A 128,200-nucleotide genomic window follows, 5' to 3' on the forward strand; every position below is an offset into this window, starting at 1 on the left:
ACTACCACTGGAGGTGAGAGCAGACTTCCAACGGCAGGTGGAGCTGAATTGAATAGTCCTGAGACTGCGGATTCCATTGAGACAGCAGGGAGTGCTAAAGAGGATGCGTATGCACCCTCGTCCATGGCACTACCACTTCCACGGTTGCCACCATAAAACAGAGTATCTGTAGATAGGACCACACTGTCAGGCATATAGTGGTCACCAAGAGACAGACCTGAGTCATCAAATTCTGAATATGAGCTTCTGTCGGGAAAATTTTGCCCTGCCTCATGTCAAACCGAACACCCAGATACTCCAACAACTGAGATGGCTGAAGACTTCTCTTGGCTATGTTCACCACCCAACTGAGCTCCTGCAATAGGGAGATCACCTTGTGGGTCCCATCAAAGGTTAAAAGTGTTCAACAGGCTTGGACATGGTTTAAAAATGCAATCCTAGAGGCGCAGTCCATATGTATTCCACATATTAAGAAAGATGGAAAGAAGGCAAAACGATTACCGTCATGGTTAAAAGGTGAGGTGAAAGAGGCTATTTTAGCCAAAAAAAATCCTTCAAAAATTGGAAGAAGGATCCATCTGAAGAAAATAGGATAAAACATAAGCATTGTCAAGTTAAGTGTAAAACATTGATAAGATAGGCGAAGAGACAATTTGAAATGAAGTTGGCCATAGAGGCAAAAACTCATAATAAAAACATTTTTAAATATATCCGAAGCAAGAAACTTGTGAGGGAGTCGGTTAGACCATTAGATGACTGAGGAGTTAAAGGGGCTCTTAGGGAAGATAAGGCCATCGCAGAAAGACTAAATTAATTCGTTGCTTCCATGTTTACTAATGAGGATGTTGGGGAGATACCAGTTCCGGAGATGGTTTTCAGGGGTGATGAGTCAGACGAACTGAACGAAATCACTGTGAACCTGGAAGATGTAGTAGGCCAGATTGACAAACTAAAAAGTAGCAAATCACCTGGACCGGATGGTATGCATCCTAGGGTATTGAAGGAACTCAAAAATGAAATTTCTGATCTATTAGTTAAAATTTATAACCTATCATTAAAATCATCCACTGTATCTGAAGACTGGAGGGTGGCCAATGTAACCCCAATATTTAAAAAAGGCTCCAGGGGCGATCCGGGTAACTATAGACCAGTGAGCCTGACTTCAGTGCCGGGAAAAATAGTGGAAACTATTCTCAAGATCAAAATCGTAGAGCATATAGAAAGACATGGTTTAATGGAACACACTCAACATGGATTTACCCAAGGGAAGTCTTGCGTAACAAATCTGCTTCATTTTTTTTGAAGGGGTTAATAAACATGTGGATAAAGGTAAACCAGTAGATGTAGTGTATTTGGATTTTCAGAAGGCATTTAACAAAGTCCCTCATGAGAGGCTTCTATGAAAACTAAAAAGTCATGGGATAGGAGGCGATGTCCTTTCGTGGATTACAAACTGGTTAAAAGACAGGAAACAGAGAGTAGGATTAAATAGTCAATTTTCTCAGTGGAAAAGGGTAAACAGTGGAGTGCCTCAGGGATCTGTACTTTGACCGGTGCTTTTCAATATATATATATATAAATGATCTGGAAAGGAATACGACAAGTGAGGTTATCAAATTTGCGGATGATACAAAATCATTCAGAGTAGTTAAATCACAAGCAGACTGTGATACATTACAGGAGGACCTTGCAAGACTGGAAGATTGGGCATCCAAATGGCAGATGAAATTTAATGTGGACAAGTACAAGGTGTTGCATATAGGGAAAAATAACCTTGCTGTAGTTACATGATGATAGGTTCCATATTAGGAGCTACCAACCAGGAAAAAGATCTAGGCATCATAGTGGATAATACTTTAAAACCGTCGGCTCAGTGTGCTGCGGCAGTCAAAAAAGCAAACAGAATGTTAGGAATTATTAGGAAGGGAATGGTTAATAAAACGGAAAATGTCATAATGCCTCTATATCGCTCCATGGTGAGACCGCACTTTGAATACTGTGTACAATTCTGGTCGCCGCATCTCAAAAAAGATATAGTTGCGATGGAGAAGGTACAGAGAAGGGCAACCAAAATGATAAAGGGGATGGAACAGCTCCCCTATGAGGAAAGACTAAAGAGGTTAGGGCTGTTCAAGCTTGGAGAAGAGATGGCTGAAGGGGGATATGATAGAGGCCTTTAAAATCATGAGAGGTCTTGAACGAGTAGATGTGACTCGGTTATTTACACTTTCGAATAATAGAAGGACTAGGGGGCATTCCATGAAGTTAGCAAGTAGCACATTTAAGACTAATCGGAGAAAATTCTTTTTCACTCAACGCACAATAAAGCTCTGGAATTTATTGCCAGAGGATGTGGTTAGTGCAGTTAGTGTAGCTGGGTTCAAAAAAGGTTTGGATAAGTTCTTGGAGAAGTCCATTAACGGCTATTAATCAAGTTTACTTAGGTAATAGCCCCTGCTATTAATTGCATCAGTAGCATGGGATCTTCTTAGTGTTTGGGTAATTGCATAGGTTTCTTAGCCACTGGTGCCATTAGTCTGTCAGTATGCTTAACAGATGTGCATCCAGCTGAGTTCACACTGAAAAAATTTAGGAGCACAAAATTTATGCACATAAAATTTAGGCGTCCCAAGTCTAATGCGCCACAAAACTAAGCGCCCTGTCACCGCACCACTTGCAAACCGAGTACAGAGATGGTTTCTGGCTGCAGAGGGAGCGGGCATATACCATCACTGCTGAGCTCTGCTTCCTGCACTTGCTGCCTTTCGGCTGCTTAATTCAGCTAAGACCATGCCGGAAGAACCAGCTACCGGACCAAGGCACTCTTCTGAGGGACCATGGAAATCAACTCAGGAAATCTCAACTGGGGGAGCAACCATTAGGTATCATCACAGGGGAGTGGGGCAACTTAAACCTCCAATTAATTTTCCTCTAAATTTTGAAGCAATTCCTAGTAGGGAAATGCATGTCTCCCATCTGCTGGAGACAGAGAGTACTGGCAGGCTGTCACTGCAGAGCACATATACTGTGATGTCTGTTTGCTCCATCTCCATCTGCAGGTAGAGGTGCATAACCCACTGGTCCTGAATCCATCTGTCTAGAAGATGCTAGGAAAAACTATTTTATACCAACCTGTCTGCACCAACAGTAACCCTCCCTTCCCCATCTCACCTGTGTCAGACTATATAATATTGTTCCAGTGTCTCAGGGTAATATAAATGTTTCTATGCCAGTGCCTGAAGTCTAAGAAATTGGGCGAGTTAGAGTATGTAGCAGTGAATGATAAGATAGACATAATTGGCATCTCAGAGACCTGATGGAAGGTGGATAACCAATGGGACACTCTATACCGGGGGTACAAATTATATCATAATGATAGGGAGGATCAACTTGGTGGGGGCGCTTTTATGTACAGGAAGGCATAGAGTCCAACAGGATAAATCTCATACAAGAGATTAAATGCACAGTAGAATCTTTATGAGTAGAAATTACGTGTGTGTTGGGTAAGAGTATAGTGAAGAGAGCCATTTCTTAATAGTGGAGAAACAGATTCACAGATTCTCTGACCACGATGGACATACGCATTTAATTTATATCCTTCACAGAGGCCTGCCAAGACCTTACTCAATGGATATATGTTTGATTATTAGATTGTTACGTGGTAGTGAAAAGGGTAACATTGTTTAAAAATACAATCTTAAAAGCACAGTCCAGATGTATTCCATGCATTAAGAAAGCTGGAAGGCAGGCCAAACAATTACTGGCATGGTTAAAACGTGAGGTGAATGGCTACTTTAGCCAAAAAAAAAAAAACTTCCTTCAAAAACTGAAGGATTCATCTGAAGAAAATAGGAAAACGTAGAAGCATTGTCAAGTTAAATGTAAAACATTGATAAGACAGGCTAAGAAAGAATTTGAAATGAAGTTCACTGTAGAGGCAAAAATTCATAATACCTGAAGCAAAATTCATAAATCTCGAAGCAAGGAAATCTGTGAAGGAGTTGGTTAGATGGTCAAGAGGTTAAAGGGGCTCTTAGAGAAGATAAGGCCATCGCAGAAAGACTAAATGAATTCTTTGCTTCTGTGTTTACTAATGAGAATGTTGGGGAGATACCAGTTCCGGAGATGGTTTTCAAGGGTGATGATTTGAATGAACTGAATCAAATTACAGTGAACCTGGAAAGTACAGTAAGCCCGATTGACAAACTAAAGAGTAGCAAATCACATGAACCAGATGGTGTACATCCCAAGGCTCTGAAAGAACAAAAGAGAAATTTCAGATCTATTAGTAAAAATTTTTAATCTATCATTAAAATCAACCATTGTACTTGAAGACTGGAGAATGGCCAATGTAACCCCAATATTTAAAAAGGGCTCCAGGGGTAATCCAGGAACTATAGACCGGAGAGCCTGAGTTCAGTGCAGGAAAAAATAGTGGAAACTATTCTAAAGATCAAAATCACAGAGCATATAGAAAGACATGGTTTAATGGGACACAGCCAGCATGGATTTATCCAAGGGAAGTCTTGCCTCACAAATCTGCTTTTTTTTTTTTGAAGAGGTTATTAAAAATGTGGATAAAGGTAAACCAGTAGATGTAGTGGATTTAGATTTTCAGAAGGCATTTGACAAAGTCCTGAGAGGCTTCTAAGAAAACTAAAAAGTCATGAGATAGGAGACAATGTGCTGCAGCCTATTACCTGCCTGAATCAGTGGAAACTTTGCCTGTTCAACTTGCCTTGCGGGACCTGGATGCCGGGGGAGGAGCCGGGTGAGACGCCATAAAATCGCTGTCCCCACTGCTCTCTACTCGCTGCAGCCTATTACCTGCCTGAATCAGTGGAAACTTTGCCTGTTCAACTTGCCTTGTGGGACCTGGACGCCGGGGGAGGAGCCGGGTGAGACGCCATAAAATCGCTGTCTCCCCGGCGCACCGCAGCCGCCGGCGCGCAGCTTTGCCTGGCTTAGCCTGGCGAGATTGGCATTGGCGAGCAATCTTACTTAATTCATTGCAGCCTTTTGAAATTGCGGGAGAAAATAATTTAGACATCTATCAGCCACAAGACCCTCGGGTAAGACTGCTTTAGTAAATATAATTTCTGTTTATAGTTGGTTGACTTTGTTTTCTCTTTGTAAATGCCGCATACAAAGAGAAAAGCAAAATTGAGAGAATTATCATCTACTCCTGTGATGACGAACCAACCTAAAATTGAGGATTGTTTTGTGAGAACCCCTATTGATATCCCCGGAGGAGGAGTCGCTAGAGGAACGGACCAGGAGCAGGGTCCCTCCCCTCAGACATATGAAACATCTTTAACCCCCGGGGCACCAAGTACACCAGAACCACCGGCTGGGGGTAGAGTTGGGATATCCTTAGGATTTGATCCCAAACTCAAAATGGATCCCTTAACACCTTGTGACCAGAGAGAAGCAGTTGTTTTAACTGGCTCCTCGGTGAGCTCCCAGTTGGGCTCCAGGGATCAAGGTGATAATACATCTGGGCAATCCATCCCCAACCAGGTTCCATTGGAGGGAGGAGTTGGAAGTATCCAGGAAGGACTCTTAGCTGGGATTTCAGTAATAACACCAACAAACTTTACTCTTACTGAAATAGGAAACATGCTGGTTTCAATGCAGAAGTCAATAAATAATATAGTAACTACATTGCAGGAAGTTCTAAATAAGAATGTGGTTTTTCAATCTAAGATTGATAATGTAGAATTATTAGTGAATTCTGTACAAGTTAAGGTGAATGAAATGGATAAAATTCAATTAAATTTAATTAAATCTGAAAAGTCCCATTTTGAGAGATTAGAGGTATTAGAAAACCAGGTTAAAAAAAATAACTTAAGAATATTGAATTTTCCAAAAAGTCACTTAATAACTCCTACAGACTTATTTAAAAGTTATTTGGTAAATATTCTAAAATATACAAAGGAAGCAATACCTGTTATTGCAAGAATATATTATGTCTCTCAAAATGAGGAAAGAAAAAATCAAGATCAGAATAAGGATAATCAATCTGATATAAATTTGTCAGAATTATTGGAGAATTCCTTTGAAACTAATATAAGTACTCGAGCCACTCTCATTATACAGTTTTCCTTTTTGTCCGAAAGGGATTCTTTAATGAGAATGTATTTTAGACATCAAAATGAAAAGTTTTATGGACAGACTATCAGGATATTTCCTGATATATCTCGTACAACAAGAATTAGGAGGAAGGAATTTTTAGTTATGAGAGAAGAGGCTCAGAAAAATGGAATAAAATTCTTATTAAAGTACCCCTGTCAATGTACCATTATAAATCAAGGAAAAAAGTATATTTTCACTCAGGCAACCCAACTGAGACAATACCTGGATGCCCAACCCTAAAGCCTTCCAATGTCTTGGTAAAAGTATAATATAGGGGAAATGATAGAGATTCATTATTATTAGAGTCTTTATTTATCCGCTCCTAGATAGTTAAACTCTCCTGCATTTCTTTACTTGATTTGGTTTTCTATGGATGGATAGGCACAGTTTGTTACATATCCTGTTTTTGTTATTGTATTTTGTCTGAATATTTTTCTTTTAAAGAACTGTGTAAATGTATCTAAATATGGTATGAAAATTCAATAAACAATAAATTAAAAAAAAAAAAAAAAAAAAAGATAGGAGACAATGTCCTTTCATAGATTGCAAAGTGGTTAAAAGACAGGAAACAGAGAGTAGGATTAAATGGTCTGTTTTCTCAGTGGAAAAAGGTAAACAGTGGAGTGCATCAGGGATTTGTACTTGGACCGGTGCTTTTCAATATATTTATAAATGATCTGGAAAGGAATATGACGAGTGAAGTGATCAAATTTGTGGATGACAAAATCATTCAAAGTAGTTAAATCATATGCAGATTATGCTAAATTGCAGGAGGACCTTGTGAGTGGAAGATTGGACATCCAAATGGATGATGAAATTTTTATGTGGCCAAGTGCAAGGTGATGCATTTAAAGAAAAATAATCTATGCTGTAGTTACATGTTAGGTTCCATATTAGGAGTTACTACCCAGATAAAAGATCTAGGCATCATAGTGGATAATACATTAAAATCATTTGCTCATTTCATTGTGGCGGTCAAAAAAAGCAAACAATGTTAGGAACTCTTAGGAAGGGAATGGTGAAAAAAAATGGAGATCATCATAATGCCTCTGTATCGCTCTATATAGTGAGACCATAATTTTACTGTGTACAATTCTGGTTGCCACATCTAAAAAAAGATATAGTTGCACTGGAGAGGGTACAGAGAAGGGCAACCAAAATGATAAAGGGAATGGAATGGTTCCCCTATGAGGAAAGACTAAAGAGGTTAGGATTTTTCAGCTTGGAGAAGAGACGGCTGAGGGGGGATATGATAGAGGTCTTTAAAATCATGAGAGGTTTAGAATGGGTAAATGTGAATCAGTTATTTAGTTATTTACTCTTCCATATAATAGAAGGACTAGGAGGCACGCCATTAAGTTGCAAGTAGCACATTTTATTTATTTAAAACTTTTATATACCGACATTCATTTGCATATCACATCGGTTTACAAAGAACAGTAAATTTAACTTTGGAAAGGAAAGTAAAAATTACATGTAACAAGGAGATAAAGGAATACGATGGGCATTTAAAACAAATCTGAGAAAATTCTCTCTCACTCAGAACACAATTTGTTGCAGGATGATGTGGTTAGGGCAGAGAGTGTAGCTGGATTTAAAAAGGTTTGGATAAGCTCCTGGAGGAGAAATCCATAAAGTACTATTAAGTTAACTTAGGGAACAACCACTGCTTATTGCTGGCATTAGTTGCATGGGATCTATTTAATGTTTGGGTACTTGCCAGGTTCTTGTGACCTGGATTGGCCTCTGTTGGAAACAGGATGCTGGGCTTGATGGGCCCTTGGTCTGACCCAGTATGGCAATTTCTTACTTTATGTTCTTATAATGCTTTTATACCATATTAAGACAAAATACCCCCCCCCCCCCCCAAATAAAATAAAAGCGATCCTGAATAGCAAAATAATCCTGTTTTGAAACTTTGATTTTAGTTGAACCCGCCAGTGCCTACACCATATTGCAGCTGCACCCATACAAAATCCCTTGGGGGATCCAGCACTTAGCCTGCTTTAGGATGTCCAGTGGAGATCAAGGATAAATGTCAAGGGGCACAACCCACGTCACATGAGCCAATGAAGTCTTAAAAAATAAATAAATAAAAGCAAACCCTTTTAGCCTCCTTTCTCAGCTGCAAGTTTCGGCATCTCTCTCCTGGTTAGAAGAGGAGCCAGTGCAGAAGTGCAAGTGATGGGTTAGCTATGAAGTTTCGTGCTCTCAAAAGTACAGTAACAAGGGTCAACCTATAACAGCAAGCGCAAAAAAAGGTCCCCACCCTCAGGAAGAGGCACCCAGCAGAAACCGAGAGCAGAATTCATCCTGAAAACACTTCACACTATACAGAAGCAAAGGCGGAACGCGCACGCGGTAAGCAGCAGGCATTTGTTAAACCAAGCTCTGCTTAACGCTTTACATGTTTCAAGGAGGCACTTTATGGTGCGCAGCTTTGAGGACTCTGTGGTTCTTGATCATCTTTGCCTTATGGTACGAGCTGACCGGCATAGAAGCAATCAGCTTAGCCCCACTCCCTGAATTGACTTGGTGTCACAAGGGCTCTGCAAAGGAGGAAAACCTTGTGAAAGCAGAGCACACAAAGCTCTCGGGGGTGCCGATGCCGGAATCTGGGAGCCACCCTTCCACGTCAGATCACCGCACTGTATATTCCGCTCCCCCCCCCACCAGAATAAGAGTCAACGTCCTGTGTAAACAGCTCGAAATATTTAGTGCCAGCTGGCTTTGTAAGGCATTGCTGATCACTGATCAGATATCCCGAGCAAAAAAATAAGGCAGTAGTGTCAAAATAAAGGCCACAGAAGGATGAGCTTTCCATGCTATGCAAGAATATAAGCAGATTCCAGTGCAATTGAGTTTTACCCCAGGTCCCTGAAGGGGGCCAACAGTAACGTAAGTCGAATTAAGTTAAGAAAGCAGAAAAAAAGCCAATAATTTATGCATTTGTAACAGCTCTGAGATCAGCACTCAATACGTGTTACAGTAAATAACTTGAAATATCATATTTAGCACATTACAAAGCAACTGAAAACTATCATTAGTTTGAAAAGTTACATTTGGGTCTAGACATGTATTTTATACATCAGATTACATCTGACATATCCAGTCTGCAAAAAGTTAAAAAAAAAGAAAAGTGTTTAGTTAAATTAATCCCATCTTAAAAAAAAATAAATCTGCCTTCAGCAGATCTAGAGAGCTGGAACAAGCAAATCTACAGCGCACAACCTGCATACCTCAGTGCTTTAAAAATAGATCGAGTTCAGGGGAGAGGAATTTGACAACTTCTATCATCTTAGATAATGCAAAGCTGCTGCAGCAGAAAAGGAGTGGGAGAGACAGACATGGTCTCCCCATCAGCAAACACTCAGTCAGGTATCAGGAATATTTCTCAGCTCTTGAGATTAATGGCAGTCTGCATGTAAACAGCACATTGTAAAGGAACGGAGTGAATGCCAGGCCCACAATCTGTGAGGCTCCTCCTCCCTCTTTCCTTAAGGGCTTGCACCATGGAAGTTGCTTAAAATCTAGAAGCCTTAGAACCACCAAGATGGGAAACACTATCAGATCGATAATTGCATTCATCCCGTCTAACAAATGCCAACACTACCTGTTGGGGAACCTGGATGAAATGCCTATTGATAAAATGGTGGACTTGAGTGGCAACCAGCTAAGGAGGTTTCCGCTCAGAGTATGCGCCTTTACAGAACTCATCAAACTCTACCTCAGTGACAATAACCTGTCCAGCCTGCCACCTGAGCTGCAGCTTTTGCAGAATCTGCAAATCTTGGCTCTGGATTTCAACAATTTTAAGTCACTACCATTGGCAGTCTGCAGCTTAAAGCAATTGTCTATCCTATACCTGGGCAACAACAGACTTCATGACCTCCCTTCGGAGCTGAGCCTTCTCCAGAACCTGAAAACCTTGTGGATTGAATCCAATTACTTAACACACTTGCCTGAAGTCGTCTGTGAGCTGAGCCTTCTCAAAACCCTTCATGCTGGTTCCAATGCCATCCGCCTGCTCCCTGCAAAGCTCCAGTGTCTCAAGGAGCTCCGTAGTATCTGGCTTTCTGGAAACCTGCTCACCGACTTTCCCCAGGTCCTCCTGGAGATGCCGTTCCTGGAGATAATTGATGTGGATAGAAATAACATCAGGAGCTTCCCTACCCTGGTTCATCTCTTGGGCTTGAAGCTGGTTATCTATGACCATAACCCCTGCAGAAATGCTCCCAAGGTATCAAAGGGGGTACGAAGAGTGGGCAGGTGGTCCGAAGAAACGCCAGAGCCAAAGAAGAGATCGGAGGTGGAAGAAGAGATGGAAAAATTAGCAGACAGCAAGGATTTACAGCCTCCTGCTGCAAGCGAAACCGGCAAGCAAGAAAACCAATGAGGGCAACGGAAAGGCTAGCCCGTCCTCCATGTTTCTGTATGCTTGCCCTGTTCTAAGGAGAAGTTTGTACAACTGCTTAGCCCATCCTTTAGACCGTAGGTATCAAGAATGTTTTCAGTTGACTTTGGCATTCAAAATGTTAATGTGATAATATTTGAGGAGATTCCAAATTAAATGTACACTTAACCATGAAATCATGGCATAGATACCGAAGAAATCATTTTACATTTGATGTAAACCTGACTAATTTGATTCATAACACCAAATACAGGCTTAAAAATGCTACAGTACTTCTATAAGAAGTGTTGCAATTTTATTTCATGGGATTATGCCTGAGCATTTTGTAATGGGCAGGCTGGGTGGACCAAGCGGTCTTTATCTGCAAACACCTTCTGTGTGTTTCTACTGCAAAGGCTTTTGAGAAAGCGAGCACTGTCTTTAGAACACGGGCTTTACTTTAAATCTCATCGTGTCTGCTTACTGTCGCACCGTTTCCACTAGGACTTTGAGCTGGGAAGTAGGCATAAAGAATGTTTAACACAGGAGAAATGCACATTAACATTGCCAGGAATACAGCTCTTTCCAGATGCGCCCAGGCATGATATAAAAGTCCGTGTTTACATGGGTACCAGCTGTGCACCAGAGCTGGACTTCACTTAACGAGACAGCAAGCACCAACACCCTCTCTGCTTTCCAGATAATTCCTTTAAGAACATAAATGAGACTAACCAGCCCCTGAATCAAACCTTCTATGGAAGGTCAGTCCTGTCATCGTCCTTAATTGCACCATTAAGATAAATGTACAGTTTGTTGATTTATGCATAGACAAATACAGGTACATTGCACGCCATTAATTTCAATAGGAACTAAGTAGATAAATTAACAAGAAAGACGCACATTACAACTAAAAGCCCCTAATATTTTATATATGCACACACTTATGCAAACCACACACACACACACACAGTTAAAAAATTCATCTGTCAATTTCAATGTTGTAATGCCACATCTAGCTGAGCTTAGTGATGCCGATTACATTTATCATTAACAAATCCATAACTATCACCATGCAGGCAGAGTTCAGCAGATACTTCTGCTTGGCCCGATTCACACACGAGATGTTTGCAACAGAAGTTTGAAAGTGGAATTACCTTTTCATTCAAAGTTATACAGAAGGAAGGATAGCAATAGCCATCGCAGTGCCTCCTACCTTCTACCGCACTCCATTACGCCAGATCGCCCACGGGCTGGTACGTGCAGATCAGCCGTGGACATGGCCTCAGCCTCCCTTTTGCAACAAATTATGTGGTGACCACATAATTTGTGGGTCTTGTTTGTCCCAAGACATCTGTTTGAAAATGAGCAGTGTGCACCTTTTATGTCCAGCACCTCCTCTCCGTTCCCTGTTTATGCTAGAGTTCTACTTTTCATGCATGAATGACATCTGAGTTAGGTAATAAGGCTTTGTATGGCATCGCTAATTTAGAAGAGTAAATAAAAAGTATAAGGGGGAAAAAAAAAAGGTGCAACTGTGGTTTTCTGAAAAAGCATCAGAAAAAGGCAAAGGAAAAAAAAAAAAAAAGATTCATTCTCATAAACTACAAGAGATGGCAGAAAAAGGAAGCCAGCCGACAATATCTGGAAAAGCCAAGAGAAGCTGAGAGAGATGTCAGGAGATCGAAGGCACTAAAAAGGAAGAAGAAAACCAATACAGTAAAATGGGGGAGAAGATTATTTTTTTTTTAAGATATATTCATGACAGGATAATATAAGGGGGGGGAGGGAATATACAGGAGAATATTTCTCATTCAGAGCTCATCGAGGAAGGGCCTGGCATAGGACCACAGAAAACTACCACAAATAGGAAGCGAGTTAGAGCTGAGATACTTTCCAGAGTACTGTGCTCTGCAGGTGCCAGCAAAGCCAAGGTGATAAAACAATGGGGCTGGACGGGATACATCCGAGGGTATCAAGGGAAGTTGTGCCAGCTCCGCTGCCTGACTTTGAGATGTCTTAATAGTCAGGAGTGCTTCCAAAGGACAGGAGACAGGCAGATATGGTTCCTCTTCACAAAGTGGGTCTGAAAACTACAGACCAGTTGGTCTGAATGTAGTGCTGAGTACATGAATGGAATCGCAGCTAAAACAGGATAGTGCAGTTTCTGGAATCCAGTGGATTACAGGATCCGAGGCAGCAGGGTAGATCCAGTCAGACCCTTCTAGTCTATTGCTTTGAATGGGCACAAGAGAGCTAGGCCAGGGTAGAGCACTTGGTGTACTTGGACATCAGTAAAGGCCTTTGACACAGTTATGCATAGGTGACTTATAAACAAATTGAGTGCCCTAGGTATGGGCCGTAAAGCGACTGAGTGGGAGGCCGATAAAGATAGTGGTAAAGAGTTTACTGCGAGGAAAAAGGGGAGTGGGGGGTGTGGTTATGAGAGTGCCAGTACTATAAACCAGGCAATAAGAGTCAGTGGCCCTGCAGTTAAGCCAGTGCTCGGTCCCACGACACCACACATGGTTGGCCTTCGCGGTATGGCACGGCCACTATTAACAGGAAGGCCTTAAAAAGAGTGGGAGCAGTCCAAGGAACTCTACTGTGGTACTTACCCCACCTCCCGAGACTGGCTTCAGCGGTGAGGACCACCTAAAGTCTCTGCCTTTCAATTCTTCTTTCAGTTTTTGTTTTGTTTTTTTTAAATTTTCCAGACCAGCTCACAAAAGGTGAAGGAGAAATGAAGGGGGAGGGAGAAGGAGAGAGGAGAGTTTGTCCACTTCCCACTCCTGAAGCTGAGACTCCACTAACCAGTTTCACTTAACTGAAGACCACCAGCTTGGCCCTGCTGCTCACTAGAAGACTGAGTTAATAATAAAATGATTCCACCAATCAGAACAAGCCAAAACCTTCAGTGTCACAAATCCTGCTGCACCAACCAGAACGCCCTATCCATCTTCTGGAGACAGAATACTGGGTTTTGTCTGGGCTGCACCAAAGTAAGGACCAATGAGGACATTACAAAAAAAAGCTGTATCCTCTGTCTCCATCTGCTGGTAGGGGGGAATAAACCCACACGTCTGAACTGGTATAGCAGGATGATAAGGGAAGGGGGGGGTGTTTACCAGAGGTGTGCTGCAGGGATCCGTCTTTTTGTTCTGATTTTTTACATTTTGTAAGCAATATTGCAGAAGGGCTACCAGGAAAGGTTTGTCTTTGTGCAAATATCACCAAAATCTGCAATAGGGCAGCCACCCTGGAAGGAGTGTAAAAGATGGGAGGGATTTCATGAAGATTGAGGAATGGCTAGAATCTGGCATCTAAGATTTAATGCTAAAACATGCATTTGTGTGTTTGGGTTGCATAAACCCAAAGGAGTGGTATAGTATGGGGGGATGAATTTCTTCTGTGCACAAAGAGTGGAATGTGGACGTGATCACATCTGATAGGATGGCCAAACAGGTAAATAAAGTAACAGCAAAAGCCAGTAGGATGCTTGGCTGCATAGGGATAGGAATGGTTAGCAGATCTATTTCTAGTAGGGTGTACAGTTCTGGAAACTGCACATTGAAAAGGATCTAAACCAAATAGAGTCAGTCTGCTAAAATGGTACATAGTCTTCATCATAAAGCATAGAGGGACAGACAAAGATCTAATCATGTCTACCCTGAAGGAAAGGAGGGAAAAGGGGAGATATGATAAAGACTTTTAAATACACCCAAGAAATAAAAGCACAGCAAGCAGACACTGGACCAAGGGGTTCATAGGACAGTCTCAGGAATAAATCTAAGGAAAGAGTTTACAGAGAGGATGGTGGGCACAGCACAGCCTCCCTGCAGATGTGGTGGAGACAGACAGCTCTGGAATTCAAGAGCATGGAAGAAGCAGAGAGGATCTCTGAGGGAGAAGGAGGACGACTACAAAGCTGAGCAGGAATGGTCAGACTGGATGGGTCATATAATCTTTTTCTATCATAGTCTATCTTTACTTACAGGCCGATACAGTAAAAATCGCAGGAGAGCAGGCGATTCAGTAAAAAAAAATAATTATTCTAATCAGGTCCTTCGCGCCTCTTTTGACAGGAGCGGCGGCTGTCAGCGGGTTTGACAGCCAACGCTCAATTTTGCTGGCATTGGTTCTCAAACCCGCTGACAGCCACGGGTTCAGAAACCGGACGCCGGCAAAATTGAGCGTCTGGTTTTCAACCCGCGAGCCGATTTTAAATTTTTTGTTTTTTTTTTAAATTATTTTTAACTTTTGGGACCTCCAACTTAATATCGCCATGATATTAAGTCGGAGGGTGCACAAAAAAGCAGTTTTTACTGCTTTTCTGTGCACTTCCCCGGTGCCGGCAGAAATTAGTGCCTACCTTTGGGTAGGTGCTAATTTCTGAAAGTAAAATGTGCGGTTTGGCCGCACATTTTACTTACTGTATCGGTCTGGAATGACTAATAGTGCCCGCAACATGCATTTGCCTGTTGCGGGCACTATTAGTTTGGGGGGGGGGGGGGGGGGGGGGGGGGGGGGGGGGGGGGGTTGGACGCGCATTTTCAACCCTTAAGTAATTAATAAGTTTTAGTGTTATGTTTTAGTTATTTTATATGATTCGATGATGCATTGTATTTTCTTACTTTAATTTATTGTACACCGTTATGATGGTTTTACTGAAATAGTGGTATAAAAATAAATAAACCTATATTACCCCTTACTGAATAAGGGGTAAAGCTAGCGTGTCGAAAACGCGCGTCCAAACGCAGGTTAACAGTGCGCTCCACCGGAGCGCACTGTACTGTATCGGTATGTTAATTTGTAATGGTGGGAGTGACCAAGTAAGAAGAGGTTTTCAAACCTAAAGAAAGGTGTTGACTTGAAGTATTTGAGAATAACATTGTTTGGTTATCTTGAAAACCAGGTCTGGCTGTGGCCCTTAAAACATGGTGAATACTCCTGCTTGTAATAATGTCTTCTTGGGAATGAAACAAAATGCAGGGAAATCAATGACTTTTCTTTGACAGCCAACTAACTTGCCATTTAAATGTAACCAGTCTTGCTTTAAGAGGAAAAACTATCCTATATATGAAAAGCAGGAGGCATTATGAGAATGTAACTTTGCTGGGATGCCCTCAGATCCGCATATTATACAGTGACCAACCGCTAGTGATGGACCGTTCAGCACAGAGCAGCGATTACTACGGAGAGGGTCATGCTCCCTGCAATACTAGGTATTTGCTATTAACACAGGATATCTGAATGAGATAACACCCAGACAAAACAACCTGTCCTACCCTTGGTCAAAAAAGGACCTTGGGATCTAACAGTCAAATAAGGAAAATGTGGATAAAATAACTAATTTAAGTTATTTTTGACACACTGAAAACTCAATTACTGATTTTCTCCTCAAACTTGAATTGTCCAAAGCGACTTCCTTGAGTTATGAACCAGTGAATCATTAGCATAAGACTCCAGCAGCCTCCAGCAGAATTTTGGATAAGACAAGAGGCATTACAACTGGTTCACATTAACAAGGCCATACATAAAATACTGCGTGGTTGCCCATTATCCAAGCCCTAATAATAGACCAGAAAAAAAAAACTACTTCTGCCATGTCTGAATTTCCTTTGTAGTATAAATATTAAGGCAGGGTAGAGAAGCTTTGCTATGTATATCGCCACAGCCTTCAAACAAGGGTGGCCAACTCCAGTCCTCAAGAGCCAGAAGCAGGCTTGGATTTCAGGATTTCATAAGGAATATGCATGAAATAGATTTACATGTACTCTCTCTTGCATATTCATTCAGGCCAATGCAATATCGGCACACGTTAAACAAGCACTCATGATTGAGCACCCGCTCTTAATGCTTGCCGATCCACCTCTCCTGGCACCTGATTTAATATTTAAATGGGCTACCACATAAAAAGGAAGCACTAGGGAAACGTTTGCATTTATTTATTTATTTTTAATTTTTATATACCGGAATTCCTGTATACAATACAAATCAGTCCGGTTTACATGGAACGAAAAGATTGCCCTGGTCTGGGATGTCAGACCGGGGTTTTTTTACAAAGAACATTGAACAATAACAATAAATCCTTAAATATTTTCGTAATTTAATTAAAATTAGGCCAATGGCATGTTGAACTTAAATTAAACGTAAGGTAAATTGAAATTTAATTTTGCATAAAATTGCATATTATTAACTGTAACACAGAATATTCCCAAGTTCAATCAGGATGCGGCGCTTAGTTACATTCTGGAGATTGGAACGCTTGCCTGAAGAGCCAGGTTTTTAACTTTTTTTTGAACTCTGGTAGACTGGGTTTGAGGCGTAGGTCAGGGGGAAGAGCGTTCCAATGGTGTGGTCCTGCAGTTGAGAGTGCTCTTTTTCTTAGTAATGATGTTGCTGGAGGGGCGAATAATGTGCCTCTGTAAGCGCTTCTGATGGGTCTGGAGGATAGGTGTGGACAAAGTTGAGTTTGGAGTGATATAGGTGCGATGTTGTGTATTGATTTATGAATAATGGTGAGGGTTTTAAAAAGGATTCTCTGTTTGATGGGTAGCCAGTGGAGGTTGCTCAGAATGGGGGAAATATGTTCTCTTTTATTGGTGTTTGTTAGGATTCTGGCAGCGGCGTTTTGTACCATCTGTAGAGGCTTGATACTGTTAGCGGGGAGACAAAGTAGAATTGCATTGCAGTAGTCGAGTTTTGAAAAAATAATGGATTGTAGGACGAGGCAAAAGTCATTGAAGTGAAGGAGTGGTTTTAACTTTTTGAGGACTTGTAGTTTATAGAAACAGTCCTTGGTGGTGGTGTTTATAAAAATTTTTAAGTTAAGTTGATTGTCAAGCCATGCTCCTAGATCCCTGACTTTTGAGGAGAGATAAATGTTTAATGAGGAGGGTTGCGAAAGGCTGGGTGAGTAGATACGTGGGTCTTGTGAGATAAGTATCATCTCTGTTTTGCTGGAGTTTAAAATCAAGTTTAGGTTGGAGAGGAGTTGTTTAATTGGTTGTAAACAATCCTCCCAGAAGGAGAAGGTTTTTTGAATAGATTCTGTGATGGGTATGAGGATCTGGATATCGTCTGCATAGAGGTAGTGTGTAAGCTTGAGTTTTGATAGCAGAGGGGGAGGAGGTAAATGTTGAACAGGGTGGGTGAGAGAGATGAACCTTGTGGTACGCCTTGGTCTGATAGGATGGGTTCAGATTCCTTATTGTTTACTCTGACCTTGTAGAACCTGTTTGATAGAAACGATTTAAACCAACTGTGGGCAGTGCCTTTAATTCCTATGTTTGATAGTTGGTCTAAGAGTTGTGAGTGGTTTACCGTGTCGAAAGCTGAGGATAAATCTAGAAGAACCAGTAGGTATGATTGTTTTTTCTCCAGATTCAGAAGTAAGGTATCCGTGAAAGAAAGCAGTAGGGAGTCTGTGCTTAATGATTTCCGAAAACCATATTGTGCAGGAGAGAGAATGTTGTGCTTCTCGAGATATTCGGAAAGTTGTTTATTGACTGCTTTTTCCATCAGTTTGGAAATCAATGGTAAGTTGCATCCCTCTAGCACCTCCTCAGAATAGGATGCCCAGGAGAGGTGGCTGTCAGCGGGTTAAGAAAACAGATAACCAATTTTACGAGAGTCTGTTTTCCTAAGCTGTACATTTTCCTAGCCACGGGTTAGGAAAATGTACAGTTGTTAATTGAGCATCCTTTTTCCTAACCTGACCGCAGCACACTTTTTTTTTTTTTTTTTTACAATTCTCCTTTTTCAGTTTCTCCGACTTAATACCACCACGATATCGGAGAAACGTAAATTCTTGAAGAGCCCCAAAAGTTAACTCCTGCTCTGGAGGTGTGTCCAATTGCGTGTTGAGCCATGTGCTGGCCACAGCACATGATATTGCATCGGCCGATTGTGGACATCCCGAAAACCAGGCCGATTGTAGTTGAGGACCAGAGCTGGCTACCCCTAGACTGTGTGGAAGAAAACCGGAGTGGAGCAACTAACCACATTTGTAACAAAAAACTATCCTTCCAACACCAGATTTATGACCTGACCTCTGAAATCTTGCTCCCTGTACATACCCGGATCAGTCCAAACTGTTGGGCTATGCCTCCCGTCCAGCAGATGAAGACATGAGGAATAAAGCTTCAGACAGAACATTATTCCTTTGCAGTTTGCCTGATACTCCCAGACGGGAGCACGGCCAAGACCAGAATGTTCCAAGCGCAGTGCGGATATTCAGAACAGAACTGCACCCCCGCCCCCAACAGCGCTGGCAGCTCTGGCACTCTCCTGTGGGGCACGGGCACAGCTCTCCCTCTGGTTGCAGTGGCTCTAGCAGAGCATCCCACCCCACCCCCTTTTTCAGTATTCTCATCTCTTGCCCCCTCCACTCCTTGCCCTGCATCCCCCTTCTTTCTCCTCCTCCACTCCTTCTCTCTGGCTTTCCACTTCCCTCTGCCCAGTGGAAGCCCCTTCTCCCCCTCCCTTTTTGCCCCCTTAGATGTTTTCGGAGAATGTTGCTCATGTCATAAGAATTTAATTGGCAAAAAAGTGATGGGACAGTTTGTAGTGCTACTCCGGAATCCGAGATATGGAGAAAGGGCTCCCTGCAGGACATTGCCTTAAGCTCAGAGACCCTCCTGGCTGAACAAATGGCCACCAAACACACCACCTTCAGCGTGAGATCCTTTAAGGCAGCCTTACACAACCCTTGGAGAACCAGGCTCAGACTCCAGGAGGTGTATAGTCTGCGAGTCGCACATGCTTCACGCCCCGGAGAAAACACACCACATCCGGGTGAGTCACCAGAGGAGCACCCTGAGTCTGGCTCCTCAAACATCCTAGGGCAAAGAGATCTGAGCCTTCAGTGAATTATAATATAATCCTTTGTCCAGGCCATTCTGCAGAAAATAGATAACTAGAGATGCCGAAGCCCTAAGAGGATCTACCCCTTGAGGCTGGCACCAGGCCTCGAAGACCTTCCAGACACAAACATATGCCAGGGACGTGGAGGTTTTCCAGGCCCGCAGCAGGATGGAAATATCTGCCTCCGGATAACCTTTATTCCTCAATTGCCGCCTCTCAAAAGCCAGGCCGCAAGTCAAAAGCGATCAGCCTGATTGAAAAATATAGGTCCCTGTCAAAGGAGATTTGGAATATGACTGAGCCGAAGAGGGCCGTCCAAGGCCAGAATTACGAGGTCCACGAACCAAGGCCTCCGCGACCACTCTGGAGCCATGAGAATCACTCATCCTGGGTGAAGTTCTATCCTCCAGAGTATTTTCCCCCACCAGCAGCCAAAAGGGGGGGACGGGACACACACACACACGACACAAAGGAGGACGTCGTGAGGCCAAAGGACCACTAGGGCATCGACTCACTCCATGCCGTAATCTCTTCTGTGACTCAAAAAACTCACTGCCTTTACATTTGTGAGTCACCATCAGATCCACGTGAGGTTCGCCCCACTTGCGACAGATCAGGCGCATTGCAGCATTGGACAGCTCTCACTCTCCTGGGTCCAGCTGTTGGTGACTGAGGAAGTCCACCTGCATGTTGGTCGATACTGCGATGTGAAACGCCAACATCACTAGATGCTGCTCCACCCAGGACATCAGTTTCTCTGCTTCAAAAGCTACAGGACGACTCCTGGTTCCTCCCTGCCGGTTGATGTAGGCTATGGTCGTTGCATTGTCAGACAAGACTCAGACTGCCCAATTGCGCAGGATTGGGAGGAAGCTCTGCAGAGTCAGCTGGACGGCCCGTGTCTCGAGATGATTGATCGACCAAGATGCTTCCATCAGAGACCACTGGCCCTGAACTGACCGAGTCTGGTATACCTCTCCCCAGCTGGAGAGACTGACATCTATTGTCACCACCATCCACTGTGGTATTTCCAGATTCACCCCACGCTCCAAGTTGTCCTGGGTGAGCCACCATGAAAGAATGGACCTGGCAACACTGGTAAGTGGCAGCAGTAGGTAGAATTTTCCGACAGCGGGTTCCAGCGTGACAGCAAAGCAGCTTGAAGTGGCCTCATATGCGCAAAGGCCCACAGGACCAGCTCCAAGGTCGATGCCATGGAACCACGAACCTGCAGGTAAATCCAGACCCTGGGCAGCGAGGCTTATAAGAGACAGACTTGGCTGCGCAATTTGAGGATTCTGTCCTCTGTGAGGAACACCTTGTCCACTCAGGTAATGAAACGCGCTCCCAAAAAATCCAGGACCTTGGATAGGACCTCAGAGTAGAACCACATCTACTGCTTTTGAGCATTGGTCTGCCGACTGCTCTCAGATGATCCAATCATCCAGATAGGCATGCACCAGAACCCCTTCATTCTGTAGGGCCGCCACCACAACTTTGGTGAAGGCCCGTGGAGTCGTGACAAGGCCAAGCAATAGAGCGCAAAATTGAAAGTTGTTGTCAGAGAACCATAAATCTGAAGAACCTCTGATGGTCCCTGTGAATCTTGATGTGGAGATAGGTTTCAGTCAGATTTAGTGACTCCAGGAATTCACCCTTCTGTACAGCTGTGATGACAGAGTGGAGCGTCTCCATCCAGAAACGCGGTACCTTGAGAGCAACGTTCACTTTCTTTAAGTCTAGGATGGTCTGAAATGTTCTTAAGGAAGGGAACCTAAGAACATGCCCATACTGGGTCAGACCAAGGGTCCATCAAGCCCAGCATCCTGTTTCCAACAGTGGCCAATCCAGGCCATAAGAACCTGGCAAGTACCCAAAAACTAAGTCTATTTCATGTTACCGTTGGCTAGTAATAGCAGTGGCTATTTTCTAAGTCAACTTAATTAATAGCAGGTAATGGACTTCTCCAAGAACTTATTCAATCCTTTTTTAAACAGCTATACTAACTGAACTAACCACGTCCTCTGGCAACAAATTCCAGAGTTTAATTGTGCGTTGAGTGAAGAAGAACTTTCTCCGATTAGTTTTAAATGTGCCACATGCTAACTTCATGGAGTGCCCCCTAGTCTTATCTGAAAGACTAAATAACCAATTCACATCTACCCGTTCTAGACCTCTCATGATTTTAAACACCTCTATCATATCCCCCCCTCAACCGTCTCTTCCTTCAAGACTACGAAATAAATGGAGTAATGTCCCGCTCCGCGTTCTGATGGGGGAACCAGAACAATGGCCCCCAGACTTTGGAGGCACTCCAGGGTCTGACGAACAATGAACTCTTTCCGGAGACCCACAAGAGGACGCCAGAAACAGGTTGTATAGCGGGCGGACAAATTCTAATACATAGCCTTGTTCTATCACATTGAGAACCCACTGGTCCGACATTATCTTGATCCACTCCTCGTAAAGGAGAGTCAGCAGACTCCTTATAACAGGATCAGAGGAGTGGACGGCCAGAACTCATTGGGCAGCTTTGGCCCCACTGGGCCCCTGCCTGGAACCGTCTCGAGCTGATAGACGCCTGCAGTAGGCCTGCAACCAAGACTGGAACCTCCCTGAGACTTGTCTTTGGCCCACGCCCTGAGCTCTGCTGAAAACACCTTTGGCCCCAAAAATGAGAGCGAGCCAGGGGAAAAGCCTTCTATCCTTTCGGTCCATCTTCCGGAAGTTTATGCACCTTATTACCCCAGCTGCTTAATTAGCTGCTCCAAGTCCTCTCCAAAGAGCAGCTTGCCTTTAAAAGGAAGGGCACCGAGCTAGGCCTTTGAGATACATCTGTAGCCCAGTTATGGAGCCACAAGAGCCTCCTAGCAGAAACTGCTGACACCATCATCCTCGACGCTGAGCAACTGCTGCACCCAAGCTGAGGCCCGTCCTGAGCATGTAGCTACTGCAGAACGAATACCCAGGGCAGAGAAAATCCTCAAGGGGACCTACAGCTTGCGATCCTGGAGATCTTTCAACGCTGCTGTTCTGGCCACCAGGATAGTAGTCTGCTTCGTGACCGCCGAAAAGGATGTGTTCACTTTCGGAACCTAAAATGTCTTCCGGAACAGGGTAGAGCTTGTCCATGGCTCTGCCAACCTTGAGCCCAGTCTCTGGAGTATCCCACTCCCAAACCATCATTTGCTGCAACATGGTGTGGAGAGGAATGGTTTGAGCGGGGCCTCACATCCCTACCAAGACTGGATCCATCTTGTCCGGACTTGGGTCCAAGGTGCTGCCGCAATACCCAACTCCTGCAGGACATGTGGGATTAAGGAGGCCAGCTCATGACGAAATAGGCAGACTTTAGAGTCATCACCTTCAACTGAGGGGAGAATGCCAGGCTCAAGTCCGGGCTATTGGAGGCGGATCCCCGAACCTTCTGATTGGACTCAGTCTCTAGATCCCGGGAAACTCCTCGCTCCACAGGGGTAAGAGTAGTCCGGATTCATGTTGCCACCGGCGGATCCTCCTTCCTGGCCACCTTCCCAGGTGGGACCTCAGGAACCCCTCTTCTGAGCACCACTTGCCAAGAAGGCCTAGTGCATTAAAAGAATGAACTCTGGGGAAAAAAACAGACTGGCCCCCTAGAGACCCTCCCAGGTTACTGAGGCCCCCATCAGAGCGCCTCCCCCGCAGCTCCCCTGGGCAAAAATCAGCAGGAGAGAGTGCTGGAGAAAAATCCCCTTCCCTTAATGCTAGTCTCTGCCGTGCAGTGTCCAAAATGGCTGCCATTCCCGCGCTGAGAGGGAACAGATCAGCCTGCACATCAGAGGCAGCAACAGCTCTGACAGAGCTATACTGCAACGACATAACCAGTGTGGATGTGCTCGGGGAAGTCTCCCCTCTGGGGAGACAAGGATCCCAGCAATCGGCCAAATCTTGGCCCAAAAAACACTCCCTGCAGCATGAGCAACGGCTCGAGCGGGGCATGCTGCTGCATGCGGGCCATGTGGCCAAACATGGACTGGCCCGGGAAGAACAGGGAAAGGTGCCCAGCAACACTCACCGCTGACAGGACAATCACCCCAGGCTGAGGCTCCAGAGAAGCAGCCTTCCCACTGCTAGTAACAGCTGCCACCCGTTCTGACTCTCTTTGCTCTGTCTTTTTTTTTTTTTTTTTACACAAACTTTAGGCAGGCAGTCCAGTTAAAGAGAGGTTTGTTTTTTTAAAAGAAAAGCTTGGGTCAGAACCACAGTTTTGCACCACCTCCATCCGCTGGAGACAGAGAAATAGAGGAGCAGCATGTGGCACACCAGGTTAAGAGAGGGAGCTCTAAGTTTTTCTGTCTCCACCCGCTGGAGGGGAGGCAAAACCCAGCAGTTTGGACTGATCCAGGTACATACAGGGAACTGTTTCTGCAGGCTGTCCTCATCGGTCAGCTAGTAGAGTGTGCAGGACAGAAGAGCTCCAACACGCCTGTAAGGCTGCCTGTTGAAATATTAGTAGAGAACTGGAGTTGGGCAAGTTGTGCCACGCCCTAGGGAAAATATGTAGCCATCACGAAACATCCTTGACTACCGGAAGAGGGATGTAAAAATCCTAAGATGTTTATTTTTGGTGCAAAGCAGTGGTAAAATCACTGATGGTCCCTAGAAAACCAAGAGCACAGACTAGGCCCTGTTCCATGTGCACTACAGTGCTGCCTTCCACCCTAAGGGCCAGGGCTTGATTTGGGGAACCCAACCAGTTTTGCTTTAGGCAGAATGCTGATGCCTTCAGTGGACTGCACCCACCCATAAACCAGGCAGAATGCACCCACTAACATGCTGAGCCACTGTGACTTACCTGTAATGCTGTGCAATTTTTTTTTTTTATAGCTTTACAGGAAGCAAGCAGAGGGAGGGAGAGGAGAATGATCATCTCAGATTTCCTGACATAGTACAAATCTGGCACAGCATCATAGGAGACAGGGAAAAAAGGCTGTGCTGCGAGCCACTTTTTCTTCTTTTTAAACAAATATTACTGCCTTCCCATTGCTTTCCCAGAATAGGGGGGGGAAGGGTGCTGTCAGATCTACCAAGAGAAAGTCACTGGGGACAACTAGGTGCTTGATCCATTGTTGTGGGAATTCACACCCCAACAGGGAAGGAAGGATCAGTCCCACAAGAACCATCACCCTCAAGATTTTATCTATGCTCTACTGGGAACCTGGATCTAAAACATTTCCAGGAGTGGCCTACTAGTAGCTGCAGCACTAATCCACAAATATGCACCATCTGCTACAGAGAGAGAAATACAAAAGACATGGAGACAGTAGCAGTTCCCTAGAGAGGGAGCACAACCAGCTTTCAGCTTTTATTTCTTTCTCCATCTGCTGATAGAGGAAAATAACCCACTCGTCTGGACTGGTCTGGCATGGACAATAAATATTTGTTTTTCATTGTAGACAGCAAATTGGTGGTGCTGTAGAGAAGAAACAGACTCATACATACATATCCATAGGTGAAGATTTATTTCAGTGCACTGTAAGGAAATACAGATGTATGAAACGTCTTGAAATGGAACAATTTTTTTCCTACAGCATCAAATAAGTTAAATCTAAGAAAGAAATTGGCAAGTCCCCAATTAAAAGACTGCTTTCATGTTGGGCTTCCGCTTCCCCCTTAATATCTTTGAAGTACTAAATGTCAGATCTGGTCCTTGTGTCCTCTTGGGTCAAGCTTGGTTTAACAGGGGTGCTGATCTGGGACACGTTTCCTGAAACAAAAATCAAATACATGCGTCAAATCTTTATTATACAAGCAAACAGTAAGTGGTGTATCCTTTGGAGAGAAAAGTATACTGATTTATGTTATCTTTTGTTGTATCCAAATGAAAGCATTAATTTATGCTTTGTACACCAGCCCCTCATGACTGGAGCTTGAATTAAGAGAATTCTGAGGATGTATTTTTAACCTTAAACCATGTAAAAATAAGCCTGCAAAATTTTTTCTTTTGCTTTTATCCTACTATCTGGAAGATGCAGCACTCCCCTCGGGAGTGAAACCAGGACTGCACTTACCAGCAAGACTGTCTAGCTCGGACCTGATAAGGAAGTGGAAATTAAATCTGTATTCTGAAGATATCACCGACACTTTTTGGATTTTAGATTTAACTTCTTGCCTTCTTCAAAACTGTGCTCAAGGTGAGTTACAATTCAGGTACAGAGTATTTGTATGTCCTGTTAGGCAGGGAAATAATCTAAGTTGTATCTGAGAAGTGACTTGCCCAATGTCACAAGAAGCCTCTGTGGGAGAAGCAAGAGTTGAACCCTGGTTTCCCTGGTTCTCAGAGGCTACTTCTACACTCCCCACACAGGACGATAGACTGGACATTTAAGGTGGTATCCATCACTAAACTACATTGTATTTTGAATGCATAGAATATCTAACAAATGAGCGACAATAAGTTTATATTAAACAAAAAAATCCCCTGATAAAAACCTGATATCAAACGTAATTGACATTCTGGTTTTGAGTCAGGTTTGGGGATTATAAAAACCTGGTCGTGTAAGCACCTGACCGTACACAACACCCAGACTTGGAGGAACCTACCCTTTCCCTAAAGCAGAGCTTTCCAAACTTTTCATGTTGGTGACACACTTTTTAGACAAACATAATTTCACGACACGGTAATTCAGTCTACTAGTAAACCAGAGGTTAAAGGTTAAACGAACGAAACATATTTCGACAATTTATGTATGTTTCCTTAAATACATACATAAATAAAATGTTTCACGACACAACCTATCTCATGAAAACCTTAAATTTATATTAAAAATATATATTCCAAGATTCATGTTATTGTTATAATTTATGAGAAACAATAATAAAACAAATTGTCTGTCCCCCACACACTCATCTCTCTCCTCCCCCCAGCACATGTCTGGCCCCCACACACTCATATCTCTCCCCCTCAAGCACATGTCTGTCCCCCCAGCACGTTTGCCCCCCTCATCTCACTCATCTCTCTCTCCCCAGCACATGTCTGGCCCCCACACTCATGTACCTCGTCTTTTTGATTGTTGCCAGTTAAGTGCTTCACTCCCTTCCATGATCACCAGACACTGCTGCTTGCAGTCAGTACTCCTCATGGCCAGGCCTCATCAGCAGCAGCAGCCAATGCAAGGATGGCTGGGCTCGTTCCACCCACCAAGCCCCCCCAAAAAACGCGATTGACAGCAAAAATCACCCAATAATAAGCAACCCATAAACTGAAAAAAAAAAGTGAATCTCTAGAAAAAAAAAAGCCCAAACTCGCATCAGAGTTGACCGGGCTTGCGCAACACACCTGCACACTGCAGGCGACACACTAACATGTCCCGACACACAGTTTGGAAAGCTCTGCCCTAAAGGATGCAGACTGCGCATCTCCCTTTCCTCACAGGTCATCCATCAGCCTCCTGCAAAGGGGCTGTACTGCATTAAAGTCAAACTAACTAGCGCATACCTTGGTGCTGCTTTAATGATGTCATCCACACGCAGGATCACTTCTGCTGCTTCAGCGGCACTCAAGAGAACTTGCCTCTTTACTTGGAAGCTCTCGGTTATTCCCAAGCCGGCCATGTCGCCAATTGTGCCATTCTTCATATCTAAAGAGAGGATTCAGACTCACATACATTAAAACAAAAAAAACCTGAAGTGTATAAACTAACTTAATATGCAGTTGGACAAAGCAAACTATTTCTACGGCTATAAAGACATTTAGAAAGGATTAGCTGACAGCTGCTTTATTATATGAGAGCTGAACAGCCTTCAAAGGCCACATATCTGAGGCATTCTTGGAAAGTGATGCAGACATTACTTAAGAATGTAAGATGTGTCATACTGGGTCAGACCAAAAGGTCCATTAAGCCCAGCATCCTGTCTGACAAGGCCAATCCAGATTACTAGGAAGCACCCAGTAGATCTCAAAGAGTAGATCTGTTTCTTGTTGCCCACTCCCAGGGATAAGCAGTGGCTTCCCCAAGTCTACATGGCTAACTGTTCTTTATGGACTTTCCAAACACCTTTTAAACCCAGCTATGCTAGTTCAACATGTCTGGCAATAAAATCCTCAATTTAATTGTGCAAGGAGTAAAAAACATTCCAATTTGTTTTAAATCTGTTACCTGTTAATTTCATGTAGAACCTCCCCTGTCCTAATACTATTTGAAAGGTTAAATTACTCTTTCCTGTTCTTCCCCACTCATAATTTTATAAACCTGTCATATCCCCTTTTCAATTCAATTCACCACCAAAAAACCAAGTGGATAAAAATCAGGAAGGTCCAAGGAAGCAAACCGGTAACCGATCCAATGTGACGAACAACAGAAGAATGAAAGGATGGATCGGTAAAAATGGACTTTTATTGGAACTTGCCCGACTCTGGCCGAGTTTCGCTCTGCCGAGCTGCCTCAGGGGCTGTGGCACATAAATATAAACAATTAAAAATGCACACAAACATAAATATTTGTATAAACATATGACTTATGATATAAAACATATTCAAAAAAATATATTAAAAGAATATATTAAATAGTAAAAACACTTAAACATGGAGACAGTGCTTGTTTTGTGTGCATAAGATGATGATGTTACATAAAAAGTTACGTATTTGAGAGTACAGATACTGTGGCTGAAACATCAATTAAAAAGCGGAGTGGAAACAAGTCTTACAAAGGACATGGTCTATAATGATTGTTGCACAATGCACTTCATCAAACAGCATATGGCTGATACATGCAAAATTTGTAACAAACAATAAAATATATTATTGAGGAGGTCAATGTGTATAATTAATAAGAAAAATAAAAAAAAAAAATATAAAAAATATGTAAAGATGGCAAACTAAATCTTGTACCTTGTTGAGCCAGAAACTTGGCTCTATATACTTGTGCTGATTTCCTAGGATGAAGGAATATGAGTGAACACACCGAATCCGGGCTTGTCACTTGTAATTCATCAATCACTTGTGTGAACAGTATTGAAGCAATTCTTATGGAACAAAAATTCTTAATTACCTTAGTTATCAAGAATAGGTATAAATAAAAAATGAAAAATGAACACATGCATTCGTCAGACTACAAATCTGAATGACTTCATTCTGAAATTGATACTGACATCTTGTATCATTATTATTAAGCTGTTATATGTCTTTCAACTGATCACAAATCGATAAGGAGTTAACGGTAAAAAAATGAATGAATAGTGAACCTTACTGCATGTAAATGCAAGCAATAATTTTTAAATTTTTAATTTTTACAGTGTGTTAAATCTTGATCCGGTAGATACCAGGAACAAATCAAAGATGAAGTTAAAAGCAATACAATAATAAATTTCGCTACAAAATGAACAAATGAATAAAAACAGCTTCGATACAATAGTGCTCCCTAGAACATAAATAGCTAAAATCCACTTCGATACAATGCTAACAATACTTCTTATCAACAGTATGTAGAAAATTCAAAACGAATGATATGCGGGGAGACGTGTGCCAAAGCAATGTAATAATGAAAATGATGCGCTGGACAATAGTTAAATTCCTAATATATAAAAGTGCATAAGTCAAACAGCATATTGTGGCTGTCCGCGAATATGCATCCATCGGAAGCTGTGTCACAATGAATACCGAACAAAAATGATGGAATCACTAACTGTTAAATCTAATGTATAAAAGTGCTAAAATGGGGCAGCATGCAGATAATATCCAAGCGCAAGAAACTATGTCATATTAAGTATGCGCTTAAGCAGACAAAAATATATATAAGAATGAAATCGCTAGCTATTGAAACTAAAAAGAACACAATCACTAATATTTTACCTTTGTTGAACTTGCACCGGTCACATACTGTTCTGACAAACACTGCAAGAACCATGTGTCTATTCTCGCGTGATTTCGAGTGAGAAGCGGGAAAAATAAAGGTCCAATACAGGTACTAACTGGTTCTTGCAGTGTTTGTCAGAGCAGTATGTGACCGGTGCAAGTTCAACAAAGGTAAAATATTAGTGATTGTGTTCTTTTTAGTTTCAATAGCTAGCGATTTCATTCTTATATATATTTTTGTCTGCTTAAGCGCATACTTAATATGACATAGTTTCTTGCGCTTGGATATTATCTGCATGCTGCCCCATTTTAGCACTTTTATACATTAGCTCAACAAGGTACAAGATTTAGTTTGCCATCTTTACATATTTTTTATATTTTTTTTTTTATTTTTCTTATTAATTATACACATTGACCTCCTCAATAATATATTTTATTGTTTGTTACAAATTTTGCATGTATCAGCCATATGCTGTTTGATGAAGTGCATTGTGCAACAATCATTATAGACCATGTCCTTTGTAAGACTTGTTTCCACTCCGCTTTTTAATTGATGTTTCAGCCACAGTATCTGTACTCTCAAATACGTAACTTTTTATGTAACATCATCATCTTATGCACACAAAACAAGCACTGTCTCCATGTTTAAGTGTTTTTACTATTTAATATATTCTTTTAATATATTTTTTTGAATATGTTTTATATCATAAGTCATATGTTTATACAAATATTTATGTTTGTGTGCATTTTTAATTGTTTATATTTATGTGCCACAGCCCCTGAGGCAGCTCGGCAGAGCGAAACTCGGCCAGAGTCGGGCAAGTTCCAATAAAAGTCCATTTTTACCGATCCATCCTTTCATTCTTCTAAAAATCAGGAAGGACATATCTAGAGACCTTCATATAATTAATTAAATTGTTAATTGTAAACAGACTTGATGGCATTTGCTGAATCTCAGTTTGGTGAACATCATGATTGTCTGCTTTAGGCCCCGCAAAGTCAGTCCCAGCGATTATACTCACTGTTCCTCAAAGTGTTTTGTATTGAAATTGTATTCTCCTTGTTCATTGTAAGATATTATATTTTCCAAGTTTCAATTCACCTTGTTCACTTAAGACATTATTCTATATACTGTCATTGTAACTGTTGTAAACCGAAGTGATTAATAACTGTTACCAGAACTTCGGTTATAAAACTGTTAAATAAAATAAATATATAAAAGCAAATACAATAAATAAATAAATAAATAATAGTGATAAAGGAATCTCTAACCTATGTACCATGTTTACAAGAAATGGGACCACCAAGGCATTTGTTTTTCGGTTACCTTATTTATTCATAGGTCTCAAAAAATACCACATTCAAAGCCGTGAAGAATTTGTCCTAAATAGCGTCTTGGGTCCTACTTTAAAAGTTATGAAAAATATAAAGTAATGAAGTGTATCTATCCCTGAAGAACGTGAAACTGTTTCCCTGTAGGAACCAGGATCAGTCCAGACTGCTGGGTTATGCCTCCTGTCCAGGAGATGGAGTCAGAGAGAAACTGAAAAGGCACCACCTATATACCCTGGTTACTACCCAACCGAGATCCTGTAACAAGAATATCACCTTGCTGGTCACCAGGAAGCTCTCTTCCACGGGGACTTGTCCCAGATCAGCCAATCGTCCAAGTATGGCGCTGCCACCACGACCACCATAATCTTGGAAAAAATTCTGGGGGCGGTGGCTAGGCTAAAGGGCAGCGCCCGAAACAGATGTCGTCGACCCAGTATCGCAAAACATAGGAAACAGAGTTCTTGTCAGATTGGGATATGTAGGTAGGCCTTGGATAGGTTCAGGAAGGTTAGGAACTCTCCTGATTGTACAGCCATTATCACGAAGCCTAAGGTCTCCAAGCGAAAATGAGTCACTCGCAGGTGACAGTTACTCTTGAGGTCCAGGATGGGACAAAAGGAACCTTCCTTCTTGGGTATGACAAAATAAATGGAATAATGTCCCGAATTTTCCTGGGGTTTAGATACTGGGATCACAGCCCTCATTCTGAGGAGCCTTAGCAATGTAATCTCCACTGCCTACTTCTTGAGCTGGGAGTGGCAAGGAGATATCATGAATACGTCCCAAGGAATGCTGTGGAATTCCAGCACATATCCGTCTTTGACTTCCAGTACCCATTTGTCTGAAGTGATCTTGACCCACCATTGGTAAAAAGAGACAGATGACCCCCTATCTCCTTGTCCCGAAGGTGGGTTGGTAAATTTTCATTGGGGGTTCGGGACAAGCTAACCTGAACCTGTCCCTCTCTTGGGCTATTGGATACATAAAGACTGAGACCTCCCCAAGGGGTCGAGACCTCTGAAATGTCGAATTTCTGTAGGGGCAAAAATGCTGGAACCCCTGGAATGACCCCTCATAGGGTCTTACTTTCTGGTTATCGGGGAACTGGAGATTCATCCCATTTACTGGACAGCTTTTCCAGCTCGATCCTGAATACAGTGATCCTTTAAAGGGCATCTCTGTAACATTAAACAGGAATCACTAAGGGTGTATGTTTTTAATAGAATTCATCACTAAAGGATAAGTTACATTTATAGAATGAGTCCTAGACTCAAAACTGCTATAGAATTGACCTGGACATGATAGTGTTCACACTCATTTAACAACTAACATTGATTAAAAACTATGTTACCGAACCTTATGGCACCTGTGTATACTGATAGATTTTAAGAGCATTACTTTTTGTGCCTTACTGTAAACAGTTGTGACGGTACCCACCTTGACGGTATAGAAAAAGATTTAAATAAATAATTAAAATAAAATTAACTTTATTTGGGGTTTCTTATATACCGATAACAGTTCGCACATCGTATCGGTTTACATACAACTAATAACTTGTGGGCATAGCCCTTACAAAGAACAATAACAGAATGTGAGTTGAGTTTTTCACTCAACTCACAATTATGCTCTGGAATTTGTTGCCAGAGGATGTGGTTAGTGCAGTTAGTGTAGCTGGGTTCAAAAAAGGTTTGGATAAGTTCTTGGAGGAGAAGTCCATTAACTGCTATTAATCAAGTTTACTTAGGGAATAGCCACTGCTATTAATTGCATCAGTAGCATGGGATCTTCTTGTGTTTGGGTAATTGCCAGGTTCTTGTGGCCAAGTTTGGCCTCTTTGGAAACAGTATGCTAGGCTTGATGAACCCTTGGTCTGACCCAGCATGGCAATTTCTTATGTTCTTATGGACTAGATCAGAGCCCATCTTCCAAACTAGTCTGCATCCCCGTCGTCGTCCATGGTGTATGGATCCCTGCCAGGGATACCCTTGGTGAGACAAGGCATGTCCAAAGGCATACTGATAGGGCTGGGGGACAAGGCCTTCTTGGCTGGGGCTTGGTCCGGAAAGGGCAGCAGCTGACTGTGCCTGAACAAAGGCCTGAAGGCCTTGAAAGAATTCCACCCAAGAAAAGGCCGCCAGGTCCATACCTAGCCCAGGAAGAACTGGGGTAGGTGTCGCTGAACTGCCCTCTCCAGAGGCAGACGCAGCCCCGGGATTACTCAGATCCGGGGTGCTACCGGATAAGGTTGTGGCTGACCCATCTTCTGAATGGGAGGGACCAGGCTTGGAGAAGTTCTTGGAGTCTAACCTTCCCTGGGCCTCCTCACAGGAAGGATTCTAGGTCAGACTGTGTAGCCCTAATATGGCAGGCAGCACCAAGTGTCACTTGTGCTTCTTTGCTGCCGGAGCCATAATTAACAATTTGTTTGCTCAGCTGGCTAGCACTTGGACTCAAGCGCGCATAAAGCTGGCCTGATGCGCGCAAGAATAATCTCCCTTAAGCGTAAACGCATGCGTCTGGTTGTGGCGAGCGTATGCGCGCAGTTATGTGCACAGCAGGGCTGGGATGCACTAACGGTCTATAGGAGAAAATGGCGCTGCATAAAACCGCGCGCAAGATGGCACCACTGTGGCCTGCCACATGGAGTGCCCACCGAACCTGAAGCTGGGCCTAGCCCATCGGGGGGGGGGGGCACTCAATCCATTCGGAAACCCCCTTCCCTTGACCCAACAGGATCTGGAACGTCGTCAGTATGGCGCACCAAGCAAGAGACCGGAGGAAAGACTTACCGAAGCCCTTTCACGTCTCTGAATCAGTGGAGTCCTTCTACTTACCTGGGCTCAGTGCTTACCGGCTGAGTACAGAGACTGTCTCCAGCTGCGCGGGGAGAGGGCTTAGGCCGTCACCACCGCGCTCGGCTTTCTGCACCCACCGTCTTTCAGCTGCTTCAGTAACAAGTCCACGTTGGAAAGCCGGCTACTGGACCAAGGCAAACCTCTGAGGCATCTTGGAAATCACCTCAGGAATTCTCAACTGGAGGAGGGACCTTTAGGTATCGCCGCAGGAGAGCGGGGCTCAATCTTTCTCCAATTTAAAGGTAAATTTTCCTTCTTTCAACGAGTACTGCAATCCTGCTAAACCACCAATGCTGGTGTAGGGAAAACACATCCACATCTGCTAGGAGACAGAGATACTGAATGGCTGAGGTCACTGCAGGGATATATCTAAGGTGACGTCAGCTTTGAAACATGACTCCATTTCCATCTGCTAGCAGGGGAGCACATAACCCATTGTTCCTGTCTGTTCCCTAGGTGAAGTAGAATATATTATATACTACGGGAAAGAAGTCTATTTCTGTCATGTATGGAATGCAGTACTAGTTGAAATTTGCAGAGACTATTTACATTTCTATAAATTGATAAAAGCAATTCTTTTTAATTTATGTATGTTTTATGTTAAGAATTATTGTGCATGTTTGCTGTTCTACACAATGAATACTGTGACCCCAATATTCAAAGTGCATTCAGCCAGATAAGCGGGACTTATGCAGCTAAGTAGTAGCCGCCGAATAAGCACCCACATTCAGTAGCTGCTACTTAGCCTTATAAGTTCCTTATATGGCTAAAATGTTAGCCACATATATTATGGGCAGAGAAGAGTGGAGCAAGTTAGCCGTACAATTTATGCAGTTAACTGCATAACTGCAGATATTCAGATTTAGCCGTATAAGTTGTACAGCTAAGCTAGATGTGCCACAGAGCAGGTCTAAACATAGCTGGTTAGACTTATACAACTAATTGTTCACTTATGTGGGTATATTTAGTGGCATAGTCATGCCGCTGGATATACATTGTAACTTAGCAGGATAAGTTCTAACCGGTTAAATTACTTAAACAGCCGTTATGAATACTGACCCCTGTTAGAACTGCAGATTATAAGAAACGCTAAAAAAATAAATAAAAGATAATCAGTCCCTTGCATGGAGAGGTGGCACTCTATGCAAAAGACTGAATAGCCGCCATCCTGCTGTTGAGCTGCTGTCTGCATATTTCTCTCGTTTGTTTTTTTTTTAAGCTAGGGATTGAAACTTTTTAAGCAATTAACCCAAAAAAGAAGAGATCTAATAACAGTCTACAATTTCAGAAGTTCCGTAATACAAATATGCTCACCAAGCCCATATGTTGATTTTCCTTCACTGTGGGCAGCTCGTAGCTGAGAAACCAGATCTGCACTGTCATAGCCAGCATTGTCTGCTATGATAATTGGCAGCTGTGAAAGGCAAGAGGGGAAAGGACAGCATCAGTTCAGATGAGCGCACATAGGAACAGCTCAAAGATCAGGAGTTTTCCATAAAACTTTCAAAGAGAGGAGGATGGGAAAGAAAGTTCTGCTACTATGCATCCAATTCCAAACCAAAAACGTCACCAAGTTTTTAGCATAGCTAAGAGAGCAGGTGTTACCAGCCTTAGAAAAGTCCAGTCTAAACACCTCACAACCCATTTATTTATATTTTCTTAAAGTCCACAACATCACCACCCTCTGAAGTGTATATAGGACAACTGGTTCTTACCTGCTAATTTTCATTCCTATACCACCATGGATCAGTCCAGACTGCTGGGTTTTGCCTCCCTTCCAGCAGATGGAGACAGAGAAAGTTTCTTAGGCACTGTCCCTTAACTTGGTGTGCCACCTGCTGCTCCTGAGTATTTACTCATACCCAAGCAGAACAAACTCATAGACCAACCTATTTGTGAATTAACCTAACTTTTATCCTCCAAATGAACAGAGGATGAAAAAACAGAACTTTGAGAACTGAACAAGGAACTTCCTTAAACGATTATGAAAAGCATATGCCATTCTTCAGAAAAGGCTAGAGTAAATAGAACAGTTCGAGCGGACTCTTCCTACACACCCTTTAACCCCTCAGTGGGCGGGCGTCCGGACTGATCCTTAGTTCTACGCAAGTGTCGAAGCGAGCTCCCAGAAATTCCAGAACTTGAGAGGACAAGAGGTTGCTGTTGGAGTAGTTGACTATCCACCTGAGGGAGGTGAGCACAGACACCACCCAACTGACCGCCATTACACAGAGCTGCTCCGACTTTGCCCGGATGAGCCAATTGTCCAGGTAGGGATGGACCAAGACCCCCTCCCTCCGGAGAAAGGCCACCACCACCTTGGTGAACGTGCGAAGGGCAGAAGCGAGCCCAAACGGGAGTGCTTGAAACTGAAAATGCCGGCCCAGTATGTCGAAGCGAAGATACTTCTGGTGTTCCTTGCAAATTGGGACGTGAAAGTAAGCTTCTGTGAGGCTGAGTGAAGCCAGGAACTCGCCGGAGTGAACCGCTGCAATGACCACCCTCAGGGTTTCCATCCGAAAATGGGGAACCTTGAGCACCCAATTGACTCTCTTGAGGTCCAAAATCAGTCAAAAGGAACCGTCCTTTATGGGGACGATGAAGTAGATGGAATAGTGGCTGGATCCCTGTTCCTCTGGAGGAACAGGGGCTATGGCCCCGAGTTCCAGGAGCCTATTGAGAGTCTGGCACACCGCTGGCCGTTTTCGACTGCCGCATGGAGAGATCAGGTGGCTGTCGGGAAGATCCCGAGCAAATTGTAACGCGTAACCTTTGTCGATCACGTAGAGAACCCACTGATCCGTGGTGATTTTGGTCCATTCCCCAAGAAAAAGGGACAGACATCCACCTAAGGCGGGAGCGAAGGAATGGGCCTGCCTCATCTCATTGCGAGGACTTGGCAGCGGATCCATGGGGATTGCCATCCCAGAATGGTTGACATCCTCGAAAGGAATGAGACCACGCCTGCGATCTGGAAGAGGCAGGATGCTGAGAGGATCCCCTCGTTTTGTTGTACCTGTGCTGACCCCGGAATCGAGAGCGCGAAGGAAAAAAGGATTTTGACTGTTTAGGGTGGTCCTCAGGCAGCTTATGAACCTTGTTATCACCTAAGGATTTAATAAGCTGTTCCAGGTCCTCCCCAAAAAGCAACTTATCCTTGAAGGGGAGAGTGCCTGAGACTTGGAAGAGGAGTCCGCTGCCCAGTTATGCAGCCAGAGGAGCCGTCTGGCGGAGACCGCTGAGACCATAGCCCTGGCCTGCACCCAGAGATCATAAAGGGCATCAGCCCCATATGCAATCGCACCTTCGAGCTGCTCCGCTTGTTCGGCCTCTGCAGACGGGAGTTCCTGGGTGCTGAGTAGTTGTTGAACCCACATGAGGCTTGCCCGCTGCATGAGACTGCTACAAACCGTCGCCCGGACATCTAAAGCCAGCACCTCAAAGATCCTATTTAGATGTACTTCCAACTTGCGATCTTGAAGATCCTTTAAGGCTGTGGCCCCTACAACTGGGATGGTGGTGCATTTGGTGACAGCCGACACCGAAGCATCAACCTTGGGGACTTTGAGCATCTCAAGGGCTGTATCCGGGAGGGGATATAACTTATCCATTGCCCTGCTCACGTGGAAACCAGACTCGGGAGCCTCCCATTCCCTGAGCAGAAGCTGCAAAGCATAGGATGGAAGGGAAAAGCATGGGACGGATGGAAGGATGGAAGGGAAAAGCCCTCAGACTTGCCAGGACCAGGTCAACGGTCCGAGAGGAGGCGGCAGAGGTGGGCTCTTCTGTGGGCACATTGATTCCAAGTTCATCCAGAACAAAAGGAATAAGCGGGTCCAGCTCCTCCCGCTTAAACAACCTCAAAACCCGTGGGTCATCTCCCTCCATGGGGGAATTATCAAGAGAAAGATCCTGGTCGGCATCTGGATCGGGCAGCGGAGTGGGAGGAGGGTCAGGTGGGTCTGACCCACCAGGTACAGTCCTGACCCTAGTAGTACCCTGCGAGTCTGAGAAGCCAGAACCCTGGCTAACAACCAAACAAGGGATTTTTTGCCGGTGGAGGGCCCGGAGTGGGATCCTCCTGCACCTCCAAACTTGCTAAAAAAAAAAAACCAACAAAAAAAAAAAAACGACATGTAAAAGGAGCACAAATTCTGGTGAAAAAGGAGTATGTGCTCTGCCGGACCCCTGGGGGGGGGGGGGGGGGGGGCCCGCGGGGAGGGTCAGAATCAGCATTAGGAGATCTCATAGGGCTTAAGTCAGACGGTAAACGACAAAAATCCGGCTCCCCTCCCCACTGAGGATCCGAGTCTACTGCGAGGTCCAGGCACAAAAAGGAAAATTAGTTCTTACCTGTTAATTTTCGTTCCTGTAGTACCATGGATCAGTCCAGACCGTGGGTTGAGCCTCCTTTCCAGCAGGTGGAGACAGACCAAAACTGAAAGGGTATCCTATATGAGGACAGAGCCTACCCTGCAGCCCTTCAGTATAACCATTGTCAAAGCAGAAAACAACAAAACCAGAATAGGATCAAGCAAGTAACCATAAAGCTCAATTGAGCAACTGTTGAACAATGTAAGAAACATGGTATGACTAACCGCTCATGCATATACTTGGTACTTGAACAACCAAGGCTTCCGGTGTAATTGCTCAGTATTCTTGCAAAGAATGAAGTATCAAAATCTACGAATCTGCAAGAACAAGCTTCGATAGGACAGAAAAGAAAGACAAACAGGGAAGGGTGTCTGGACTGATCCGTGGTACTACAGGAACGAAAATTAACAGGTAAGAACTAATTTTCCTTTCCCTGTACGTACCCGGATCAGTCCAGACCGTGGGATGTACCAAAGCTTCCCTATCCCGGGTGGGACCGAGACAGTCTTGCTCGAAGCACTTGCTGCCCAAAAGAACCAAAAACCAGTGCTTGCACATCCAGATGGTAGTGTCGAGCAAAAGTATGACGGGACGTCCATGTGGCGGCCCTGAAAATCTCTTGCGGAGAGACCGATTGGCTCTCCGCCCAGGAAGTAGCTTGAGAACATAGCGAATGAGCCTTTAGGCCCTCTGGAACCACCCAACCTTGGCAAAGATAGGCCGAGGAAATGGTCTCCTTCAACCATCGCGCAATAGTGGTCTTAGAAGCCGGTTTGCCCCGATTGGGACCACTCCAGAGGACAAAAAGATGGTCCGAGACCCGAAAGTCATTGGTGACCTGGAGATACCTGAGTAGAACTCGTTTGACATCCAGTTTACGAAGATCGCCTCCAGTGGTACCTGCAATCTCCTCTGGGGAGAACGCTGGAAGCTCTACTGACTGGTTGACATGGAAGGTGGAGTCAACCTTCGGCAAGAAAGAAGGCACAGTCTTGAGGGAAACACCTGAATCGGAGAAGCGCAAAAAAGGTTCCCGACAGGACAACGCTTGAATTTCGGAAACCCGCCGAGCGGAGGAGACAGAAACAAGGAAAACTGCCTTGAGCGTGAAGTCCTTTACCGTAGCTAGACGGAGAGGTTCGAACGGGGCAGCACAGAGGACCAGATTAAGACTCCACGACGGGCAAGTATTGCGAGCAGGCGGACACAGGTGTTTGACTCCCTTCAGGAACTGAACCATGTCCGGGTGGCCCGCTAGGGGATGACCCTCGACCCGACCAAGGAGAGAGCCGAGAACGGAGATTTGCACGTACAGGGAACTGAAGGAAAGGCCCTTGGAGAGACCCTTCTGTAGAAAAGAAAGAACAGAGACCGGGGCAGAGCGTGCTGAGACACCTGACTCCTCACAAACAGTCTCAAAGACCTTCCAAACACACACGTAAGCTAGAGAAGTCGACTGCTTCCAGGCTCGCAGCAAGGAGGAGATAACCTCCTCCTTATAGCCCTTACGCCTCAGGTGTCGCCGTTCAAAAGCCAGGCCGCTAGACAAAAGCGATCGGCCTGGTCGAAAAATACGGGCCCCTGCCGAAGTAGACTAGGAAGATGGCCTAGCCGAAGAGGTCTGTCCGTCTCCAGGTTTATGAGATCCGCGAACCATAGCCTGCGAGGCCATTCGGGTGCTACCAGAACCATGGGCCCTCGGTGGGGGGGGGGGGGGGGGGGGGGGGAGGAACATGTACAGAAAGACGTCTGTGGGCCAAGGGAGAGCCAGATCATCCACGCCCTCCGAGCCGTGCTCCCTCCAGCGGCTGAAGAACCGATTGGCCTTGGCATTGCGCAAGGTTCAGGTGGGGGGGGACCCCACCTGGCGACAATCAGATCCATGGCTTCTTCCGAGAGTTCCCACTCTCCCGGATCAAGCGATTGGTGACTGAGAAAAATCGGCCTGAACATTCTCCTTGCCCGCGATGTGGGAGGCCGCCAGGCAATCCAGGTGTCGTTCTGCCTAGGCGAAGAGACTGCTGGCTTCTAGGGCCACCAGGCGACTGCGGGTGCCCCCCCGACGATTGATGTAAGCCAAGGTGGCGGAGTTGTCTGACAGCACCCTCACCGATTTGCTGCGTATCAGGGGCAGAAACTCCTGCAGAGCCAGATGCACCGCTCGAGCCTCCAACCGATTGATGTGCCAGCGAGTCTGAATCGGCGACCAGATCCCCTGGGTGGACTGGGACAGGCAGACCACACCCCAGCCCGAGAGGCTGGCATCTGTGGTTATTATCGTCCACTGTGGAGCTTGAAGGGGCATTCCCCGGAGAAGATGAGGAAGCGAAAGCCACCACTGCAAGGCGGCGACGGTAGAGTCCAAAAGCGGGAGGACTATATGAAACTGTTCAGACACCAGCTGCCAACGGGATAGCAAAGCTTTCTGTAACAGTTGCATATGAGCAAAAGCCCAGGGAACTAGGTCGATGGTGGAAGCCTGCAGGTAGTCCCAGGCCGTTGGAAGAGGCAACAAGAGCAGATTCTGAATCTGGCCGATCAATTTGAGGGCTCACGCATGAGGAAAGACGACTTTGCCCACTCGAGTGTCGAAGTGGGCTCCCAGGAACTCTAACTGGCACTAATCTTCTCCAGCACGGACTACTGCAATGCCCTTATGCTAGGACTACCTAATACGACATTAAGACCTCTGCAAATTCTTCAGAACACAGCAGCTAGAATACTAACCGGAAAAAGAAGGAGGGACCATATAACAAACCCCAGCAGAGTTACATTGGCTACCAACTGAACACAGAATTAAATACAAAACCCTATGTATCATTCACAAACTAATTTATGATGAGAAAGCAGATTGGCTAAACACAGCATTACGGGTACACACTCTACACAGGAACCTCCGATCAGCAAATAAAGCACTCCTAACCATCCCAACAGTTAAAACAAGCATTTTACAAAGAGACGAGAGAATAGAGAGAAATTATTCAGGAAAAGACAGAAAGGCACCGACCCAGGGTACTTAGAACTTTACAGTAGATTAGTCTATGAACTCTACACCACAATAAGCTTAACTATAAAACTGTGTGAGAAAACTACCCATGTAAGTACCTTGGTACAATTGGTCATGAACTACTTTACTAAATAACTATGTCTAATGATATATTGTAACCGAACCTTTGACGACCCCTGTTAGAATGTACTATAGTACACTTACCTACATTAAATATGTGCCTACATGTAAACCGTTGCAATGGTATTTAAACTTAGCAACGGTATAGAAAAGTTTTTAAATAAATAACTCCTGGGAGGGCTGAAGGTTGCTCTTGGAAAAATTCACTATCCACCCGAGAGACGCGAGGAGAGCTAATACCCAACCCACTGCCTGTCTGCAAAGAGCCTCCGACTTGGCCCTTACAAGCCAGTCGTCCAGATAGGGATGGACTAGGATTCCTTCCCAGTGAAGGGCCGCCGCCACCACCACGACCTTGGTGAAGGTGCGAAGTGCGGTCACGAGGCCGAAAGGCAGTGCCCGAAACTGGAAATCCCGGTTGAGGATGTGGAAGCGAAGATACTTCTGGTAATCGCGGTGAATCGGAATATGGAAGTACGCCTCTGTCAAATTGAGCGAGGAACTCTCCGGGGTGAACCGCCACGATGACCGCTCGCAAGGTTTCCATGCGAAAATGTGGGATCTTGAGGGCCCAGTTGACCCTCTTGAGGTCTAAGATCGGCCGAAAAGCCCCGTCCTTCTTGGGAACCACAAAGTAAATAGAATACTGGCCTGCACCGAGCTCCGCTTTGGAACCGGGACAACTGCGCCCAGACTCAATAGTCTGACGAGGGTTTGCTCTACTGCTTCCCGCTTGAGCTGACCGCAGGGGGAGAATACAAAGAGATCCAGTAGGTCGCGAACAAGCTCGAAGGCGTAACCGTCTCTGACAATGTCAAGGACCCACTGGTCAGACATGATTTTGACCCATTCCTCGAAGAATGGGGAGAGGCGACCGCCCAGAAAAGGGACAGAGGAATGGGTCAACTGAACTTCATTGTGTAGCAGGCTTAGGGGTGGGGCGCGGGGACTGGCCCTCGCGAAAGGAGAGACGCCCACGAAAGGGCTGCGACTAAGATGAATAACCCCTGGAGGAGCCACCTCGTCCGCGGAGCGTATACCTCCTCTGACCCCGGAAACAAGGACGGGAGGGTGTAAAGGAACCATTGTTTCGGATGTTCCTCCGGAAGCTTATGAACCTTATTTTCACACAAGGAATCAATAAGCTTCTCAAGGTCCTCTCCAAAGAGCAACGTGCCTAGCCGTGCCTTGGAGGACGGGTCGGCCGACCAATTGCGCAACCAGGAGTCGTCTAGCGGATATCGCTGAGGCCATCGCCTGGACGCAGAGGAGGTCGTAGAGCGCATCAGCCCCATATGCGATGACGGCTTCCAGACGTTCAGCCTGCTCCACCTCTGCAGACGGGAGGTCCTGGGGGGGGGGGGGGGGGGGGGGGGGGGGGGGGGGAACAGCTAAACAGTTTGGACTACTTTTAAAGGTTCTTAAATGACCATCCCCTAGATTATGCAGAAGAGGTCTTTCAAATCTGCAAACGGATGCTTCTGGTTGATACTTCATGGAAAGACTGGGTAATTGGCTAGATTGCAGATACTTGCCTTTATTCAAAGAAAGGTGTGTCGGAAAAAAAATACTTAGCTTATAGAAGACAATTTTTTTTTTAAATGGTGGATAGTTCTAGTTTTTATTTTATAGTTTGATAACGTACACAACAAATCTATGGCTCTCAGATTTTGTCATGCTGTTTATACTGACTGGTAGAGGGTTTTTTTTTTTTTTAAACATATGTTTATTGCAGGTGGGGAACAACGCACATGTAAAACAACAAGAACATATTGAAAATTGAAATAACAACAGGTACATATAGCCAACATAGAGCCCGTATTTTCAACAATTACTTGATGAGACATCTTTCCCAGTATTTTCTTTTATATACCCCCTCCCAGGAACCCCCCCCCCCCCACCTCCCGGTTACTGGTAGAGGGTTTTAGATTTTGAAATACTTTGATGTCCAATGTGTTAAATAATTACTGTCATAGTTGTGTACAATCACTTTCAGTTTCATGGAAAGGCAATTCACAGATGTGAATAAAATAAAATTAAAAAAGCTTGGTCTGCTGGCACCATTGAAAAAATATGCAATTGAAATGTATTTAAAATTAAGAATGAAGTGCATAATTCTATTTAGGGCCACCCCACTCTTACCAGGCAACTGAACTCACCATTCGCAGAGCTTTAGCAAAAGAATCCATTGCAACAGACTCCTTTCCTGGGGTTCTGTTAGCAAGCTCTGTGACTGCATGAGCCATCAGCATCTCAGAGCAACCTGCAAACCACAAACACACAACTTACTTTAATATGACAACCGTTACCAAAAAAAAGCCAGAGCCAGTGTGGGCTAGGTTAACTGAAGCACCTCATGTAGGACCTCCCACTCTTCACACCACTAAGTTCACTGCCATAGCACTTTTGGTCCCAACACTTCACGCTTTCAGTGCAACAGGAAGATTTAGGTCAGATTTTAGGACGAATGTTCAAGACGGTCATAACAGTATGGGTAGTTAAGTACAAGGTGGCATTAGCTGGCGAGGTGGTGTAATCGCCACTGCTGAAAGACTTAAGAGCAAAACAGTGGATCCAACAAGGAGGAGCAGGGGACACAGGGAGGAACCTTGAGGTCCCTTCTGTCACTATTCTAACTGTATCCTGAAATCCTGCAGCAAAATAATGTCACAATAGTTACCGCCACCGTAGACAGTTCTGGTATCTTTTACAGTCTGAGCAAGAACGCACAGAGCATCATGCAGGGATCTTTCTGCTTCATCGAGAATCTGCTGTGTTGCTCCACGTAGAATAATAGTACATGCTTCACCTAACAGAATAAGAAAATAGAGTATTACTCCAAGTAAAGTCAGTTTATAATGAATCCTAACATTTCCATTGTTGCTGCCAGGCTAGAAACAAAAAAAACAAAAACAAAAAAAAAGCCAGATAAAGGCCATATGGCCCATCCAGACTGCCCATTCATATCTACTGTTCAGCTTAAAATAAGCTAGAAATTTATTTAAAACTTTTTTATACTGACATTCGTTTGCACATCACATTGGTTTACATAGAACAGGTATAAAATAACTTAAGAGAGAAAGTTACATGGAACAGGAAGTTAATATAAAACATTGATAATATAAGGATGATAGAGAAGCAACATCTTGAAACCAAAAAAGGGTGTTAAAAGGTTAAAATTAAGTGGAAGATGGTGCCATTGGTGGTGTTTGTGTCGAATCTGACTGAATTTTTTGACACAACTGGCCCAGAAATAATTGAGCAGACAATACTTTTGGGTTTTTTTGTATTTGATGCCAACATTAGTAATGTGATGTCCTCATATTTTCAGAAATTTAGATGCTTCTTTCTATGGCCAAAAGATAAGGATTTTTCCTGACATTTCAAGGGTTAACCAGGAGAAAAAGGGGTTTTTTAGCTCTCCAAGATACTTCGCTGGAAGGGGAGGGAGCCAGTGCCCTGGCTATCAGCCCAGGTGCACCAGCCAGAGCAATTTTGGGGTCCCCAACCCCTGCTCATTGAAGCCTGCAACCAGGAAGGATGGTCCCCCCAGGAGACACTGTTATCTAGTCTGAAGAAAAAAAAAATCCTCTAGCTTTTTTTTTTTTTGGCTAGGTAGAGAACTGCAGGTTTTGAACCACCTCCATCTGCTGAAGACAGAAAAATATTGACGAGATGGGTTAAGAGGTGATGCCTGCAAAGCGTTCTCTATCTCCATCTGCTGGAAGGGAAGGAAAACCCAGAAATCTGGACTGATCTGGATATGTACAAGAAATACTAATTTAACTGCTCAGTTGAATCATGTGGTTAAGAAAGACAACAACATTGGCATTCAAGTTAAAAATTTACAAGAGGAGAATATAAATGTCGGACAAACATGAGACCTTAAAACAAGATAAGGGAAATGCAGTTGCTCATCAACAAGTGCTGATGAAAGAAAATAAGTTCTTGACAAATAGGGTAGAAAATTTAGAGAATCAAATTCATGGAAGGAATAGGAAAACTGGTTCTTACCTTCTAATTTTCATTCCTGTAGTACCACGGATCAGTCCAGACCGTGGGTTGAGCCTCCTGTCCAACAGGTGGAGACAGACCAAAACTGTGAGGGTATCCTATATCAGGACAGAGCCTACCCTACACCCCTTCAGCATAAAGTACTTTCAAAAGCAGATATAACTTCCCAAAGATCAAGCAAGCAATAAGAACAAACTAACAAATTGAACAAGTGAACAACTGAAAGGATTCTGTATGAATAAAAGCGCTCTTGAATACAATTTTATTTTCATTTGTTAGATGCTTCCAGAGCATTTAGTAATAGTAGACAACAAATCAGATAACTGAAAAAAAACCTGTACAAAAAAACAGAACATTTGAGCGGATGTATCAAATCTAGAATGGGCAGGTGTCTGGACTGATCCGCGGTACTACAGGAACGAAAATTAGCAGGTAAGAACCAAATTTTTCTTTCCCTGTACGTACGCGGATCAGTCCAAACCATGGGATGTTCCAAAGCTTCCCTAAACAGGGTGGGACAGAGATAGGTCCCGCTCGAAGAACCTGTCGCCTGAAGGAGCCAAAAACTGGAGCATGCACATCCAAACGGTAATGACAAGCAAAAGTATGCAGGGATTTCTAAGTAGCTGCCCTACATATTTCCTGTGGAGAGACCGAATGACTCTCCACCCAAGACCCTTACAGATGTAAGCCGACGCAATGGCCTCCTTTAGCCCAACGCGCAATAGTGACCTTGGAAGCCTTATTACCTTTATTTGGCCCACTCCACAGAACAAAAGTGGTCAGAGACCCGGAACTCATTTGTAACCTGAAACTAACGCATCAAGACCCGTTTCACATCGAGGCGCTGCAGATCACCCCCAGCTGTATTTGCTACTTCTGACGAAGAAAAAGCTGGACGTTCCACGGACTGATTGACATGAAAAGAAGAAACGACCTTTGGCAAGAAAAAGGGTACAGTCTTAAGGGATACCCCATAATCCGAGAAACGTAGAAAAGGCTCTCTGCACGACAACGTTTGGAGCTCTGAGATTCTTCTGGCTGAACAAATGGACACCAAAATGACGGTTTTGAGAGTCAAATCCTTAAGCGTAGCCCTCCTTAAAGGTTCAAAAGGAGCTTCGCAGAGAACCCGGAGAACCAAGTTAAGACTCCACGAGGGACAAGTAACCCGGACCGAAGGATTCAAAGTGCTTGGCTCCCTTGAGAAAACAGATGACATCTAGATGATCCGCCACTGAGTAACGTCAATGGTACCTAAGAGAGAACAGAGAGTGGAGACTTGCACTCGCAAGAAAATGAACAACCACCCCTTGGCGAGACTGTTCTGGAGAAAAGAAAGGACCTGGGAAACCGGAGCCTTACGAGCTGAGATACCGGAGGCGACACGCATTTTCAAAAGCCTTCCATACTTGGACATAAGCAAGCGAGGTAGTCTGCTTTCTGGCCTGCAATAGAGTGGCTATAACTTCTTCCTTATATCCCTTCTTTCTCAATTTCCGCCGTTCAAAAGCCAGGCCGCTAGACAGAAGCGATCCGCCTGATCGAAAAATACAGGACCCTGCCGAAGAAGATGGGAAAGATGACAGAGGCGTAGGGGTCCATCCGTGGCTAGATTCACGAGGTCCGCAAACTACAGTCTGCGAGGCTATTCCGGAGCTACTAGAATGACAGGCCTGCAATGAAGCTCAATTCTTCAGAGTACTTTGCCCAGTAATGGCCAGGGAGGGAACATGTACAGTAGAATGTCACAGGGCCAGGGAAGGACCAGGGTGTCCACCCCTTCCGTGCAATGTTCCTGTCTGTGGCTGAAGAACCAAGGAGCTTTCGCATTGCCATGGTGGCCATCAGATCCAAGTGAGGGGGGACCCAACCTGACGATGATCAGGTTCATCGCTGCATCTGACAATGCTCGCCTGGGTCTAACCTCTGGCGACTGAGGAAATCCACTTGAATGTTCTCCTTCCCCGCAATATGGGATGCCGCTAAACGCTTTGGGTGACGTTCCGCCCATGCAAAGAGCTTGCTGGCTTCCAGAGCGACTAGGCAACTCCTGGTGCCCCCTTGTCGATTGATGTAGGCTACAGTGGTGGAATTGTCAGACTGGACCCGCACCGCCTTGTGAAGGAGTAGGGGGAAGGAAGGCCTTGAGAGCCAGTCGGACCGCTTGAGCTTCCAGTCGATTGATGTTCCAGCGAGATTGGGTCGGAGACCAATACCCCTGAGCAGACTGGGTCTGGCATACAGCTCCCCAGCCGGAGAGGCTGACGTCCTTTGTTACCACGATCCACTGCGGTGTCAGAAGGGACATCCCCTTCTGAAGATGGGCAGGCGATAAGCCACCACTGCAGTTCTGTGACTGTAGACTCTGAGTGCGGCAGGGGCATCTGAAACTGTTCAGATACCGGTTTCCAGCGGGATAGCAAGGCTTTCTGTAACGGACACATATGCGCAAAAGATTCAAGCAGTCCTCAGGAAGGGGGTAGAGCTTGTCCATAGAACCCCCCACTCGGATTCCCACCTCAGGGGACTCCCATTCCCTAAGGAGCATCAGCTTATGCATAGGGTTAAAAGGAAAAGTACATGGAAGAGCCCTAAGTCCCGCGTCCATGTTGGCAAGCATTGCAGCCATAACCATATCCGCCGAGGGCAACTCAATTCCCAGTCCCTGCAAAATGAAGGGAATGAGCGGTTCTAGTTCCTCGTTTTGAAATAAGCATAACACCCGAGGATCATCCCCCGGGGGGGGGGGGGCGCTCAAATCCAGAGGAGAAACCAAAATAATCAGAAGATAGCCGAGTGCAGAGACCTGTACATGCAGAGAACTGAAAGAGAGGCCCTTAGAGAGACCCTTCTGGAGGAAGGAAAGAACCATCGAGACCGAGGCGGAATGGACAGGGATACCCGATTCCGCACAAAGCGACTCGAAGACCTTCCAGACTCGCACGTAGGCCAAGGAAGTGGACTGCTTTCGGGTCCACAGTAAGGTGGAGATAACCTCCTCCTTATACCCTCTCCTTAAGGGGGACGTCCTTACAGTTTGGGTCTGTCTCCACCTGCTGGAAGGGAGGCTTAACCCACTGTCTGGACTGATCCGGGTACATACAAGGAACAAGAATTTAATACTTGCTTGATCCAGACCAAAAGTAAAGAAAATCCCCTCAGGGAAACTAAAGGAAGGAGAAGGGGGAAAAGAAAATTATTACTTACCTGCTAATTTTCGTTCCTGTAGTACCATGGATCAGTCCAGACCGTGGGTTATGTCCCCAATCCAGCAGATGGAGTCAGTCCAAAGCTTTGAGGGGGCGTCACCATAAGTACTACTACCCCCTCTGCAGGAGTTCAGTATCGAGTATATCAGAGCCCGAGAAAACAGAAAACCTCCTGAGTGGATCAAGTTGAAACAAGACGGCAACAATAAGCCGCTAAACTGAAATAGAGAAAACTGGAACCTCCCCACGAACGGGTGGGGGCCATGAACATAGCGTGTCAACCTCCATAAACAGTGAAAAACTGGTACACGTAAAAAGGAAACAGCAGGAAGACACTACTGTAACATGAGGAACAGCTGAGAGAATCAGCCCCAAGACAGCGGAGCAGGAGAAGAACCCAAATGCGGTGGGCGTCTGGACTGATCCATGGTACTACAGGAACGAAAATTAGCAGGTAAGTAATAATTTTCTTTTCCCTGTACGTACCTGGATCAGTCCAGACCGTGGGATGTACCCAAGCTTCCCTAACCCGGGTGGGATCCTGCGAGGCCTGCTCGTAGAACCTGTTCGCCAAAGTGTCCATGAACGGACGAGGCGAGATGTAGTCTATAGTGTCTTGAGAACGTGTGCAACGACTTCCAGGTGGCCGCTCTACAGATTTCTTGCGAAGACACCGAGCGACTCTCCGCCCAGGAGGCCGCCTGAGAACGTGTAGAATGCGCTACGATTCCGGGCGGGGGCGTCCGCCCCACCCCAATGTAGGAAGCGGCAATGCCGGCCTTCAGCCATCTTGCAATGGTCGTCTTCGAGGCCTGAGATCCCTTCCGGGGCCCGGACCAAAGGACGAAGAGATGGTCAGAAGTCCGGAAATCATTCGTAGCCTCCAGGTAAAGGCGCAGGGTGCGCTGGACGTCAAGGAGACGTAGCGAACGCGGCTCCGACGAAGGGAAAGATGGAAGTTCCACCGTCTGATTCATATGAAACGCGGACACCACCTTCGGAAGGAAGGAGGGCACAGTACGAAGCGAGACTCCCGAATCGGAAAACCGGAGATAAGGTTCTCTGCACGACAGAGCCTGTAGCTCGGAAATACGCCGAGCGGAGCAGATGGCCACCAGGAACACAGCCTTGAGAGTGAGATCCTTGATTGTCGCATTTCGGAGAGGTTCAAACGGAGGTCCCGACATGGAACGTAGTACCAGATTGAGACTCCAAGAGGGACAAGGGTCCCGCAATGGAGGCCGCAAGTGCTTGACTCCCTTGAGAAAACGGACGATGTCCGGGTGTTGTAACAGAGAGCCTCCGTCACGCAGGAGGGAGCCGAGAGCGGCCACTTGAACCCGAAGAGAGTTGTAAGCGAGTCCCTTGTCCACCCCTGCTTGGAGAAACTGGAGGATCTGGGAGACAGACGCCTCCTTGGGTCTGGTGTTCAGGCCGGTACACCACAGCTCGAACACCTTCCAGACTCGAACATAGGCCACCGACGTCGAAGTCTTTCGAGAGCGTAGCAGCGTAGACACTACCGCCTCCGGGTAACCCCGTCGGCGGAGGCGGCGCCTCTCAAAAGCCAGGCCGCAAGACAGAAGAGTTCTGCCTGGTCGAAAAATACCGGTCCCTGGTGAAGGAGGCGGGACAGATGTCCCAGACGGATGGGTCCGTCGATTACCAGTTGAAGGAGGTCCGCAAACCAAGGCCGTCTTGGCCACTCTGGCGCGACGAGTATTACCGTCCCCTGATGAACCTCTATCCGGCGGAGTAGTCTTCCCACCAGTGGCCACGGAGGGAACGCGTATAGGAGTAGATCGGCCGGCCACGGGAGCGCGAGAGCATCGACGCCCTCCGCCCCCCGCTCTCTCCGGCGACTGAAGAACCGAGGAGCCTTGGTGTTCTGGGCGGACGCCATGAGATCCAGGTGGGGAGGTCCCCACCTCCGGACAAGCAACTGCATGGCCTCGTCGGAGAGGGACCACTCTCCGGGATCCAGAAACTGGCGACTGAGGAAATCCGCCTGGACGTTGTCTACTCCCGCGATGTGTGAGGCCGCCAGACGGCCCAGATGCCGTTCCGCCCACTGCATCAGCATCGCTGCCTCGAGTGCGACTTGCGGGCTGCGAGTGCCGCCCTGTCGGTTGATGTAGGCCACCGTTGTCGCGTTGTCGGATAAGATTCTGACGTCCCGATTCCGAAGGAGAGGCAGGAAGTGGATAAGCGCCAACCTGACCGCTCTGGTTTCCAGACGATTGATGGACCACTTCGACTCCTCCGCGGACCACGTCCCCTGTGTGGCGCTGCGATCGCAGACTGCTCCCCAGCCTATGAGACTGGCGTCGGTGGTTACCACTACCCAATCTGGTAGATCGAGGGACATGCCGCGAGCCAGATTCTCCGGGACCATCCACCAGGAGAAGCTGCTCCTGGCAAGCTGGGGCAGCGGGAGAATCACCTGGTAGTCCTGCGAGAGTGGTTTCCAACGGGAGAGAAGTGCTCTTTGCAGAGGTCGGAGGTGCGCGAATGCCCAGGGGACCATGTCGATGGTAGACCCCATCACCCCCAGGAGCTGTAAATAGTCCCAGGAGGTGGGAGCTGGTAATGCAGAGAACCGCTGTATGTGCTCTCGTAGGGCCTGTGCCTTGTCCTGTCGTAGGAAAACCGCGCCCAGACGGGTGTCGAAGGTCGCTCCCAGGAAATCCAAGCGCTGCGAGGGCACGAGGGAGCTCTTGGAGAAGTTCACCACCCATCCCAGAGACTGCAAAAACTCTATCACCCTGGCCACTGCCGTCTGTCCATGCCGAAAAGACTTCGCTCGGATGAGCCAATCGTCCAGATAAGGATGAACTAGGATACCCTCCTTCCGAAGGGCAGCCGCCACGACCACCATAATCTTGGTGAAGGTGCGCGGAGCCGTTGCCAATCCGAACGGGAGCGCCACAAACTGGAAATGCTGATCCAGAATCTTGAACCGTAAGAGACGATGATGCTCCCGGCAAATGGGAATGTGAAGGTAGGCCTCCGTCAGGTCCAAGCAGGCCAGGAACTCCCCTCGATGTACCGCCGCGATCACCGATCGTAGCGTTTCCATGCGAAACCGGACCACCCGAAGGGATTTGTTGACTTCCTTCAAGTCCAGAATGGGGCGGAAGGAACCGTCCTTCTTCGGTACCACGAAGTAGATGGAATAATGGCCCGAGCCCACCTCTGCGGAGGGTACGGGCACAATGGCGCCTATTTCCCACAATCTGTCCAGCGTCAATTGCACCGCCCTTCGCTTGACAGCCGAGCCGCAGGGAGAGAAGATGAACCGTCCCTTTGGAGCGCGGGCAAACTCCAACGCGTAGCCGCGTCCTATGGTGTCCAAGACCCACTGATCCGAGGTGATCCGCGCCCACTCCTCGTAGAAGAACGCCAGCCGCCCTCCAATCCTGGGGACGGCGGAGTGGGCGAGCTGAACATCATTGAGAGGACTTGAGAGAGAGTTGTCCCGCCGCGGGAGCGGGACGCGCGGGGCGGCGCCCGCGAAAGGAGCGTGTCCAGGTCTGAGACCTGGTGGCAGGGGGCCGAGCCGCCGCCGGCCTGTAAGTCCTGTAGCGTCTTTGCGCCCTGGCTCTGGTCCGGGAGGACGAGAATGCCCTGGTGGAACGATATCTGTCTTCCGGCAGGCGATGGACCGCGTTTTCCCCCAGGGATTTGATGATCTGGTCCAGGTCCTCCCCGAACAGGAACTTACCCCTGAATGGCAGGGAACCCAGACTCGATTTGGAGGACGTGTCCGCCGCCCAGTTGCGTAGCCAGAGAAGTCGACGAGCCGCCACCACCGAGGCCATGGAGCGGGCGAGGATCCTAAAGAGATCGTAGGAGGCGTCAGCCCCGTATGCCACCGCAGCTTCCAGTCTATCCGCCTGGGCGGCCTCCTCGGGTGGTAACACCTGCGAGGTGAGCAGTAGCTGCACCCAGAGAAGACTGGCCCGCTGGGCAAGCGAGCTGCACATCGCCGCCCGCAGCCCCACGGCGGAAACCTCGAAGACTCGCTTGAGGAAGACTTCCAACTTTCGATCCTGTGTATCTTTTAGCGCCGCTCCACCCGTAACCGGTATGGTCGTCCTCTTCGTGACCGCCGACACCGCGGAGTCCACCCTGGGTACCTTGATGAGATCCAGGAAATCTTCCGGCAGCGGATACAGCCTCTCCATGGCGCGGCTGCCCTTTAGAGCGGCTTCCGGGGCATCCCATTCCCTGGTGAGAAGCTGCAGGAACGACTCGTGAATGGGAAAAGCCTGAGCTCTCGGACGCAGAGCTGCCAGTACGGGATCCCCCTTCTTAGAGGAAGTGACGACAGCGGGCGCAACGGGAGCTGGCGGGTCCGGAGGAGGATCGAGGTCCAATCCCTGGATGATTTGAGGGATTAGGTCGTCCAGCTCATCCCGCTGGAAGAGGCGCAGCGTGCGTGGATCCTCTCCCTCCGAAGTAGAGTCCCCTTGCCCCGAAGCTGCAGGATCCGCCCCAGGGGAAACTGGGGCCGACCCAGTCCCCCCCGAGGCCACCGGGAGTCGGGCGTGTACGGGGAGCTGTGGGGCCCCCACGCCCGCCGGAGCGGGGGGGGCCGGGGAGAGGGACGAAGGCCGCGGTAGCTTGGGTGGTGGAGGTCCCATGGGAGCCGCCAGCTCCTGAAGATACGCAGTGTGCATCAGCCGAATAAATTCCGGGGAAAACCCCGGCCTACTCGGGGGGGGGGTACCGCGGGTGGGGGCCCCGGGGGACCCTGCCCCTGCGGGTCTTCCTCCGGATCTGTCTCCGGATGTAGGTACGGGGGAGAGCCCTCTGAGGCTTCCCCATCCCCCAGCGCTGCCTGTGCTCCCTCAGGGTGCAGCGCATGTAAAATGGCCGCCGTTCCCGCCAGGAATGGGGGAGGGGCCGGCCCGCGCCGCCCGGGTAAGGCTGCCATAGGGAGAGAATGAGTGAGGGTCCGAGACGTGCCTTCCCCCCCGGGGAGGCACCTCGCGCAGATCCCCTCCCTTGACACGCGCGATCCAGGCTCGCCGCAGGCCGAGCAACGCGCCGGCCGCGGCATCGAGATCGCGATGGGAAAACAGGTCCCGGCAGCTAGAACACCCCGACCTCGGGGGGGGGGCCGCGAGACGAAGCGCCGCTGCGGGGGGGCCCAAATGGCCTGCACTACCCGCCGACGAGAAAAACGCCGCTGCGGGGGGGCCCGGATGGCCTGCGCTACCCGCCGATGAGAAAAACGGCACCGCGGGGGGGCCTTCCTGGCCGCACGACCCGCCGACAACTCTCCCCCTGCTCCCTGCTGCAGCCCACGTGGAGCCGCAAGATGGCCGCGGGAGAGGGAGAAGACGCTGGTAGGCCGGTCCCACCGGCAACCGCGTCCAACCTAACTGTAAAAATAAAATAACAGCAGCAATAGAAAAGGCAACTTACCCCGAAGAAGCCACTAACGCCGGAAGGAGAGAGAGAGAGAGAGACAGAGAAGCACGACAGGGAAGCCACGCCTCTCCAATTAGGTAATTAACTTTGTCCTAATTAATTAATCTTTTTTTTTTTTTTTTTTTTTTAACAACTTGATCCAGACAAACTAGTTAAAGACAGAGGATAAAGTCCTAAGACAAGGGAAACACAAACAGGTTATAGGTGATCGGGAGCAAGCCCAGATTCCCCTACTCGCATCTGCTGGAGTCAGAAGATACTGAACTCCTGCAGAGGGGGTAGTAGTACTTATGGTGACGCCCCCTCAAAGCTTTGGACTGACTCCATCTGCTGGATTGGGGACATAACCCACGGTCTGGACTGATCCAGGTACGTACAGGGAACCGTAGGTTCAGCTGCCTGCACCTGCTGGAGACAGACCAAAACTGTGAGGGTATCCTATGTCAGGACAGAGCCTACCCTACACCCCTTCAGTATTTGTCTGTCTCCACCTGCTGGACAGGAGGCTCAATCCACGGTCTGGACTGATCCGGGTACATACAGGGAATTGTACTTTATTCATTTTCCTAAAATTCCTCTTATTTCAGCTAAGGGTATGTGGAAGAAATATGTTTTGAGACACTATTTGTCTCCTTTCAAGAAAAGGTCTGTAGATGGTTGGAATATGCTGTCTTTCACCATTAGATACCTGCAACTTAAATCTCTCAGAGGTCCTTGAAACTTCTGATAGTGAGTTAGCTCAATCAGCAACCTTGTCTCCTTTCTACTTGAATCACACAGGGATTGGATCCTAAAGATGATTTTTTTTTTTTTTTTAGACATCGTTCGGAACTCTTCCTTCATCTCAAGGTTCGAGTTTTTCCAGATTTGGCGAAACAAACCCAGAAAAAGAGGAAGCAGTTTCTCTTAATGAGGCCCAGAGTTTTGCAGCTCAGTGCTTTTTTCCTTCTAAAATATCCATGTAAAATCTAATTAAAGTGTTTCTTATATTTTCTTCCATACTTTTCAGCGGTCTAGTTTTCTCAGTAATAAATTACCTTCTCGTGGGTGAGCTCTCACCTTCACTTTTAAATGCTAACTGACCTCCTGGCTGGAAAGGAGTCCTTTATATGTATAATACTCATTTACTTGCTAGTATTACCTGTATTGTTTTTTTAAAAAAAAATTTGAATTTTATCTGGATATCTACGCTTGGGGACTAGGATTATATATTTGGCATTAATAATTTCCTGTTTTGGGAGGGGGGGTTTGATAGCCTGGATTATCAGGTTTTCTTTTGATTTAATGTAGAAATGCTCATGTTTTTCTAAGTATTACTTGAATGTATCTATAAATTTGCAATATATACACTGAAAAAAATACATAAATCATTCATGCCAACTGTATGTGGTACTATGAAATCTTACTAAATGAGGGGGAATGTGTTGCTAATGCACCTTCAGTTCTATCAGATCTGAGAGGAGAACAAGGTGGCATTCAGCCAGTTGGTTAGGATGTGCTCAGGAATTTTAAAATCCAAGTGTATGCTCCAGCTTCACACGTCATGCTCTTTAACCCTCTCCTCCCTCGCCAGACAGCATTACATGAGTAACACTGCCTCAATGTCTGGATCAAAAAAAAACATTATTTGGAACAGTGATGGAACAGAGTTGGCCGGTAGAGTGTAACAAGCGGTATACTCACCCATTGCTACTCCAGAGAAGTGAATGAGCTTGTCTTCCCCAATCATAACTTCTTCAATGAGTTTACAGCTTCCTAGTTTTACCATATCAGGATGATCAAAGGTTGAGGCTATTTCACCACCTGCAATCACACCACCACATTAATTCAGGTTGCTCAGTTAAACTAAGGACAGATCTCACATTTCATTATGGGGGTTGCTTCTTGAAAACTGAGAAGATTTGAAGACCTCAAACTCTTTTCTTTATGTAGAACCCTTTCTTCAAAAATGATCTTGTCCTTCCTGACAGACATCCAATCAGATTCTTTATGTACACAATGACAAATGACAACAAATTTCCTGATAACAGGGGCAGGGAGAACCTATTTCCTCTTGCACCCTACAGAGTCATACACTGAAAGACTGTGTTCCCTGTTAGACACAAGAATACAATGATTTGCTGAAGGAAAGCACTGCAATAGTTGCTTTACACTAAAAAGACTGACAGTACGGAACTTCTGTCATACCCAGGAAACTAAGGGCTGCAAACTAGTCAGGTTTTCAAGGCTTTCCATAATGAATATACATAAGATGCCTACATGCCCTACCTCTTTTGTATGCAAATATTTCAAGCATATTCACTATGGAAAGCCTGAAATGGAGAAATTACTTTCCTGATAATTTTGTTTTCCTTAGTGTAGACAGATAGACTCAGGAACAATGGGATTTATTCTCTCCTGCCAGCGGATGGAGACGGAGTCAGGTTTCAAAGCTGACATTACCCTAGATACACCTCTGCAGTGTCCTCAGCCCTTCAGTATTCTCTTCAAAAGCCACTGTGGACATACTATTGAAAAAATAATTAAAAACTTGATTACAAACAGATAACCATAACTGTACTCAGCCAAACACTGAACCCCCAGTAAGATTATAGATGCCCTGGATCTAGGGACTGGATGACTGCTTACCTGTAATCTCTTGGAATCCATATCAACTCCACGGGCAATTTCCTGGCACCATTCTTGGGCAGCTGTGGGCAGGATGCTGAGTCCATCTGCTACACTAAGGAAAACAAAAGTTATCAAGTAAGTAAATTCTCCATTTCCTTGTGTGTAGTCAGATGGACTCAGGACCAATGGGATGTACAAAACCTACTCCTGATTGAGGCAGGAGAACGCCTGTGGTCCGGTTAACACCGCCTTTGCAAAAGCTGTGTGCTCCTGAGCCTGAACGTCCAGGCGATAGAACCTGGAGAAGGTGTATAAGGAATGAGCTTTAACCTGAAGGGGCAATGGCTTTCCTGCCTCCACATAGGCTCCTGTGACCACCTCCTGAATCCAACAAGCTATGGTAGCCAGCAAAGCTGGTTTGCCCCGCTTCCTTCCACCGTGAAGTACAAACAGGTGGTCCATTTTTCGGACCGGTTTTGAAACTCTGATACCACACCAAAAGCCTACTGACATTCAAATGTTGAAGGCGGCGATATTCTTCTGCATCCTTGTGCTTATCTAGGGATGGCACCGAAATGGACTGATTCAAATGAAACTCTGAGAATACCTTGGGCAAGAAGGATGGAATGGTACAAAGCTGTAATGCTCCTGGAGTCACCCGGAGGAACGGTTCCCGACACGACAATACCTGTAGTTCAGAGATGCAACATGCTGAGCATATAGCCACCAGGAACACTGTGTTTAGGGTTAATAAATGCAAGGAAAGACTGTGCAGTGGCCAAAAGGAGGGCCCTGCCAAAAACTCCAATACTAGATTAAGATTCCACAAGGGAACTGGCCACCACAGGGGTGGCCGAAGGTGCTTCACCCCTTTCAGAAAATGGGCCATGTCTGGATGAGCCAACAGGTGGGTTCCATTCACCTCTCCCCTGAAACAGGAGAGAGTGCTGCTACCTGGACCGGACCTTCAAGGAGTTAAGGTCAAACCTTTATTCAAGCCGTCCTGCGAAAATTCCAGAATTAGAGGGATTTTGACCATCCGAGGGGGAAACACTGCGTTCCTCATACCAGGCCTCAAAAACTCTCCATACTCGAACATATGCTAGGGACATAGAGAACTTCCACATGCAGAGTAAGGTGGCAATTACTACTGCCGAATATCCTTGCTTCGTCAGGTGAGCCCTCTCGAGGGCCAGACCATAAGACAGAATTGAGTAGGATCCTCGCAAAAGCCCGGTCTCTGCTGTAGCAGGTCCCTGTGCGGTGGGAGGCAGGGTGTCTCCAAGAGTCTCCGCATGTCCACATACCATGGATGCCTGGGCCAATCTGGATCTACTAGAAGGACTAATTGCCTGTGGCGCTCAATTTGGCGAATGACCCTGCCTAGGAGGGGCCATGGAGCTCCTCTTCTGGCCAGGTCTAAATGAGAACATCAATCTCCATGGTCAACTGATCTCTTCTGTGACTGAAGAATCGGGGAATCTTTGCATTGTGAGATGCAGCTAGCAGGTCGATGGACGGGAGACCCCAGTGATCTACTATCAGCTAAAAGGCTTTGGCCAACAACACCCACTCTCTTGGATCCAGACTCTCCCTGCTTAGAAAGTCTGCTCTGACGTCTTTTCCTCGATGTGGGAGGCTGAGATTAACTGTAGATGTATTTCTGCCCATTCCATAAGGAGATCTATCTCCTGTGACACTTGCTGGCTTCTGGTTCCATCCTCACAGTTGAAATAGGCTACCGTTGTTGCATTGTCCGACATTATGTGAACTGCTTGACCCTGGAGAATGTGGCTGAATTGTAGACTCGTCAATCTGACTGCCCGGGCATCTAGGCGGTTTATGTTCCAGAGGGCTTCTTCCTTGGTACAATGCCCCTGGGCTGTCAGTTCCTGACACTGAACTTCGCAGCCCCGGAGGCTCGTGTCTGTCGTGAGAACCAATCAGTACGGAGGGGACAGGGGTACACCCCAGCCCAGATTAGCTTTCTGTAGCCACCACTGGAGCCGAGAACATAATTCTGTCAGTAAGTGGAAGTGAATCAAAGAGTCTTGAGACAGTGGGTTCCAACATGACCGTAGGAGTGTTGAAGTAGTCATGTGTGCCCTCGCCCACAGCACTACTTCCAGGGTTGCCGCTATCAAACCAAGAACTTGAAGTTAGCTCCTCACCGTTGGGCGTATCATGTTCAGATGTACTTGAAACATCAACTTCCTTATCCGTGTGGTCGGGAAGAAGACCTTGCCCTGGCTTGATGTGGAACTGGACTCCCAGATATTCCAAGGACTGGGAGGACTGCTTTTGTCCAGGCTTACAACCCGAGTTCTTGAAGCAAGGTCACCCTATTGGTCACTCAGAGACTCTCTTCGATGGACTTTGCCCAGATCAACTAGTCGTCCAAGTACAGGTGTACCAGGATTCCCTCTTTTCTCAACACTGCTGCTATGAACACCATAATCTTGTAAAATATTCTGGGGGCAGTGGCAGGCCAAAGGGTAGTGCCCGGAACTAATAATGGCAACCCATTACCGCAAAGCATAGGAAACACTGATGTTCTTGCTGGACTGGAATATGTAGGTAGGCCTCTGATAGGTCCAGGGTGGTTAAGAACTCTTGATTATATGGCTATTATCACAGAGCATAGGGTTTTCTTGAGGAAATGAATCACTTGAGGTCTGTTGATGCTCTTGAGGTCCAGGATGGGGTGAAAGGAACCTTCCTTCTTGGGTACGATGAAATAGGTGGAATAATGCCCCATATTTTTCTGAGGTACAAGTGCTGGGATTATAGCCCTCATCCTGAGGAGCCTTAACAGGGTAGTCTCCATTGCCTGCTTCTTGTGTTGGGAGTGGCAAAGAGATATCATGAATATGAACTCAGAAAAAAAGAGATCCTGGCGCAAGAAGAAAACTGCCCAATTACTCAATGCATACCAAACCCATCTAGCAAACTATAAAAAACGTATTCATAATGCAAAGAAAGACTTCTATTCCAGCAAAATAAATACCAGCATAACTCCAGAATGCTATTCACCATCGTACAAAACCTCACCAAACCACCAAATGAACTAAGAATAACATCCAGCACAAACAAAAGCAACGAATTTGCGGAATACTTCACAGATAAAATCAAAAAACTTATAAACAACTCCACCAGCTGCACCAACACACAAACCCCAAATTTGTCTCTGAAAATGACAACAACTTGGCCTAACTTCGACCTCACCTCCTCACTGGAAATCCAAAAAATAATCAAAAATATGAATCCAGCAAACCACCCCATCCAAACAATTAAATTGATCGAAAACCCAATAACCAAAACAATAACAGACAGTTAACCTCTCCCTCACCGAAGGGAAATACCCTGAATGCTTAAAATCAGCAATCATTAAACCATTAATAAAAAAGAACCACCTAGACCCGGATAACATTCAAAACTACTGACCTATAATCCAACTTAACTTTTCATTGCAAAAATCATATAAAAAAATCTTCTACTCTCAACTCTCTCTCGAAATGAACAATATACTTCACCCCTCAATTTGGATTCAGGAAAAATCTAAGCACGGAATCTCTACTCCTTTCACTAACTGACACAGTACTTAGAGGATTCGACAAAGGACAAAGTTACCTATTAATTCTCCTGGATCTATCAGCCGCTTTTGATACAGTAAACCATTCCATCCTCCTCGACAGACTATCTGAAATAGGAGTCATGGGTAATACCCTACAATGGTTCTCATCATATCTATCACACAGAAATTTCCAAGTAATGTTCAACAACCTCTCGAATAAAGTAAACCTCAAACACAGGAGTTCCACAAGGATCTGCCCTATCAGCAACACTCTTCAACATATACCTTCTCCCAATTTGTCACACACTAGAATGCCTTGGCCTGACCCACTTCCTATACGCGGATGATATACAAATACTGGTCCCTATACAGAATACGTTGGAAGAAACATACAATAGAACCATCTATCTCACAGAAATCAAACAGCGTCTAATCGACCTAAAATTCATAATAAACATAGATAAAACAAATAATCATCCTAGACAAAAAAAAAAAAAACAAAAACACTCTCCCATGCAACCACTCAAAACGGAAAACCCCAAAACATTAATCTCTCCAGTCACCCATGCTCGAAACCTAGGAATCACCATAGACAATGGACTCTTTCAAAATCCACATAACTAACAAGATAAAGGAAGGATATCACAACTACTCACATCTTAAACCCTTTTTTGCACAGAACAGTCCTGCAACTTCTCATCTTCTCCAACCTAGTCTACTGCAACGCCCTACTACTTGGCCTACCACTCCAGATCCTACAGAACAAAGCCACCAGAATTCTAACAGGAACAAAAAAACATGAGCACATTACACCAACCCTCATCTCACTACACTGGCTCCCAATAAAATACTGAATAGACTACAAAGTACTAACAAACCTGCATCAAATAATCATAGGTCATCAAAACAACTGGCTAAGCAAATTCATCGAAATCCACACTCAATGAATAAAGGCCTCCTCAAAATCCCTCACGCCAAATGCACAAAACCGAACACAACCCGTGAGAGAGCCATATCAATTGCCAGCCCCACACTATGGAACTCAATACCTATTGAAATAAGAACTCAACCAAACATTAAAACATTCAAAAAAAAGAGCTGAAAACCTGGCTGTTCACCAGAGCCTACTCAAACTCACTACATCAACCGCAATACCAGACACCTACGCAACCCAACACCAAGAAGAAATCTCCATCCCTCGATCAACAAAATAACATCAACTTTCGAATACCTAAGACACTGTGCAAATTACCTCACATCCTCTTAATTATACCTTGAACCTTAAAACCCCTGCTGTTACTGACCTAACTGTAAAACTCACCCAAATTATACACCTTTCCTTTCTGCCTTACTCATTAACCCATTCTACGCCTTAATAGAACATGTTGTATGTAATAAGTAACACTCAAATCCCGAAATTGTAATCCGATTGCAAGACAATCTGTTGTGATTACGTTCATCTAATCTTTAAGATTACTGTAAACCGTTCTGATGGCAAAACCGAATGACCTCCAGTACCCATTTGTCCAAAGTGATCTCAACCCACCGTTGGTAGAAGAGGGACAGTCAACCCCCTCAATCCTCAAGTGCCATAAACAGGCCAGGTTTTCAGGATTTCTACAATGAATATGCAGAAGACAGATTTGCATGCACTGCCTCCATTATATGCAAATCTCATGCATATTGTTGTGGATATCCTTAAAACCTGAACTGTTTGTGGCACTCAAGGATTGGAGTTCGCCATCACTGCCTTATCTCCTCATTCAGAGGGTGGGTTGGCAAAACTTCATTGGGGGGTTCGGAACAAACCTGAACCCAAGCCTGACCTTCTCTTGGGCTGCCGACTCTGAAAGGACTGAGACCTCTGAAATGTCAAGTTTCTGTAGGATCGAAAGCGCTGGGAGGCCCTGGATCGACCCCTCATGTGTGAGGTGCGCTGTAACTGCTTTCTCTTATTTTCTGGTAGCCGGGGTACTGGAGATTCGCCCCATTTACTGGCCAACTTTCCCAATTCACTTCCGAAGAGGAGTGATCCTTTTAAAGGGCATCTTTGTGAGATTTGCCTTGAAGGTTGCGTCTGCTGACCAATTCCACAGCCATAGCTGTCTTCTGGCTGCCACCACTGAGGCCACTCCTCTGGCTGAGGTATGGATTAGGTCCGAGCCTGCATCAGCTAAAAAGGCAGCGGCGGGTTCCATAACCGCTCTGGAATTTGCCCCCGAGTCATCATAAGAAATTGCCATGCTGGGTCAGACCAAGGGTCCATCAAGCCCAGCATCCTGTTTCAAACAGAGAGCAAACCAGGCCACAAGAACTTGGCAATTACCCAAACACTAAGAAGATCCCAAGCTACTGATGCAATTAATAGCAGTGGCTATTCCTGAAGTAAACTTGATTAATAGCTGTTAATGGACTTCTCCTCCAAGAACTTATCCAAACCTTTTTTGAACCCAGCTACACTAACTGCACTAACCACATCCTCTGGCAACAAATTCCAGAGCTTTATTGTGCATTGAGTGAAAAAGAATTTTCTCCGATTAGTCTGAAATGTGCTACTTGCTAACTTCATGGATTGCCCCCTAGTCCTATTATTCAAAAGTGTAAATAACAAATTCACATCTACTCGTTCAAGTCCTCTCATGATCTTAAAGTCCTCTATCATACCCCCCTCAGCCGTCTCTTCTCCAAACTGAACAGCCATAACCTCTTCAGCCTTTCCTGTGTGGTTATCAGCAGCAAAGGCAGCAAGGTCTGAGTAGCAGACATGAACAAGCTACCAGAACACAACAAGAAGCCATCTGTAAGGTCATTGCTATTGCACCAAAGGCCTATTTAAGGATGGCCTTCATCTGCCTATCATTTACATCCTTTAAGGCCGGTCCTCCCTTAACTGGGATAGTTTGCTTAGAGACAGCGCAGACCAGAACATTCACTTTAGGGAAACGTAAACATTCTCTCGCTGCTGAATCCAGTGGGTATAGGACTTCTAATGCTTGCCCACCTTTAAAACTTTCTTCTGGGGTATCCCATTCCAGTTCAATCAACTCCTGAATGGCTTCCAGTACTGGAAAGTAGCAAGAGGCTTTCTGTAGTGAAATCAGAATGGGATTCTTCTTTGGTTCGGTCATAGAGTCCGCCCCTGGAACTCCAAGTATCTTCAGGGTCTGGAAATCAGGGCAGACAAGTAGTCTCTATGGAAAAACCGTAACATGGTCTGATACAGTTCTAAAAAACGGGGGATTTCCCCCATCTTCCAAGGAATCTGGAGCCTCTTCATCCATGGGACTGGGAGAGGTAGGGCTTACCAGCAGAGGTTCTGTCTGGACAGGGGCAAGTGAGGTAGCAGACTGCGCCTGTACGAAGGCTTGAAGGCCATGAAAGAATTCCACCCAAGAGAAGGCGGCCGGGTCCACGCCTAATGCAGGAGGTACTGGGATAGGTGCCTCTAAATTTCCCTTTCCCATGGATGACCCAGTCCCTGGGTTACTCAGATCTAGGGTGCTTCCGGTTAAGGCCTTGGCTGACCCATCCCTCTGAATGGGAGAAGCCGGGCTTAGAAAAGTCCAGGGAGGCCAACTCTCCCTGGGCTTCCTCACAATGCTGACATAAGCAAGAATCCAGGTCAGACTGTGCAACCCTAATATGACAAGCAGCACAGAGAGAAAGGCATTGCCGGAGCCACTGGCGACGGTAACTGCACGTTCAGATGGCTTGCGCTTAAAATTTTATGCGCACAGATTTCGGGTGCCTAGTAAGTTGTGCACATATGTACACGCGTGCCATTATGCACACAGTGCATGCGCAGAGCTGACGCACACTGCGCTTATCAAAGCTCTATGGTGGGCAATACAGGCACAAAAAGTAGCACAAGATGGCACTGCCGCAGTCTACCACATGGTGTGCCAACCAAGCCTAAAACAGGGCCTAGCCCATCGGGAGGCCACTCAACCCGCTCAGAAGCCCACTTCCCCTTACCCCAATAAGATCTGGAATAATGTTGATACGGCACGCCGAGCAAGGAGACCGGAGGAAGTGTTACCGATACCCCTCCATCTCTGCATCGGGAGGAAATCCTCTTTTTTTTTCCCTTAAACGTACCTGGGCTCAGCGCTTACTGGCTGAGTACACAGACTGTCTCCAGCTGCAGAGGGAGAGAGCTTTGGCCTTCACTGCCATTGGCTTCCTGTACCCGCTGCCTTTCAGCTGCTTCAGCAGCGAAGTTCACATCAGGAACCAGTTACCAGACCAAGGCACTCCTCTGAGGGATCTCAGAAATCACCTCAAGAATTCGCAACTGGGGGAGAGACCTTTAGGTATCACCGCAGGAGAGTGAGGCTCAATCTTTTCTCCAATTTAAAAGAAGAATTTCTTCCAAAAGGGAAAGCATGTCCGCATCTGCTGGACACAGAGAAATACTGAAGGGTTGAGGTCACTGAAGGGGTGTATCTAGGTGATGTCAGCTTTGTAACCTGACTCCGTCTCTATCTGCTGGAAGGGGAGCATAAAAGAAAATTGGTTCTTTCCTGCTAATTGGAGACAGAGAAATACTGAGGAGCTGCAGGTAACACCAGTTTAAGAGGGTGTTCTCAAAGTTTTTCTCTGTCTTCATCTGCTTGAAGGGAGGCAAAACCCAGCAGTCTGGACTGATCTGGGTACGTACAGGGGAGCCCCATTGGTCCTGAGTCAATCTGGCTACACGCTAGGAAAACCAGATTAGTTTGCAGCACTTGAGGACTCCTCATCTAGAAGGAAGAACTGGAATTCCCCCTACTGGTCCATCTATGGTACAAGATGTGAACTAAGGCAACTTAAAAGCTTAAGAGAAAATACATACAAATAATTATCCTGAGGCTGTACCTGTAACAAGAGCCAAACGCTCTACACCAACGAAGTCTGCATGCTCAATAGCCATAATACCAGCAGCTGCAAACATCTGCTCAGGATAGTTGTAAATCAGTTGCCTAGAATCAAAGCAAAATTTTACATTAATGGATAAAACACAATTCAGGAATACTGTTGCCTAGTTAAAAAGGGCTGTTAAATTAAAAAGCCAAACTCATAGGCCTCAAATAATAAAACATTACATTTTTACATAGAATATACAACAGAGGTTTATAATTAAAAAAAGACCACAACTAATTTACAGCTTTAAATATGTTAAATCAAAGAAGCCAAGAAGTTTCCAAAAGACATTTTGGTTTTATCTATTACTGGAATATATATGGATGTTTTGATCACACAAGTCCTATGAAACTTAATGCTTCTCAGCAACTTTACATTTAAACAGCAGGAATGCCAAGCCAGTCTGTTTGCCTGTCCGCACCTGTTGATAAAGCAGTTAATTCCATGCTTCAGGATACGCTCCACCTTCTCCTTCATCTTCTCCTTCTCGGCCTGTTCTATTTCTGCAACTTTTGCAGTGGAGTCCACCCTTACACGGGAACCAAATATCTACAAAGACAACATTATAAATTGATACATTCTTGATATTGCTTACTGCAGAACACAAAACAAAATAGTACAGTAATAATTTACTATGTATATAAAGGAAAATTGTTTTTTACCTGCTAATATTTGTTCCTGTAATACCACAGATCAGTCCAGACAAGTGGGTTTATTCATCCCTACCAACAGATGGAAGCAGAGGACAAAACTTTGGGCATTGCTACATATCTGAGTGTGCCACCTGCAGTCCCCTCAGTACTGACCTGTACCCAAGCCAAGGTAATTTGATAGGGTGAACCAAGCCCCTAGGATGGATTCCCCTGAACTGGATAACCACCAACCACAGTCAGAGAAACTACAGAACATTGTAACAAATTCAACATAGCTTTGAAAACCATCTTCGTATAAGCCTAAAGGTCCGGCAGCAGAACAAGCAGTCTTTCAGCAGAGATCCCAAGGGTGGGCCTCTGGACTGATATGTGGTATTACAGGAATGAAAGTTAGCAGGTAAGAACCAAATTTTCCTTTCCTGAACATACCCAGATTAGTCCAGACAAGTGGGATGTACCCAAGCCTGCACATCCAAACAGTAATTGCTTGGTGAAAGTGTGAAGCCAGGACCAAACCGCAGCGCTACGTTTATTTTATTTAAAGGTTTTTATATACTGACATTCGTAGGGTAACATCATATCAGTTTCCATGAAATATGAACAGCAGCAAATGTTGCTTTACAGAAAACTAGAAAAAAACCCAAAAAAAAAACCTGGTAACTGGTCCTGAGGAGACACCAGTTGAGAATCAGCCCATGACGACGCCTGAGCATGAGTGGAATGAGCCTTAAGTCCTACCGGCACTGCACAGCACTTAGAAACATTGGCCGAGCAAATTGTTTCTTTCAACCAGCAAGCTAAGGAAGCTTTAGGACACTTTCTCTCCCTTTTTGGGTCCCCCGAATAGCACAAAAAGATGATCAGATCAATGGAAGGAGTTGGTGTCACACACCCAAAAAATGGAGAGCCCATCCCACAGAGGAATTACGGGCCAGTCCGGAAATCTTGTAACTCAACCATCTGGTTCACATGAAAGGCCGAAACCACTTTAGGGAGAAAAGAAGGAACAGTACGTAAAGAGACAGTGTCCAATGATATCCGCAGGAAAGAATCACGGCAGGAAAGAGCCTGCAAATCTGAGATCAGACTAGCCGAGCAAATGGCTACCAAAAAGACAGTCTTCAAGGATGCCTGAGCCAAAGGTTCAAAGGGATCCTTGCAGAGAACTCTCAACTTTAAGTTAGGATTCCACTCCAGACACACCTTCTGTAGAGAGGGATGGAGATGCTTAAACACCTCTCCGAAATCGCATGACGTCAGGGTGGGAAGCCAAAGACTGCACCTTCCCTCGGAGGCAACTCAAGAACCAACCCTTGGACAAACCCTGCTGCAAAAAGGCCAAAATATGCGGGATGGAAACCAGCAGCGGGTCCAAATCCTGTTGCCCACACCAGGAGTCAAAAACCTTCCACACTCTGGAGTAGCTAGGGAAGTAGCCGGTCGCCGAGCTTGAAGGAGGGTAGCAATAACTGATTCCGAATACTCCTTCAGACGCAACTGCCGCCTCTCAAAAGCCAGGCCGCAAGACAGAAGCGATCCACCCAATCCAAAAATATGGGATCTTACCGCAGAAGTCCTTGCAAGTGAGTTAAGACACAGTGGCTCGCCCACTACTAGATGTACCAGATCTGCGAACCACGGGCGGGTCACTACGGCGCCACGAGAATCACTGAACCTGGATGAGCCTCTATCCACCTGAACACCTGCACGATGAGGGCCATGGGGGGAAAACATAGGATTCCTGTAGGCCACGGACACACTAGAGCATCGAGACTCACCGCCATGGTCTCCGGTCCAGCAACCGAAGAATCTCTCTATTTTGGCGTTGGATCTTGTTGCCATGAGGTCCAGCTGAGGAGTCCAACGGGCACAAATGGGATTCCAGATTTCTGTGGAAAATTCCCACTCCCCTGGGTCCAACCGCTGCCAGCTGAGATAATCCGCTTGGATGTTGTCCACTCCTGCGACGTGAGGAGCAAGATCTTCAAGATGGAGTTCTGCCCATCCGAAGAAGAGCTGAGCCTCCCAGGCCACTGCATGACTCTTTGTTCCCCCCAGCGGTTGATGTATGCCACCATCGTCGAGTTGTCTGAAAAAACACTCACCTTCCGATCACGGACCAACACTTGAAGGGCCCTGCGCACCGCCCGTGTCTCCAGTCGATTTATGGACCACGACAGTTCCGACACCGACCAGGCACCCTGCGCTGACCTGCCCAGGCACACTACTCCCCAGCCCGGGAAACTGGCATCCGTGGTCACCACCACCCAATCTGGGACTTTGAGGGGCATTCCTTTCTCCAGATTGCTCCATGTTATCCACCACGCCAGACTGGACCTGGCCACCTTTGATATAGATAGGGGCAGAAAATACTGTTCCGATTGGGGGCTAAAGTGGACAACAATGCCTTCTGCAGAGGGTGCATATAAGCGAACGCCCAAGGCACCAGCTCCAATGTCGAAGCCATCGATCCCAGAACCTGTAGATAGTCCCAGACTTTGGAAACTGGAAGGTGAAGCAGGCGATCTGAGCTTGGATCTTGACCATCCTGTCCACAGTGAGGAACACTCTTCCCTGATGAGTGTTGAAACGGGCGCCCAAGTACTTTAGTACCTAAGGAGGAACCAAGTGACTCTTCGGCCGATTGATGATCCAACCCAGCAACTCCAGTAGAGAACACACCCGGAGGAGTACTGACCAGGTACACTCCTCCTGTGACTTTGCTCTGATGAGCCAATCGTCCAGATAGGGATGCACTAGAATCCCGACCTTCCTTAGGGATGCCGCAACAACCACCATCACTTTCGTGAAGGTACGAGGATCTGTGGCAAGGCCAAAGGGAAGGGTCTGAAACTGAAAATGCTGTCCCAGCACCTTGAAACCTCTGGTCGTCCTGTTGAATGGGAATATGCAGCTAGGCCTCTGTGAGATCCAGAGAAGCCAAAAACTCTCCTTTTCGGTCCACCGCTATCACAGAGCGCAACATCTCCATCCAAAAACGTGGCACTTTCAAACTCCAGATGACCTTCTGGAGGTCCAGGATGGGTCAAAAAGTGCCCTTCCTTTTTGGAACCTCAAAATAAATGGAGTACCTTCCTTGCCCTTGCTCCGAAACCGGGACCACCGCTTCCAGATTTAATAACCTTTGGAGGGTTCCCTCAATGGTCGCTCTCTTGCTTTGGGAGACAGCTCGACTCCAAAAAGGCCGACCTGAGAGGGTGAGAAAACTCTTAAGGCATAGCCTTCCCTCACATCCTCTAGCACCCACTGGTCAGAGGAGATCCTGGTTCACGCCTCGTAAAACAGAGACCGTCTGCCCCGATCGCCAAACCCGAGGAGTGGACCTGCCTGACTTCGTTGGGAAGTCATGAGTCCACCCGTTCCCTGGCTGGACCCGCCTCTAGAAAACTTTCCGGGACCTTGAAAGGACCGTCTCCCTAAGGGCTGACGCGACGTTGAAGATCTGGCGGACCTGCCAGAGTGAAAACATCTTGCCTCTCGAAATGAGGTAGAGGGGAAAAGGGCTTCCGCATAACCTTCTTATCCTCCAGCAGCCTGTTGCCTCTGGTCTCTCCCAGAGACTTCATGAGCTGGTGGAGGTCCTCCCCGAACAAAAGCTTGCCCTTAAAAAAGGAAGGTTACACAGTTGTGACTTGGACGAGAGATCCGCCGACCAATTGCGCAGCCACAACAGATGTCTCGCCACTACCACTAAAACCATGCTACGCGCTGCAGTCTGCACGAGGACATATAAGGCATCAGCTATATACGCTACCCCGCCTCAAGGCAGGTACCTGGAGTGGCAACAGCGTCCCTGTGGAAGCCAGTTTGAGGCTTCTGGATCCAACATAAAACAGGCGCGCTGCATCAGATTGGTACAGACCGCTGCTTGGAGCCCCAGAGCGGACACGTCAAAAACACGTTTAAGCTGTACCTCCAGCTTCCAATCCTGCACATCCTTCAGAGCAGCTGCCCCTGCGACCGGAATTGTGGTTTTCTTGTTGACCACTGACACTGCGGCATCCACCTTTGGGATCCTGAGGGAATCCAAATGATCCTGCAGCAATGGATAAAGCTTTGCCATTGCTCTCCCCACTTACAAGCCGGAATCCAGAAAGTCCCACACCCGGCTGATCAGCTTCTGGATCTTCTTAGGAATGGGGAAGGTGCTGAAGGATTTCCACAGCCCGTCCAACACTGGATTAACCCCCTCGTTATCTGATTCCTCCAGGGAGAACTTAACCCCCAATTCCTCCAGCACCTGGGGGATAAGGGGTCTCAACTCCTCCCTCTTGAACAGGTGGACCAAGAGCGGGTCATTGCCCTCAGCTTCAGACCCCTCAAAGGCCCCCTGATCATCCTTAGGGTCATTCGGATCCTGGGGAATGTCCCCCAACCGGGCCAGCATTCAGGTCCTCCGCCGTAAACAAGCCACCCCCATCCTGAGAGCCATCTGAATCCTCCGAATCCCAGGTATCTGAACCCAGGTGAGTGGGGTCCCTGAGGCTGCCCCTGCGATCCAGTGTCTCTCAACTGTTCCCCCCTTGGTTTCTTAGCGGAATCTGGAGGACTGTCCTTAACACGCCTCTTCCCGGCTTTTCTATCCAGGAAAGCCTCATGGAGCAAAAGGACAAATTCGGGCGAGAAGCCCCTCTGGTCCTCTGAGGGCCCTTCTGGGCTGTCAGGATCCGGCCGAGACGCCCCCGCCATTGGACCACGGGTGATAACGAGGGGGTCGACTCCGGAGCCCTAGGATTGAGCTCCCTTACCCAACTCCCCATCCACGGGGGAAGGACCATGGGCCCGAGGCCCTCCCACGGTCTGCAAAGACCTCTTTCGCCGGCTTGGCTGAAATACCCCTGCACGCTCCATGCAAAGGGAGAGGGGGCTGAGATAGGCAGGCCAGACTCCGCAAGCCAAGCAAGCCTCTACTAGCAGCCTATCAGTCATCCTGGAGGAAAAAAAAAAAAAACTGCGAGCGCTGGATTTGCAAGGGGGGAGGGGCACACCACGTGGCTGCCGCGGAGTAGGAGCTAGAGTGCATCACCGCAATGGTCCCGCTGGCGCAAGGCAAAAGCGCTGACCCCGTGGAAAACGTGCACGTGCGCTGCTGCAAACAACCCCAAGGGACGGGACACTTTCCTCCAAGCTGGGGACACTCTCCTAAGGCCAAATCTCCCCCCTTCACAGCCCGGATCCTCCGGGGCCGACCCTCAACGATCCCACTGGACAGGCAGCTCAGACAATTAGACTGAGTTGCTGAGCCTCCTAGATTTTTATTTTTATAAACCCCAGCAGCAAGGCCTCAGGAAAGAAAAGAAACCACCCCACAGGGGGATACTTCCCCAAATCCAAGGGGCAGGTGGAGGAGGACTTCAGGACCCATTGAGGGAACCAGTCCCCTGGCTATCAGCGGTCCCGGGGGTCGCAGGTTAAAACTGCCAGGGGTATCCAACCCCCTGTTCACCCAGCTCAACCCGAGGGATGGCCCTCAACAGGAACTTGGCACCTCGGGCAGCAAAAATCTTCCAAACACCAGATCAGATGAGACTGCAGGTAAACACCTCTACCATCTGCTGGAAGCAGAGAAATACTGACGGACTGCAGGTGGCACACTCAGATATGTTTTGTCCTCTGCCTCCATCTGCTGGTAGGGATAAATAAACCCACTTATCTGGACTGATCTGGGTACGTTCAGGAATATTTTCTATGTTAGCAACTTCCATCTATACAACCCCTTGCATGGAACAGCATCTCCAGTTCTATTGCAACTATAGAATGCACCAAAATCGGACTTCCGGCGATGACGTAAGCCGAGACGGAAGAAGGGGGATAGAGCTCCGCGGCCCCACTCAGTAATTACCGAATTTACTTACTTTTGTTGCTCTTGTGGGCTCCCTGGACCCCCCCCGACCGCTGTGGGAAGTGCCCCTGCTCACATCTCCGTGCCTGCCGGGCGTGGAATGCGCCGCACCGGCACACGAGGCAGGACAGAACGACGGCTGCAGAAACCGCGTGGTGCCAAGATGGCGGAGTCGCCCGCCCCTGCTGAGCCTGTTTTGGCTGAAATTTCAGAGGGAGCCTTGCAAAAAATTTCCTATAGCGTCACGGCGGCCCTGGATGGTAGGCTGATTAAGCTGCAATCGGCTATAGAAGATATCAAAACGGCTGTTGAAGGGCACTCAAAGCGGCTGGACGTTGCTGAAAACACCATCTCCGATCTGGGTGACAGAATGGCTGCCTCCGAACGCCATGTGATTGAGCTGAGGGCCCAGCAAAAAGACCTGATGGCTAAAATGGAGGAACAGGAGGATCGTGGGCGGAGGAACAATTTAAAAATCATTGGCCTGCCCGAGTCTGTTACTGAGGCGGAACTCCGCTCCATAGTTGAGGACTGGCTCCCTAAGCAGGTGGGCTTGGACTTGGCGGGAGAGCGGTTGCAATGCGAGCGGGTGCACCGAGTGGGCCCCCTGCGGGAGGGACAAGGCCAGCCACGACCCGTTATGGCCCGCATATTGAATTGGCACCATAAAACCCAACTTCTTAGGGCGTACAGACAGCAGGAGAAATTGGAGCACTCTAGCTGCAGGCTACTGCTCTTTAATGATTTTTCTGCAGGCACAGCAGCGCAACGGAAGTTGATGACCCCGGCTTGCACGGCTCTTCATCGGCGTGGCATTAGATTTGCCCTGTTATACCCTGCAAAGTTGCGGGTGCACCATAATAACCAAACTACGTTCCTACTCTCCAAAGCTGAAGCGGATAGATTTTTGGCATCGCTTCCACCAGGTGCTGCTGAGTGAACAGACAGTCCCTTACGCGGAGTGGTGAGGATTTGACTCCAATACAGCTCTTGAGGACTGTTCTAACCCCTGGAAAGATTTTCTCTTCGCCTCCACGTGTCTTGGACTGACCTCAGTACCAATTTCCTTTGTCTATCATACACACTGGTCAGCTGGGTTGCTGTTTGTTGTGTTTGAGTTCTGCCCCGGGTAATCCTGACATTTTCTCATCCCCCATAAAGACTGTGCAGTGATCGGACTTCTCTTGGGGGACTGCTGTTTGGGCACTGTTGTTGTGTTGTTTGGGGTACTTGATTTTGGTTGGGGGGAGGGGGGGCTGGGTGGGGCTGGGGACCTCCGACCTTTGTAGCAGTAGGTCGGGACCCCGCACCTGGGAGTGGCGGTGGGTTTTGGTGGGTTTGGGGGTATGAGTGTGGGGGTTAGAATGTGTGAATGTCGGGGGGGGGGGGGAGTGAGTGGGCAAGGGGATATGGAATGGTCTCCCAAGAAGTGTATCCTTATTGTGGGTTTATTCTGTTTTGTATGCTCCTTCTTTTTTCTGTCCCTGCGGCCTAGGCTGGGAGGCCGTGGAGACTTTCAGTTGTTTGTTTCTGGGAACCCTACGGGGCTTCCGGGTTTAAGCTGGTTTTTCTTCTCTTCTCATGACCCAGGTTAAGCTAGTTTCTCTCAATGTAGATGGAATCCATTCCCCTATCAAACGTACTAAGTTAAATGCGTTGTTTAAACGCCTGAAGGCGCAGGTGGTTTTCCTTCAAGAAACCCATCTGGGCGATGCGGAACATGCTAAATTGAGACGTGATTGGGTGGGCCAGTGTTATTATTCCTCCTTTAATAGGCGGCAGAGGGGAGTTGCCATCCTCATCCACAAACATTTGCCCTTTCAATTGATTCGGACCTGTCAGGATGTCGAAGGGCGGTATGTCCTGGTGGCGGGCATTCTCTATCAAAAGAAAGTGGTCTTTTGTAACATTTATGCCCCGAATGTGTACTCTCCGGGGTTTTTTAACGCGTTATTACGCCTGTTGATGGATTTCCAGGATCATGATTTCATAGTAGGCGGTGACTTTAATATGGTGGCGAACAAAAGTGCAGATATTAAACCCCCCAAACTGGTTTCTGCGGCTGATGGGACTAAGGGAGTTAATTTGCTTTGCCAGGAGATGCAGCTTATAGATGCGTGGCGGGTCCTCCACCCTCAGGACAGGGATTTTACCTTTTACTCACATCCACATCATACGTACTCTCGGTTAGATTATCTGCTCCTGTCTGAACGCTGCTTCCCTCAATTGCTAGCAACCTCTATTGAACCCATTGCGCTGACGGATCATGCCCCGATTACTATGACTTTTAGCTGGGGGTCCACGGCCCATTTACCCTTCTCTTGGCGTATGCGCCCGGATCTGTATTGGGATCCTGAATTTAAATTATATTTGCAAGATAAGTGGGCAGAGTATGTGGAGCATAATTGTACTCCTGGGGTTGGCCCCGGCACAGTCTGGGAGGCAGGGAAAGTAGTGATGAGGGGGGCCATCATAGCTTATGTGGCAAGGCAAAATAGGCTGCGAAATGCGGAGATCCTCCGGCTCACGGCTCGCTTGAAGGTAGCTCAGCTTTTACATACGGACTCCATGACGCCTGAGGCTAAGGCCTCTCTTGACTCGGCTCGCCTGGCTTTGAATACTCTTTTACACTTGTGAGCATCCAAATCTATTCGATACTATCGTTACCAATTACATAGATATGGCAATAAGACTGGAAAGTTTTTGTCGCATTTGGTGCGGCCGAGAGGACTGAAAACGGTAGTATCGGGTCTTCGGGACGTCCATGGAGTCCATCAGACTAGTCAGGACGCGATAGCGGCCCGTTTTTTAGCGTATTATTCTCAGCTTTATGATACTAAACCTATGGGGGGGGGATCAGGCGGAGAGCTTTTTTCGAGGGCTGTCGTGGCCGGGGCTCCAGCCGGAGGATCTCCTGGGATTAAATGGTCCTATTACTACCCAAGAAATATACTCTGTAATACAAAATCTTAAACTAGGCAAGGCAGCCGGGCAAGATGGGTTTGGGTCCGAGTATTATAAACTCTTAGGCTTTCCCGTTTTGGCCCCGTTACAGGCTTACTTTACTAATTTGTTGGAGGATGTCCCTCTTTCGGAGTATGCTAACCGTTCGGTCATAGTGGTCCTCCCTAAACCGGGGAAGGATCCCCTGGAGGTGGGGTCGTATCGGCCCATCTCCTTGATTAATGTGGATATTAAGATTTTGTCTTCTGTCCTTGCTGCCCGCTTACAGAACTTTCTCCCGGCCTTGGTTCAGGAAGACCAAACTGGGTTCGTGAAAGGCAGACAGGGAGTGCGAAATATTCGCCGTCTTCTAGCTGCTCTTAGCTATCAGTCCCGGGAGGAGGCCTTGATACTGAGTCTTGATGCTGAAAAAGCCTTTGACTCGCTCTCGTGGGACTACCTGTTTTGGGCTTTAGGGAAATATGGGTTTACTGGTCCATTCCTTCGCTGGCTCTCTGTCCTCTATAACAACCCCAGTGCTACCATTTTGGTGAACGGCTTACCTACGGAGGCCTTTCCTATTCGGTGTGGTGTTAGGCAGGGTTGCCCTCTGTCTCCCCTGCTCTTTGTCCTGGCCTTGGAGCCTTTGGCCATCCGTTTACGGGGAGACAGGGAGATTTGGGGTCTTAGTGTGGGTGGATATCCCTTGAAGATTGCCTTATTCGCCGACGACATTTTATTGTTTGTTGGCAAGCCACGGGAAAGTGTTCCAGTGATTGTCCGGTTATTCGATCAGTTTCAGCTGGTTGCTGGCTTGCGTATCAATTACTCTAAGTCGGAAGCGTTGGCCCTTGATGAATGCTTGCCGACCAAGTGGGGGGGCCCTTTCCCATTTCAATGGGCTCCGACCCGGTTGAAGTATTTGGGGATCTGGGTTCCCAGGGATTTGAAGAAATTGTATGTTTTAAATGTCACCGCCTGTATAGTGAAATTAAGTAATCAATTGACTGCTTGGATTTCCCTCCCACTATCGTTTTTTGGTAGGTGTGCATTGATAAAAATGGTAGTTGTGCCCAAATTGTTGTATGTCTTGCACATGGTTCCTTGCTGGCTAACAGGGAGGGATATCAGGCGCTTGCGCTCCAGTATCCAAAAGTTTTTGTGGCGGGGAAAGCGGGCGCGGCTACCCTATCCTGCTTTGGAATTGCAGCGGGAGCGGGGAGGGTTCAACATGCCAGACTTCCGCTTGTATAATGTGGCCTGCCAATTGAGGTTCATCGGGGAATGGCTGACAGGTACTTACAAGTTTTGCGCGGCCGGCATGCTACTGCGCATGTCTGCCCCTTTTTCCCCTGTCAGTATTCTGCAATCCAGAGCAGTGGACCGGGCTGGTGTATCTTACCCAGCAGTTTTTCTGCATCCCTGTATTAAGGCCTGGTCTTGGTGGCGGCGGCTCTATCCGTGCCCAGGAACTCGGTCTTTACTCCTCCCCTTGGTACGGAATCTGGAATTCTTGCCGGGTCAAGACAGTGGGGCTATTTTTCACTCTTGGGCAAATAAAGGCTTAATGTTTATCTATCACATGTATGATGCAAATACCTGTCAATTGTTGGATTTTGCTACGTTACAAAGGACTTATCTTTCATCGAAGCAGTTTTATGCCTTTCTTCAGGCCAGGCATTACATCCGTTCTCATCAGTGGACTGCAGCTGCGCTGGCTGAGGAGGTCAAGTTTGCCGACGCCTTCTTTGATACTGCATATGTTGCTAATACTATCACTGGATGGAAGACTGTGGGGCAGAGACTTCGTGTCATTGATAGAACTTCTCATTTGGCGGCCCGATGGACGGAAGCGCTTGGCACTCCTGTGTCGGGGGCTCAGGTGCTGGCACAGTTTGTACGCCTTAATAAAAATTTCCCGGATCTTGGGCTTCAAGAGGTGCAATTTAAAATTCTGCATTGGCTCTATTGCGACGATGTCCGGCGACATCAAATGCGGCTTACACCCACCTCTACGTGTCTTAAATGTGGCTTGCAGGTTGGGACTTTGGCGCATAGACTCTTTGCCTGCTCCTCTTTACGGGCGTTTTGGACTGCCATAATGACTGTGATCGATCAGTGTACGGGAGCCACTACTAGCCTTACGGGGCTGATATTGATTAGTAGCTCTATCCCGAACACGATGCTAGGCTGCAGCTCCAGGTCGCGCTTTGAAAGGACGGCGGTTATGTTGGCGTGCCGCACGGTGTTGGCGGACTGGCTGGACCCCTGCCGCAGCCCCTCCTACCTTGCCTGGGCCCGGCGTATGGCTGATATGGCTCTTCTGGAACGCATGGCGTGTTCGCTGGGACATCGACCTCTGGATAAAACTTACTGCGCCTGTTGGAATTCCTGTGTGTTGGCTTTACCTGTGGAGCTACAGGACGAACTTCGACTGAATGGATATACTTCGGACTGGACTGTTCCTAAGGGGGGGGAGGGGGGTGGTTTGATTGGGAAGTGAAAGGGGATGAATGTGGTATGCTTGATGGGGAGGTTTGGACGGGGGGGGGGGGGGGGGGGTTGAGGGTATCTGCATGGATCCCCCTTCCCTATGAAAATACAAAATGTTATGGAGTGTTGGGTAATACCTGTATTGATGCTTCCTTTGCTTATTATTGTGTATATTGTTCTAGTGTTCTCAGTGCTCTATGGTTGTTACTTACCAGACACTACCAATAAAAAAGATTTTGATAAAAAAAGAATGCACCAAAATCTACTTGTGCTAAAATTTTTCTTTTAAAGGTATAACACACACATTCCAGATACACATACATACCTTAATTTTATCTGTATCCATGCCAGTATTTGCAATAAGAATTTTAGCATTCTCAATTCGTTTTGGCTGATTGACTCCAATCTTCTTATCTAGCAAAAAACCTACAAAGAAAAAAATCTTAGATTTAGTATTTGATTATAATCCTAAGAAAATACAGTCATGTTAAGAATTTGAAATTTGAGGCATTCTTCCTGTCCCACAAAAATTATTAAAATGACTTGATTAGATTACCTTCATCTAAATAGGACTCTGTAAGACTCCCTCCTAACTTCTTGATAACATGGATGGCATCCAAATTACCAGAGCCCTTCAGTCTGAGCACAGCTTCTACTGCAAGTTTGGAAAAATGGTCTTTATGATGGGTGAGAAGCTTCGATGACAGTGTGGTCCTGGAAATGTTCAAGAGGTCAACACGGAATGTTTCTTCATCACTCCTTTAAAAGCAAATACATGTGACTTTTAGCATGAACAGAACATATGAACACAATCCTACAAAATTCTCAATGTCTATATTAAAGACTAGAACACGTAAATAATGCAAGGGAAAACAGCATTAGCATGACCTGTTAGTATTTGCTGAATAGCAGTAATGTGAAAAATTAAAAATTCTATCAGTTGAATGGCAAACATCTTACAGCACAACTCTCCAGCCATCAATGGCTTTAGCAGTACTGGCTGCAATACGTCACAGCCTCCTCCCCATTACACATTACCAGTTCTTCTACCTTCTCTTGCTCATCTCTCCTATTCTCTTTACCCTTTCCATTATCTACTGCTGATTATCTGTGACCCGGACTGGCCACTGTCACAGACAGGATACTGGGCTTGACAGACTTTGGTCTAACCCGGCATGGCATAACTTAGTTTATCATCACCCTTCAGCTAAATCAGTAGCTGCACTGACACAATCAGCAGGACTCAGTTGGATGCATCAGTCTGACTTAAGGAGTTCCCATTGGCAGTAAGTGGCACCAAGACCTCCATTTATTTAATTACAACAATTTATTTTCCACCTATTGTCAGAATCTGTTCTAGATGGATTCAAAGCTACATTTTTTTGGACCCAGCAGTTTCCTCCTGCTCTTTTGTGCCTCCATAATCAACTGAAATCAAGGCAAAGATCCTGATGCCATGAGCCGGCATTCCCATAGGAAAATTGGTTCTTACCTGCTAATTTTCTTTCCTGTAGTACCGTGGATCAGTCAAGACTCCTGGATTTTGCCTCCCTTCTACTACCACTACCACACGAATGAGCAGAGGAAAAAGAGTAAAAATTGTCAAAACAGATTTAAAGAGAAATCTATGCCATTCTTCAGAAAATTTCCAATATTAAGGAAAACACAGATCGAGCGGACTCTCCACATTGCTCTCCCCTTTCCCGGGCGGGACTCTGGACTGATCTGTGGTACTACAGGAAAGAAAATTAGCAGGTAAGAACCAATTTTCCTATGGGAATGCCGGCTCATGGCATCAGGATCTTTCCCTTGATTTCAGTTGATTATGGAGGCACAAAAGAGCAGGAGGAAACTGCTGGGTCCAAAAAAATGTAGCTTTGAATCCACCTAGAACAGATTCTGACAATAGGTGGAAAATAAATTATTGTAATTAAATAAATGGAGGTCCTGTGGTACAGGAACGAAAATTAGCAGGTAAGAACCAATTTTCCTTTCCCTGTATGTACCTGTATCAGTCTAGACTCCTGGGATGTACCAAAGCTTCCCTAACCAGGGTGGGACTGCGAGAGTCTCACTCGAAGAACACTTTCACCAAAGCTACCGATGTCGGAAGTTTGGACATCCAACTGGTAGTGTCTGGCAAAAAAGTGTGCATTGATTTCCAAGTAGCCGCCCTGCAAATCTTCTGAGGCAACAACTGACATTCCACCCAGGAAGTCGCCTGGGAACAGGTAGAATGAGCCCTTAACCCCTCTGGGATAGGATGACCGCCTAATATATAAGCAGAACCGATTGCTTCCTTTAACCAATGTGCAATCGTGGCCTTTGAAGCTTGCTGACCCTGTCTGGCCCCACTCCATAGGACAAAAAGGTGATCCAAGGGTCTGAAGATATTAGTGACCTCCAGATAGTGCAATAAAGCTCTCCTGATGTCTAGCCGGTCGCAATTCCTTAGTGTGAGGAATATCAGCCTCCAAACTCAAAAAGGCTGGAAGTTCCACTGACTGACTCACATGAAAAGCTGAAACGACTTTAGGTAAGGAGGGAACTGCCTGTAAAGAAACTCCGAAGAAAAGGTTCCCTATAAGATAGGGCTTAGAGCTCAGACACTCGCCTAGCCGAACAAATAGCCACAAGGAAAACAACCTTCAAAGTGAGATCTTTTATGGTAGCCTTTAAGGGGTTCATAAGGCACCACACACAAGCTCTTGAGCACAAGACTGAGGCTCCAAGAAGGACAAATCTGACGAGCAGGAGGCTACAAGTGTTTCGCTCCTCGGAGAGGACTGGACTTGGCAGACTAAGTGGAAGAGGGAGATAAAACTGCTCTGACTTCGGGTCCCAACAAGAAAGTAGAGGTCTCATATGAGCAAATGCCCAAGGAACCAATGCCAAGGTTGAGGCCATGGAGCCCAGGACCTGTAAAAAATCCCAGACCCTGGGGACCCTGATCTCCAGGAGATTCCAGACCCGTGACTGCAATTTGCAGATTTGCTCCTCTGTGAGGAAGATTTTCCCTAGATGGGTGTCGAAGTGCACTCCCAAAAAATCCAGGACATGGACAGGTGGCTCTTGGCGAGGTTGATTATCCAGCCTAGGGATCTCAAACGGTCCATGACAAGATCCACTGACTGACAGCACAGGTCCTCTGACTTTGCCCGGATGAGTCAGTCGTCCGGATGAGTCAGTCATTCAGATATGGGTGAACTAGGACACCCTGCTTCCTGAGCGCCACCACCACCATGAACGTTCTGGGGGCAGTGGCTAAACTGAAGGGCATAGCGCAAAATTGGAAATGCTGACAGAGGATCATTAACGTGAGGTATCTTTGGTAATCCAGATAAATTGCAATGTGTAAATAGGCCTCAATCAGATCCAAGGATGCTAGAAATTCTCGGCTTCTCACAGCTGCTAACACCGACCTCAGATTTTCCATCCGTAAACAGGGCACCTTGAGTGTCGCGTTCACCTTCTGGAGATCCAGTATGGGTTAGGACGACTCCTTCTCTGGTATGATGAAACAGATGGAATACCATCCCGTCCATTGTTCCTCCCGGGGGACGGGAACGATGGCTCCCAGCATTCGCAGCCTAAGGATGGTCTGTTGCAGACCAGCTTCTTCTCGGGGGAAGCACACTGGGACACCATGAACAGACTTTTTAGAGGACAAGTAAAATCTAAGCATAACCTCATTCTATGACTTAGAATCCACTGGTCCAATGTGATTTTGACCCACTCTTAAAAAAGGGGTCAGCCAACTCCCAACAGCTGGCACTGAGGAGTAGGCTGGCCATTTCTCATTGCGCAGTGTTGGGACCGGAAGGTCCATGGCTTGTGTTGTTGCGGTTGGCTCACCGGTTTCGAAAGGACTGGGACCAGGACTGAATCCTTGCCGAGGCCTGCCTCTGACCTGCGCCCTGATTTCTGCTCTGGCGGGGATGCCTTTGGTTCCGAAAATGAGAACAAAGTAGGCGACCAACGCGATCGACCGCGGCGACCAACGCGATCGGAGGACGCCCGAGCAGAGGCAGAAGCAGGAGCTGGGAGAAGGGGCCGCGCAGTCGGCGCTTGAGCCCGTCAGGGTAAGGCCCACTTTTTTCTCGCTCTTACCTCCGAGGGCCCCTGCGCCCTCGGAGGTACTCTAATCCCAGTTAGAATAACCCCTGTTTTATTGTAACTTTTTCTTCTACGCACTTGTTATACTTTTGTAATGTATACTCTTACGTTTTAGCTATGTACGTTATAATGTATTGCTCACCCCCTTGTTTTATGTAAACCGACATGATACGAACTGCCGTGAATGCCGGTATAGAAAAACACAAATAAATAAATAAAAAATAAAAAGAACTTTTGGATCCTTTTGGCCTGTCTTCAGGCAACTGTGCTCCTTATTCTCCCCCAAGCTCTTGATAAGTTGTTCCAAATCTTCACCAAAAAGAAGCTTGCCCTTGAACGGGATGGTCCCCAACTGCGCCTTGGCCGAAACATCCGTTGACCAGTTGCGAAGCCATAAGAGCCTCCTGGCCGAGACAGCAGACGCCATGATTCTGGAAGAAGTGCGCACAAGACCATAAGGCATGTGCTCCATATGCCACCGCTGACTCCAAGTGCTCTGCTTGCTCCGATTCCTCTGGCGACAGGTCTTTATGACTCTGCAATTGCTGTACCCATCGCAAGCTGGCACGGAGCATAAAACTGCTACACACCGCAGCTCTTACACCCAGGTACACCTCCAGCTTCCTGTCTTGAAGGTCCTTCAAAGTTGCCGCGTCAGACACCGGGATAGTAGTCCGCTTCGTGACCACGGACACTGAGGCATCGACCTTGGGCACTATGAGTAGCTCCAGCGCCTCTTCAGGTAGAGGATACAATTTATCAATGGCCCTGACGACCTTCAGGCCGATCTTGGGAGTGTCCCACTCTCTAACTATTAAGAACATAAGAAATTGCCATGCTGGGTCAGACCAAGGGTCCATCAAGCCCAGCATCCTGTTTCCAACAGAGGCCAAACCAGACCACAAGAACCTGGCAATTACCCGAACACTAAGAAGATCCCATGCTACTGAATCAATTAATAGCAGTGCTTATTCCCTAAGTAGTAGGGAAGGTAGTGGCTGGACCTCGCAGTCCAGCCATGACCGGATCCACAGAGTCCTTGTCCTGCTCCACCTGTGGCATGGGAATCCCCAGCTCTGATAAGACGTGTGATAAAAGGGGCCAGCTCCTCTTACTGAAAAAGATGCAGCACCCTGGGATAGTCCCCTTCCAGGGCAGAGGTTGTTCCAGGGTCCACCTCCCCCGGGTCCTGAAACAAACAGGGGGTCATCCAGAGGGTCCCCCGAGGGCAACTGCGGATCTATGTTCCCGAACGCGTGATCGTGCCTAACCGGGGACCTGATGGTGAGGATCCTGTTGGCCCCTGCCAAAGCAGAGGTAGTGGGCATCTTGTTGGGTGGCTAGAAAGAGACAAAAATGGCCTGGTGCACGAGTAAAATAAATTCCGGAGAAAAGGGAGGGGAATCCAACTCAATATCCGCCACGGGACCAAGGTCCCCCTCTCCCAGTCCTTCCAAACCCCCCCCAGGGCTACGTACCAGCAACAGCGAAGGAAATTCCCCTCCCCCAGCCGGTCTCTCCTCTGATTGCGTGGGAGAATTCAAAATGGCCACCGTTCCTGTGCTGATCGGGAACGGAATGGCCCCTGCAGGAGGAGAAGAGCGCACCCAACGCGGCTCCAGCCGCCGGGAAAGAGACCCCACAGCTCCTCACGATGAGCCCTCCCCATCAGGGAGGCATCGAGAGCACAAACCAACCCTAGATGCTCTCAAGCATTTTAAGTTGCTCTATGTTCTATGTTCTATGTAATGCTCTTAGGCAAATTCTAATGTTTCACTGTAAACCGGTTTGATTTGCATCCAATGTAAGAAGATCGGTATATAAAAACACAAAAATAAATAAATAAATAGATAACAGAGCAAGGCTCCCCACAGGCCACACAGTAAAGAGGGATGTGGTATAATCAGGTCCTCCCAAAGGAACTGCTGGGGCTGCGCCAAAAACGAACCACTGACCTGGAAACTGCCTCTCTTTGCTGGTCGAAAAGCAGCAAAATACCAGAGAGAGCATAGCCAGGCCTTCTCTCTCTTGCTGTGTCCCTCTCTTGTTTTTTAAACTAACTTGAAAGGTAGAGGAATGGCAGAACTTGTGCTGGGAGGGGAGGGATGCAGACCACTGACTATCACCCCCGGCGTGCCAGCCCGAGCAAATTTGGGGTGCCCAACTCCTGCTCGCTTCAACCTGCTATCAGGAAGAATGGCTCCACCAGGACCTACCAACCGCCTGGTAGGCACAGTGCTCTGGAAAAAAATAGAGTTGCCAAGAAAAACAAGAAATTCTATGTTCCTTTTTTTTTTTTGCTTGGTCAGAACTACAGGTTTTGCATCACCACCAACTGCTGGAGACAGAGAAATAGTGAGGAGCTGCAGGTGGCACACCGGATTAAGAGAGGCAGTGCCTGCGAAACTTTGCCTCCATCTGTTGGAAAGGAGGCAAAACCCAGGAGTCTGGACTGATACGGGTACATTCAGGGAACTGCTGATTTTTCCCTATTTTATAACCTCCCATTCTAGTCACTGAAGTGGTAGTCCTTCAGAACCTGCAATCATGGGCCCTGAAGGTCATCCTTGAGCGATGACCATGACTCCTTCCCACTCCGTGGAGGGATGGGAAGGGCTGTGAATGCTGCCTCTACAGTGTGCTCAGCCAACTCATGGAGTTAAAAACCTTTTGCCAATTGAACCAGGGACATTCTGCATGGCAATACACAAGACTATCACTAGCTGGCCAGCCCATAAGGCTACATTTCTAAATGATGAAACTGGTCTTTTAATCTTTTCTTCCTGCATACCCTTACTTGAACAAGCTAATTTTTTAGCTCTTTTTCAAGTTACCCAGTTAGGTTTTCTTTGCAGAACAGTGAAAGAACTCACTAAGGGCACAGCCACCCAAGGGGAGAAAGGAAAATTGGTTCTTACCTGCTAATTTTCGTTCCTGTAGTACCATGGATCAGTCCAGACTTCTGGGTTTTACCTCCCTTCCAGCAGATGGAGACAGAGAAAAACTTCGAGAGCACCCTCTCTTAACCTGGTGTGCCACCTGCTGCTCCTCAGTATTTTTTCATACCCAAGCAGAATAAACATAGAATAACCATATTATGCATTAACCTAATTCCATTCCCCTGAACGAGCAGAGGATGAAGAACAGAACTTTTGAAAAACAAGAAAAAGCCTTATAAAAACCTATACATTTCTTCAGAAAAAGCTTGAGTCAACAGTACAGATCGAGCAGGCTCTCCACCCACAACCCTGAACCCCTCAATGGGTGGGCATCTTGACTGATCAGAGGTACTACAGGAACGAAAATTAGCAGGTAAGAATAAATTTTCCTTTCCCTGTACGTACCTGGATCAGACAAGACTGCTGGGATGTACCCAAGCTCTCTTAACTAGGGTGGGACTGCAAGAGTCCCGCTCAGATGACACTGGCACCGAAACTGCCGGGGTCCGAATCCTAGATGTCCAGCCGGTAGTGTCTAGCAAAGGTGTGTAAAGACTTTCAGGTTTCCTGCGGGGAAACCAGCTGGCATTCTGCCCATGAAGCCGCCTGCGCTCGGGTAGAATGAGCCCTCAGGTCCTCCGGGACTGGGTGACCACAACAGATATATGCAGATGCTATGGACTCCTTTAAGCAACAAGCGATAGTAGCTTTAGACGCTGACTGCCCCTTCTTCGCACCATGCCACAGAATGAAAAGGTGATCCAATAAACAGAATCCATTGGTAGCCTCTAGGTAGAGCAACAAGGCACATCTGTCTAAGTTGTCTTGAATGGAGGACCACTCAGATCCGCAGCCTGAAAAGCCAGAAGCTCCACCAATTGATTCACGTGAAAAGCAGAGACTACTTTTGACAAAAAGGATGGGACAGTCCGTAGAGTCACTCCGGAATCAGATACACGGAGAAAAGACTCTCTGCAGGACAAGGCCTAAAGCTCTGAGACCCTCCTGGCTGAACAAATGGCCACCAAAACCACCTTCAGCGTAAGATCCTTTAAGGTGGCCTTCCTGAGATACTCAAAGGGGGCCTCGCACAACCCCCAGAGAACCAGATTCAAACTCCAGGAGGGACATAGTCTGCGAGTCGGGGGGCGCACGTTTCACACCGCGGAGAAAAATGCACCACATCCGGATGAGTAGCCAGAGTAGCACCCTGGGTATGGCTCCTCAAACATCCTAGGGCGGAGACCTGAGCTTTCAGTGAATTATACGATAACCCTTTGTCCATGCCATTCTGCAGAAAAGAAAGAACCAAACACACCGAAGCTCTACGAGGATCTACCCCTTGAGGTTGGCACCAGGCCTTGAAGACCTTCCAGATGCGAACATACACCAGGGACGTGGAGGTTTTCCGGGCCTGCAGCCTCCAGATAACCTTTCTTCCTCAACTGCCACCTCTCAAAAGCCAGGCCGCAAGACAAAAGCAATCCGCCTGATCGAAAAATATAGGTCCCTGTCAAAGGAGATTCGGAAGATGGAGAGGGCCGTCCAAGGCCAGATTCACGAGGTCCGCAAACCAAGGCCTCCACGGCATTTCTGGCGCCACAAGAATCACTCGTCCTGGGTGAAGTTCTATCCTTCTGATTATCTTTCCCCACTAGCAGCTAAGGGGGGGGGGGGGGGGGGGGGGGAAACACGTAAAGGAGGATGTCGCGCAGCCAAGGGACCATTAGAACATCAACCCCCTCCACGCCATAATCTCTTCTGCAACTGAAAAAATGTGGCGACTTGGAATTTGTACGAGTCGCCATCAGGTCCACGTGAGGTTCGCCCCATTTATGACAGATCAGGCGCATTGTGGCATCGGACAGCTCCCACTCCCCTGGGTCCAGCTGTTGGTGGCTGAGGAAGTTCACCTGTACAGTGGTTGAACCCACAATGCGTGACGCTGTCAACATCTCTAGATGCTGTTACGCCCAGGACATCAGCTTCTCCTCTTCGATCTGGTTCCTCCCTGCCGGTTGACATAGACAATGCGACTGTAGCCTGACAAGACTGCCTGCCTGATTGCGCAGGAGGGGGAGGAAGCTCTGAAGAGCCAGCCAGACGGCCATCATCGAGACGATTGATCGACCAAGACGTTTCCACCGGAAATTACCAGCCCTGAACCGCCTGAGTCTAGCATATTGCTCCCCAGCCGGAGAGGCTGGCATCTGTTGTCACCACCGTCCACCGGGGTATTTCCAGATTCACCCCGTGGTCCAAGTAGCCCTGGCAAGCCACCACAAAAGAACAGACCTGGAAATGCCGGTAAGTGGCAGGTTCCAGAGGGATAATACCAGACCTTGGGCACAGAGGCTTGCAAGAGACGCCGGACTTGCGCAATTTAAGAATCCACTAGTCCGATGTAATCTTGACCCACTCCTCGTAAGAGAGAGAGTCAGCCGGCCTCTATAACAGGATCTGGGGAGTGGGCCGGCCAGAACTCATTGGGCGGTGCCCGGAACCATCTCAGGCTCCTCGACACCTGCGGTGGCCCTGTGACCAAGATGGAACATCCCCGAGGCTTGTCTTTGGCCTGCGCCCTGAGCCCTGCTCTTCCGAAAACATCTTTGGCTCAAAAACGAGAGTGGGCGGGGGGGGGGGGGGGGGAGAAATATTTCTGTCTCTTTGGCTTATCTTCCAGGAGCTAATGCACCTCATTATTCCACAACTGCTTGATCGGCTGCTCCAAGTCCTCTCCGAAAAGCAGCTTGCCTTTGAAGGGAAGGGCACCGAGCTTAGCCTATGAGGATATGTCTGCAGCCCAGTTGCGGAGCCACTCCTAGCAGAGACTGCCAATACCATCATCTGCGACAAGGTGTGGAGGGTCATCATACAAAGAATCTGAGCCATAAGCAATGGCAGCTTTCAGACGTTGTGCCTGCTTTGCCTCCTGGGGCTCCAAATCCTTGGCGCTTAGCAATTGTTGCACCCAGCGGAGGCCCACCCGGAGCATGTAGCTACTGCAGACCGCAGCACAAATGCCCAGGGCAGAGACTTCGAAAATTCTCTTGAGATGACCTTCCAGCTTGTGATCCTGGAGATCATTCAACACTGCTGCCCCGGCCACTGGGATGGTAGTCCGCTTCATGACCACCGAAACAGACACGTCCATTTTTGGAACCCATAATAGCTCCAAAATTTCTTCCGGAAGAGGGTAAAGCTTGCCTATGGCTCTGCCAACCTTGAGCCCAGTCTCTGGAGTTTCCCACTCCCAAACCATCAATTGCTGTACCATGGCATGGAGAGGAAAGGTTTGAGCAGGGCCCCGCAGCCCTGCTAAGAGTGGATTGACCTTGTCCGGACTCTGGTCCACAGGAACCGCCACAATACCCAATTCCTGCAGGACATGCGGGATTAAGGGGGATAGCTCCTCAACGGAATAAATCAGATCACCTTAGGGTCATCACCCTCAGAGAGGAGTACGCCAGGCTCGTGATCAGGGTCCGCACTATCGAAGAGCAGATCCCCATGACCCTCCTCCTGATTGGACTCGTCCGTCATTAGATCCCAGGAAACCTCTCAACCCACAGGGGTATGAAGAGTCCAGATTCGTGTCGCCATCGGCATATCCTCCTTCCTGGCCACCTTCCCAGGTAGGCCCTCAGGAACCTGACTTATTGGAGTTCCCCCTCTTCTGCGCACCACTTGCCAAAAAGGCCTGGTGCATTAAAAGAATGAACTCTGAAGAAAATACAGTCTGGCCCCCATCTCGACAAGATAACGCCTGTAACTCAGAAATTCTTCCAGCTGAACAAATGGCAACGAGCAAAATTACCGTGTCAAATCCTTTAACGTAGCCCTTTGGAGCGGCCCGAAGGGAGGTTCACACAGAGCTTTAAAAACTAGATTAAGGACGAAAATTCATTGTACCTCTAAGAAAACGAACCACGTCTGGATGAGACGAAAGAGGAACCTTCAAATTTTGCCATGGAGAGATTCCAGTGCTGCTACCTGCACTATAAGAGAACTAAGAGATAAGCCCTTGGTGAAGCCATCCTGTAAGAAAGATAATATTTCAGGAATTAAGACCCTAAGAGGGCAAAATCCCCTGCTGGAACACCAGGACTCAAAAATCTTCCATACCCAAACATAAAAGACTTCCTTCTAGATTGTAACAATGTGGTGACTACCGAGTCCGGGTAACTTTCTTTTCATCCAATCGGGAACTTCGAGGTCCACTCCCTGAGTGAGATTGGAAGTCTGAAGCCACCATGACAGACTGTCTCTCGACAAACCCTCGAGAGGTAAGCAGATATGATATTCTTCCGATACTGGCTTCCAGCAGGACAACAATGCCGTCTGTAGTGATCTGATATGGGAAAACGCCCAGGAAACCAAGTCCAGCGTGGCGGCCATTGAGTCAAGTGTATCTGTAAGTAGTCCCAGACCTTGGGCACCTGCAACCTCAAAAACCGGCAGATCTGGGTCTGAAGTTTCAAGATTCAATCTTGAGAGAGAAAGACTCTGCCTATAAGAGTATCAAACCGAGCTCCTAAATACTCCAAAGTTTGCGTTGGTGATAGCTGACTTTTGTCATGATTCACTACCCAACCTAGGAACTGTAGGACTTCGAGAACTCGATGAACCGACTTGCGGCATAGAGACTCTGACTTGGCTCTCATCAACCAATCGTCCAAATATGGGTGAACTAGAATACCCTCCTTTCGAAGGAAAGCTGCCACCACCACCACCTTGGTGAAAGTCCACAGAGCCATGGCGAGACCAAAACGGAAGAGCCTGAAAATGTTGACACAGAATCACATTGAGAACACACTTGTCCTGAGTTACCTTGGCCCATTCGTCATAAAAGTGCCGTAAGCAACCTCCTATAATAGGAATGATGGAGTGGACCAGCCTGGCATCACTGGGTAGACTTATCTCCTGCCGAGGAGCAATCAGAGTATCCTCTAAAGGACCTTCTGACTCCACGAAAGGATTGTCTCGATGCTTGCCCCCGCAAAAAATATTCTCTGCGATCCTGGCATACCACAGGTAGGTCGCGATCTTCTGTCGGGCCGAAAACGAGACCTTGATTGAAAAAAATCTTACCCTTAGGTTTATCCTCGGGTAACCCGAGGACTTTATTGTCTCCAAGAGACTGGATCAGCTGCTCTAGATCCTCGCCAAACAAGAATTTACCTTTGAAAGGCAAGGATGCCAATTGTGCCTCAACATCCGCCGCCCATTTGCGAAGCCAAAGCAACCTTCGGGCGACCACAGCTGATGCCATTACTCTGGAGGAAGTACACACATCAGAAGGGGCATCCGCACCGTAAGCCACAGCTGCTTTCACAAGCTCAGCCGTATCTGTATCCACACCTGATTGGGACAATTACCTTGAAGCTGCTGTACCCACCGGAGACAAGCACTCTGCATGAAACTTGAACAAAGCGCTGCATGCAAACCCAGAGACGCCACCTCAAAAATCCTTTTAAGGTGTAACTCCATCTTACGATCTTGTACATCTTTTAAAGTGGCCGAACCAATAACCGGAATCATAGTGCGCTTAGTCACAGCAGACACAGCCGCATCTACTTTCGGGAGAGAAAAAAATTCTAAATCTTGTTCTGATAGAGGGTAAAGTTTCCCCATGGCTCTGCCAATCTTTAAACCAGAATCCGGAGTCCCCCATTCCTCTTCCACTAACTTCCTAACCGACTTGTGGTAAGGGAAAGAAGTTGGAGGATCTCAAATGGTACCTAGTACCAGGTCCTCGCCGTCCAAATCCTGGTTCTCCTGAGGCATTTTAACCCCAAGTACCTGGTAAGCCAAGGGAAGCAAAAGCTCCAGTTCTTCCCTTTTAAAAAGGCGGACTACCTTAGGATCCTCCGTCTAATGAATAAGAAAGACCGGGTCATCCCCTTGACCCGCATCCTCGGTAGCCGGAATAACTGGAGCCACCAGGGAAGCTTGGCCAGTTCCCGAATCAGTACCAACAGGAGCTATGATCGCGTCCTCCGTATCAACTGCCCTAGCTGCATCACCCTGCAGGCGAAAAATCAAGCTCTGTGCTGATGGAACCCTATTACCAGGCATAGGAGACCTCCTAGGACCCCCCCCCCCCCCCCCGAAGGACCCTCAATGGGTTGGCCATATAGGCATCATGAAGTAACAAAACAAAGTCTGTGGAGAAAAGCCTCCCTGCACCAAAACCAGCATTGTCTGGTTGAAAAACAGGCAAACCCGAGTTTTCCTCCCCATCTAGCCCTCCCTGCCTGTTCCCCAACCCAGAACGGGCTGGAGAGAGATTGAGGACCCTTCCCCACCCCACCTGGTGACGCGAGAACTGCCGCAGCAAAATCCAAAATGGCCACCGTTCCCACACTGACCGGGTGAGGTAAAAAAAGAAGTTGCAGCTGACCAAAAGACAATACTCGATGCTGTTTAGAAGGAGAAGGAGCCATAGACGAAACCTCCCCGTTGGCACAGTTCGCGCATAACCCCGACCTATTAAGCTGGGAAGAATCAGAGCCGCATGAACGGCATGCCCTACCGCTAGCCATAAGGTAGAGATAAAATTAAAATCCTCTCTCTGAAGGTACTCAACACGACAGAAGAAAAGGTCCCCCAAACAAACAGCCAGAGCCCCACAAAAAGCTCCTACCTAAGGGGAGAAAGTTGCTCGCCTGTAGAGCAGTGCTCCGGTGCAAACAGTTTTTTTGGTTTGTTTTAGTTAAAAATGAACAACCTGCCCTGAAAAGTAGGCAAAAAGCGCCAAAAATTCTTGTAAAAAAGTAATGTAAAGAGCCTGCAGCCGCCTCGTGAAGGGAGGGATCTGGACAACCAGATTTACACCTCACGTGCGCCCAGACCAAGCACACAGAAGGGTACCAACCCCCGACACAGCCACCTCAACCGGACAGGGAAGAACCTTAAGGATTCTAAAAAAAAATAAAAAAAATCCCAGGAGGAAGGCTCAAAAGAAAAAAAAAAAATAGCTGCAGAACTGCAGGATTAACAGCCTCTGCCATCTGCTGGAGACAGAGAAATACTGATGAACTGCAGATGGCACGGTTGCTTAGATATGGTGTCAGCGAGATTTTTTTTCTCTGTCTCCATCTGCTGATAGGGGAAGATGAACCCAGGTGTCTGGACTGATCCGGCTACGTACAGGGAAACAGGGCTCTTTTTTTTTCCCTGAAGAAAGGCAGAGGCTAATTGGGGGGAGGGGGGGGGGGGAGGGGGGGGAGGTGAACTGGTCCACCGGCTATCACCCTCAACACCCCAAGGAGCAAAGAAAGGGGGTTCCCAACCCCTGCTCGTCCCCTGCCTGTGACCAGGGAGGATGGTCCCCACCAGGACCCAACGACACCCCGGGAGGCCACTTCGTTCTTTGGACTTCTGTCGTCTTTCTTTTTTTTGAAGAAAAGCTTGGGTCAGAACCGCAGGTTTTGCACAACCTCCATCTGCTGGAGACAGAAAAATACTGAGGAGCAGCAGGTGGTACCCCAAGTTAAGAGAAGGTGCTCTCGAAGTTTTTCCTCTGTCTCCATCTACTGGAAGGGAGGCAAAACCCAGCAGTCTGGACTGATCTGGGTACATACAGGGAATAGTGATTTAGACTTTATGCGCCTTTGCAGTAATGTGGCTTATTAAGCTACAGTCTGAGGAAAAGTTGCCTGCACCATTACAGTCTGAGAGCTTCCCCTGCCTGTTGCACCAACTGTGTCCTCCAGGCTCCCAATAACAGCTTGCAGACTCTGCTTTGTTTAGCAGATAAGTGAGATTATTTGGCCTTGAAAAGTACTTAAGTAGGGCAGAATAGTCATTTTCAATTCTTTACGGTCAAAGAAAACCATGATCCAGAGAGTAAAGGACCCACAACAAACGAAATGCATTTAGCCTTCCTCTATACTACTAAAGGAAATAGACAAGATTATCTGCGTCATTTACTATGTTACTATAAAGATTCAAACGGCCCATCCAGTCTGCCTAGCAAATTGATTAGGGTTGAAACTGTCACTCCGTGCACATTACCCCCTTGCCTTCCGTTTAGGGTTGTAACTGTCACTTCTTGCATGTTACCCCCATGCAGAAATGTTACATCAAAAGTTATCACAGAGTACCCTAAGAACATAAGAAATTGCCATGCTGGGTCAGACCAAGAGTCCATCAAGCCCAGCATCCTGTTTCCAACAGAGGCCAAAACCAGGCCACAAGAACCTGGCAATTATCCAAACACTAAGAAGATCCCATGCTACTGATGTAATTAATAGCAGTGGCTATTCCCTAAGTAAACTTGATTAATAGCCATTAATGGACTTCTCCTCCAAGAACTTATCCAAACCTTTTTTGAACCCAGCTACACTAACTGCACTAACCACATCCTCTGGCAACAAATTCCAGAGCTTTATTGTGCGTTGAGAGAAAAAGAATTTTCTCCAATTAATCTTAAATGTGCTACTGGCTAACTTCATGGAATGCCCCCTAGTCCTTCTATTATTCGAAAGTGTAAATAACTGAGTCACATCTACTCGTTCAAGACCTCTCATGATCTTATAGATCTCTATCATATCCCCCCCTCAGCCGTCTCTTCTCCAAGCTGAACAGCCCTAACCTCTTCAGCCTTTCCTCATAGGGGAGCTGTTCCATCCCCTTTATCATTTTGTTTGCCCTTCTCTGTACCTTCTCCATCGCAACTATATCTTTTTTGAGATGCGGCGACCAGAATTGTACACAGTATTCAAGGTGTGGTCTCACCATAGAGCGATAGAGGCATGACATTTTCTGTTTTATTCACCATTCCCTTCCCAATAATTCCTAACATTGTTTGCTTTTTTGACTGCTGCAGCACATTTAGCCGACGATTTTAAAGTATTATCCACTATGATGCCTAGATCTTTTTCCTGGGTGGTAGTTCCTAATATGGAACCTAACATCGTGTAACTACAGCAAGGGTTATTTTTCCCTATATACAACACCTTGCACTTGTCCACATTAAATTTCATCTGCCATTTGGATGCCCAATCTTCCAGTCTTGCAAGGTCCTCCTATAATATATCACAGTCTGCTTGTGATTTAACTACTCTGAATATTTTTGTATCATACGCAAATCTGATAACCTCACTAATCTTATTCCTTTCCAGATCATTTTTATATTATATATATATATATATATATATATATATATATATATATATATATATTGAAAAGCACCGGTCCAAGTACAGATCCCTGAGGCACTCCACTGTTTACCCTTTTCCACTGAGAAAATTGAACATTTAATCCTGCTCTCTGTTTCCTGTCTTTTAACCAGTTTGTAATCCACGAAAGGACATCACCTCCTATCCCTTTCATTTCCATTCTCTAGCCTCCACACACCCTGTGTGTGTGTCCCATGCCCTCCTTGTCTTAGCCACCTGCTCAGGGAGGGAATTCCATGCCACCACCCCTTTTTAGGTGAAGAAATATTTCTTGACATTGTTCTGGAGTTTCATATAATGACTCCTAGTTCTACAGCTCCCTTTCCATCCCAAAAATGAAAATTGGTTCTTACCTGCTAATTTTCGTTCCTGTAGTACCAAGTATCAGACCAGACCGCTGGGTTGTGTCTCCCTTCCAGCAAATGGAGACAGAGAAAAAAAAGCTGAAAGGCACCCTCCTCTTACACTGGTATGCCACCAGTGCATACCATAGCAGAATGAAACATATCATAACCTCAATATAAGAACCAATGGCTATATCAAACCACAATGGAAAAACTGCATAATGTCTGGAACTTATATACATGGAGGGAGTACTTCCATATGCAATGTGAATGCTGTCCACTTGAGAATATTCTGCAGAATAATTACTATACTGAACGGACTCTCCTGATTCCATGGGCGGGCGTCTGGACTGATCCTTGGTAGTACAGGAACGAAAATTAGCAGGTAAGAATCAATTTTCCTTTCCCTGTACATACCAGGATCAGTCCAGACTGCTGGGATGTACCCAAGCTGCCCTAAATGGGATGGGACCTGAGCGTACCGCTCGAAGAACACTACTGCCAAACAAATCAACCTCCAGAGCTCGGATGTCCAAACAGCAATGCTTAGCAAAAAAGTGTGTAAAGATTTCCATGTAGCCACTCTGCAAATTTCCTGCGGCAAAACAAACTGACTCTCCGCCCAAGACGCCGCCTGAGAACGGATTGAATGCACTTTTAAACCATCCAGCACTGTGTGCCCAAGCCATATATATGTCGAAGTTATGGCTGCCTTCAACCATCGGGCAATAGTGGCTTAGTTGCCTTATGACCTTTCTTAGGACCACTCCATAAGACAAACAGATGATCAGACAAACGAAAAGCATTAGTGACCTCCAGATAGCAAAGCAGAATCCGCCACACATCTAATCTTCGCAAGTCGCAAGCCTGAGGCGAATTCCGATCCAAATCCGTGAAGGCAGGCAACTCCACGATCTGATTCAAATGAAATCTCAACACGACCTTCGGTAGAAAAGAGGGCACCGTCCTAAGGGATACCCCCTAAATCCGAAATCCTGAGAAAAGGCTCCCTACAGGACAAAGCTTGAAGCTCAGAGATGTGCTGTGCCGAAGTGATAGCCACCAGGAAAATCGCCTTAAGTGTCAAGTCTTTCAAGGTGGCCAATTTCAAAGGCTCAAATGGAAGACTGCACAAGCCACGGAGAACCAGATTCAAACTCCAAGAAGGACACATTGGACGAGCTAGAGGGTTCAAATGTTTAGCACCTCTCAAGAAACACGTTACATCCGGATGAGCCGCCAAGGACATCCCATCAATCTTTCCCTGCAAAAATCCCAGGGCAGCTACTTGAACCCTGAGAGAACTGCACGCCAAGCCTGTCTTCAGACCCTCCTATAAGAACGCCAGAATATGGACAATTGAGGCGCGCCGCGGGGACACATTCAACCTGCTACACAAGGAATCGAAAACCTTCCAGAATTGAACATAGGTGAGCGAAGTAGATGTTTTTCGCGCCTGCAGGAGAATGGAAATAACCGAATCCATATAACCTTTCTTCCTCAACTGCCGCCACTCATAAGCCAAGCCACTAGACAAAAGCAATCCACTTGATCGAAAAATACTGGATCTTGTCGAAGATTTGGTAGATGACCGAGCAGAAGAGGACCATCCACCGCTAAGTTGATCAGATCTACAAACCACGGCCGCCGTTGCCACTCTGGAGCCACGAGAACGATTAAGCCTGTGTGAGCCTCTATCCTTTGCAAGACTGCCCACCAACGGCCAGGGAGGAAAGACGTACAGCAGAATGTCGCAAGGCCACAGCAGGACCAGAGCGTTGACACCATCCGCCCCATATTCCCTCCTGCGACTGAAGAACCGAGCTGCCTTCACATTTCTCTGAGTCGCCATCAGGTCCAGGCGAGGAACACCCCACCGACGAGTCACGAGATGCATCACCTCCTCGGAAAGTTCCCACTCTCTGGGATCTAGATACTGGCGACTGAGAAAATCCGCCTGAACGTTGACGACTCCGGCTATGTGAGAAGCTGCTAGATGGACCAGATGGCGCTCCGCCCAGAGCATTAGCCGGTCAGCCTCCAATGCCACTGGACGACTTCTGGTTCCCCCCTGACGATTGATTAAAGCCACCATTGTCGCATTGTCTGACAACACTCACACTGATTGACGGCTCACCAGGGGAGGAAACTGTGCAACGCCAGACATACTTGCCCTGGTTTCCAAGCAATTTATGGACCATTTCTGTCCATCGGCCCTGTGCTGCCCTTGATTGGCAAACCGCACCCTAGCCGGAGAGGCTGGCATCTGTCGTCACGATCACCCACTGGGGCTCCTCCAGATCCATCCCGCGCTGCACGTGGGCAGGAATCAGCCACCAATGGAGGCTGGACCTGGCAGGATCCAAGAGCAGCAATCTGATCTGGAACTCTTCCAACTTCGGGTCCCAACGAGAAAGTAACACCCTCTGCAAGGGTCTCATATGAGCAAAGGACCAAGGGACTAACTCTAGAAGCCATAGAACCAAGCACCTGCAAGTAATCCCAAACCCGGGGTAGCGGTAGAGATAACAGCTGCCGGATCTGCACCTTTAACTTGTCGATTCGCTCCTGCATGAGAAAGACCTTGCCGATGTCGAAACGAGCACCCATGAAGTTCAGCACCTTGGACAGGACTAATTGCCTCTTGGCAAAATTGACGACCCAATCGAGGGATTGGAGCAGGTCCACTACAGACTGAACCGCTGCCCTGCAAAGCTCCTCAGACTTTGCGCGGATGAGCCAATCGTCCAGATAGGGATGAACCAAAATCCCCTCCCGCCTGAGAGCCGCAGCTACTACCACCATTACTTTGGTGACGACACGGGGAGCTGTCGCCAATCCAAACGGGAGCGCCTGAAACGGATAATGCTCACCCAGATCATGAATCTGAGAAACCGCCGATACTGTTCCCGGATCCCCATGTGAAGATACGCTTCCGTCAGGTCTAACTAAAGAAGCCAAATATTCGCTGGAGTGGACGGCCGCAATAACTGAGGGGAGAGTTTCCATGCGAAAAAGGGGTACCCGAAGTGCTTTGGTTCAACTTCTTCAGATCCAAGATCTGGCAGAAGGAGTCCTCCTTGGGAACCATGAAATATATGGAGTATCTGCCGGTCCTGAACTCCTCCGGCGGGACCGGGGCAATGGCTCCCAGCGCTTTCAACCAGCCCAGGGTTTAAGTCACCGCTGTCCGTTTCGTGCGGGCGCTGCAGGGCGACATCAAGAACAGGTCCCGCAACAGGCGTGCAAATTCCAAAGCATAGCCGTGTTCGATGATGCTTAGAACTCACTGGTCTGACGTAATCTTGACCTCGAAGAAGAGAGACAGGCCGCCGCCTATCACCGGAACAGAGGAGTGGGCCAGGACACCTTCATTTGGAGGACTTGCCCCCAGAAGATCCCTGAGGTCCCCTGTCACGGAGAGGCCTACGGCCGCGAAAGGAATGAGACCAAACCTGAGACCTAGTCAACGGCTGACGTGGAGGGAAGGCTGGAGCCCTGCCCTGCCGAAACTTGCGCTGTCCCCGGAACAGAGGGCACACCGACCCAAAAGCCCTGGAGGTTTGAGGCTTGTCCTCCAGCAACCTGTACACCTTATTGTCCCCTAGGGATTTGATAAGGGCTTCCAGATCCTCCCCGAACAAGAATTTCCCTTTAAAGCGAAGATTGCCTAGTTGGGCCTTGGAGGAAACATCGGCCAACCAGTTGCAGAGCCACAGAAGCCTTCTAATCGAGATTGCCGAAGCCATATTGCGCGAGGAAGCCCGAAGATGATCATACAAGGCATCCGTGGTGCAAGTCACAGCTGCCTCCACGCAATCTGCCTGCTCCGCTTCCACAGGAGGCAACTCTTGCGTGGTGAGAAACTGTTGCACCCAATGAAGAGTCGTCCTTTGCATGAGGCTACTGCAGACCGCTGCCCCAACGCAAAACACCACAACCTCAAAAATCCTCTTAAGGACCTCCAGCTTCCTATCCTGAAGATCCTTAAGAGCGGCAGCCCCTGCAACTGGAATGGTCATCCGCTTAGTGATGGCTGAAACAGCAGTGTCCACTTTTGGGACCCTAAGGACGGCCAAGGACTAGTCTGGCAGTGGGTACAGCTTCTCCATGGCTCGCCCCACCCGAAGGCTGGCCTCGGGAGCCTCCCATTCTCGGGTCATGAGTTGTAGTAGCATAGGATGAAAGGGAAAAGCTTTAGGAGGGACCCGAAGTCCCCCTTGGTAGCCTCCGAACTCAGCTGTGGCGCCTCAATACCAAGCTCTGTCAGAACATGAGGGATTAGATGATCAAGCTCCTCCCTCCAAAATAATCTGAGGACCCTCGGGTCGTCCCCCTCAACTGGAGTGGGCTCAACATCCCCATCAATATCCACAAGGAAAGGGTACAGCGAAGGGGGATCCGGTGAATCGGAGGCCGGGGTCCTGGAGAGATCCAAATCCGCAAGGCCCATCCTTCCTCTGGAGGAATCGGAACCCCCAGAAAGCCTAGCCACCTTCGCAGATGGAGGCTCCTCAGCCTGCCACTCAACCTTGGCCTCCAAAAACACCTTGTGCATTAAAATCACAAATTTGGAAAAAAAGGGAAGCTGCCCCTTTAAGGCCGGGGGGGGGGGGGTCAGAGCTCGGAGGGGAGGCAGGCACTGGGAGCCGATAACAGGGCTCAAATTTGGCAGGGAGAGCTCTCCCCTCCCCCTGCATCCAGCCCTACACAGGAGCGTGGAGGAGGCAAAATGGCTGCCGTTCCCGTGCTAGACAGAGACTGGGCAGGCCGAGGCCAGCAGAGGCGCAAATTCCTCTTTGTGCCTCGGGAGCGTGCTGAAAATGACCCGCTGCTGCTCACCGATGGTCCTTCCCCTCCTGGGAGGCACCGTATACAAAAGCCATCGCGGGAGAGCAGCGCCACCAGCTTCCCGCATGTTGAACACGCCGAACCCCGCGGCATACCAGCAGACAGGGAGCAAGCACGAGGCCGAAAAAATTGGCGAAAATCGCCCCACCATAGCCCTGGGAAACCTGTGCTCACAGTAGAAAAAAAATGTATCTTTTTTTTTTTTTTTTTTTTTTTTTTTTTTTTTAAACGCTGACACGCAGCCACCCAGGAGAAAAACCGCCTATGACCTCAATTGCGGCACAGGCAGCCACCCCGAGGAATTATGCCATCTCAGGGTGCAAGGGGGAGGGACCGGCCCATCGGTAAATCCTCCTACTCACCCACAGCCTCTGGAGGACAGAGTCTGCTCACCTCCAGAAAGAAAACTACTTTTAAACAGCTTGATTTAGCCACTGGTAGAAACAAACACCATTAGGTCTTATAATTTCTAGTTTGCTTTGTTTTCCTTGTTTGTTTGTTTTTTTTAAAGGATCAGGACCGCAGGTTGTCACCCTCATCTGCTGGAGTCAGAGAAATACTGAAGGATCGCAGGTGGCAACCAATGTAAGAGTGGGTGCCTTTCAGCTTTTTTCTCTGACTATCTGCTGGAAGGGAGCGACAACCCAGCGGTCTGGACTGATCCTGGTACGTACAGGGAAGGTTCAATTCACATGCATCATTAATACCTTTCATGAATTTAAAATGCTGTATCATATCTCCCTGTCTCTCCTCTCTTCCAGGGTATACATTTAGGTCCCTCAGTCTCATCTCAAATGGCTTTTGATACAAGGCCACATCATTTCCATCTTGCTCTATTCTTTTCGGAGATATGTTCTCCAGAACCAAACAGTTTGGTGAGGCTTTGCCAAAAATCTGTATCACCTCCTTTTCCAGCTGATTATGCCTCTCTATGCAGCCCAGCATCCCTCTGGACTTAAGCTACTCTCTTGTCATACTGCTTCACTACCTTAAGATCTTCAGACACTGACAAGGTATATAAGAAAATTATTACTTACCTGCTAATTTTCGTTCCTGTAGTACCATGGATCAGTCCAGACCATGGGTTATGTCCCCAATCCAGCAGATGGAGTCAGCACAAGCTTCGAGGGGGCGTCACCATATATACTACTACCCCCTCTGCAGGAGTTCAGTATCGAGTATATCAAAGCCCGAGTAGAAATAGAACCCCTTTAGTGGATCAAGTTTATAAGAACCGGCAACAATAAACCGTGTAACCGTAATAGAAAAACTGGAACCGTCCTACCAACGGGTAGGACGCTGCGTAAACAGCACGCCAACGTGAAGGGGGCTGTGAGAAACAGTGCGACTGAGGAGCCGGGAAAGCCCTATCACACTACAGTCCCGTAGAGAAGAGTCGAGCAGGAAGGAAAAGACCCAAGTGCGGTGGGCGTCTGGACTGATCCATGGTACTACAGGAACGAAAATTAGCAGGTAAGTAATAATTTTCTTTTCCCTGTACGTACCTGGATCAGTCCAGACCATGGGATGTACCCAAGCTTCCCTAAATCGGGTGGGGTCCTGCGAGGCCTGCTCGGAGAACCTGTTCGCCAAAATGTCCCGTGACTGAGGAGGCGAGGTGCAGACGATAGTGCCTCGAGAACGTGTGTAATGATTTCCAGGTAGCTGCTCTGCAGATTTCCTGAGTAGAGACCGAACGAGCCTCCGCCCAGGAAGCCGCCTGAGAACGAGTAGAATGAGCTACAATGCCGGGCGGGGGAGACCGCCCCGCCCCAATGTATGAAGCAGCAATGCCCGCCTTCAACCACCTCGCAATGGTCGCTTTCGAGGCCTGAGACCCTTTCCTGGGACCAGACCAAAGCACGAAGAGATGATCCGAAATCCGGAACTCATTGGTAGCCTCCAGATAGAGACGCAGCGTGCGCCTGACATCCAATAGTCGGAGAGCCTTCGGCTCGGAGGAAGAAAAAGACGGCAATTCCACCGTCTGGTTCACATGGAATGCAGACACCACCTTTGGAAGGAAGGAAGGCACTGTGCGAAGCGACACTCCAGAGTCGGAGAAACGCAGGTAAGGCTCTCTACACGACAGAGCCTGCAGCTCCGAGATGCGGCGAGCGGAACAGATGGCCACCAGGAATACCGCTTTGAGGGTGAGATCCTTGATCGTAGCAGTGCTCAGCGGCTCGAACGGTGGTCCCGACAGGGAGCGAAGCACCAGGTTGAGACTCCAGGAGGGACACGGGTCCCGTACTGGAGGCCGCAAATGCTTGACCCCCTTGAGGAAACGCGCAATGTCCGGATGCTGTAGCAGGGAACCGCCATCACGCAACAGCGAACCCAGGGCGGCCACCTGCACCCGCAGAGAATTATAGGCGAGTCCTTTGTCCACCCCCGCCTGTAAAAACTGCAGGATCTGAGGTACCGAAGCCTTCGTAGGTCTCGTGTCCTGACTAGCACACCACAGCTCGAACACCTTCCAGACACGAACATAGGCCACCGACGTCGATGTCTTACGTGCCCGCAGTAGAGTGGACACTACCGCCTCCGGGTATCCCCGGCGCCGAAGGCGGCGCCTCTCAAAAGCCAGGCCGCAAGACAGAAGAGTTCTGCCTGATCGAAAAATACCGGGCCCTGACGTAAGAGACGGGGGAGGTGCCCCAGTCTGACTGGCCCGTCGATCACCAGTTGTATCAGGTCCGCGAACCAAGGCCGCCTGGGCCATTCCGGAGCGACGAAGATTACGGTCCCCTGATGACTTTCTATTCTGCGAAGCATTCTGCCCACCAGGGGCCATGGTGGAAACGCGTATAGAAGAAGATGAGACGGCCACGGAAGGGCCAGCGCATCCACTCCCTCCGCGCCGCGCTCTCTCCGGCGACTGAAGAAGCGAGGAGCCTTGGCGTTGAGAGCGGAGGCCATCAAATCCAAGTGGGGGGCACCCCAACGCCGGACTAGAAGTTGCATCGCTTCCTCGGACAGAGACCACTCTCCGGGGTCCAGCAGCTGACGACTGAGGAAGTCCGCCTGCACGTTGTCCACTCCGGCGATGTGCGAGGCCGCTAGTCGAACGAGATGACGCTCCGCCCATTGCATCAGCAGCGCCGCCTCTAGCGCTACTTGCGGGCTGCGCGTGCCGCCTTGGCGGTTGATGTAGGCCACGGTGGTAGCATTGTCTGATAGGATTCTGACCTCCCGGTTCCGAAGGAGCGGCAGAAAATGTCGCAGAGCTAGCCTGACCGCTCTGGTTTCCAGACGGTTGATGGACCACTTCGCCTCCACCGCGGACCACGTCCCCTGCGTGGCGCTTCGATCGCAGACCGCCCCCCAGCCCAGCAGACTGGCATCGGTGGTTACTATCACCCAATTGGGCAAGTCGAGAGACACTCCGTGGGCTAGACTCGACGGCTCCAGCCACCAGCCCAGGCTGTCCCTGGCCTTTTGTGGAAGTGGGAGAATCATCTGGTAGTCCTGCGAAACCGGTTTCCAACGGGAGAGGAGCGCCCACTGCAAGGGCCTGAGATGCGCAAACGCCCAGGGGACCATGTCGATGGTGGAACCCATCACCCCCAGGAGCTGGAGGTAGTCCCAGGAGGTGGGATCTTGCAAGGCAGAGAACCGCAGTACATGCTCCCGCAACGATTGCGCCTTGTCCTGACGCAGGAAGACTTTGCCCAGCCGGGTGTCGAAGGACGCTCCCAAAAAATCCAAGCGCTGCGAGGGTACGAGGGAGCTCTTGGAGAAGTTCACCACCCAGCCCAGGGACTGTAGAAACTGGACCACCCTGCGCACCGCTGCCTGTCCCTGGTGGAAGGACTTCGCCCGAATGAGCCAATCGTCCAAGTAGGGATGGACCAGCACGCCCTCCTTTCGAAGGGCTGCCGCCACAACGACCATGATCTTGGTAAAGGTACGCGGTGCCGTCGCCAATCCGAACGGGAGCGCTATGAACTGAAAGTGCTGGTCCAGGATCTTGAACCGGAGGAGACTGTGATGGTCCCGGCGGATGGGAATGTGCAGGTAGGCCTCCGTGAGGTCCAGAGAGGCGAGGAACTCCCCCCGATGTACCGCCGCAATCACGGACCGCAGTGTTTCCATGCGAAACCGGACCACTCGGAGGCACTTGTTGATTTCCTTGAGATCCAGGATGGGCCGGAAGGACCCGTCCTTCTTTGGCACGACGAAGTAAATGGAATAGTGGCCCGAGCCCACCTCTCCGGAGGGCACGGGGGCGATAGCCCCTATTTCCCGAAGTCTGTCCAACGTCGCCTGCACCGCCCGTCTCTTGAGCACCGACCCGCAGGGGGAGAAAATGAACCTTGCCTGTGGAGGACGGACAAATTCCAATGCGTAGCCGTGCTCTATGGTGTCTAGGACCCACTGGTCCGAGGTGATCTGCGCCCACTCCTGGTAGAAAAACGCCAGCCGTCCCCCAATTCTGGGACTGGCGGAGTGGGCGAGCCTGACATCATTGCGAAGGCTTAGGAGGGGGGTTACCTGCTCCGGGGGTGGTGCGGGCGGGCCTCCGTCCACGAAAGGAACGTGACCAGGTCTGTGGCCTGGAGGCGGCGGGCCTAGAGCCCGATGGCCTGTAGCTCCTGTAGCGCCGTTGCGCCCTGGCCCTGGTCCGGGAAGAGGCATATGCTCGCGAAGGCCGATATCTGTCCTCCGGCAGCCGATGAACCGCGTTGTCCCCCAGAGACTTGATGATCTGATCCAGGTCCTCCCCGAAGAGGAACTTACCTCTGAATGGAAGGGAGCCCAGACTCGACTTGGAGGACGTATCCGCCGCCCAGTTGCGAAGCCACAGGAGGCGCCGTGCCGCCACTACCGACACCATGGCTCTTGCTAGGATCCGAAACAGGTCGTACGAGGCATCCGCCCCATACGCCACCGCCGCTTCTAGCCTGTCCGCCTGGGCGGCCTCCTCCGCGGGCAGTTCCTGCGACGTGAGCAGCTGTTGTACCCAGAGAAGGCTCGCCCTCTGGGCCAGGGAACTGCACATTGCTGCCCGCATACCCAGAGCGGAGACCTCGAAGACCCTCTTCAGGAAAACCTCCAATTTGCGATCTTGCGTATCCCGCAAGGCCGCACCTCCTGTCACCGGTATCGTCGTCCTCTTCGTGACCGCCGACACCGCGGAATCCACCTTCGGAGCCCTAATGAGGTCCAGGAAATCCTCTGGCAGGGGGTAGAGCTTTTCCATGGCCCGGCTGCCCTTCAGAGCAGCCTCCGGGGTATCCCATTCCCCAGTGAGGAGCTGCAGGAACGATTCGTGAATGGGAAAAGCTCGAGCCCTGGGCCGCCGGGCCGCCAGGACCGGGTCCCCCTTCTTTGAAGAAATGACGACTGCCGGCGCCACTGGAGCAGGCGGGTCCGGCGGTGGGTCCAGATCCAATTCCTGAATTATAAGTGGAATGAGGTCATCCAACTCGTCCCTCTGGAAGAGTCGCAGCGTGCGCGGGTCGTCACCCTCAGGCATGGAGTCTCCTTGTCCGCCATCCGGAGGATCAGACCCCGGATCCGCTGGTCCTGACACCGCTCCCACAGCCGCAGCCGAAAAGCGGGCCCGAGCTGGAGGGTGAACATGAGGGGCCCCCGCGCCCGCCGGGGCGGGGGGGGCCTGTGCCGGGGGGGACGTCCGTGGGATCTTGGGAGGGGGAGGCCCCGCAGGAGTCTCCAACCCCTGGAGGTAGGCTGTGTGCATCAGCAAAACAAACTCCGGGGAAAACCCCGGCCTGCCCGAGGGGGCTCCAGGGGGGGGAACCCCCGTTGGACCCTGCCCCTGCGGGCCTTGCTCCGGCAATAAGAACGGCGGAGAAACCGCATCGCAATCCCCCTCCTCCAGCGCCTCTGGATCCTCCTCAGGGCGCTGTGCCTGCAAAATGGCCGCCGTTCCCGCCAGGAATGGGGGAGGGGCCGGCCCGCGCCTCCCGGGCATCGAAGAGAGCAACACCAAATCGGCGATGGACCGCGAGGTGCCTTCCCCCCCGGGAAGGCACCGGGCGCAGACGCCCTCGCGGGAGATCCTGGATCCCGGTTCGCCGCAGGCCGAGCAACGCGACGGCCGCGGCATCGGGAGCACCCCGCGAGCGCAACGCCGGCTGAGAGAGAAAAAAAAAAAAAAAATTGAGGCTCGGGAGGGTGGCCGCGCGAAAAACCGCCGCTGCGGGGGGGCCAGAAAGCCTGCACTGCCCGCTGAAGAAATCGGCGCGGGGGGGCCTTCCTGGCCTCACAACCCGGCAGAAGAAAAACTTTTCTGTGTGTCCCAGCAGCCCACGAGGCTGCCCGAGACACCAGCGCTGAAAGACTGTCACCACCGGCAGCCGCGAGGCCCCGGGGTTGGGGAGAGCTGCAAAGAAAAACGAACAACAAAATATATAATATCACTTACCCCGTCCTAACTACTAGCATTCAGCACCGGGAGGGGAAACAAACACAGGGGGTAAGCCACGCCTCCCCACAGCCTGCCTTTGAATAAGAGTTTTTGTTTTTTTTTTTTTTTTTTTAAGAGTTTATTTTTTTTTTTTTTTTTTTTTTTTAAAAGAGAAAAACTTGATCCACCAGACAAACTAGGCAGAAGCCCAGAAAAGGAGGAAGCAAAAAGGGAAAAGATTAATTTACAACCACAGGGAGAGAAACCCTGAGTCCCCTACTCGCATCTGCTGGAGTCAGAAGATACTGAACTCCTGCAGAGGGGGTAGTAGTATATATGGTGACGCCCCCTCGAAGCTTGTGCTGACTCCATCTGCTGGATTGGGGACATAACCCATGGTCTGGACTGATCCAGGTACGTACAGGGAACACTCATATTACAATAAAGACATATAACCACCCATTTCAAACCTGAAAATGTTTTAGTATATGATGCAATTTTTATTTTTTTTTTTAAACATTGCATGCTTCTCAAGTTTAATAAATTTTTAGGGAACATATTTATAACATGACTGCCACCAATTTACTCAATATGGGAAAGGAGAATATTTTCAAATCACACTAACCCATGATCCACAGCAGCTTGTAACAAAGCCTCCCTTGCTGCATGTGTGGCTTTTCTCCAGCCTGCGATGATAGTTTGAGGATGAATCTTCTTTGCAACCAGCACTTCTGCCTCCTGTTAGGACACACATGCAATACGAGAAAGTGACCCCTTCATTTACTAAGCAAAGCTGACAGAGTAGTTGATCCGAGAACAAGACAGAAGAGAGAGAAAGAAAAAAGGCTTTCCCAGGTGATTAACTGTCTAGAGAAGGGGAACCGCAGGTTCTGCTATCTGTATCTGCTGGAGACAGAGAAATACTGAAGGGACGCAGGGTAAGCACTGAACTGGACAGGAGGCTCAACCCACTGTCTGGACTTATCTGAGTATGTACAGGGAATCCATCTTTGAAAATAGAAAGTCTATTCTGCTGAGTTTGAAGTTTAAGTTGTAAAGCAGAAATCTCTAAATTCTGTGTTTTTGTTGGGCTATCAGAGCTAAAGCACTACTTCACATAAATCAGGAGAACGTGGACCTGAGATGGTGAAGACAGATTTAGAAATCCTAGATTGCTCCACAGGCCAGCAAATTCCTAGATATAAGATTGTAAACCAAGCAATTTAACAAACTTGACAATGCAGAAGAAGTTTCAGCTTGTGCATATGCACACAGTCCAAACACTTGATTTTCTTACCTTTAAAAGTTCAGCTGCCAATACAGTTACAGATGTTGTTCCATCACCAACCTCATCATCTTGGACCTTTGACATATCTAAATCAGCAAGAAAAATGTTTTATTTCTTTCCATGTATTAAACTCCAGAGAACAAAAGCAGCTCCTATTGGTACTGCTTTAGTCACATTTAGCTGACATTTCAAATTGTATCAAAAGCAGACATGGGTACAGAAATGCAACAGTGGGGTGCATCACCAGAAACAAAATCCAGTTTGTCTGGACTACTGCTCTAACATCAAAAACAAAAGTTCACGACGTTACCTATTCTGAATAGTAATTTACATTTCAAAATCGCATAAGAAATAATACATATGAATTTTTGAACAGGCAAATAATACATTAACCAACAAGGAACATGGTTATAGCCATATACAAAGATGCAAGCTCTAGACAGGAGGTATAAACAATTTTCAACTGTAGACAAAAAAGTGTCAAAAAAAAAATGAAGTTACAGAAGCAAAAGTGTCAAGCAGCTCAAACTTACCAACCAAAATTTTGGCAGCAGGATTGTCAATTCCAATAGATTTCAGAATTGTCGCCCCATCATTAGTTACTGTGACAGAGCCATCTCTCCCACTGCTCAGCAAAATCTTGTCCTACAACATGTAAACATTTTCTGATTAAACTATGGGTTTTATGACCGTGAGAAACATGACATCTGCATACAGAAAAGGCACTGATGGTTTCTTACCATGCCTTTGGGTCCAAGAGTGCTTTTAACCAGATCACCAATTGTAATGGCGCCAATGAAAGAAGACTATAAGAAGAATAAGTTGGTATCAGGCATTTTTCATAATTTCAATAAAGAAAACCACAAAAATATGAATAATCACTGCAAACGTACAAGGCGAGCTGTCTCTGCCTTCTCTTCATCAGCTCCAGTTTTGAAAATGTTCACAGGTGCTAGTGAAAGGGAAGCCTACAAATAGATAGAAAAGACACTAATTATTAACATCTGAAAGTTTTTCAGTAAGTCTTCATTAGAAGGGGGCTGTTTGGCCCCTTAGCATTATTACTTCACCTTACATAAATATGAAGGATCCCTGAAAACATTCTCTCAGCCCGATGCAATAAAATATGAGCAAAGCTTTAGCTCACTTTTTTTTTTACTTACATGCAAAATATTGAGTTAACTCTTGGTACTGTAAGTAAACATACAGTGGAAGTTAAAAATTATTTATGCACAAATTCCAAGTAAGGAACCTCATACCTTGGGTTCAGCCCCATAGACTAAACATTAGATTGAGTATTTTTACTCCAGCTCTGATAGAAGTTAAATTTTAGTAGAAATTTTATTTTTACAGAAAATTAATAGAACCACACAGCATTAATACACATCAAATACTCTTACCAAAATGGAAACCAACAGTAGCCCACCCTACCGTTCCCCCTTCCTTTCCCCATTTCCTCTAAATCTGGCCTGTTCCCTCTTTCCTACCTTATACATACAATATGTCAGATGGATAGGCAGAACATTTTAAGTCCTTGGCAAGAAAAATCATTGAGAATCTGACTTCTACTTTTATGTGGTAGATGAGAAATATAAGGAAGCCAGATAGCTAATATTAAACCTCCTTCTCCTAGGTTGTGAGAATGGGCAAGGCAATTGTTCTATTACCAGCAAATGATGAATTTTATTTTGCAAAGAAGCGAACAGAATGAGTAACTATCTCCAAAAATATAGTAGTTACTTGTCAGTAACAAAACCTTCCACATCCACATGCTTTGTGAAAAAGTACAGTAAGACTTTCTAATCTGATACTGTCAAACAAGGCAGATGAAGCATCAGTGACTGAGATGCAATAGTTTCCATACATGTATAAACCTTTTTTCCAAAAACATCTATCTTGGGGCACAAACAGAAGGAGTGCCTTATTTTCCCTACTCCATTAAGGCATTTTATACAAAGATCAGAATTAGTAATATGAACCAAAATATGCCTGCCTCTGTGAAATAAAAGCCCAGTTCAAAAACTTAAATTGTCTCTCTCATTTGTATATTACTGGTAAGTTTTGAGATGCCAGCAAAATATGCCTTAAACACTTTCATGGAAAAATGTATAGGTAACTCTGCCTCCCATTTATTCTACAAGGAATCAAAATCCCATTCTGGTTTGGTATGTACTAACAACCTATGTCATCTCTCCAAAGCATGTCTACCAGGGTCCTCTATGTCAAACCATTCCTGTAAGAGCAACCGATTTTTCTCATTAAATTCTGAGGGAAGCAAAGATTCAACATAATGACAGGACTGAAGATAAGAGAAATCTCTCTCTATCAAATCCAAACCTTCTTGTAAACCAACAAAAATTAAGATTTTCCCCTGCTCATCCAACAATTGACCTACAACTTGTAGCTCACGAAATCGCCATTCTACAAAATGCTTCCTCTCCATTGAGGAGTGTGCCTGAACAGAAAACCAACATGGAGAAAGGCAAATGCCCCAGAATCCTCTGCTTAGCCTGTCCTGGCTGTATGAACTCTAAGGCCTGGATTTTCTAAGGTCGCAGACCTTAGAAAGTCCGGCAGTAATGGGGGGGTGGGGGGGGGTTCGCACTGAATAACTACACCATAAAAGGTGTAGTTATTCGGCGCGAAACTGGCGGTGATAAGGGTCCTTACCTTTCGCAGTCAGCGATGTCTCCACAGCATCGGCCCTGGTGCCACCCCAACTCCTCCTCTTCCGACTTCGCTCCCATTTAGTGATCGCCCGCGAAAAGGGAATGAGCCGGCCCCATCTCATTGAGAGGAGGACTTGGTGACCAAGTGTTGATGCTACTATCCCTGAAAGGCCGATGTCCCCGAAAGGAATGAGGCCAGGATTGAGATCGGGAAGCATTACCCCTCGGGAACAAGCCCCTTGCTCTGATGGAAAAACGGAGTTGCCCCCTAAGTCTAGTGCAAGAGGGTAAGAAGGACTTAGACTGTTTCGGGCGGTCTTCCGGCAACTTATGAACCTTATTTTCTCCCAGGGATTTGATAAGTTGCTCTAGGTCCTCACCAAAAAGCAACTGGCCCTTGAAGGGAAGGGTTCCTAACTGCGCTTTGGAAGAGGCGTCCGCAGACCAATTTCTCAGCCAGAGGAGGAGACGTCTGGCCGAGACTGTGAAGACCATTGCCTTGGCTTGCACTCGCAGAAGATCGTGCAGGGCGTCCACCCCATACGCAATCGCTCCCTCCAAGCGATCCGCCTGCTCCGCCTCTGCAGACGGGAGGTCTTGGGTGCTGAGTAATTGTTGAACCCACCTGAGGCTTGCCGCTGCATGAGACTGCCGCAGATTGGCGCCCGAACTCCCAAGGACAGGATCTCAAATATGCATTTGAGATAAAATTCCAACTTGCGGTCCTGGACATCCTTTAGAGCCGTAGCCCCAACCACCGGGATGGTGGTGTGTTTGGTAACTGCTGTGACAGAGGAATCTACCTTGGGCATCTTAAGTAGATTCAAGCAGTCCTCAGGAAGGGGGTAGAGCTTGTCCATAGCCCTCCCCACTCGGAGTCCCGCCTTAGGGTACTCCCATTCCCTAAGGAGCATCAGCTTATGTATAGGGTGAAAAGGAAAAGTACATGGAAGAGCCCCAAGTCCCGCCAAGACCGGGTTCATGTTGGCAGGCATTGCGGCCATAACTGTATCTACCGGGGGCAACTCAACTCCCAGTTCTTGCAAAATGAAGGGAATAAGCGGTTCTAGTTCCTCCTTTTGAAATAAGCGTAGCACCCGAGGATCGTCCCCAAGGGGGGGGGGGTGTTTAAGAAGCAGCGAGTCAATATCCAGATCTGGAATAGGGACCGGCGGCGGGACCTCCCTAACCGAGCCCTGGCCCTCCGGAAGTTGCGGAGGAGAAATTTGTGGGTTTCTTTGGGGGGGCCAGGGACGGATCTTCCTCCTGCTGTAAGCTGGCTAAATAGGACTTGTGCATAAGAAGCACAAACTCCACGGAGAAACAAGACTTCGACTTCCCCGGGGGGGAGAGGGGTAGGGAAAGGTCAGGCACCCCCTCTGGGGCATGAAGGAGGCTCAAATCTGGAGGAGAAACTAAAAAAAAAAAAAAAAAAAAAAAAAGATACTGGCTCACCTTCCTCCTGCACATCCGATTCTGCATTTGAGCCTGCTTCCAAGATGGCCACTGTTCCCGCAGTTTTCCGGACCAGGAACGACCTAACCACACAGCGGGGACCTCACCCTCGGGTCGCTGTGGGAGAGGGGACCGATGAAGGACTCTCCCCACCCGGTAGGCACCCTGAACAGAGGCCTCCGTGTGAAAAACGTGTGGCAGACTCTCCACATGCTTTACAGGCGCTAGAACGGGGCATCAGCGCTAAAGAAAAAAAATAATCACTAAAAAAGTAACAGCTGAGCTGTGCAGGGCTGAAGTCGGTCAGGGTAGCAACTGAACTCTGCATGCTGCCTGAGCTGTCCACAGTTCTTAAAAAGTAAAAAATACAGCCCTGCTTTGTAGCTTTTTTTTTTTTTTTAAACTGCTCAGCTAAGCCAGGGGAAAAACACTCCCTGAGAGGGTACTGTTTTACAGTTGACAGCTAGATAATGGGGGAGGGACTGGACCACCAGTATCACCCCAGATGGTCTTCGGGAAAAAGGGGCCTAGGATGGGCAAGCCCCCCCCGAAGAGCGAAGAGACTGTCTGTGAGGAAAAAAAAAAAAAAAAGAGAGAAAACTTTCAAAGTCCTTTTTTTTTTTTTTTTTTTTAAACAAGAATTTAATACTTGCTTGATCCAGACCAAAAGTAAAGAAAATCCCTTCAGGGAAACTAAGGGAAGCAAGAGAAGGGGAACAGTAGCTTCAGCTGCCTGCACCTGCTGGAGACAGACGAATACTGAAGGGGTGTAGGGTAGGCTCTGTCCTGATATAGAATACCCTCACAGTTTTGGTCTGTCTCCACCTGCTGGACAGGAGGCTCAATCCACGGTCTGGACTGATCTGGGTAAGTACAAGGAAATTAGAGAAAAATCAAGAGGGGTCCAAGCCACAAAAGTATGCTTTGTAGTTTCTAATAACTTTTGTACATTAATCTCAAAGCAGATTCAAATCCTTTGGTAGGAAAATTCCCAAAATACCGTATCCAAGTATCAATCTATTTCAGAGGAAACCTCCCCCTACCATCCCTGTACATGCCAATCCCCCACTGCCAAAGCTTCAGATTTGAGATTCAACTTGAATCCTGCAAGTGGTCCGTAAACTCTAAGTTCTTGTAGTAATGCTGGCAAGGAAGTTTCTGGAACCAATACATATAGTAATAAGTCATCTGCAAAAGCAGATAGCTTGAACTGTTTCAAATGTATGGCTATACCCTTTATAACTGGATGTGTGACATAAGAGGGTCTTAAAGCTAGAACAGAGGAGAATGCGAACAGCCTCATCTGATACCCCTACCAAGAAGAAATTCAGGGGATAATTCTCCATTTACCAAAATATCAGCCCTCTGATTTTTGTATAACAAATGAAGAAAACACAAAGGGTTCTTTCTAGGACACACATATTTAAAGATTCAAACAAAAAACATCCAGTTCACCCTGTCAACTGTCTTTTTGACATAAAAAATCAACAGGGATTTCAAATGGTTTCAAGATACATACTCCATTGTGGCCAGTATTTTCCATATATTTGCTACTGGAGTTCTCCTCTTCACAAAACCAACTTGTTCTGATCCACCAAATATTTTAAGAAAATGGCTGATAGACTGGCATATATCTTTGTCAAGTCTCATTCAAACAATGAAACTGGCCAATAAGTTCCAGGCGTTGCTGGATCTTGCCCAGGTTTAGGCAGAACCATAAGAGTGATTCAACTTGCAATAATGCTTCAAAAACTGACACCAAAGATCCACTTACTTCATCTGACAATTTATAAAATTCCCCAGGCAACCCATCTGGTCCCGGAGATTTAAAGAGTTTAGATTGCTTAATTACCTTCCAAACCTCTTCATCACTGATAGGAAAATTCAAAAATTCCAGCTGGGCTGCTGTCAGTTTAGGCAAAGATTTCCATTATACGCTGTATACAGATCCTTATAATACTGATAAAAAATCTGGCTTAGCTCCCTAGTAGAATGTACCAGATTCCCATTCCTACCTCGCATAGCCGTAATATAGGTTTCATCTGCCCTATGCTTAATTCAAAAAAGCAGTTAAAACTTCTTTCACTTGCCTTTCCTGACTCCCAAACCAGAATTTTTAGATCAATCTCAAGAAGAAATACTCTCCCTTCCCTCCCAAAATGTGTTTGTTTTATCTTTTATGGTATGTTTTGCTTTTAGTTTTACTTTGCTGATTATGTAGTATTTTAATTGTAAAAGTTTAGATCTGCATTTTGCCTGTTTATGTGGTATAGAAAAATGTTAAATAAAATAAATTAGCCATTATTCAACCAGGTTTATCATATAGAAAACATTTGAGTTATAATAAAAACATACTTTTTTTCATGCGCTGGTGCAGCCAAGTATTTAATTTATCTTGTGCTGCTAGATATTGTATCTGTCTGTGGGGTTGGGCTGCGGTGAAATAAAACGCTCCTCTCAGTTGACCCTCTAATCTCAAAACCTCTCTAGCTATTATACATGTCTTGTGGACCTTACCAGCCATGATGTCTCCCATAAGAACTGATTTAGCAGTTTCCCAAAATAACACTGGCACACAATGATGTCGGGCATTAAAAATACCAAAAGCCTCCCATTTTTCCTTAAGATATTCCTGGAATTATGTCTTCATATAAGGAAAGAGGAAATATCCAGGAGCATCACTGGAGCCAAACTCTCTAACTTCATCCACACCGGGGCATAGAGGCATAGAAATGACGGCAAAGACTGGGACACATTAAACCTACCATGAACTGATTGTGACACTTTCAACCCGCTGACGTTGCTTTTACCACCTCCCACTTTCTCCCTCTCCTCCCCTACCCACCCTCTACCCAAAATACTCCCTCCTAGGTACTTATCGTCTCTTACTAATGGTTGGCTCCTCTCCTTTTCTCTTCTCCACGGTTATTTTCTATCGTAGTCAACATTATTACCCTCTTAACGATTATTTATTCTCCTAGTTATTGGTGAAAATTACTTCTTGTTTAATGCCACTGGTTAATAAGTTTTATTGTAAAGCCATTTGCTGAATCAATGTTGTTTGTAAACCGAGGTGATGTGCCACACGTGCCGCGGTATATAAAAAAAATCTTTAAATAAATAAATAAAAATAAATAAGTAGACCAAACGGCCCATCCAGTCTGCCCAGCAAGCTTTCCACTTTTTTTTTTTCCCTCATACTTGTTACTCTTGGCTCTTAGTAACCTTTTGGTTCTCTCTCCCTTCCACCCCCACCACTAATGCAGAGAGCAGTGTTGGAGCTGCATCTAAGTGAACTATCTATCTTAATTAGTTAAGGGTAGTAACCGCCGCAATAAGCAAGCTACACCCATGCTTATTTGTTTACCCAGACTATGTAATTCAGTCCTTGTTGGTTGTTGTCTGTATATAGATCCACTTTTCTTCATTCCCCCTGCCGTTGAAGCAGAGAGCTATGCTGGATATGCATTGAAAGTGAAGTATCAGGCTTATTTGGTTTGGGGTAGTAACCGCTGTAACAAGCAAGCTACTCCCCGCTTTTTTGTGAATGCAAATCCTTTTTTCCACATTCATTCACGTCCTCTAGATTTTATGGATCCACAGTGTTTACCCCACGCCCCTTTGAAGTCCTTCACAGTTCTGGTCTTCACCAGCAGGACCACCACCGCTCTTCTCCAATCACTCGGCACCACTCCTGTTTCTAGGGATCTACTGAACAGGTCACACAGCGGACCCGCCAGCACATCTCTGAGCTCTCTCAGTATCCTGGGATGAACTTCATCAGGCCCCATGGCTTTGTCCACTTTCAGTTTCTCCAGCTCTTCCCATACATTTTCTACTGTAAGTGGAGTTACATCCAGGTGATCTCCCCATGATAAAAGATATATTTGGCAAAACCTTGCCAACACAAAATTAAAGTAGTTTGACTTTATTGCTAATATTACATCAACAGAGATCCCAACCACATCAAGTGCTGATAGTACAACTAAAATACAATATCCAGAGATCACCATAATTTTGTCTTCCTCAGCACTTTCATTATATAGAGAAATCTTCTGCCAATTTTCAAATCAGTTATTACAGATGAGATATCTGGTCAGGTCAAGCCTGAAACATAGGGGGAACCGCTCCCAGTCTCCACCCAAATCTATTAGATATTGTTAAACAGGAAAGAAATGAGAGGCATATCCCATCAATAACAGTGTTATCTGCCCCCATGTCTGCTCGCTTCCAGCTAGTATAAGTTTGACTCATGGTTAGATGTATATCCTATGGTTCTCTATGCCTGTACCTGGCCAATACAGTCTGATGTTAGCCCCACATCTCTATATTGTCAAAACTTTTTTTGCAACCTCTGCCATATCAAAAATCTATGAAGTGCCTCCATGCCACACTCTGAGGCGTGCTGGAAACTGCAACATGAAGTGTACTTGCTTGTGAATCAAAGTAGAGCAGACTTCACGAATTTCTTCTGCTGCTGAGAAACTTTTAAGGAATAATCTTGAAATATCCTGATACATCGCAATTCATACCTAATTTTCTGCTTTTTACGATATGCTTGCATAATGTACATTTTCTTAATGCTTAAAATTTAATTTGTGATTGGGGAGTCACGTGAGGTGGTGAGCCTGGAGAGACGCTGAACACCATCCCCTACTAATCTGCATTCATCTGCTACTGGTGTTTGATTATACAAATTTCTATCTTCTGAGATCCCTACATGTCGACAGATCACTATATGTGGCGATCTCCTGGGGTGATGCCCATAAAAAGTGGCAAAAAAGAGAACCACTTGAGCAGGGCCTTCCAAGATGGCGCCTGCGAAAGAATCTGGACCTCCATCAGCTGGTGAGGAGTCTTTCATGAAGGATGCAACTAAAGCAATAGTTGCCACTCTGTCAGGAAAACTAATCAATAATAATGTTATTTGTGTAAAGCCTATGGCTGTTATTTGTTTACTTCCTGTATAACCGGATGTTTACCTGTTGTTTTCTTACTGTATTACCTGTTGAATGTAAAGCCTGTTGCTAATTTATTGTTTACTGTAAACCGAGGTGATGTATATCTATACGTATCACGGTATATAAAAATCTCTAAATAAATAAATAATCAGATCGCGGGTTTAAAAATTATCTAAATTCAGCCCCTGACCAGATGTGGCAGAAGGCCACACCTCAGTATTGAAGGATATATCTGTGGCTGTTAAATTGAAATTAAAAAAATAGAGAAGTCGCTGCTGACTTACGAAAACAAAATAGATGATTTAGAAAATCGATCTCACAGATCGAATTTGTGCTTCATGGGATTTAGTGAAAGCTTGGAGGAAAGATAACTTACCAAACCTCCTGGCCACGTGGTTGCCTGAAGCCCTAGATTTGCCGGATCTAAAAGTTCATCTAGTCGTCGAATGGGCACACTGGCTAGGAGATGGTGGGATGACCATACGAGGCCCCTAGTCGTGATTGCAAAACTTCTCAATTTCACACAAACAGATCATTACTTCTACCCACCTCTCTGCATTGGGGAGTAACAGCTAATCCCTCTATCATAGGATTTAAATGGAGGCACATTAATTTGTGTACACATACACTGCACCCCTTGCTACAAAAAGTGCATACACATTTGCAAGTAGAACTGTGCACACAGCTCAGGGTACCTTATTACACTGGGGCTTCTGTCAGTAGGAACAAGATGGCAAATTTAATACTGAAGAGATTAAAAAATATTAGGAAGTGCGTTAGCAGAAAATGAGAGAGATTAAGACCATATTTAACATGCTCTGGTTTACCAGTGAGGATCATCTGTGTTGAACCAAAAAAAAAAAAGCCTGCTGATGAGCAAGGTCTTATCATTCTCTCTCAAATAAAGATATAGTTGCGATGGAGAAGGTACAGAGGAGGGCAACCAAAATGATAAAGGGGATGGAACAGCTCCCCTATGAGGAAAGACTAAAGAGGTTAAGGCTGTTCAGCTTGGAGAAGAGATGGCTGAGGGGGGATATGATAGAGGTGTTTAAAATCATGAGAGGTCTAGAACGGATAAATGTGAATCGGTTATTTACTCTTTCGGATAATAGAAGGACTAGGGAGCACTCCATGGCGTTAGCAAGTAACACATTTAAAACTAATCAGAGAGAGTTCTTTTTCACTCCACATACAATTAAACTCTGGAATTTGTTGCCAGAGGATGTGGTTAGTACAGTTAGTATAGCTGGGTTTAAAAAAAGGTTTGGATATTTTCTTGGAGGAGAAGTCCATTACTTGCTATTAATCAAAATGACTTAGAAAATGCCACTGCTATTACTACCATCAGCAGCATGGGATATACTTAGTTTTTGGGTACTTGCCAGGTTCTTATGGCCTGGATTGGCCACTGTTGGAAACAGGATGCTGGGCTTGATGGACCCTTGGTCAAAAGCCAGTATGGCAATTTCTTATGTTCATCAGCATTGAAGATACTGCCCCTTAATTGGTTTGAATATTTTCTGTCATACAGAACACAGTCACATAGGACAAATACATACTCCAAACCCAGAGTCCTCACATGTGTAGTGCCACAAGGCTCAGTCACCTTCCCATTGAACATTTACATCCACTGATCTGTGACCTCATCCAGGCTTTTAACATTGCCATTTTCAACTCTGTGTCAAAATTAGGCCAGACTAAATTTCCATTGCAAACCTCGAACTGTTTTGGAGAAATAGCTCAGTAGTTCAGTGACAAGAAATTCAAATGAAACCCTTCCAAATCTGAATTCCTCTGTATCAGCCAACGTCGTCACCTATTACCACATTATCCCAAGGAATCAGTACAAAGCCAGGGGTCCACCTCAATCCGAACCTCAGCATGGAAACATTACTAAGGTAATTTGAGAGAGCCTCATTCATGCATCTATGCCAGATGAGCCAACTACACAATTACCTTGACATAATTTGGCCAGTGATCCATGCATTAAATCACCAGCAGAATAAACTGCTTCAATTTCCTATTTAGTGGCAAAGATGGCACCACCATAGGTCGCCACGTGGTTGACCTACTGAGCCACAAACAGGGCCTATCCCCCCCCCCCCTTTTACCTCGCCGGGATTGAGAACAGAGTCGGTACGGCATGCCAAGCAAGGAGACAGGAGAAGACTCGCCGGAGCTCTTCTTCTATGGATTGAAGATTTTTTTTTTACTTACTGGTCTCAATGCTTACCGGCCGATGCAGAGACGGTTTCCAGCTGCAGGGGAAGAGGGCTTCGGCCTTCACTGCCACTCTTGGCTTTGCACCCGCTGCAGCAGCTAAGTCCATGTCGGGAGCCGGCTACCAGACCAAGGCACACTCTGAGGGATCAGAAATCACCTCAAGAATTTGACTTGGGGAGGGACCCTTAGGTATCACCGCAGGAGAGCGGGGCTAAATCTTCTTTAAATTAAAATGCTTCCTTTTTTTTTTGTAATCTCGCTAGCCCCATACTAGTGAGGGGATAGTGTCCTCATTGAGAGATACTGAGGAACTGAGGTCACTGCAGGGGTATATCTAGGGTGACATCAGCCATGAAATCTCCATCTCCTATCTGCTAGCAGAGGAGCACATAACCCACTGGTCCTGAGTCCATCTGGCTACATGCTAGGAAATCCCAGATATTTTGAAAAGTGATTATCAGTTTAAACCAATTTCCTCCCTAATTTTAGACTGATTAAAGAGTAGCTCCAGAGCTGCAGATGCAATGTCTCAAGGTCTCCAGCAACTGCTGGAAGCCAATGTGGGACAAAGCACCTGCGGCATTTCAAGTTCTGCCTCCCACCAGTGAAAGCACTTACTCTCCCAGTGTTGCAGATGTAACAGTGGAGAACAAGCACTTGCCTCCCCTTCCCTAAGTAGCCAAAGTGTCTGCTGCTTGGTGCAGCTAATGCAGCATTTGAAGCAGAGCATGCCTACCAGAAGCACTTCCCGGCAAGCTCCCTGTCCCCACACAAAAACAGAAGTGAAGTGCTGCCAAGCACAGAAGCCTCAGTAAGATTACTGCTGAAGGAAAGAGGAGAAGCCTGGAGCCATCTCTAATAAGGGGGAAAGTTGTTGCAATTTGGGTGAGTGAGTGGGATAGGGAGAGAAAGGGACATGCTAGGGGATGGAAGTAGAAATAAGGATGCTACTGAGTAGATGAGTGTGGAAATTTGCTTAATACTGTTTTGGCTTCTGTCCATCAAAATAAACTCCAATATTTACCCAGAAAGATGAGTCACTTTTCCACTGATGTTCTCCTCTTTCTGCTCTTGTCATAATAAACCCTGATAAATTCCTGGGGAAACTTAAAATAAAACCCAAAATGAAGGTCCCTAAGTATGAAAAACCTCCAGCTCTTACACAGTACAGGCACAAGAATTTTGGTAAGAGCCAAAGTATTGGACAACATAAAACATACACTACATTGGCTCTCAGTGGAAAGCAGGATAAAGTTCAAAACATTCTATTTTGTCTTCAAGTGCATTAACAAAACGGAACACATCACCCCTATTTTAAAGGAACTCCACTGGCTACCTATCACCTTCCGATCTCAATACAAAGCCTTGACCATTCTTCACTGCTCGCTACACAAATTCAACCACACCTGGCTCGAAGAAATGCCTCACTTCCGTACATCGAACCGCCCCATAAGAAGTGCCCATGCTGGCACCCTCCATACCCCTTCCCTCAAGTCTGCGCATCTGTCCCTCACCAGAGAAAGGGCTATCTCCATAGCTGGTACCTCCCTCTGGAACTCGCTCCCCGCCCCTCTGTATAGAGCCGTCTCTTACCAAATTCAAAAAAGGAGTCAAACCTTGGCTCTTCAAGCAAGCCTACCCCGATACAAACATAACGTAGACCTTATCCTAAACAGTTCTTGTTATTGACCTTCCCCCAGCCAGCCCCCCCCCCCCCCCCCCCCCGCACCTTCCACCTCTAGCGCCTCCCTTCCTCATCTTTCTCCCTGATTCTCTGGTACGCTACCTTCCCCGTCCCTGAATCCTGTTTGGTACTCCCTCGACACACGAATTCTTAGTTAAGATAACATTGTATTGACTGTATAAAGTTCTTTCCCCCCCCCAATCTCTGCCCCTTTTGCTCACCTAGCCCTCAAATATCTGTTTTATAATGCCTCCTTTGTATTTAGTTCCCTTTTTGTTTTACCTCTGTTTGGTTTTGACTACGATTTGGTTTTTTGTTCTTTGTATTTCCTCTTACCATATCAGTTCAATGTAAGCCGGCATGATGTGCCTTACGAATGTCGGCAAAGAAAAGCCTTTAAATAAATAAATAAATAACAAACAGGCCCCAGACTGCTTCTTGCAACTTACCTGGAAACATAGACATGACATCAGAAAAGGACCAAATGGTTCATCTAGTCTGCCCAGTAAGCTTATAGCAGTATCTGCCAGGCTGTGCAAGTTACTCCTATGCTTATCAGTTTCCCAGACTGTAAAAGTCAGGGCCCTTGTTGGTTGCTGTCTGATTCCAATTCCCCTTTACCCCCTTGCTGTGGAAGCAGAGAGCAATTTTGGAGTTGCATCAAAAGGGCTTATTGGTTAAGAGTAGTAACAACTGCATCAGCAATTTACCCCATGCTTATTTGTTCCCCAGACCGTAAAAGTCGGGGCTCTCATTGGTTGCTGACTCAATCCAATTTCTCTCACACACCCGCCAGAGAACTCCATTCTTCCCAATTAGCTCTTCTTTCCAGTCCACCTCTGGCCTCTGCCACTGATAGCATGTTACACACCTAAAATGTGTAACATGCTACCACTATCTTGAGCCCAGCTACCTAACCTTCAGGAAAATAAACTAAGGCATGGTTTCTTATTCAGCCCTTCCCAGCAGAAACTTGCCCGCCAACCTAACCATCAACTTTGTTAAGATCCATGAATTACCAACTGCTGGATTCCAAAAGGCCTACTATGAATCTGACATGAAATCCATAGCTAATTCAAATATCATCGGTTAGCTGAATTCTACTGTAATCTACTTTGAGGCCATTCGTGTTAAGAAGTGGAATATCAAATATCAGTAAATAAATATTGTTTTGGTGAATGCATTTGGTGAGGCAGACAAGTAAAGTTTCCGTGAATCAAATATATTCTGCATACAAAACTTACATAGAATGATCTAAAGAGACTCAATACCAATGGTTATGCTCAGACCTTCAACTGCTGGGTGAAAGGATTAAGTCGAGTTATGGTAACCAGAAATATACAGAAAAATCCATCCCGAAATGCATATTACTTCAGAATTTTTTTAGAAGCATCTCTGGTACTTAAGTGGAGTTTCTAATACTCCGTATTAAAAAAAAAAAAAAAATCAGCTTCATGGCTATTTTATTCCTTGGCATTTCTGGGAAAGTTTCGGGACCTCTCCTTCGTGACTGACTTTGAGTAATGGGCTATATTTTCTTCCCAGTCATGAGACTGCGGCCCGAGCAACGTCAGTTAGAGAAGAGCCAGCTCATGGACAAAGCACAGAGGCCGGAGACAGCAGGCCGAGAGAGGTCTGGCGGGCTCGGGTTTCCCGGCCGCGCTGCAGAAAGCCACCGAAGCTTCACCATCCGCTCTCGGGCCGTAGCGAGGCACAGACACTCGCCCGCCCGTGCTGGAAGAACTGGGCCATTAATATTCAGAACTCTCCCCGCCAGGAGACGGAAAGGCACCCGAGAATATGGGGGGGGGGGGGGGTTCCCGGTCCATTTTCCAGTCAGACACACTCACCATGACGCCGCCAAACCCAGGTACAGAGAGCGAGCGAAAGAACGCGTGCCGCGACCCAACCGTCAGAGCGCGTCGCCGGAAGACGGGTCCCTTACCAGGAAATGACGTCATGCAGGCACCTCCGCGTTTTGGCTTCTTGCTAGACGGGCTCACTGTTAGTGTGGTCATTTAAGCGGCATTCTACCGGCCTGGCCGCCTGCGGGGTACAAGTTTAAAAACCGGCAGTAAGTACCGGGTCTATGGAGCTGGACCTGCAGATCTCGTCTTACCTCCGACCGCCAGAGGGCGCTGCAGGGGAGAAGTTCTGCTCCGGCCTGGAGAGGCGCGGCTTGTCCGCTATAAAGCGCATGTCCGGAAGTGGCGTCTGGCAGGTGGATGAGGGGATTGTCTGTGTCTGTTCATGTCTTTTCTACACATTGATTGGGCTTGGTGTGTAGCCGCCGTGGGACGTCTTCCTCCCTCGAGCTGGGCTGTTCCCAGCTGTGTGCATGGAGGCTCTGGTGCCAGTGGCTGCTTCCCTTCCCTCCTCCAGGGGTTTCGGGCGTGATGAGCCCGGGCCGTGAACCCTCCGTGCTGAGTAATACAATGATTGAGTCGACGCGCTGAAATTAAAAAGAAGAGTCCAGGGGCCTACTCAGAGGAAAGATTCCCCATAGGCGAGTGCTGGGAGTCCGAGTTTAGTTTCTGAAAGGCAAACCATAGGAAAAAGTGGGAGAGATGTTCTGGAAGCCAAAGTTAGGCTCTGCAGTAAAAAGCTACAATCTCAAACCTCCAGCGTTGCACTGCTTGAAATGTTCCCTGTTCTACACCGAGAGTTCCAGAGCAGGTAGAGCTCCAGTGCCTGCATGATACCCTGGTACAAAGAAGAGGGATTCCGTTTTGTAAGGAACTAGGGAACCTTTTGGGGGAAGGGGGAGTGATGGGAGGAAGAGGCTGGTGGTACTAACCTTTAAAATAAAGCAGCTTTTAAACTAGACCACAGGGGAAAGGCATCAGTCACGCAGCAGTGCCTCGTTCAGAGACCAGTATATTCAAAGCATACTAACAAAGCTCTAGGGCAGCCCACTAGTGAGGTTCCAGTAATAAAAAAAAAAAGTAGTCCATCTGCACATAAGTAAAGCAGCAGTAGAAGTAAAAGATTCTGAATTATCCCTGAAAACTGAAAATCAGAATGTTAATACAAACAAAAAAACATGTTGAAATGTTTGTAGGCTAATACTACAAGGGTAAAACATAAGATGAAAGAGTGAATGTAGAGCCATGAATGATGACAAACTTAATTGGAAGAACCATGGTGGAAGGAGGATAAGCAATGGCACACTGCTAGACCAGGGTACAAATTATATATAATTTGTACCCTGGTCTCCTCGGACTCCTCCTACCCCTTGCCCCCCCTCCCCCCCCCCCCTCAATTCGGCTCCCATGGCTTCATTTTTTTTTTTCTGTACTGTTTTATTTGTTCACTTTGTTATAATGTTTTATTGTTATATTATATTGTTTCATTGTATCTCCCTCCTGAGTTCTTTGTAAACCGGCATGATGTGCTTCACGAATGTCGGTAAATAAAAGTTAATAAATAAATAAATAAATAAATATAATGATATAGAGGACTAACTTGGGCACAGTGTGGTGCTTTGTGTCCATGATGGCATAAGAGTCCAACAGGATAAATATCCTGCAAGAGACTAAATGCACAATCAAATCTTTATGAGTAGAAATCCCTTCTGTGTGGGGGAAGAATATAGCAACAGGAGAATACTACCTCTCGGCAGGGAACAGGAACTGCCAGCCTCTGGGAAATCCCATCCAATCACACCGAGCTAGAAGAGAGATAGGGCTAAGGTTGTCTTACGAGTAGATTTACAACATTTCCAGGCAGAAAAGATGAACAGTGGATGGTTAAGAACACAAGTCTCATGCTGAGTTAGACCAAGGGTCCATCAAGCCCAGGCTCCTGGGCTTGATGGACCGTTGGCCAATCCAAGTTGCAAGTCTCTAAACATTAAATAGATCCCATGCTACTAATGCCAGAAATAGCAGTGGCTATTCCCTAAATTTGCTTGATTATTAGTAGTTTTTGGATTTCTTCAGGAACTTATCTAAACCTTTTTTAAAGCCAGCTACACTAATTGCCCTAACCACATCATCTGGCAACAAATTCCAGAACTTAACTGTAAAAAAACAAACAAAAAAACACCTCAAAAAACTCAAACTGCTCCTATTCCACTGTGATTTTAGATCTGTCCTCCAAGCCATTCTGTTTTCCAAAATAGACTACTGTAATTCCATTTTGCAAGGTCTCCCGGCTTCTACTGTAAAACCCCTCCAGTTGCTCCAAAATGCAACAGTGAGAATTTTGATGAATACCAATCAGAGAGCGCATGTCTCTCCCATTCTAAAAGATCTTCACTGGCTCCCAGTACACTTCAGGATTCTCCATAAATCACTCACAATTATCCACAAATATATTCACCATCAGACCCCTCTTATCTGCTACACCCCCTCAAACTGCACTCGACAGCCAGACCTTTAAGGGATGCCTACAAGGGATCCTTACATGTTCCTCCTATCAAAGTTGTGCACCACTCAAACATCAGAGACCGGACATTCTCCATCACAGGTCCCTCCATCTGGAACACCATGCCTCCGGACCTCAGGCAGGAAACTTGTCTACTAACTTTTAAAAAGAAACTAAAGACATGGCTGTTCTGCCGAGCCTTCCCCGCCACTAGTCCAACAGCCTGACTTAGAATTGTTCCAGCAATTATGTAAATAAATGCTAAATCATGCTTATAAGTTATCATGAGGACGGCTCCTTGCCTCCCTCATATACTCTCTTCATTCCCCCTTTCTTATTTCCTACTCCAAGTTAACGCATCCTTGTTATAATGTAACTTTATACTCCTTCAAATTGTCTCTTGTTTATTGGTTGGTTATAGTTACTGCTTGTTCGATGTAAACAGAGTTGATTTGATTTGTATCAAGAAAGTCGGTATATAAAAGCCTTTAATAAATAAATAAATAAATATTGAGGGAAAAATATATTTTTTTTCTATTTATTTTAAATGTGCTACATTCTAACTTCATGGACTGCCACCTAGTCCTTCTATTATCTGAAAGAGTAACTAACCAATTCACATTTACCCCATCTAGTCCTCATGATTTTATAGACCTCTATCATATCCTCTTCTCAGTCATCTCTCCTCCAAGCTGAACAGCCCTAATCGCTTTAGCCTTTCCTCATAGGGGAGCCATTCCGTCACCTTTATTATTTTGGTCACCCTTCTCCAGAGCAACTATATCTTTTTTTTTTTTTTTTTTTTTTTTGAGATGCAGTAACCAGAATTGCACAGTATTCAAGGTTGTATCTCTCCAGAGTGAGACCTAAGGTATTAAGACATTGTTTTATTCACCATTCCTTCCTAATAATTCCTAACATTCTGTTTGCTTTTTTGACTGCAGCAGCACACTGAGCTGATTTCACTGTATTGTCCACTATGAAGCCTAGATCTTTTTCCTGGGTGGTAACTCCTAGTATGGTTTCTAACATCCTGTAACTACAGCATGGGTTATTTTTCCCTCTTTACATCACCTTGCACTTGCCCATATTAAATTTTGCCTGGCATGTGGAGGCCCCGCTCTTCCAGTCTTCCAAGATGAGCCTGCAATTTATCAGAAGCTGCATATAATTTAACTACTGTGAATATTTACTTATTTTAAAACATTTCTATACAACTTGCTCCAGGGATTATTCAAGGCGGTTTACAAGTAATGGTAATTGTCACTTCCAAGGCCCCTGCAGATCACCATATATTTCATTTCCAAAGCCTCCAATTTATTAGCAATTTTTGGACCTGAGAAGGTGATTTGCTACTCTTTAGTTTGTCAATTTGGCCTACTACATCTTCCAGGTTCACAGTGATTTTGTTCAGTTCATCTGACTCATCACCCCTGAAAACCATCTCCGGAACTAGTATCTCCCCAACATCCTCATTAGTAAACACTGAGGCAAAGAATTCATTTAGTCTTTCTGCAATTGCCTTATCTTCCCTAAGAGCCCCTTTAACCCCTCTGTTATCTAATGGTCCAACCGACTCCCTCACAGGTTTCTTGCTTTGGATACAGGATATAAAGCCTAATACAAGGGATTTTACTCCTCCACCAGAACGAATTAATAACTCTTCTAAGTGTAAAAACCCTCTGTGGGATCATACAGTGAAGATGCCGAAAAAAGGTATAACAAGCAAGGAATCACCACCATTTTCATTAGACATGGACCAACCAGGATGGAAGGAGTCCACCTCTCCGGCTGGGATAATTGATCTGGAAAAGATCAATGTTAGCAGATACATTTATCCCCAAGTACTTAAAATGGGTTGTTACCAATGAAAATTGGCTGAGACACTCTGGTAGCATAGCCTTTACCCTGATATTCATAACCACTGACTTTGAACAGTTAAGAACATAAGAAATTGCTATGCTGGGACAGACCAAGGGTCCATCAAGCCCAGCATCCTGTTTCCAACAGAGGCTAAACCAGGCCACAAGAACCTGGCAATTATCCAAACACTAAGAAGATCCTATGCTACTGAAGCAATTAATAGCAGTGGCTATTCCCTAAGTAAACTTGATTAATAGCCGTTAATGGACTTCTCCTCCAAGAACTTATCCAAACCTTTTTTGAACCCAGCTACAATAACTGCACTAACCACATCCTCTGGCAACAAATTCCAGAACTTTATTGTGCGTTGAGTGAAAAAGAATTTTCTCCGATTAGTCTTAAATGTGCTACTTTCTAACTTCATGGACTACCCCCTAGTCCTATTATTAGAAAGTGTAAATAACAGAGTCACATCTACTCATTCAAGACCTCTCATGATCTTAAAGGCCTCTATCATATCTACCCCCCCTCAGCTGTCTCATCTCCAAGCTGAACAGCCCCAACCTCTTCAGCCTTTCCTCATAGGGGAGCTGTTCCATCCCCTTTATAATTTTGGTTGCCCTTCTCCATCACAACTATATATAGTTGATTAAGTAACCAGAAATACTATTCTCATGGCAAAGCAAGGACAGTAAAGCTGGAGCATACCTATGAGCCTATGTCAAAAACAACAGGACATCATCCACAAAGAGCATGATCTTTTGCAGAAGCTCCATTAAGCCGACAGTCATGTATTCAAGGGTCTTTCCTGATCTGAGTCATGGGCTTCAAGGCTAGTTCAAAGAGAGAAGGGATGGGGACTGAGGAGGAGAGAGCCAGCTGTCCTGCTTGTCGGATGAGCCCTGAATCTTCGGGAGTTTCTTTTCCTTCTAGCCCACGGTGGTTTCCCTGTTCCTGTCAGTCCAGGCATCTGACATCAACGCAGGATGCCAGGAGGGGCCAATAAAATCTGACCTGCAGCAACAATGGATTGGGATTGAGGAGAGCGCCAGCTGTCCTACTTGCTGGGTGAGCCCTGAATCATTGAGGAGTTCCTTTTCCTTCTACCCCCACGGTGGTTTCCCTGTCCCTGCCAGTCCCAGGTGTCTGACATCAACGTGGGACACCAGGAGGGGCTGATAAAGTCTGACCTGCAGTGGTGCACAGCCAAAGCCGCACATGCCAAAGGTACACGAGGTTTGAAGAACTCGCTGATGTCCTCCCATTGCTTGGTTTAGAAGATCATTGGAAGGAAGCGCTCTCTCTCTCTGTAATCTTCCTTTGTTTACATCCTTCTTTGGATCTAATGGAGAAGGGGAGAAAGGAAACTGTTCACTTTCCCCCTTCAAATCCTTCACTTCCCTCTTCTTCGCTTCAACTGCCCATTGAGGGGTTCATGCAACCTCTGAGCTCCAGTACTGCTTCAGGCTTGACTCAGCTTGGCATGGGTTCTCATGCCACTTCTTCAGGGAACTCCATCGCCCTCAGCTCTGATTTCCACTTACCACCTGCATTGGACCTCTGTGCCTTCAGCAGGTTCTCAGGAGACTTCATTTCAGCCTCAAAGTGCTTCAAATATTTCTCCTGTTGTGGGGAAACATGCTTTGATAAGATTTTGGGACTCTGCTCGGGTCACTAATGGAGAAATTACTTACCTGATAATTTCATTTTCCTTAATGGAGACAGATGGACTCAGGACCAATGGGTATTGTGCTCTCCTAATAGCAGCTGGGAGATGGAATCAGATTTCAAAGCTGACATCACTCTACATATACCCAAGCTTAGTGCAGCAAGCTTAGCTCTTCAGTGTTCTCGTTGAAAAGCCATTGTGGATATATGTTTAAATAACTTGATTAAACCTGAACTGGTTCACTGATTTCCAAACTGGAGACTGCCAGTGTATTCCACCAATTAACACTGACACCAGACCAACTATGAGTGTCTTGAACTAAGGGTAGGCCATGGCTTACCCGTATTTGCTTAATCTCGAGGTTTGTTATCTGAGGTTCTTGTTTTTTGGAGGTTTATGTTCCAACTGACCATGGGTAGTCAGTTCCTGACAGTGGGCTTCCCCCCCCTCGCAGGCTCGCATCCATAGGGTGCAATAGCTAGTTCGGTGGGGATAGGCTTACTACTCTGCTTAGTTGGTCTTCCTGTAGCTAGCATTGGAGCTGGGTCTGAACCTCTAGTGGTAGTTGGAGGTGAATTGAGTAGTTCTGGAACAGTGGGTTCCATCGTGATATGGGGAGCGCTAAAGCGGTCACATATGGGCCCTTGGGCACGGAACAGGCTACAGGGTTGATGCTAGGAGGCAGAGGACTTGATGCATTGGTCAATCGTTGCAATTGTGCCCTCAGTTTCCTTCTCCTTGTAAGGGGGGAGGAAGACTTTGTTCTTTAAGGCGTCTGACCGGGTTCCCCGGTACTGTAGTGACTGAAAGGGCTGTAGACTGCTTCTTCTTGTGTTAACAACCCACCGAGAGCCTGCAGTAGGCTCTTGACTCTGCTGGGCACCTGTCGGCTCTCCTCCGGAGAGTTTGTCCAGATCAGTCAGTCATCCAGGTAAGGATGTACCAGGATTCCTTCCTTACTCAGTGCTGTCGCCACACCCACCATAATTTTGGTGACGGTCCTGGGGCAGTTGCCAAGCCAAAGGGAAGCACCCGGAACTGGTAATGGTGGCCCAATATTGCGAAGCGCTGGAGATCCTGATGGACTGGGATGCAAAGATAGGCTTTGGAGAGGTTCAGGAAGCTAGGAACTCTCCTGGATGTACTGCCATTATAACAGAGCGCAGACGTTCCATGCGGAAGTATATTATCTGCTGACGACGGTTGACGTTGTTGAGATCCAGAATGGGCCGGACTGACCCTTCCTTCTTGATGATAAAATAGATGGAATAGCCCCCAGTATTTTGTTGGGGGCGCAGTAACCAGAATTATTGCCTTCAGGCTGAGTAATCTTGTTAGAGTGGCTTCCACTGCCAGTCTTTTGGTATGGGAGAGGCAGGGTGACATAATAAATTTGTCCCGAGGAATGCAGTGGGACTCCAGAGCGTAACCTTCTCAAACAATGTAATGGCGACGTGATCTCAACACATCTTTGGTAAAAGAGGGAAAGTCGACTTCCTATTTCCTCTTCCCGTGGATGGATTGGCCCCCTTCTCCTTGGGGGGGCACGGCTGGAGCCTGCTCCCGGGCCTGTTCCTCTCTTGATCT

The 128,200-nt window shown here is 47.0% G+C and overlaps 2 protein-coding genes across 6 annotated transcripts; one reads left to right on the forward strand and one right to left on the reverse strand.

Moving 5' to 3' along the window:
* Positions 1-9,261: 9,261 nt before the first annotated feature.
* Positions 9,262-54,884, forward strand: LRRC10 (leucine rich repeat containing 10). 4 transcript variants are annotated; one of them, XM_029597209.1, is made up of 4 exons: positions 9,262-10,626; positions 13,243-13,527; positions 25,402-25,566; positions 54,400-54,884. In XM_029597209.1, the coding sequence occupies exon 1, from the start codon at positions 9,689-9,691 to the stop codon at positions 10,529-10,531; it is 843 nt and encodes a 280-aa protein (XP_029453069.1). In that variant the 5' UTR covers positions 9,262-9,688; the 3' UTR covers positions 10,532-10,626; positions 13,243-13,527; positions 25,402-25,566; positions 54,400-54,884. The 4 variants fall into 4 exon arrangements, with proteins under 4 accessions (XP_029453069.1, XP_029453070.1, XP_029453071.1 ...); XM_029597210.1 differs by lacking the exon at positions 54,400-54,884 and adding an exon at positions 30,705-32,015; XM_029597211.1 differs by lacking the exon at positions 13,243-13,527 and having other exon boundaries at positions 54,400-54,829.
* On the reverse strand, positions 24,872-120,746 carry CCT2 (chaperonin containing TCP1 subunit 2). Of its 2 annotated transcripts, none has more exons than XM_029597207.1 (16): positions 120,564-120,746; positions 106,612-106,686; positions 106,459-106,524; positions 106,252-106,363; positions 105,728-105,804; positions 105,056-105,168; positions 77,176-77,378; positions 76,945-77,045; positions 65,089-65,216; positions 64,623-64,726; positions 55,265-55,384; positions 43,597-43,725; positions 43,076-43,179; positions 34,730-34,829; positions 26,871-27,012; positions 24,872-25,139 (listed from the first exon to the last, which is right to left on the reverse strand). In XM_029597207.1, the coding sequence occupies exons 1-16, from the start codon at positions 120,729-120,731 to the stop codon at positions 25,109-25,111; spliced, it is 1,773 nt and encodes a 590-aa protein (XP_029453067.1). In that variant the 5' UTR covers positions 120,732-120,746; the 3' UTR covers positions 24,872-25,108. The 2 variants fall into 2 exon arrangements, with proteins under 2 accessions (XP_029453067.1, XP_029453068.1); XM_029597208.1 differs by having other exon boundaries at positions 120,659-120,735.
* Between the last annotated feature and the right edge of the window lie 7,454 nt (positions 120,747-128,200).

Source organism: Rhinatrema bivittatum, chromosome 4 (assembly GCF_901001135.1).
Source record: "Rhinatrema bivittatum chromosome 4, aRhiBiv1.1, whole genome shotgun sequence".
NCBI lineage: Eukaryota > Metazoa > Chordata > Amphibia > Gymnophiona > Rhinatrematidae > Rhinatrema > Rhinatrema bivittatum.

Bases quoted from the DNA above. Each gene is read 5' to 3' on its own strand.
- LRRC10 (XM_029597209.1), top strand. From the start codon at position 9,689: ATGGGAAACACTATCAGATCGATAATTGCATTCATCCCGTCTAACAAA.
- CCT2 (XM_029597207.1), bottom strand. From the start codon at position 120,731: ATGACCACACTAACAGTGAGCCCGTCTAGCAAGAAGCCAAAACGCGGA. The intron at 77,046-77,175 runs GTAATCTAATCA...TTTTCTTTGTAG, and splicing joins AGAGTCCTATTTAGATGAAG to GTTTTTTGCTAGATAAGAAG. The intron at 34,830-43,075 runs GTGAGTTCAGTT...TGCCTTTCACAG, and splicing joins TTGCTAAAGCTCTGCGAATG to CTGCCAATTATCATAGCAGA.